This window comes from Adiantum capillus-veneris, chromosome 3, assembly GCF_014529385.1.
Source record: "Adiantum capillus-veneris isolate H3 chromosome 3, ASM1452938v2, whole genome shotgun sequence".
In the NCBI taxonomy this organism is placed as follows: Eukaryota; Viridiplantae; Streptophyta; class Polypodiopsida; order Polypodiales; family Pteridaceae; genus Adiantum; species Adiantum capillus-veneris.
In genome coordinates this window covers 52241721-52385899 of record NC_140933.1, presented here as the reverse complement: position 1 = coordinate 52385899, position 144179 = coordinate 52241721, and the positions used below count along the sequence as shown (strand labels likewise).

The 144179-nt window shown below is 42.0% G+C and overlaps 1 protein-coding gene and 1 non-coding gene across 8 annotated transcripts; one reads left to right on the top strand and one right to left on the bottom strand.

The window, feature by feature from the left end:
• Positions 1-25177: 25177 nt before the first annotated feature.
• TRNAF-GAA (transfer RNA phenylalanine (anticodon GAA)) lies at positions 25178-25250 on the top strand. Its single transcript has one exon. It is a non-coding gene; the product is annotated as a tRNA-Phe (tRNA).
• Positions 25251-26462: 1212 nt separating this feature from the next.
• Positions 26463-86989, bottom strand: LOC147460921 (eukaryotic translation initiation factor 5-like). Of its 7 annotated transcripts, none has more exons than XM_086508610.1 (2): positions 86615-86958; positions 26463-28184 (listed from the first exon to the last, which is right to left on the bottom strand). In XM_086508610.1, exon 2 carries the CDS (start codon positions 27939-27941, stop codon positions 26649-26651), a length of 1293 nt encoding a protein of 430 aa, XP_086364736.1. In that variant the 5' UTR covers positions 27942-28184; positions 86615-86958; the 3' UTR covers positions 26463-26648. The 7 variants fall into 7 exon arrangements, 5 of the variants coding, with proteins under 5 accessions (XP_086364736.1, XP_086364732.1, XP_086364735.1 ...); XM_086508606.1 differs by lacking the exon at positions 86615-86958 and adding an exon at positions 28737-28913; XM_086508609.1 differs by lacking the exon at positions 86615-86958 and adding an exon at positions 28527-28650.
• Positions 86990-144179: the final 57190 nt, after the last annotated feature.

Below are 144179 nucleotides of genomic sequence, written 5' to 3'. Positions count from 1 at the left end.
TTTGGTTTTAAGCTTTAATGGAAACCTCGCAATTAGGGTCAAGTTGTATGAGTATCTATGCATCATAAAGTTAAGCTTCAAGGGTAGATTTGCACTCGTAAGCTAAGATATAATGGTAACTTTGCACTTAGGTGTAAGCTTTAGCAACTACCTGGTATTTTAGGTTTAAGCTTTAATGGAAAGCTTTAATGGATCTTCTTAGGGTCAATTTGATTGAAAGGCCGGCCCATTGAGAGGATTCTTTTAGGGAACTTGTCGGAGATTGACTCTTTTCGGCTAGGGCAGCGTAACCGGCAAGTTGTTATACCTAGGTCATTCATGCCCGAGGGATAAGGGATGAATGGGTTTGTTTTATTTTTGCCCGGCCGGGTGAAGTACCCGCGGTATCTTATTGAAAATCGACCATAATCCGGGTATGGCCTGATGCCAATAGTTGGATGAGAAGGTTATACTCAGGGAGGATGATGTGAATTTAATTAAGGAAATTTGTTCGACTTGGTTGCTTAAAAAGGAACTGGAAAGGCTGGGAATATAGGGGCTACTGTGTGCATCTGTCACCAGATGGTGCTACACCTCTTTAAATAAAATGCGTAGGAAGGAATGATTAAATTACTTGATGAGCCTTTCCCAGACACTTAATTCTGGGAAATATTGTGAAGGTGATGCCATCTTGATGGCTTGTAACCGATTATCTTGGCCTGAATGCGGAGGTAAGATGAATTGGTTGAAACTAAATGTGTTGCATGATTAGTTAGGAAACTACCTACAAGCTAGTTATAGCAGATAAAGGAAAGGAAATGAATTAAAAGTTTCTAAATAAATATATGGTGAGAACAACTAGATGAATTTCCCTGAACGAGGGTATGCAACAGATTGCATGTTGCTTGGTGTTTGATGATGTCTGATAGACTATTATCTTCCTAGTTTTGTAGTAGTTAAGTACTACCTCGGGAAGGGATTTTCATGAAATGGTTCGGTGGGTGGGCGGATCCGGAGGGTCTGATGGCCGGATGCTGATTTAAAAATTTTATGTTAAATGTTAGGACTACGTGGGATAAAAATGGGTAATCAGGGACGAGCGAGAACAGGTAGGATTGCAAGGTCCCTCTTCTTAGTGAAAAGTGATAACTGTCGTGCCTGCTTGTCAGGAAAAAGAGCTTATCACCATGAGCCAAGGGAGAACAAGAAAGCAAGATCAGATCCTCAAGTTAAAGATCAAGAGAATCAACACTAAGGACCACGATTTTGGGTGCGGAAAGCTGTCAAGGAGAGATTGATTATGAGAAATGGATAGATCATTGAACGAAGGGATGTACCCCCTTGGGTTGTCAATCGAGATAGGCCGGAGTCTTGTCTCAGGGTCGGTCCCAAGTGGGAGGGATATCTGCAGATAGATCTACGTTATTCCCTGGAACGGTCTGGAGGACTGAGGGAACTGAGTAGGGTTGAGTCTGGGTATGGCCCTCACATTGGGTTGGCGTTCAAGATAGTCCGGAGTCCTGTCTGAGTGTCGGTCCCAAGTGGGAGGGATACCTGCAGATAGATCTACGTCATCCCCTGGAACGGTCTGGAGGACTGAGGGAGGTGAGTAGGGTCGAGTCTGGGTGTGGCCCTTTAAGTGGTATTAGAGCCTAATTTTAAATCTTGGACCTTGGAATTTTGGATTAATGCATGAGGGAAAAACAACTCAGTCTATTCTACACCCAAAATTCAATTATATTACAAAATGAAGTCTTGATGTTCCAATAAATTATTCAATATTTTTCAAGATGGCTTGGGATCTGCCAGAAGAAATTCAACGGATTATCGATGAGAGGATGAAAACTGCTATGCTAGAGCAAAGGCTCGCTATGCGGAAACTTTTAGGAATCTCATAAATGAGAGATTTATGAAGGTTGGAATTTATCAGGATTGGAAGATTACATGGAATTGCAAGGATAGCATTTTTGTTTACATCAATACCATGAAAAATTGAGTACTTATCCACTGAATTGAAGAAGTCTTGTTGAGCGCAAGAGTTGCGGATTTCCAAGTTTTCTATTGTTAGGACTTCATGAGAATTCAAGTTTACTGTAAATCGTACCAAGATAACCTTCAAACAGATTTTTTGATCAAGTGAAGAATTGGATTGCCAAATTGCAAGTCATAAGAAAGAATCTTAAGAGTGCAAGTGATGACCAAGTGTTTTTTTTAAGTCCGACCAAAAGAAATCCCTTAAAGATGGAAAAGTGCAAGAGATAAGCTCACAAATTCTGCGGATCATTCAAAGACTTGAGAAGAACAAGAAAGCAAGAGTAGATCCTCAAGTTAAAGATCAAGAGATTCAAGACTAAGGACCACGATTTTGGGTGCGGAAAGCTGTCAAGGACAGATTGATTATGAGAAACGGATAGAATCATTGAATGAAGGGATGTACCCCCTTGGGTTGGCAATCGAGATAGGTTAGAGTCTTGTCTGAGTGTCGGTCCCAAGTGGGAGGGATACCTGCAAAAAAACAGATAGATCTACGTCACTCCCTGGAACTGTCTGGAGGACTGAGGGAGGTGAGTAGGGTCGAGTTTGGGTATGGCCCTCTCAAGTGGTATCAAAGCCTAATTTTGAATCTTGGACCTGGGAATTTTGGATTAATGCATGAGGGAAAAACAACTCAGTCTATTCTACACCCAAAATTCAATTATATTACAAAATGAAGTCTTGATGTTCCAATAAACTATTCAATATTTTTCAAGATGGCTTGGGATCTGCCAGAAGAAATTCAGCGGATTATCGATGAGAGGATGAAAACTGCTATGCTAGAGTAAAGGCTCGCTATGCGGGAACTTTTAGGAAGCTCATAAATGAGAGATTTATGAAGGTTGGAATTTATCAGGATTGGAAGATTACATGGAATGGCAAGGATGGCATTTTTGTTTACATCAATACAATGAAAAATTGAGTACTTATCCACTGAATTGAAGAAGTCTTGTTGAGCGCAAGAGTTGCAGAATTTTCCGAGTTTTCTATTGTTAGGACTTCATAAGAATTCAAGATTACTGTAAATTGTACCAAGATAACCTTCAGACGGAAGTATTCTTTTGATCAAGTGAAGAATTGGATTGCTAAATTGTAAGTCATAAGAAAGAATCTTAAGAGTGCAAGTGATGACCAAGTGTTTTTTTAAAGTCCGACCAAAAGAAATCCCTTAAAGATGGGAAAGTGCAAGAGATAAGCTCACAAATGCTGCGGATCATTCAAAGACTTGAGAAGAATAAGAAAGCAAACTTATAAGTTAGCCAAGAACTTTAAAGTGGGAATCTTTACTCAAGACTATTGTAGATGAAAGATCATTTGCAGAAATTAAAAGTACACAGTAAAGAGAAGTCATTAAAAACTCATTGGCAATTGAAGAAGAGAGCCTGACAGTTGAAGAAAAGAAAATACTGACAATACTCAATTTTTTCAAAAAGGGTTATTTCTTCAATTAAAGCTAAAAAGGATTACAAGGGTGGCAGGAAGTAATTACAAAGAGAGGCAAGAAAGTTTACAACTCATGAAGATCCTCTAATATATGGTCACATAACCAAGTATCGCAAGCGCCACACATGTTAGGACGCTCACCCTCTGAAATGGTTCTACGAGAAACAGCTTGAGCAATTTCTCGGGTATGAATTGAGAAGAGAAAAGGACCTCTAAGAGGAAGATTCCAGATGGTATCAAGGCAAATCTTAGAATGGGGGATAAACTGCACAAGTAAGAACAACCTTGCAGAGAACCCAGGATCTTGTGTCCTTTTGACAAAGTAGTATCGAGGGCCAAGTCCTAGAGCTTCTGTAACCATAGCAAGTCGGGTATTGTTACGGAAATGGTCTCTACCCCAGAGGGTCACTCTTGTGAGATGTTTCCATGTCTTCCATATCGTCTGGCCGACACAAGAATTTGGCTGAGGGAAGAAGAGATCTTTGTATCGCTCTAAGAACTGTCTTTTAGCTACCTCATCTGCACTCTGAGAGTGAGAACTGCATACAGGAAGAACCAAGTCTTCTTGCCAAGACACCATCAGATAAGAAAATGACTAAGTTACAAGAGAGTGAAGATCGCAAAAATAAGAGGATAACAAGTGTTGATATAGAAGGGATTACCAATAGCTTATAAAGAGGAAGTAGCGTATCAAAGAAGCCACAAACGCGATGATTTATTCAAGAAGATAGCTTATTAAGAAAGATTTCCCATGACTCCAATATTATATTAGCAGATTTTTGGGGATGAAGAAGTGTAAGAGAGAAGTCAAGTTGAAAGCATTAACAAGAAGTTAAGCCGCAAAACGTATCCAAGAAGCTTCATTGATTACGTATTTTATTCAAGTGGAGGACAGCTCTCTTTTTTTTTGTCGGGGAGAGATGTTTCCTTCAATAGAATCAAAGACCTCTTGACCGGCAGTCCTGCTCTCATCAACCCTGACTAATTCACTCCTTAGATCTTCTTTACCCAAGGAAGTTCAATAAGAGATTTAGGTAGACCCCTATTTTAGACCTCTTCTGCAAGAGATTCAAGCTTAGAGCCCAAGGGATACACACACATATTGCTAAGCTACTTGCATACTTACCATGCTCAAGACTATGCTTAAGTAACTCAAGGTTTCCATTAAACCTTGCTCTTGCTCTCTCCCTCTCTTGAAGGCCAAACCCTCAATTGTCTTCCTCTCTTGAAGGCCAAACCTTTGAGGGTTTTGTGAAGAATCTCCTCTCTTCTTCCTCTTCACCCCATAAATCCCTCCTTGAGCCTCACATCTCTTCAAGAAGGACTTCAACCCCACTTCCCTCTTGCTTAGAGGAGGTAATCTTCCACTACAACATAACATGAAGATATCGACGCATCATATATCCACGGCCATGCCTTTCCACGCGTATATCGACGTAATTAGAGCACGTCGCTATACGCGTCGCAATGCGTGTCGATATACGTGTGGAAAGGAATTATTCCCACACGCATATCGATGAAAATTCCCATGGGTATATCGACGTGTATTGCGATGCTAAAAAATTTGGGGAAAAAAAGGAAAACCCGCGCGCAGGGGCCATTTTCGCCTGCTCAAATCTTGGTCGAAACCTGCTGCGCAGGTATTATGTCACTCCCCCCCCCCCCAACCTCTCTCTCTCTCTCTCTACATCGTGTGTGTGTGTGTGTGTGTGTGTGTGTGTGTGTGTAGGAAAGAGAGAGAGAGAGAGAGAGAGAGAGAGAGAGAGAGAGAGAGAGAGCGGTGTGTGTGTGTGTGTATGTAGCAAAGAGAGAGAGAGAGAGAGAGAGAGAGAGAGAGAGAGAGAGAGAAATGTGTGTGTATGTAGGTAATCAAAGAGAGAGAGAGAGAGAGAGAGAGAGAGAGAGAGAGAGAGAGAGCTGTGTGTGTGTGTATGTAGGAAAGAGAGAGAGAGAGAGAGAGAGAGAGAGAGAGAGAGAGAGAGAGAGAGACAAATGTGTGTGTATGTAGGTAATCAAAGAGAGAGAGAGAGAGAGAGAGAGAGAAATGTGTGTGTATGTAGGTAATCAAAGAGAGAGAGAGAGAGAGAGAGAGAGAGAATTAATGTATGCGTAGGAAATTAAAATTAAAGAAAGAAAAATTAAAGAAAGAAATGAAATGAAATGCTATATTAACGTCTTCAAAAGGCCAAAGTGACCTATGAGACAAGAAAGTTACAATGTGGTGGATCTGATACAAAGTCAGAGTAAAAAGATGACAAAATGACAAAATAAAATATTATGAAATCCTAAACTGCTGGGTGTGGACTAAATGGCTAAAAAAACTAGCTGGGATAGGTAGATCATAGGAGATCCAGCATCTGTTGTTGGCGGATCTCATCAATCTCCTCCATGGTCAGTAGTCTGACCGGGCGTTGTGCATGTCGAGCCAAAGTGACCTGGATCGTCTGATGCAGCCTATGACTTCATTTGACCAGGTCAAAATACATTCGAAGCTCAACTCTCACCTTTACACATGAAATTCCTCTAGGGAGCAACAACAGCGCCGTCGTTGCTCTTAGAGACAAGCTTCCTCCTCAAAAAAGGTTGGGCGGGGGCATATAACAAGCCGTAGGTCAAACGGATAGAAGAAACGCCCAAAATACAAGCCGTTTTTGAAGCCGTCTTAAGGCAATGTCAAGAGCGTGTATGGCAAGCCGTAGGTCAAACGGACAGAAGAAACGTCAAATACACAAGCCGTAGGTCAAATCCGGTTGCGTTTTTCTACGAAAAAACGCAGACAATCTTCGAAAACTAATTCTATGCCTACCGATTAGGTAGTCTTTAGGCAATGTAAAGAGCGCATATGGAAAGCCGTAGGTCAAACGGATAGAAGAAACGTCAAATACACAAGCCGTAGGTCAAATCCAATTGCGTTTTTCTACGGAAAAACGCAGACGGACTTCGAAAACTAATTCTACGCCTACCGAAACCATCCGTAGTCCATTAAGTAGTCTTAAGGAAATTTCAAGACCGTGTATGGCAAGACGTAGGTTAAATAGATAGAAGAAACGTCAAATACACAAGCCGTAGGTCAAATCCGGTTGCGTTTTTCTAAGAAAAAACGCAAACGGACTTCAGAAATGGCTTCTATGCCTACTGAAACCATCCGCAGACAATTAGGTAGTCTTTAGGCAATGTCAAGAGCACGTATGGCAAGCCGTAGGTCAAACGAATAGAAGAAACGCCAAATACACAAGTCATAGGTCAAATCCGGTTGCGTTTTTCTACGAAAAAACGCAAACGGACTTCGGAAATGGCTTCTATGCCTACCGAAACCATCCGTAGTTCATTAAGTAGTCTTAAAGCAATGTCAAGACCGTGTATGGCAAACTGTAGGTCAATGGGTTTGAATTAACGCCAAATACACAAGCCGTAGGTCAAATCTGGTTGTGTTTTCTACGGAAAAACACAAGCGGATTTCGGAAATGACTTCTATGCCTACTGAAACCATCCGTAGTCCATTAGGTAGTTTTAAAGCAATTTCAAGAGCGCGTATGGCAAGCCGTAGGTTAAACGGATAGAAGAAATGCCAAATACACAAGCCGTAGGTCAAATCCGGTTGCGTTTTTCTATGGAAAAACGCAAACGGACTTCGGAAATGGCTTCTATGCCTACCGAAACCATCCGTAGTCCATTAGGTAGTCTTAAGGCAATTTCAAGAGCGTGTATGGAAAGCCGTAGGTCAAACGGACAGAAGAAACGTCAAATACACAAGCCGTAGGTTAAATCCGGTTGCGTTTTTCTACGGAAAAACGCAGACGGTCTTCGAAAAGTGATTCTATGCCTATCGAAACCATCCGTAGTCCGTTAGGTAGTCTTTAGGCAATGTCAAGTGCGCATATGGCAAGCCGTAGGTCAAACGGATAGAAAAAATGCCAAATACACAAGCCGTAGGTCAAATCCAATTGCGTTTTTCTACGGAAAAACGCAGACGGACTTCGAAAACTGATTCTACGCCTACCAAAACCATCCGTAGTCCATTAAGTAGTCTTAAGGCAATTTCAAGACCAGGTATGGCAAGCTGTAGGTTAAACAGACAGAAGAAACGTCAAATACACAAGCTGTAGGTCAAATTCGATTACGTTTTTCTACGAAAAAACGTAAACGGACTTCGGAAATGGCTTCTATGCCTACTGAAACCATCCGTAGACGATTAGGTAGTCTTTAGGCAATGTCAAGAGCGCGTATGGCAAGAACAGATAGAAGAAACGTTGGATGTTGAAGAAACTATGGAACTAAAAGAGGCAAAGGGATTTTTCCCGCTACATGCATTGCCATGTACACCTGGGAGTGCACGTATGTGTCTACCCATATAGGATTTGACCAATAAAGACGAGATTTTGACCCAGTGGTCTTGATCTCCGTACATCTCTGGACCGAGGTGTACGGAGATTGAGCAAGACTAGAGAATGCGAGGTAGTTTACATTGTGAGGAGTATACATATTAAAACAACATTCATAATCATTGTAGATGGCAACGTCATCAACTAACGACCGAATTTCTATCCGTTTCTGACCCAGAAATGCCTCGACTGTGGAGCGATGAGGAGGATGTTAGACTGGTGGGAGGGTCCGACGCCTAGGGAGGGGACACCTATGGGGGGGGGGGGATGCCTATGGGTACGACGCATGCTTCTCCCATCATGGCCGCTTCGACACCTAGGGGTGGGGCAGAGACGCGTATGTCCTCATCTCCGCAGCACAGGCGCACTGGCCGATCTCGGTGATCGTCAGGTGGAGGTGGTGGTTGCTGTGGAGGAGGGTCCACAGATACTTCGACCCCTCCTCGCTCACGACCCCCGTCCTACCCAAGCACACCTTTCGACACACCTCTTGGCACACCTCGGACACCTTGGGGGGCACACGATCCTAGTGCCTCCAAGCTCTATAATGTACGGCCAGATGGTTCTGTTGACATGGATAGAGTCGGGACTAAGATGAGACAACGGATTCGCCAGCTCGCGGAGCTACAGTTTTCGACCAGCATTCTGACGTCTTGGGAACAACAGGAAAAGGACAAAGTCACTTACAAAATGGAGACCATCCTGAGAGAGTACCAGCCTGGTCCGGGTTCTGACGTTGTTCCGAGGAGGTGGATCAAGGGTGTTGCAGGGACACCGTGAAACATCGACGAGATGCAGCTCGGAAGGATTTCAGGACCGGCTCGCCGAAGCCTTCGGGCATTCCACACGAGACGTGGCTGCAGATCAGGGAGGATGAGCGGACAGCGGCCACCGAGTTCAGACAGCAGCATGAGGCCGCGCAAATACGACAGATGACCAGGGGGACATCTCATCTTGGCAGCGGAGGCTTCGACACCTTTCGCTATGAGTTTGTGAGTTTCTAATCCAATCTTAACTATGGCATTTTTTAAAACGCGATGAATCATGTATTCTTATTACTCTGATTTTTATATAAACGCAGAATCTTGCGATGCATCGAGCCCCGATACGTTAGGAGGAGTCAGATGGATATCGCAGAGGTATCTATGAAGTATTGAATAATCTTGATGCTTCAGGAGAGCTTGTAGACTTGGCGGCCTTACAGTGTCGCTGATCGCTTGAGGTGAGACGTTAATATGTGTGAGTTGATTTAATTAAGTCTTGTATATGTGAAGTAATATCAATACTAATTTTGTGAGTTGTCCTATGTGCAGGTTGTGACGCCTAGTCATCAGTGGACCAGATTTCATATATATGCTTTGTGAGACATAGACACGTTTCTGTGTCTCCTTTTGTATAGACATATATATATATGGTTATGATTATTGTTCAGACATTTATTTTTTCTCTTATGGTTATGGTTATTGTCATTGTCATTGTATAGACATGGTTATTTTCCCTATTCTTGTATAAACATAGTTATGGTTCAGGTTTTGTTTATGGTTATGTTTAACTTTCTGGTTATGCTTATGGTTATTGTTAATTTTGTTTCTGGTTATGATCACAGTGGTTCTATTCGTCGGATATGGTTTTAAGTTATGGTTATGCTTTTAAGTTATGGTTATGGTTCGTTATGGTTATTCTTTTAAGTTATGCTTATGGATCGTTATGGTCATTGGCTTTAAATCTCATGTGAGATCCTACATGGATAGCATGTAGGAGGCGTATACATGATATATATTTTTTGAAAAGTTTATGTAAAAACGAAGGGAACTCTGCCGAAATTTCTGCGGGAGCACGGTTGATTTTGGTGCTGCTCGCTTTCTTGCGCAGAGGGCAGGAAGTCTGGTTGTGGTGGCTGTGTCCATCTTTTCACTTGGCACAGGCCAGGCTACCTGCCCTCTACCCAACAAAAAAATTTTCCTGTTATGGTCGTCGATATATGCGTCTATATATCCATCCATATCTGTGTCGCTATCTGCGTCTATAACTGCGTCTATATCTGCATCGCAAATAAAGCCTTTCCACGCAGATAGCGATGCAAATAGACACAGATTCACAGGGACCCAAATATCGACGCAGATATCAACGCGGTGCGTCGATATCTGCGTCGATGACACCTTCTTTTGTTGTAGTGTTCATTTCTAGTAGGATTATTAATCCATGTGTTTTAATACTAGGAAGGTTTATGTGCATCATTTTAGATTTAAGCTTTAATGGTAACCTTGGAATTAGGGTTAAGTATTAGTGGTAGTTATGCATCATAAAGTTAAGTTTCAAATGTAGATTTGTATTCATAAGCTAAGCTTTAATGGTAACTTTGCACTTAGATGTAAGCTTCAGTGATTACCTTGCATTTTTAGATTTTAAGCTTTAATAGAAACCTTGCAATTAGGGTCAAGTGATAAGAGTATCCACGCATCATAAAGTTAAGCTTCAAAGGTAGATTTGCACTCGTAAGCTAAGTTTTAATGGTAACTTTGCACTTCGAGGTAAGCTTTAGTGATTACCTTGCATTTTTAGGTTATAAGCTTTAATGGAAATCTTGCAATTAGGGTCAAGTGATAAGAGTATCCACGCATCATAAAGTTAAGCTTCAAAGGTAGATTTGCACTCGTAAACTAAGCTTTAATGGTAACTTTGCACTTAGATGTAAGCTTTAGTGATTACCTTGCATTTTTAGGTTTTAAGCTTTAATGGAAACCTTGCAATTAGGGTCAAGTGATAAGAGTATCCACACATCATAAAGTTAAGCTTCAAAGGTAGATTTGCACTCGTAAGCTAAGCTTTAATGGTAACTTTGCACTTAGATGTAAACTTTAGTGATTACCTTCTATTTTTAGGTTTTAAGCTTTAATGGAAACCTTGCAATTAGGGTTAAGTGATAACAGTATCTACACATCATAAAGTTAAGCTTCAAAGGTAGATTTGCTCTCATAAGCTAAGCTTTAATGGAAACTTTTCACTTAGATGTAAGCTTTAGTGACTACCTTGCATTTTTAGGTTTAAGATTTAATGGAAACCTCGCAATTAGGTTAAGTGCTAAGAGTATCTATATATCATTAAGTTAAGTTTCAAAGGTAGAGTTGCACTCTTAAGCTAAGTATTAATGGTAACTTTGCACTTAGGTGTAAGCTTTAGTGACTATCTTGTATTTTAGGTTTAAGCTTTAATGGAAAGCTCGAAAACTCATAAAGTATAGGATGACCTTCTAACTTCCTGAAATGGAAAGCTAGGCACCATAAGAAAAGAGTAGTTGTCTAACTTTGATATAAGTAGTTCAATTTTTGGTATTGAAGATTATTTGTAAAGTTTTCAATTTCAAGTTTGTTTGCAAATACGGGATGGGGGAGATAGGGGATAACTTTGCGGAATTGATCTCCGTGTTGTTTGAACCGAAACTCTACAAGCTTCCATGGAGATGCCCCATGGATGGCAAAGGATTGCAAAAACTTGGGAATCGTACAAAACGGGGATTGAACTTAAACAAAGTTGGCATTTATGAAGAGACATTAACCATCAAATGCCTATGGCAAAAACTCGCTTGTATTTTCTAAATAAACTTGGCTGGTAGATAATCAATGAAAGTAGGAATTAAGGTTGATAAATGAATGAACCTGGAAATTACCAACTAGGAGTTAAAAAGGAATCTTGAGAGGTGATAGGGGTAGCCCATTGCAAAACATAGATTTAACTAGGAGTTTTGAATATTGTCTGGAAATGACCGGGAACCAAGATGCATCTTCTTGGGGTCAATTTGATTGAAAGGCTGGCCCATTGAGAGGATTCTCTTGGGGAACTTGTCGAAGATTGGCCCTTTTCGGTTAGGGCAGTGTAACCGGCAAGTTGTTATACCTAGGTCATTCATCCCCGAGGGATAAGGGATGAATGGGTTTGTTATTTTTTCCCGGCCGGGTAAAGTACCCGCGGTATCTTATTGGAAATCGGCCATAATCCGGGTATGGCCTAATGCCAATAGTTGGCTGAGAAAGTTATTCTCAGGTAGGATGGTGTGAATTTAATTAAGGAAATTTGTTCGACTTGGTTGCTTAAAAAGGAATTGGAAAGGTTAGGAATATAGGGGCTATCCTGTGCATCTGTCACCAGATGGTACTATACCTCTCGAAATAAAATGCTTAGGAAGGAATGATTAAATTACTTGATGAGCCTTTCCCAAACACTTAATTCTGGGAATATTGTGAAGGTGTTGCCATTTTGATGGCTCCTAATAACCGATTATCTTGGCGTGAATGGGGGGGCAAGATGAATTGTTTGAAACTAAATGTGTTGCATGATTAGTAATAAAACTAGTTACAAGCTAATTATAGCAAATAAAGGAAAGAAAATGAATTAAAATTTTCTAAATAAAGATCTGGTGGGAACAACCAGATGAATTTCTCTAAACGAGGGTATGCAACAGATTGCATGCTTCTTGTTGTTTGATGATGTCTGATAGACAGTTGTCTTCCTGATTTCGTAGTAGTTAAGTACTACCTCGGGAAGGGATTTTCATGAAATGGTTCGGTGGGTGGGCGGATCCGGAGGGTTAGATGGCCGGATGTTGATTTAAAATTTTTATGTTAAACGTTAGGACTATGCGGAATAAAAATGGGTAATCGGGAACGAGCGAGACCAGGTAGGATTGCAAGGTCCCTCTTCTTAGAGAAAAGTGATATATGTCGTGCCTGCTTGTCAGGAAAAAGGGGTTATCTCCATGAACCAAGGGAGAACAAGAAAGCAAGAGCAGATCCTCAAGTTAAAGATCAAGAGATTCAAGACTAAGGACCACAATTTTGGGTGTGGAAAGCTGTCAAGGACAGATTGATTATGAGAAACGGATAGAATCATTGAATGAAGGGATGTACCCCATTGGGTTGGCAATCGAGATAGGCCGGAGTCTTGTCTGAGTGTCGGTCCCAAGTGGGAGAGAATCCTGCAGGTAGATCTACGTCACACCCTGGAACTGTCTGGAGGACTGAGGGAGGTGAGTAGGGTCGACGAGTCTGGGTATGGTCCTTAAAGCCAGGGAAATTTCGTAAGCTTGCATTCAGATATTGTGGACCTTTTGAAATCAAATCAATATCCCCCTTTTGTCCAAACCCTTGATCATATTTTTGGTTGGTTCTTCGGAACAACTTAAATTATTCTTCAAGATATCGATGGCACTTTTGAGTAATTTATATGCGAATGTAATCAATCATCATAGTTATAGAATTCAAGCATCTCTAGTAGATCAATTCTTTTGAGATTCAAATCGTCTATGGTTTTTTGACAAGTCTAATTATTATGATACATGGAATATCTGATTACCAATTGAAAGATAAGCTATAGACATAAGAGAAATAAGGATGGAGGAAATAAATTGGGTACACAAGGGAGGAGATATTGCAAGATTTGATTGAAAGATGTGTATGAAATCCTTTCACTGTCAAGAACATGGTATTAGTTGGATGATATCAATAGAGAAATGAGTTAACTCTCAAAACGGAGAAAAGGTTAAAGTTTAGGTAAGAATGGTAAGCGTATTAAGGCTAGACAGAGAGCGAAGTGAAGAATTGATCTTCATACCTAACAAGAGAAACACAATCCGGTCACACCAAAGAAAAAATACCTAGTTGAGTAAGATCACACTCAGTAATTAAAGTAACCCCGAGTCATTAAGACTTCTTTATGATCAAGACTTTTGAGACAGTGCTAAAAAATAGGTCCATACCAGCTTCGTTGTCCTTAAATATAAATACCCTAAAGTTACTGACCATCTTCAATCATAAGTTGACCGAAGATTGAGTCTGAGCACTCTCTAAAGCATGTCCCGAGTTGAGGACAGCTCTTTCTTTTTATTGGGGAGTCTGTAAGGTCCCTCCCTAAACCCTAGAGTCATTCGAAACTTTTTTTAGCCTAGGAAATAATTTAGAAAAGGCAAGACCGACAAAGAAGTCATGCGGACAACGAGACTTTACTCCAGAATGAAAAGACAAGGATATTTTGGATAAGAAATTACGTCGTCCCTATAGTTTTCCAAAAAGATTAAGATTATTTTTTCATGAATATCCGCGTGGGAACTGATCTAGATTGGGAACTGGGAGAAAAAGAGACTAACTTGATTGAAAGGTAAAGTTAAGAGATAAGAACTAAGAAGAAAATTGGGGTCCAATAGGAATTAAGAAGAGAATGTTGTCCAATAGCATTTGAGAAGAGAAATAGGGTCCAATAGCATTTGAGAAGAGAATTTGGGGTCCAATACGAATTGAGAAGAGAATTGGGGTCCAATAGGAATTGAGAAGAGAATTCCACCCACTATTTCCTATATAAACACCCCCTCTCCTTTGTATTTTGAGATACACATATATTGCTAAGCTGTTTGCATACTTGCCATGCTCAAGACTATGCTTAAGTAAATCAAGGTTTCCATTAAACCTTGCTCTTGCTCTCTCCCTCTCTTGAAGGCCAAACTCTCAACTCTCTTACTCTATTGAAGGCCAAACCCTTGAGGGTTTTGTGAAGAATCTCCTCTCTCCTTCCTCTTCATCCTAAATCCCTTTCCTTCCTCCTTGAACTTCACATCTCTTCACGGAGGACTTCAACCCCACTTCCCTCTTGTTTGGAGGAGGTAATCTTCATTTTTAGTAAGATTATTAATCCATGTGTTTTAATACTAGGAAGGTTTATGTGCATCATTTTAGGTTTAAGCTTTAATGGTAACCTTGGAATTAGGGTTGAGTATTAACACTAGGTTGGTAATGGGACACTTTTATGTCCTATTAAGTGACCATTTTCCTTGAATTATGTCAAGAGTTTCAAAATGGATTTTGAGATGCGATCTATCTAGAAAGTTATCTCATGAGCTAAAAAAAACTTGACATTTTTTTGAAATATCAATTCCATCTTTAACCATGTCCTTGCACAACATCTCACAACCTAAATTGTGTGAAAAAACGGGTCCTGTTTTTGGCTTTTTTCAACTTTTTGCAACTATACCACTCTAGCATTCATGTTTGTGAGGTCTATAATGCTAGAAAACTATCTTTAGTAGTCCTTAACATGTCCTGGTGCTTCTAGGGAGAAATAAATGTTAAAATTGTAAGCTATGACCAAATTACAAAAATTGTCAAATCCTGTTTTTTAGCCAATTTTAGCTCTTCTATGATTTTTTTGGTGGCTTTCATGATATCCAAATGCAGTTTTGATTTTGTATGTCACATATTGTAACATAAAAATAATATTCCTTGAGTTTTGGGGCACCTAATACCCTATTTTGCATTGTACACAACGATGGTTGATTTTTTAAATTATAAAAGAAAACGAAACATTCTAGTATATCAAGTATAGCTTTTTCAATATTGCTAGTTTCTTGTGAGAACTATATGCATTTTGTAGGTAGTAATCATATCTACTCATAAGCATACAATTTGGCTAGATATTGAATAGTTTCTATGGGATTCTACAACTCATACTGTTGAATCCAATTTTTTCATGTTTGCTGTATTTAGTACTTCATCTTTGTCCCCAAGATTCCCCTTGGTAAGAGATGTATTATTCTTTTGACATGCTCCATGGCTCCTTATTAACCTAAAGGACAACAGGGAACTAAGAAAACATGCATATATTATTTGTATTGAGCGTGGCTATAGAAACTTTGATGATAGGTTTGCAGAATGAAAAAAATTCAACTTTTTTGTACCTATTTCTTTTGGCAAAACAAAAAATAGTGAGTGAGAAGCAATCATATGTTCTGATCACCAACCTGTTGATGTTAACCAGGGAATTTATCTCAAGTCCTACAAAAATCCCTAATCTTATTTTTATGCAAAAAAACGTAAGAAATGACTGTTTTGATGAAAATGTACTGGTCCATTAACTTTGGAGGCTTGGTGTGACCAAAAGATGAGAAATTTTACAAGATTGGTATTTATTCCATGTGTAGCAGGACTTGAACTATAACATCATGAAAGGATTTTACAAAATGAGTGGATCTACTATGGTTTTGGAGGTTTTTTTCAAAACCCTGAAAGGACACTTTTATGTCCTGTTAGGTTACCAACCTAGTGTTAATAGTAGTTATGCATCACTGAATTACGCTTCAAATGGAGATTTGCACTCGTAAGCTAAGCTTTAATGGTAATTTTGCACTTAGATATAAGCTTTAGTGATTACCTTGCATTTTTAGGTTTTAAGCTTTAATGGAAACCTTGCAATTAGGGTTAAGTGATAAGAGTATCTACGCATCATAAAGTAAAGCTTCAAAGATAGCTTTGCACTCGTAAGCTAAGCTTTAATGGTAACTTTGCACTTAGATGTAAGCTTTAGTGATTATCTTGCATTTTTAGGTTTTAAGCTTTAATGGAAACCTTGCAATTAGGGTTAAGTGATAAGCATATCTACGCATCATAAAGTTAAGCTTCAAAGGTAGATTTGCACTCGTAAGCTAAGCTTTAATGGTAACTTTGCACTTAGATGTAAGCTTTAGTGATTATCTTGCATTTTTAGGTTTTAAGCTTTAATAGAAACCTTGCAATTAGGGTTAAGTGATAAGAGTATCTACGCATCATAAAGTTAAGCTTCAAAGGTAGATTTGAATTCGTAAGCTAAGCTTTAATGATAACTTTGCACTTAGATGTAAGCTTTAGTGATTACCTTGCATTTTTAGGTTTTAAGCTTTAATGGAAACCTTGCAATTAGGGTTAAGTGATAAGAGTATCTACGCATCATAATGTTAAGCTTCAAAGGTAGATTTGCACTCGTAAGCTAAGCTTTAATGGTAACTTTGCACTTAGATGTAAGCTTTAGTGATTACCTTGCATTTTTTTGTTCTAAGCTTTAATGGAAACCTCGCAATTAGGGTCAAGCGGTAAGAGTATCTATGCATCATAAAGTTAAGCTTCAAGGGTAGATTTGCACTCGTAAGCTAAGCTTTAATGGTAACTTTGCACTTAGGTGTAAGCTTTAGGGACTACCTGGTATTTTAGGTTTAAGATTTAATGGAAAGCTCGAAGACTCATAAATTATAGGACAACCTTCTAGCTTCTTAAAAATGAAAAGCTAGGCACCATAAGAAAAGAGTAGTTCTCTAAGCTCGATATAAGTAGTTCAATTTTTGGTATTGAAGATTATTTGTAAAGTTTTCAATTTCAAGTTTGTTTGCAAATACGGGATGGGGGAGATAGGGGATAACTTTGCGGAATTGATCTCGGTGTTGTTTGAACCGAAACTCTACAAGCTTCCATGGAGATGCCCCATGGATGGCAAAGGATTGCAAAAACTTGGGAATCGTACAAAACGGGGATTGAACTTAAACAAAGTTGGCATTTACGAAGAGACATTAACCATCAAATGCCTATGGCAAAAACTCGCTTGTATTTTCTAAATAAACTTGGCTGGTAGATAATCAATGAAAGTAGGAATTAAGGTTGATAAATGAATGAACCTGGAAATTACCAACTAGGAGTTAAAAAGGAATCTCGAGAGGTGATAGGGGTAGCCCATTGCAAAACATAGATTTAACTAGGAGTTTTGAATATTGTCTGGAAATGACCGGGAACCAAGATGGATCTTCTTAGGGTCAATTTGATTGAAAGGCCGGCCCATTGAGAGGATTCTTTTGGGGAACTTGTCGGAGATTGACTCTTTTCGGCTAGGGCAGCGTAACCGGCAAGTTGTTATACCTAGGTCATTCATGCCCGAGGGATAAGGGATGAATGGGTTTGTTTTATTGTTGCCCGGCCGGGTGAAGTACCCGCGGTATCTTATTGAAAATCGACCATAATCCGGGTATGGCCTGATGCCAATAGTTGGATGAGAAGGTTATACTCAGGGAGGATGATGTGAATTTAATTAAGGAAATTTGTTCGACTTGGTTGCTTAAAAAGGAACTGGAAAGGCTGGGAATATAGGGGCTACTGTGTGCATCTGTCACCAGATGGTGCTACACCTCTTTAAATAAAATGCGTAGGAAGGAATGATTAAATTACTTGATGAGCCTTTCCCAGACACTTAATTCTGGGAAATATTGTGAAGGTGATGCCATCTTGATGGCTTGTAACCGATTATCTTGGCCTGAATGGGGAGGTAAGATGAATTGGTTGAAACTAAATGTGTTGCATGATTAGTTAGGAAACTACCTACAAGCTAGTTATAGCAGATAAAGGAAAGGAAATGAATTAAAAGTTTCTAAATAAATATATGGTGAGAACAACCAGATGAATTTCCCTGAACGAGGGTATGCAACAGATTGCATGTTGCTTGGTGTTTGATGATGTCTGATAGACTATTATCTTCCTAGTTTTGTAATAGTTAAGTACTACCTCGGGAAGGGATTTTCATGAAATGGTTCGGTGGGTGGGCGGATCCGGAGGGTCTGATGGCTGGATGCTGATTTAAAAATTTTATGTTAAATGTTAGGACTACGTGGGATAAAAATGGGTAATCAGGGACGAGCGAGAACAGGTAGGATTGCAAGGTCCCTCTTCTTAGTGAAAAGTGATAACTGCCGTGCCTGCTTGTCAGGAAAAAGAGCTTATCACCATGAACCAAGGGAGAACAAGAAAGCAAGAGCAGATCCTCAAGTTAAAGATCAAGAGAATCAACACTAAGGACCACGATTTTGGGTGCGGAAAGCTGTCAAGGAGAGATTGATTATGAGAAATGGATAGATCATTGAACGAAGGGATGTACCCCCTTGGGTTGTCAATCGAGATAGGCCGGAGTCTTGTCTGAGTGTCGGTCCCAAGTGGGAGGGATATCTGCAGATAGATCTACGTTATTCCCTGGAACGGTCTGGAGGACTGAGGGAACTGAGTAGGGTTGAGTCTGGGTATGGCCCTCACATTGGGTTGGCGTTCAAGATAGTCCGGAGTCCTGTCTGAGTGTCGGTCCCAAGTGGGAGGGATACCTGCAGATAGATCTACGTCATCCCCTGGAACGGTCTGGAGGACTGAGGGAGGTGAGTAGGGTCGAGTCAGGGTATGGCCCTCTCACCTGATGTGAAAACTAATCGAAAAGACGAGAAATGAAGCGGGAAAAACACATTCTATATAGCACAAATTGTAGAAGACTGTAAGAGCCTATTATGTAGAAAATGGCACTGACAAAAAATTTGCACAAAATGACAAAATAGCATGTGCAGTACTGCTGCCTGTAGTGGAAACGGAGGCCGAAATGAGCCCGAATCAAAAATTTGAGTAGGCTATGCTCTTTGAGCTCTCCCAAAATTTATGTTCACATACAAACGCTTGCGAAAGCTCACAAAAATTGAAGAAAGTGAGCATGTGTGTGCTGGAGCTGCTGGCGATTAAGCTTGGGAGGTCGCAACCTGCTCTGATACCAATTGTTGGAATTAGGGTTGCGGGAAAACACACACAGCTTGGAGAAGATGAAGGAAGCTCAAGGCACACAATAGAAAGTGTTTTACTTAGTGTGTAATGGAAAGATAGATAGCCCTAAATGATGGGCGTATATACAATGCAACGGGAAAAAAATCCTCCTAGTGAGGGAAAAAATGCCCCGGCGGTCCTAAGTGTGTTCACACACGTCACTACCACATGTATATGGTAACACATGCTCATTCATTCCCTAAGACAAACCAGCACTAAATTGTTGCTTTTATTTGCAAATCGTATTTTCTTGGAGAGAGTGGCTTTGAGATGTAACTCCCAGAAAATTATCCACATACTTTTGTATAGACTCATAGAGTGTCATCTTTAAACTTTGTTGTTCCATAAGGACTTTGTCTTTGGATCTCTTGAGAGAAATTGCTTCATAATAGCAATCCTCAAGGCCTTCCATTGCGCACAAAGACTTTCCCACCATCGATGGGCTTATTTTTGAAAACACATGGAGACATTACGTAGTTTTGAAGATTCTGAGAAATCTTCATCTTCAAAAGTTATATCAAATTGTTAGATACAAGCCATCAATTTATTAATTTCTCCAAAGGTTTCATTGTAGGTATGAAAAGTGGTGTTATTGTCTCCCTCTTTAAAACTTTTAAGCTTGTGTGACCTCTTTCATGCCACATAGCTCCTTCATTTAACTCTCCTCTTTGCTTTCTTGGTGATGAGTCACTACTCTCCCCATAGGAAGTTAGTGATGACGACGAAGAAGAGGAAGAAGGAGAAGGAGAGGATGTTGACTAATTTCTCCACCTTCTTCTTCTTGGATTGTTTTCTCCTTTCTTAGGATGAGTGTGGGAGGAAGTGCCTGATGGTTTCCTCTTCTTGGGAGGACTTGGTGACAGATTTGCCTGCTGCCTTTTTTGGGCGGCATAACTTTCAGAGGTGATGGGGATATCAGGTTCAAATCTCTCTCTTGAAAGCTCTTGACGTGTAGCATCTTCTCAGACAAATTATCGTCGAGGTCCTTCCTGTATTTCCTCTTCATTACCCAAGAGTTTTCTCTTTTGGAGTCTCACTAGGAGGCCGCTTGCAAGGTAGGATTACCCATGGCCTCTTGAAGCGTACCAACAATGTAGTTCACAATTCTTTGACCATCATCAGTGGTTATATCATGTACTAAGTTCAAGCTATCAGTATTAATTTTATTCTCTTGATTATGTTGTGCCATTATTAGAGTTCCTTTTATGTGTATGCTAGCTTTTTCCTTTGGCACTTTCAAAACCTCAGTTGTCAATTCTCTTAACCCTTGAAAAGAAGCACTCAAGTATCCACAAAATATAAAGAGTAGCAGAATGGATTTAACATTGCTAATTTGACATTGGTTCCTATAGAGCTTGCTAATAGCTCAATAATAAATAAGTCATAGGCAAGTTTAATAAGACTTCATTATTAAAGACCATAGTTCCTGATGGGGTACCCCAAACCCTACAAAGCAGACATGCCAACAAAGATAATAAATCACGGTCCCACTTACTCTATTGCAATGATTAACTCCAAACTCTTATAAATTACTCAAGGACCTCTGTTCTTAGGCAAGAAAAGAGAAACCTAGACTCTGATACCAATGTTAGAGAATCTAGTAACGTAATGCAATTATAGCGGAACTAGTTAATGAAAGGAGAGTTTTCCATTAAAAGGATTCTTTACAGGAAAACCATAGGTAGTGCATGGCTAGTTTCATAGTGTCATTTACACATTAAAACATCAGATCATGAACATAACTTGAAGAGAAAACACGTTAAAATTGACAACTTGTTGAGGATTGGATTTGCATGGAGTTGTTCTCCCCTCTTAAAGGAAGTTTGTATTATAATTCTCTAAATGAGATCTCTAGTTACAATACAAGCTTGTGCTCTTGTAGAGCTTCTTCATGTAACCCTCCTTTCCAAGCCCTAAACGCCCCATCAAGTAGAAAGAACTATGGGAATCAAGGAGAAAGAACTTCAATTTAACCAGCTCATGTGCAAGACCATTGCACGATACTTAGGAGGCTCTATGAAGTTGACCTATGCTAGAGTCTACCTGCAAAATTAGAATGGACTCTGGTAAAATTTAAACTTATCCGACTTTGGTAACGATTGATTCGATCGGTAATAGGTATTGCTAACTAAGCAATGTTGTGGCCTTCTTGATAATCACTCATAATTGTGAGTTTTGCAACAAAAAAAAACTTATTCTTAGGCTTTGGAGCTTCACCTCTTATACAAAACCTTAACACAGTCCTGTGGGGTACTACGAAGTTGGTCCCAAAGCCTACTAAATTTAGACCTGCTAAATTTAAACTAATTGTGGTAAGTTTTACTTTTATCCTAAGGCTTCTCATACTTCATACTTAGATTCTAATGAGTAAAGTTAATTACTTAATATTTACACATTTAAATTTTATTTTTTGACTGCTATAATTGCTCTATTAGCCCCCTTTGTTTCGTACCTTTGGTCAAGGTTGTTCTTGATAGATCCATTATTTCTTGATCTGTACCTTGATTGAGATAATTAAATATTAATAATCTTTGTTCTTTTATAGACTTCTTTCTTTTGGTTCCAAGCTTTTGGAGAAATTAAGTATATAAGCAATTTAATTAACTTGTTCTCTTTTATTTTTTGTAGACTTAAGTGGTTAATTTAAAACAAAAATTATTTAGAAAGTTAGAAATTAATCTTCAATTCAAATATGACATGTTTGAAATGTAAGGTGAAGGACCTTAGAAGATGGAAGATGGAACAACGATTTGTAAGGTCAAAAGTTAATGTATTACCCATAGAAGGTGTCTCTGAAGTTGAATTGTAGGTGAAAGTAGCTTGAAGTTGATTGTAGGATGAAAGTAGCTCAGCGAGAGACAGAGACTGCGCAGGAGAGGCGGCCAAAAGTCAACGGCAATACTAGTGAATGATAATAGGTAGTGGTGAAAGTCATGCATTCCAAAACAAATAGGATGAAAGTTGTTGAGATGTCTCCCTTGTCACAAGGCCATGCATTGCCACAAAGAAATGATCACTCCCTACAGGATAGGCAGCCCCAAGAGATAACCATCCAAAACTCTTCACACCCACTCTTAGGCTCAACACCCATCAGTTTTGGGGACAAGCCAGCATGTGTTACACACTAGACACTTCTTACTTTACAAAAGTGAAAGCAACATCATCTTCTTTTTATTTAAATTGCAAAACTCATAGTTGTGAGTGATTGTATTATAATGTCACCAAGATTTATACAAATGGGCCTCAAGCTCATGTTGAGCCTTGAGCGACTGAGAATTACATCTGAGCTTAGTTAAAAGTACCTAGTAGCATACTATTATGAAAAGCCCAATTCTTTACAAAGCAAGGCTCAACCGGATGGCAAGGGTCACCCTAAGCCAACCATCCGAGTTATGCCTTTTACCTACCACATGTATTATCTCCTTGCTTTCTTGTACAATCTCTGAGAAGCTAGCCACAGAGAGGTCGCTATCAAAGACACAACAATTTCTCGCCTTCCAGATATTACTGAATAAACAATATCTGACCATTTGAGTACATATTAGAAGTGCAGAACTTTGAAAGTGTTTTCCACCAAGGCACAAATCCTTCTTGAAAAACCCTATCTTCCACATTCTTTGTATCCATATGCACATCTTTCTTGCAAGGCCTCTAATAGACGGGCATTCCATGAAAGAGGTCTTTGCTAGCCAATCTGCACCCTGAACATCTATCGGGCCCAATACCACGTTCTTTGTATCCATTTGCACATCTTTCTTGCAAGGCCTCTAATAGTCGGGCATTCCATAAAAGAGGTCTTCGCTAGCCAATATGCACCATGAACATCTATCAGGCACAATACCACGTACTTGAATCTTGATGCCTATCGGCAAGGCCCCCCATAGAACCTTCCACAGAAATATCTTCATAAATTGAGGTCACTGTGGATTCCAAATGTTCTTCGTAACCTCTACCCATCGAGCCTCCGATCATTGCTTGTTTAAAGGAGCGAACCAATCGCTTCGTGAATTAACACTTGGCAAATGCCCTTGGTATGGGGTCTAGAGAATGGGCTGATCATGGGCCATTTCCAAGATTTCCACTCAAAAGTAGATTCAAAGCAACGTCATCTTAAGGAAACAACTATGCTTTAGACCAAATGTTAAAGATGTACAAAAAGATAATCATATCTTAAAAGTAGCTATAGCTGTAAAAAAAACTAGGAAATAAAACCAGGGTCACACAATTTCTCAGCTACATCTAAACGTGCTACGCAACAATGCCGAACTATGTTCAACGACCACCATGCCAGGATTTCCATTTGCATGCTCTCAAAATTCTACAAGGTCACTTGTAAGAGTCTTAAAAATTCGATTCAAATTGTTAAGAATACATTTAAAAAAAGATTTGGGCACAACACGACTGGCATTTAATTGTAGAGTAAGCAAAAACATCTCCATCTTCAAGAGCACATAAACAAGTTACCCCAAAATGACCATAGAGTTCATAGACCTACCATCTCACAGTTGCAGCTCTCAGCATCCTCCTCCAATACCCATGATACATGGATTAGAAAGACTTACGTCGAAACCAAACCTGGAAATCGTTGCATTGGTTCTCAAGCCACAGAGCAGCTACTCTCAATTGAGAAGAGTAAATAGAAGTCATGCTCACATCCCGGTTGTCACGATGCAATGAGCTAATAATTTAAATTCCTTCTATCAAAGAACCCGGCTAGATAAATACAGGAGGGCCATAACTTTAAGAAGCCTACACAATATGTGCCTCCCTTACGAGGGAGGCACATATTATGCCCACTCCCTCGCAAGGGAGTGGTCATTTTCGGGAATGGATTCGTGATCCACATCATAGGTAAGGGGAGTTCAAAAAAAATTGACCTTCACATGAAACTCTCTACATTTCACACCAGTAATGCAAATAACATTTTGGGTTCAAACATCAGCATGAAAAACGCCTGGATACAGCATGGCTCCCAAAGGTTAGGTGATAAAGCGGTTGATGATCCCTACCCAATTACATTCACACTGCCAGCTTGAAAAGTGTATTTGCCCTGGTGGTTGACCTCCAAATCCCCTACCCGTAGGATTTGGTCCTTAACATGCATCTATGTGTGTTAAATGAGTGCATTGCACCCATTCTCATAGCCAGGTTGTCATAACCCCTGCATAACTACTTACATGTGTTTCACTGCCCGTCAAAGTCCAAGGGTCGCGAGGCAGCGCATCATAATCTGGTGCAGAATCCACTCTTGGATGGGCGCCACTTCAACATACAGAATTATTTTCAAGCTTTGCAAATGATCGTGTCGCACCTCAGCACTCGAAATATTAATCAGTGTTCGTCAAGTTAGCACGTGGAAAATTGGATCCTTGCAGCCAATCATTGGCTCCGTCATTTGAGCATTTGAGCGCCCTCTGTTGCATGGCCCCCTCCCCTAGACATTTGACGGTGATTATGTTTGAAATCCAGCTGAATATGCCAAAACGTTATGCTTCTGTGTTTCGTGATGTCGAGATAGACCTTCCGTGTGAACAAGGTCAAGCAATCCATTTCCTCTACACTAACATAAGGAAACATGGAATCTTGCTAATTAATTAATGTAGCCTTAAGATAGAGCCAGTAGTAGCCGATTGATTTTTGCCTAGGTCGGTGTTTCGCTTCCCATGTTATGTTTTGCTCTATGACACATGTCAGCTTCTTATGGTTACACATGGATACATTAGCCTCTCAGGTAAAAAAAATTATGACTAGAACCCGCTGAGACGGGGGAGGGAGGCATGCGTGCAGTACAGCGCATCAGGTTCAAATTAGTGCGATGCCAGAGAGACGGAGATAGAGGCAGAAGTTACAAAGCAGCTTGCAAAAAACGGCCAGAACAACAGAAATTATAGCTGTGAACAGATACAAAAATACTGTAAGGTAAGTCATCAAGCGGGGATAGCTCAGTTGGGAGAGCGTCAGACTGAAGATCTGAAGGCCGCGTGTTCGATCCACGCTCACCGCATTCATGGGTGCCTTGTGCCCACTCCTCAACGATTTTCGTTTTAACAATTTTTTCCCCACCCGGGTCCCTCACACACCCTCTCTCCTCTCTTCATACCCTCTCTCGACACATTGCTATCCTCCCCCACCGCCGTTTGTCTCCACAGATCCGCATGTAATCCCCAAGGCCTCATGACAGACAGTGCTTCTGCCCGGAGACAGTTGAGAGACTCAGAGAGAATGGGCATGAACCTTGCCAACATTGCTCCCTGGTAGAGGCCTTGCCTCGCGTAGAGAAAGATAAAACCCTCCCTCGCGAAAGAGAAGTGTCATCCTTTCTAGAGAGGGGGGGAGAGGGGGGGAGAAGAAGAAGAAGAAGAGAGTTTGGAAAACATCCCAAAGACCTATCCGACGAGGAGTCGAGCTGAACTCAAGACCTATTATTCAAGAGAGAAATGGCATAACCAATCTACCACACTTAAGTGATAGATAGGTTATACCATTTTCCTCTTCTTATTAACTTGCGCACGTATGCACACGCGCACACACACACACACACACACACACACGAGAAGAAGAGAATGTTAAAGTCGTAGAAAACCATCCCAAGAAACCTTAAAGATTTATTCGGCAAGGACCCCAATTGAACTCAAGACCTATTATTCAAGGGGAAATGACATAACCGATCTACCACAGTTGTTTGTTGTGTGTGTGTGTGTGTGGGGGAGGGGGGAGAGAGAGAGAGAGAGAGTTCCGCATCCAATCCAATGTCGTGGATCTCCCAAGATTCTCCTCCAATTTCCAAAAATCGTATCACCTATGGCTTCCAAAAAAAAAACTCACTTACTATATAGTGCAAAGACATTCTAAAGAAAAGAAAACTCTAAAGGAAAAATAAACAAAAGAAAAACACATATTATGTATCAATCTGTACAATCCACCATCTGTTTATATGGACACAAAAAGTCTTTTATTTCCTAAACTCACCTTTCACTTATGCACTTAGGATGTTTTGAGATGCCTTTTATTTTTTCTAGATTGGGGAGACCTAACTGCTTACGATTTTTAAGAAAACAAAATTAAATAGAATCACGAAAGATCCCCATTGTATTCAAGAGAGTATGCTTGAGCCTTGCAAGTGTGTGGCACTATCGACACTATCGACAAACAAATTTAGATTACACTAGAGTGTCCAACAAAATACCATCACATGCATTAAAAAATTCTTCTATAATATCACATAACTTCAATAAGATATTAAGAAAATGATACCCATAAATAAATCATAAAATGGAAAACAAAAATTACAGAATAACAAATTATACAAAGAAATCAGCAGACCCAAGAAACCATGACAAAAGTCATTCTTCCTCCACATTGAGCACCCAATCCACATAAGGATAAAGCATGCTTCTCAACTTCATTCCTCCTCTGACTCTGCATTCTGCACCCAATCAACGAAAGGCTTGGCAAACTTCTTCACTTCATTATGTGAACCTTTCTGATACCAAGCCACAATCACATCCTCTTCCAAGATATCCAGATCATACAGCATCTTCAAAGATACAGCAACTTCCTTGCGAACTTCGTGTGGCTTAGAGGTGTAATGAGCCTCAATAGCACCAAGTAAAAGGGCTTGATAATATTCGTCGGTGGTCACCTTCATCAGATACAATTTCTTTCTGCTTATCTCCTTCGCCAACCCCCTCTGAACTCTATCAAATAGGGCTTCAAAAAATGCATTCATCACCTCCTGTTGCGATGTCCCCGGACGAATAATCTTCAAGTGAGAAGCAAGTTGATCAGCCCTATACTTGCTGTCAATACAAAGCTTGAAATCCTTAACTAGCTTGCCATATAAGCAAGCCAGTTCAGCCGATGGAGCTTCACATTCAGCCCCCTGGTTTTCTCTTTCAACTTTAAGATTTTCTTTATTTTCACTCACAATACCTAGCATGACCATCTCACTTGTAACTGTGTTGAGCTGCTCCTTAATTCGCTGCTGTGCTGCTTTGGCTGATGTATCAGTTTTCCATTCAACCTCCTCTTCTTCCGCAGTCGCATCTTCTACCTCGTCCACTTGGCTACTACTCGAAGAGAGACCTTCCTCGTCTGAGCTGGAATTCTTCTTCCTGGAAACCTGCTTCATCTCGTCGCGCGCCTTCTTCTTGATTTCCTTTTTCAATTGCTTCATCTCCGCATCCACCGCATCGCCTGCTTTTAGCCGTTCATTTTCAGCTTTCCTCAATCCCTTCTTCTTACTCTTTTGTGCAGGAGGGTTCTTTAAAATGAATGTTGTTAGCTTGTCCCTCATGTCGACGTTCGAGGTAAACCCACAAGCAGCACATTTCAAAGTGATTGTCTGGCTTTTTGTAATAGTCACCTCCGTCTCTGGGTTACCACACCCATAGCACTGCACATACTTTTTGATAAAATTCTCAAGAAGAGCAGATAGCTTTGCAGTTTCATGAGCTCCATTGACAATTGCAGTGTTGGTTTTCTCATCAAACTTTGACTGAGCCCCAAGTTCACAACCATAAAACTTAGTGATATAAGCAGGGGGCCTGGCCAAGGCCTTGGCAACATCCACCATATTGACCAGATTAGTTTTGATGCCATTTCCACGCCCCTCAATCTTGGTGACCAGCCGAGGCATTTTGTACCTGTAGAAGGCATCATCCCTGTTGCCAATGCCGATATTCTGAAGAGCCATGGTTGGATTATCAAAGGACTTAAACAGGCCCTTTGTCAGGCAGGAAAAACCAAATGACTTCACACACGTATGACTTCTGCAATTTGTTCCCACCAATACGTGTGGACGGCAGGTACAAGGAGCGAGCCTTCCTTGGATGCGATGAACGTAGAACGAAGTGGATAGATTCCGACTGCATACACGCCTTTTGTGAGATCTCCTCACACATGACCAAACTTGTCACCGCAACTGAGACAGATAAGCCTGATACACATAACCAAAAATCAGTGGAGGTGTTCTATTAGAAGCCAGCCATGAATTGCACACAAGAGAAAAGAATAGCTAGATTGCAATAAAACCAACAAAAATTCAGCCATATTGATGCATCAATGCTCTCTCTTGCTCTCTCTCTCTCTCTCTCTCTCTCTCTCTCTCACACACACACACACACCCCTTTGGAAGAAACATTGGAGACGATTAGGTTTGTGCGCACACCCACAAACACACAGTTTTAAAGACCTGTGAAAAGGGTTATTCAGAATCCCGTGCATAGAATCTATATACTTTGGTGATACGATCCAGATTCCAATGTAAAGCATCACATACAACTAATTCCAATCAGGTTTCCTTATGATCGAAGTCTACAAACAAGGAATCATTGATTCATTACAGGAATCCATTCTCCTGTGCGCACATATAGAATCTTATTCCAAAATATACTCTCTCTCTCTCTCTCTCTCTCTCTCTCTCTCTCTCTCTCTCTCTCTCTCTCTCTCTATGGATTCTTGACAGAAAAGGAAGGAAAGCATGACTCACCGGGTGCTTCCCTGAAGGGCTGGTACAAAACCCTAATAAGCTTGCCTACGCAACTGCCTTCAATGTGTAAAGAAGTGAGCGGGTTTCGGAGCAGGACACTGCCCAAAAAGTTTGAGTCTCAATTGGCTTTACATTCCCGCATTCTTTCCTATTTGAATTTCAAAGCAAAGAGGTCGGTGTCCACTGTCCACTACCTCCGATTCGAGAGGGAGAAGTTCCCTCAAAACCTTCAAAGTAGTCCCCTTTTTTGGCCTGGTAAAGCATAGGCCTTAGTGTTGGGCCCGTTTAGGCGTCCTTCACTCTATGGCGTCCACGTGGAGGCTGGAGCCGGGTGAAATTTTGGCGAGCTTTAAAGGCTTACAGGAGTCCAAGCAAGTCAAGAGCTCGCCTGAGCAGCACCCAGGGGCTGCAGCCTGCCACCCGCCACCAGTGCTTTGTCTTGCCGGGTCCAACCCCGTGTATAAATCCATGTCCATGCTTAGCTATGGCAGACCACCATCGTATCACCCGTTGCATGCAGTTGGCGCGCATGCGTAGCAGCCTTGATGTTTGTAGAGGCTTAACTGCAGTCGGCGTACCATCTCCGTTGCGCGCAATTGACGTGCATGCGGAGCTGCAGCCTCGATGTTTGTAGAGCCTTAAAGGCAGTCCACTGCAATCGGCAAACTAGTCTTTGCGAGGTTGTGGAGGGCGAGGGAGGTGCTCAATACGACTATTGACGAACTGGTCTTTGCGAGGTTGCCAAGGGCGAGGGAGGTGCTCAGTACGACTGCAGAGGGTTGGATGACAATGGTTGTGTTAACACTATGGCGTTTTCAAAATCTGTCAATCTTAGAGTCTTGAGAAAATATACTTCTAGCCTATTTACAGCTTAGGCCAGTGCTTGAAAAAAAAACCTACGTTTAGTATAATGCCACCTACAAATTTCGAAATTTACCTCTAAATTTTATATTTGAAGTGGGAAGACCTACAAAATTTTGAAAATTTACCTTGTTGTTTCGCTTATGTAGGTTCGCCAAGTTTTTGGAAAAAAGTTTTTTTCGAGCACTAGCTTAGACCTTTCACGACTCTTTGTGTCAGTGGCTCGTGGTGAACTACATAACTCAAGGTGAAATGGATTATGTGCGCATCATTCCCAATGTAAAAAAAAATAAGCATGATCTCCTTTCTCTCGATTTGATAACATGCCGTCAGTGTCCCGAGAAAATGTGTCGCAGTTTAATATCGTGTCGTCTTCAATTTCCAAAATGACAGTCGAGCGCAAGGGGAAAAGGAGAAACTCCACCCCGAAATAGAGAAAAATAGTGTAAAAAGCTAGAAAAGTAACCTAATTTTCTAAATTTTCCTCTTGGCAAAAATAAGGAAAGACATTTTGTATGTTTGAGAAAATGTTTTTTTCCTGAACATTGCATGCTGTTTTCGATTTCGAAAATGTTGGCAACCTCTACAATTTCCAAAATGCCGCTTGAGCGCAAGGGGAAAAGGAGAAATTCCGCCCCAAAATAGAGAAACATAGTGTAAAAACCTTAAAAAGTAAGCTAATTTTCTAAATTTTCCTCTTTGCAAAAATAAGGAAAGGCATTTTGCATGTTTGGAAAAAAGGTTTTTCCCGAGGACTGCATGCCGTTTTCGATTTCGAAAATGTTGTGAAGCTCAAAAGGGAGAAAGTGTTTCGCTGCAAGAAATCTTACGGAAAAATGTGTCTCAACTGAATACGATGCCGTTTTTTATTTCGAGAATGTTGTCAACCTCAAAAGAGAGAGGAAAAGTGTAAAAACGCAAAAAAAAGTACCTACTTTTCCAAAATTTCCTCTTGAAAATTTTTGTCGGGAAGAAATGTGTCTTGACCTAATACCATACCGTATTCAATTTTGAAAATGCTCTTAACCCCAAAAGAGAGAAAAACAATGTAAAAACCCATCAAAAAATTAGCTTGATTTTTAAAATTTCTCGGCATTCGAAATATCCTTTTCCCACCAAGTCCTCAGGAAAAAACATTTTCTCGAGCATGCAAATTTCTCTTCGCTAAGTTTGTCAAGGGAAAATTTTAGGCTTGTTCATTCACTATTTCTATGGTGTTCAACACATGAGCATGGTGGGAACTCTAGACCATCAACACACACTTGTCCACTTGTTCATTAATTCCTTTGAATTTGATGTCACTTGTTGCATGTGTCTAAATGTGTCAAATCCATTTGGTAGATGTGATAGTAGGTTAGCTTTAAGACATAGTGAACCGTTGAGAAAGGCAAGGGAGGTTGTAGTATATAAAGGGTCTTGCTGCTTCAAAAATTAGTTCAAAAACATCCCTCTCCCTTATTGATCCTAAGATGCTTGTGACTGTGTGAAGTATTCTTTCTATGAACTTGTTCATCCTTTAGCTAAAGCATGTTCTTTACCCTTTGCTTCTTTTGAACACATCAAGTAATAATTCTGCGAACATTATTTACCATCCTCTCTTAGTATGGATGTCTCTTCTTCCTCGCGAAATCCACTCGATGGACATTACGATGGCTACGATGACAACGTCGAACCCATGTGCGATGAATCTAGTGATGTTTGCTCGATGGAGTTTGAAAATGGTGACTCAATAGCTTGCTAACTTATAGAAAATGATTGATATATGCTTGGCAATAATGTGACTTTCCTTTTTGTTTTTACAGAGTTACACAAGATAGTGCACCATGATACAGCTGCATCTTTTTTGGGCCCCGATAGTGCCCTCGTTCTCGATCGTGTGTCTCCACTCCGCACAAGGAGCGCTTCGAGCCTACCTAAGGTTGATGTTTCTTCTTCTCTTGGTGTTGGACCCAAATCCCTCAAGCGTGTGGAACAAAGTAGTGCAATAGCACGTACACTTTCCAAGACGTGTGAGGCGACAACGGAACTAAGTAAGACTTGCTTGCACCGCATAGACATTCTACTGTTGTATCCAACCCTTACGAGTTTTGTTTTTTGTTGTGGCAGCCAAACCTTTATTGGGGGGACCACCATCTGTAGTTGCAAAAAAAGAGAGCATTGTGGAGGGTGCCAAACTAGAAGCACATATTGATACTGAGTGTTGCCATGAGAATGTAATTCCCGCTAGTTCATCTTCTCTTGTGCCTTATATTCCCACGAAGATCCCTCTATTGCGCATTGTTGAGATCACTGAAACTTGTCCTCGTTTCGCATTCGAGGGGTGCATACTTAACCATTATGGAACCTACAAACAAAGCCCAAAAGTCGCTAAGTATATGCGTTACCTTAAGGCAGACCTAGTTGATCCACTCAACACTGACACCATCACTTGTGCTGTTAGCGATCAATTTATTGAGCAATTCATTGACACCCTTACTATAGGAGACTTTGTCCACATTGAGAATGTAACTGTAAAAAAAAAAAACTAAGTCAGATGGTTGCACATCTCCTCATGTACTATTTTTCAATGCTTCCACAGTTGTTGAAAAAACAAAGCCTTTTGAAGTCAGCCTTAGTTTCTACCCAGAGAGCAAAGTACGTCAATTTTTGGATGAGGCACAGTCGTTGCATGCACAAGGCACCTATACACACTTTGGAACTGTAGCTTTTGTTGTTATACAAGGCCATGCTAGCACTTCAAAAGCTGGTCTTTCCCAAGGTGATCTTGTTGTTGCAGATGGGCTAGCGGCTGAGGACCGTACCACTGTAAGGCTTACTTATCTTCACCCTCCTATAGATTTACAACTTTCTAATATTTTTTCTCTCTTGCTATCATAGCTTAGCTTTGTGAATGCATGTAAAGATGATTACCACGCTATTTTTCGTGCTCTGGAGACCGATGTGCATCCTATGTTTGTTGCACGAAACATAGGTTCCTTCACAGGTCGAAGCAATACACTCTCAGTCTTGGATATTATTATCCTAGCACATGTCAAAAGTCCTCGTCTCAAGCACCGTTTGGCGGAAGCATATAAGGCCCATATTCTTGATGTTGGTCACAACCAAGAAGTAAGTATTGATCTTGCTTTCCCTTTTTCATCGTAATAACTCAAGAAAACTCTAACTCGTCAGGTGCCTCTACATAGGTAACTGGCACACTACACTTTGTGAATGTGAACTCAATTTTGGTGGAATGTTTCTGCGGTCAATGCAAATCTACTAAGATTCACCACCAACAAGAGGTGGACTTTTGCTCTATTTTCTCAAAATCTACAACTATTGTTTTGGTGCCCAAGCTTGAAGGAAAGATTTTGGCCAACAAAGCTTCCCCAATTGATGTTTCCTTAGCGGATGACATAGTTGACAAAGTATTGCACCTTGACAAAAACTTTGTTGACTTATATTCTTATGATGTGCTAGATGCACGTGAGCTACTAGCCTCCCTTGTTCGCACTGGTAAATTCACTGTCAACAAATTAGGCCTCATCACATCTTTTGTTGAAGAGACAAAATAGTGCTCCTCTACAACATTGAAGCTCCATCACCTCCATGCCAAAGAACACCCTTTGTATTATATTGCTTTCATCCATGCTCATCTTGTAAATTCCCATCTCAATATTTCAAAAAAAAGTTCAAAAAATAACGCTGTTTTTTTAAAATTTTACACTATTTTTGTCTATTTTGGAGTGGCATTTCTCCTTTTCCTATGTCCTCAATCGGCACTTTTTAAATTGGAAACAGCACGAAATTAACACAAACTAAGTCAGACATTTGCACATCTCCTTATGTACTATTTTTCAATGCTTCGATGGTTGTAGAAAAGACAAAGCCTTTTGAAGTCAGCCTTAGTTTCTACCCAGAGAGCAAAGTGCATCAATTTTTGGATGACACATAGTTCTTCCATACACAAGGCACCCGTACACACTTTGGAACTATAGCTTTTGTTGTTATATAGGGCCATGCTAACACTTCAAAAGCTAGTCTTTCCCAAGGTGATCTTCTTGTTGTAGATCGGCCAACAGTTGAGGACCGTACCACTGAAAGGCTTACTTATCTTCACCCTTCTATAGATTTCCAGCTTTTAATATTTTCTCTCCCTTGCCATCACAGCTTAGCTTCGTGGATGCACGTAAAGATGATTACCATGCTATTTTTTGTGCTCTGGAAACCGATGTGCATCTTACATTTGTTGCACAAAACATAGGTTCCTTCACAGGTCGCAGCAATACACTCTTAATCTTGGATATTACTATACTAGCACACGTCACAAGTCCTCGTCTCAAGCATCGTCGAGGAAGCATATAAGGCCCATATTCTTGATGTTGGTCACAATCAAGAAGTAAGTATTGATCTTGCTTTTCTTGTTTCATCGCAATAACTCAAGAAACCTCTAACTCGTCAGGTGCCTATACATAGGTAACTGGCACACTGCACTTTGTGAATGTGAACTCAATTTTGGTGGAGCGTTTTCACGATCAATATAAATCTACTAAGTTTCACCACCAACAAGAGCTAGACTTTTGCTCTATTTGCTCAAAATGTACAACTATTGTTTTGGTGTCCAAGCTTGAAGGAAAAAATTTGGCCAACAAAGCTTCCCCAATTGATGTTTCCTTAACGAGTGACATAGTCGACAAAGTATTGCACCTTGTCAAACTTTGTTGAGTTATATGCTTATGATGTGCTAGATGCACATGACCTACTAGCCTCCCTTGTTCACACTAGCAAATTCACTGTCAACAAATTAGCCCTCATCACATCTTTTGTCGAAGAAACAAAGTAGTGCTCCTCTACAACATTAAAGCTCTATCACCTCCACGCCGAAGAACACCCTTTATATTATATTGCTTTCATCCATTGCTTATCTTGTAAATTTCCATCTCTCTCTCTCTCTCTCTCTCTCTCTCTCTCTCTCTCTCTCTCTCTCTCTTAGTGTGTGCGTGTTTCATTTACTTATCTTCCTTCCACTGCATAGCGTAAGGCGACGACAAACTGCATGTACATGGCTTCCTCAACCAACCATAATGCATCTTTTGAACAACTCATTCAAAATGAGATTGATAGTGCTTTCCTTGCTGATCACCCATGGAATAATAATGTTTTCCTCGTGCTCAATATAATAATAAAGTCATGCTCGTCATTACAAAAAATCACCAACATTATGATAGAGGCAGTGAGACTATCATTAGAGCAAACACCAATGATCACACCTTCTCTAGCACATTTGGCTTCCAGTAAACATCATTCCTCCATTTTGACCCAAGTATTAAATAGTCACACATCATCTATTAGTATTGCACTTGATATTATCCATGTGTTCTCCTTGAGATTTAGTATTACATGTGATGTTTATATTTACGGTGTGCCAATAACTTCACTCAAAAACACAACATTCAATAGTGAATCCGACCCCGCGACATTTCAAAAAATCATCATTGTAGATAGAAGTGGTAACCTATTTTTTTACTTGGGGGACAACCGATCCTCACACAAACGCAAGCCTCGTACCTGGGACAAAAATGAGACAGAGTCATGGACAGCTTTGATTCTCCAGCCCGAATGAACTCCCTATCTCCATCGCGAGGCAATTTGCTTGCTTGGGTGACGGAACAATTCGAGAAATAGGTTCAATAACATCAAAAATTAAAAAACTTAAGAAAAAAATACACCCCACAGCTCCGTCCAACATAAACGTTGAACAAGTCTCCCCATCAAAAAAAGCTATACAACAGTACATAGAAATAGCAAACGATGTTCCTATATATCGATGTTATAAATGTGGACGTTTAATGTTTTTTTCACAATTAGCTCGAAAAGGGCGTAGGTCGGCACTTGGGAGGTCTAGAGACAATGAAATACACGAAAACTATGTTTGCACTTCATGCAGTCGTAGAAGGCAAAAACATTGTGCACTGCTCTCCCAATTGAATTCCATAGGATTTAACCTTCCCTTGGCTACAGTAGAGAAGCTAAATCATTCAGAAAGCCGCCTTGTAAGTCCAAGGCTACCTTTCACCAAAATTAGGGAGCTTACATACGATGGTCAATTTGGCTTGCGAGGTAGCGTTGTTAATGTTTTGGTATCCTTGGGGAAAACACAACAAATATTGTCAAGGTTTATTCATGATGAAGCCTCGATAATAGTGGGTATTAAGCATCGTCTACAGTATAATCATTGCTACCTTTTCGAGGTTGTTCGACCATTGCTTACAATGAAAGCCACTGTTCAACTATTGCAAACATCTTTATACACAACTGAAAATATTGCTCTGAACAATGAGTGGGTAAGCCACTTCCATAGTCTTCATTGTCCTTTGCCTGATGATTTTGTCGACAACAATCAACCATCATAAGAAGATGATCTAGCTACAGATGTCATGCTCCATGGAATTGAGTAATCACAACAAGTAGTAGATCACAACGACAAAATCTTCTTTGTAGCTCTTGCCGAGGGAAATAATCCTTTGAGTATTTTCAAAGATGAATACTGTGAAGAACTTAGTTTTCCTACTATTTTCTATGGTGAGCCCCGTAAATACCATACACTTGCTAAGCATAAATATCAGCACGTGGCTCAATGGGAGCTTATGCATAGTGATAGAAGGTTCTCGCTAAATTTACAAAATCTTTTTTTCAAAATAGTCAAAGTCGTGACTCAAAAAATCATGGGATCCATTTGGATCCGTATGCGCAAAGGCAAGCTAAACCACAATACACTAGTGGCCGCACAAGTTATTGGAGATACTAACATTGAGAAGGTCTTGTCTTCCTAACTTGGATATCGTGACTTCGAGGCATTGCGAACATCACCCGACTACAAAAGAGAAACTAAAAAAAAAACGCCTTTGCTATGATTAGACAACTTGGACCACTAACATTCTTCATCACATTTTCTGCAGAGCTGAGAAACGTTGGGAACCCTTGATTAGAGCACTTGCTAAGCTCAACCCCATCACGCGTGCAAGCACACAGACAGAAGCATCATACATACGAGATTTGGTACGAGCCGACCCTGTAAAACAACAGCCCGCTTTTACTTGAACCGATTTAATGGGATGAAGAAATTGCTAACCAAAGATATAACCATATTGGGAAGTCTCAAAGATTACTTTTTTGTGACCGAGTTTCAGAGCCGAGGTACTCAACATGATCATGGGCTCCTATGGATAGAAAATGCTCCTATCTATGGAAAAGATCCCAATGAAGATGTTGTGGATTTCATTGATAAGTTTATAACAACTGACTCCATGCTCCTTCCTATCGATTTACAAGAAATTCAAACACACAAGCATAGAAAAACTTGCTTCAGAAAACGTAAGGGATGCCGCTTTGACTTTCCTCGCTACCCAATGCCTTTTACTATGATTTTAGAACCCTGTCGTTCTCCAGATAACAATATCCAATACAAAAGAAAGAAACACAAGCAAATCAAAGATAATCTGCTACTACTAGATTATAAAGAAAATATTACATTCGAACAGTGGCTCCTATCTATGGACCTTCGGTTTAACGATCACATCGAAGCTATATCATCCATAATCTCATGCCCAACACTTTTGTTGAAAAGAAATATCAAAGATATTTACATAAATAACTTCAATCCAACCATTTCAAAGCTATGGGATGCGAATTCAGATATACAATACATTTTAAATGCACAGGGAACAGCTACCTATTGCACCTCATATATAACAAAATTTGATAACACACTCTTCAAAGAAATCAAAGAACAATTTGACTCTTGCATTGAAAACAATGCAACTACATACGATAGACTTCGAAAAATAGGAAACACAATGCTAAACACACAGCAAATAAGCTCACAATAAGCAGTATATATTGCACTCTCCCTACCTCTCTACAACGCAACTCGAGAATTTATGTTCATAAACACAAACCCTCCCCACGAGAGAACAATGCTTCTCAAGCGAAAACACCTCCTACAAAACATAGACCCAGCTAGCACAAACATCTTTTATGAGACAAGCATAGACAAATACTGTACACGTCCTGTCCAGCTCAATGCCATATCATTGGCAGAATTTGCCTCCACATACAATACAACAAACAACACATACAAAAAACGTACCAAACCAAAGATTATACGATATGTCAAATATAATGCCTCAAAAAATCCAGATAATTATTATAGAGAACAATGTCTTTTATTTCTACCATGGATAAATAATGAAACTCAACACCTAACAGATGGACTCACATGGAAAGATGTATACAATCAAAACAAACCTACCATCGATACAAACGAATCCAAATATAACAAAACCACAATACTAAAGGATAACCTTAACACAAACTCATTAGCCACCAATACACCTTTGACATCTACAACACTATCTAATATTTCCTCGCATATTCGTGTCGACATCACACAAGACCTAAATATACAACACCACCAGTTGCATACACACACCACACCAACCATAAAAATACTACTACAGCCAAACGATATGTATTACAAGAGAATTCTAATACTTAACACACAACAAAGGCTAATATTCGATGATATTATGCTAAGAAAACGTATATTTCCTATAGAACCAATCCATATTTTCCTGACTGAAGGCGCAGGCACAGGGAAAACTTTCACCCTCCTTTTGATTGTCCAACGACTTCTACGTTTCTATAACCACAGATCACATTCCAATCCAACATCGACAAAAGCTTTGCTAATGGCATACACGGGCAAAGCTGCCTTTAACATCGGTGGAACCACTATCCACTCAGCCCTCCACTTGCCACTGCTCACATCATCTAACACTTCCATATCACCTGAGAGACTAAATGAACTACGACTGCTTTATCACGACCTACAGCTAGCCGTTTTCGATGAAGTCTCCTTGATTGGAACCAGCGTCTTCGCTATGGGAGACTCTCGCCTGCATGCAATAAAAAAAAACTACGACCTTCCATTTGGTGGTGTTGATGTTGTCTTGTGCGGCGATCTTTGTCAAGCGGGTCCTGTGCGCGACTCTTGGATTTTCTCCAAGAAACATCAGTTGCTCGAATCTATCTCACCCTCTTTCTGGCATGACCGCATAAAGTGTTATGAGTTAACAAGCACCATGAGACAAACTAACAAGAAATTCATCGACATACTCAACAGGATACAAATTTGAAAACACACCAACGAAGACATTTTGTACCTCAATACACATTACATGCGCACAGTACCTCATCCAGCCATCGTCTCCCACCTTTACTATGCAAACAAAGATAAAGACCTACACAACCAACATATTTTCAACACTACCATAGGGACACCACTATTTATTGAAGCACAAGACACAAGGGCAAAAAATTGCAGCAAAACTATTCAAATACCAATAGATCTAAAATTGACAGAGCAGGTCTTCACAAAAAACTTCACTTGAAACCAGGCCTAATTGTAGAACTTTGTGTTGACATTCTATATGGCCTAGTCAATGGAGCCGACGGTATATTCAAAGCGATAACACAACACTCCACAACACAAACAATCTGGATTCACTTTCAAACCAAAAAACTAGGTATGAAAACCAACAACTATACATTACATCAATAGATAGACAATGGACACCAATCCAAAAAATAACACGTGAGTTTCAAATAGAAAAACACTTCCTAAACACTATTACTAGAACACAATTCCCAATTCAACCTGTAGCTGCTAGAACCATACACCGTGCACAAGGCTTGACACTAGACACCTTGGCTTTCGATCCGACCAGCATTCAAAGTCACGGCCTTGTGTACACTGCCCTCTCTCGTGTAAGAGATCCCAACAACCTTTACCTCCTGGCAGAATTAACTCCCAACCATATTAAAGTAGACCAAACAGTTCTAACTGAGTTAGACTGCCTCAAAACACATGCCACTTGGCAACCTACACAGCTTGACCTCCACTCTTTGCCCATAAATCACTTGATAATACAATCTCTTAACATTGTGTCCCTAAAGAAACACCACAACAACCTTATTCATGATAATAGCTTAATGGCCTCCCACATTCTTTGTCTCCAAGAAACAAAACTACAACATCATAACACAGTGGCCATAAACGGTTACACACACACTCAAACAAATGGCCCCATGGGAGTATCCCTCTTCACATCAAACAAAAACATACATCTACAATACCACAACATCGTTTCCACGAATGAAATAGAATGCATTGCAGCGCTCCTCAAGACGCCACATAATCCACCAATAACCCTAATAACATTGTACCGCAGACCCTCAGCTCCACTTCCCGTACTCCTGCAAACATTGACCACACTACTCACACCTCACCTCCAACACACCCCTACCATTTTACTCGGTGACTTCAACATCAATGCTAAACACCAAACACCTGAATACCTTGCACTTTCTAACCTTCTCTCCACACATAACATGACAAAACATATAACCCAAGCCACAACAATCTATGATTCAACTTTGGATCACATTTGGACTACAAATTCCTTCACTAACATAACAACAGGCACTAAATTCTCATTTTGGTCCGACCACTCCATTATTTACTTGCTGCTCCCACTAAACTCCAAAAACACATTCCAATGCTCCCCTCTTCCTACTTCCTAAAACCACCTCTACAAATCCTTCCATTGGCAGGCCCTCGTGATCCCTCACCTTGTTTTTTTTTGCTTTCTAAAAGAAATCTTAGTGTTGTGTTGGGTTAGGGAGACTTTCATTGTTTTCAGGGCATACATTATAGAGACTTACTTTAAATGTTTATTTCACTTTCGTTTCATATCCTGACATGTCTTGACTTTTTTGCATTCTATTGTTTTAGAATGTTAAAGTGAAATTTCACTTCCATAATTCTAGTAAATTCTATGGATACACACACACATATATTAATAAGTTTTTTTAATTTCACATTTCATTTCACAGTCTCACATAGCTTGAATTTTCTTAAATTCTATAACTAATCAAAATTCAAGAAAGTTTCTTTTATTAAGCGGTTGTCGAACTTCTCACACAGAAGCGAACCGGAAATATTAGCATAAATTTAAAATTTGTAAGATTTTTGAACTATTTTCTCACATATTTCACCAATTTTTCTTCCCTTTACCATGGTTTGCAACCAGGTAGTCTCCATTTTCAACCTGCTCAAGGCTAAGCTGAGGTAATCCTTTCTTGAACATTGATTCTACTTAAACTCAATCTAATGATTTTATCATGTTCTAATTATTTTAGAAAGCAACCGTGATTCTTTCACATGTTTTTTTAGAGAGTATAAGAACTTTGAAACATATATACAACGGCTTCACAGATAGGGAGAGAGGCATCCCATCACACGCACACACCCGCATATGGGAACAATTCCTAAGGACTTAGAACATGTCTTCAAGTGCTAGCTCAGTTGGTAGAATCATAGCTTATGTGCCTAAGGCGTTCAAATTAGTCTTGCTTGGTGGGCATTTCTATAGAACATCTATAGAATATACGCAGATTGACATCAAGCATGTAGCACTGAAGTAAACAAAATACAAAGTGTATTGGCAAATCCATGGATATGCTCTCCCATGGTGAATTAGGGATTGGCAAAGGTGGAAGCAATCAAGGTTGCTTCCCTCTATCAAACTTTGTCTTTTGGCATACCACACATTTAGAAACATACTCTTGTATGTTTGATTTCATGGCAGGCCAATAGAAATATGTTTCTATCGTTCTTAGGGTAGATTGAATCCCTCTATGCCCTGCATAAGGAGGAGCATGAGATTCATACATTACCTTCTCACGTAGTGAGTTAGTAACACATAGTCTAGTGCCATAGAGAAGATAACCATCTTGTAAGGTAAATGGTTCCTCTTTCTTCCCTAGTGCAAGGGCTGAAATCACATCTCTAAAATCGGGATTAATAGTGTACTCATCTATCATAGAAGATAGATCATTGTGAGTTGCTATGGAAATCGCGTTCACTCTCAGCCATCTTGAGAGTGCATCGGCTACTCGATTATGCTTGCCTGCAATGTGAGAAATATGAAAATGAAATTGCAAAAGGAAATTTGCCCACCTCATTTGTTTGTCGGAGAGCTTGGTCTGTGTCATGAAGTACTTAAGGCTTTGGTGATCCATCCGCAGAATGAAATGAGTCCCTAATAAATTGTGCTTCCACGAGTCTAAGGTATATAGAACTGCGAGGAGTTACTTTTCATATATGCCTAGAGCTCGTTCAACAAGGTCGAGCCTTGGACTTTTGTAGGCTATGGCATGCCCTTCTTGGAGCAAAACAGCTCCAAGGCAATCACCACAAGCGTCACATTGGACCTCATATGGCTTTCAGAGATCCGGTAGTGTAAGCAGAGGTTGAGAGATAAGCTTTTCTTTCAGCTTCTCGAAAGAATTATTCTCCTTTTGGCAGACCATGTTTTTCTTTGTTAGGTCATGTAATGGTCCCGCGATTTGCTAGAACTTTTCTATGAAGCCTCTATAGTATGCACACATACCTATAAAGCATCTTAGTTCATGTAGATTCCTTGGATTAGGCCATCCTTTTATTACTTCTAGCTTTGATGGATCCATTTGGATGCCATCTTGAGAGATGATGTGACATAAATACTGAATCTCTTGTAAGAAAAACTCACTTTTCTTTCGATTAATATAAATTTTATTCTCTCGCAAGACTCGAAATATTACCTGGAGGTGTTGCTTGTGTTCGTCTAGTGAGTTGGAGTAGATGATTATATCATCAAGGAACACTCCAGTAAAGGTTCAGTGAGGCCTGAATAACTTCTCCATCAAGCGGTTAAATGTGGCTGGTGCATTGGTCAAGCCAAAAGGCATGACAATGTATTTGTAAAGACCAAACGTAGTGCAAAATGCGATCTTTACAATGTCTTGATCAACTATCATTATTTGATGGTAGCCACTTTTTCGGTCAATCCTACTGAAGTAGGTCAACCCTTGTAGCTTATCAAATAGGTCTTCTACCCGTGGAACATGGGTGAACAAAATGGAGATGAGCTAGGCCTAACCATGCCCTTCTCAACTAACTCATGCACTTACCGCATAATCTCCTCTTGTTGATCTTGAGAAACTCTATAAGAAGGTTTATTAGGCGGTGAACTTCTTGGAAGAAGTTCAATTGCATGGTCATCATTGCCTCATTTAGGAGGTAGTTCACAAGGGATGTAGTTAATAAAACCATCTTGAAATCCCTTGAGAAATTTGGATAACTCTAATTTCTTGTGATTGTTTATATTTTCTTTTGCTAAAGCATTAGGTTCATTTTGAGAATCTTTAACAAAAATCATGTACATGGAAATAGAGCTCTTTATTGACTTACTGAAAGCTTGCGTATGTATAATGGGTATGGTGCTACCCAACTCCTTAGCATCTATGTACATATCTTTTTCCTGAACCTAAAGTAGATTTGCCTTTCAGGGAATTTAACATTGGTAGCCATGGGATCAAACCATGGTGCCCCTAGGATTACATCCTTGTGCTTAAGAGGAGAGATAAAGAAGTCCTCCTTGTCCACATAGCTTTGGACATGGAGCCTCAATTTCCCAATTAAGGGAGTGATTGAGGCTTCTTGCCCCTTGAAAGCACCATCGGCGGGTAGGACATCTCCCACCTCATAGGCTTGGATGCCTAGCTTGGTGGCCAACTTTGTGGATATGAAATTGTGAGTAGAACCAGGGTCAAAGAGAATAAAAGCATCATGTTCTCTTACCTTTCCCCAAGCATGGAATAGAGGAGATCCTTTGTGGTGAGCATCCTCTTATTGGATGTCGACCAAGGTAGCTCTAGGAGGGTAATTTCGTGTATTCTTGTGGAGACAAGCACGATAAGGATGCCCTTGTGGGGACAAGCACTTGAAACAACGGTTATCTTTATGATAACACTCAAGATCTTTAGGAGAGAGTTTATTTTTGCCTTTATAAACTCCCTTCTCCTTAGCTTTGTTGTTGTTGGCGTTGCCTTTAGGAGACTTTTGGACAGTGTTCTTCCCCTTAGGCTGATTATTACGATCCTTGTTCTCTGTGGGCTTAAGATTTCTCTTAGCCCCTTGTTGGAAATTGATTCGTGACGCCACCATGGTATGGTGTATGACGGCAGATATGGTGCGTGGCCTTTGGGAGTTGACATACTATGCCATATCTTCAGTTAGACCCGCACAAAATTGTTGTTTTTTCTCTTCAAAATTCATCTTTTTGAAGACAATGGCTTTGAGATGTAAGTTCCAAAACTTGTCTACATATTTGTGAATAGATTCTTAGGGAGAGAGCTTCAAGCTTTGCCATTCGGTGAATACTTTGTCTTTGGCATCAGTAGCCAAAATCTGCTTCATGATGGCAGCTCTTAAAGCTTTCCATGGTCGGGGAGCTTCACTGTAGTCTAGACCACCATTGTCTGGTGGACTTTTGAAAATGCATAGCTACATGGTGTAGCTTAGAGGACTCCGTGAAGTCCTCATCTCCAAACTCCGCATTGAATTGTTGGATGAAGGCCAAGACTTAAGTGAAGTGCAATGGTAGCTACATGCTCATAAGATTCTCCAAACTCCCCACCAAGAAGAGAGAGTACCTAGGAAGCCTCCTTGTGAGACTTCCAAAAGAGGCCTCTCTCCGATAAGGGAAGAAGAAGAGGATCCATACGAAGGGCTCAAAATCTATTACTTAACAACATATCTCCTTCCCAAAGGAGAACTCAAGTTCAATGGTAGAGCCCCCACCGAACGAACGAGAAAGAAGTGAGTCTCCTGCCACCTTGGCAGAGATGGCTCCACGAAGACGGTAGGCAAAACGCTCTCCAACACACCCTAAATGGAGAATACCATCTCACACTTCTCCACATCATAATTCAAAGAGGGACGGAAGAAAAAAAGAGAAGAAAAAGGTGAGAAAGAGGTCACCCTCTTCTCCGTCTTCTTCATCCTCTTCCTCTTATGAAGAAAGTGATGGTGCAGACAAGGAGGAACAAGGGAAGAAAAAGGCAATAAAGAGGTCACCCTCTTCTCCATCCTCCTCAAATTCTTAATCCTTGAAGTACCTGAAATTCTCTCCCCATTCTAGAGTCGAGGTTGCTTTGTTACACTTCCGCGCTAGTTCCCCTGTGCAGCCACCAAGCTTGAGGGATGTCCAACAAGGTGTGAGAATCTTGTCCAACACCGTGGCCATCCTCCATATGCCCCCTCTTGAGGCAAGCTTTGCGTTGTCCATCATATCCCATGCCATAATAGCCCACTCCTGTTTCTGGTTTGTCAGAGAAACTACAAGTTTGGCACACAAAGCTTTTGCATGTATCATAGGGTCAGTAATCCCAGTACTACCCTGCTTCTTAGGTCTTGCTACCCATTCCCATCACCCCCATGGGTAAGGGGTTGTGTCCTTCATGTTACTTTTCCATAAAAACCTCTTGATAGGCTTCAAGAATTCTTTCCAGTTGGATTTGCTCAAAAGCAATGGTGATACAAATGAAATGTATGGCATCATGAAAGCAATGATCATCGTGATTCTACTGTGGAAGGGGAGGAGCACAAACTTCCATCTTCTCATTTTAAAATCTGTGCTTATCTGTAATGCCCACTCTAAGTGGAGCACCAAGGTGCATGAATATAGTGCCCTTGCCTATTACCTCCTTGAACCATTCCGCGGCATCAATGGTGTGGCTTTCTGAGAGAGATATGAGTCTTGATTTCTCAATACTACACATAGATCCAAAGGCAGTGGCAAAAAGTTGGACTACCTGAAGGGCTCTTCGTAGAGTCTTTGAATCAACTTTGAGAAAAATCAAAGAGTCATTTTCAAATAGCTTTGCCCAGTAGTTGCTTTCCTTCAGGAAATGAAAGACCTTGAATTTCCCCTTTTGCTGCATTGTCCTCAAGCACAGTCTCACAAGCGGGTGCAGCCAATAGCAAACAACAGAAGGGCCAGGGGGTAGCCTTGCTTGATGGATCGCTTGACCTCAAACCCTCCCACTATCTTGTTGTTGAAGAGGAGTTCATAGTAGCTTTCTTCCCCCAACGTTTGGACAAATCGCACACATTCTAGGTCCAAAGCCCAGAGCCTTCATGACTGCCTCAATGTAAGTCCATGAGATTCTATCATAAGCCTTATCCAGATCAAACTGGAGGAGGATACATTCTTGCTCGATGAAAGAAGTGTATTCAATACCAACCATGGCAGCCAAGATGTTGTCATAGATTGACCTACCTTTTATGAATCCATGCTAGTGGGGTGTGATGATTCTATTCAAGGTTGGAGCCAGCCTCTGGAGCCAGCCTCAGAGCAGTCACTTTAGCAATGATCTTGTATGCAATTGTCATCATAGAGATAGGCCTCTAGTGCTTTAGCAAAGAGAAACAAACCAACTTGGGATAGGTTTGATCAACCCTTTTTTTAGGATGGCATCCAAATGCCCCTTGAGCAATGCCCTGTTGGCTAGTTGCACTATTGGGATTTTGTTATCCTCCCATAAATCTAAGATGAATTTGGCAATTAGCCCATCCCACCCAGGGGACTTTTCTTTCCCCATAGCCTGTAAGGCATTCTAGTATTCATCGACATCGATAGGCCTCTCCAATGCCTTCAGTAGGTAGTAGGTCACAATTGACCGTACTAAGCAGCACGACCCCACCTCCCCAAGCACCTGAGCACAATCATCCGGTTGGCCAATAATCTGATTGAGATGGTCAAGCATGAGCTTGGCCATAGCATTCTAGTCTCTTACAACATTCCCCCTCTCGTTAGTAATTGCAGTGATAGTGTCCCTTCTTCTTCTAACTTTGAGAGCTCTAAAAAAATGTGTGTGATTAGGGGGCTCACGTTTGAGGGCAAGCTCTTTGGCAAATAGTCGGTTCTTGTTAATATCCTCAGCTTGTAGATTAGCCAGCCTTGCTTTGGCCTCCAACCATCTTTTATGCTCTTCCTGAATAATTCTTCCTTCTTGCTTTCTTTTGGCTAGTTCTTCCACCTCTTCCTTTAGCTCTCCATTAGCGTCCTCTCAAACTTTGGGCCCTGCTCATTTTATCACAGATTGAATTCTATGCACCAGAGAGGGCTAGGCTCTAGGGTCAATGGCCTCCACATCTTGCCTTAATTTGTACATGGTCGGCTTTGCTAACGACCTAAAGGCGGGTCCTTAAAGAGATGATTACCCGATAATAAATTCTTCTTCTTCCCCTCTAGGGAACATGTGTCTTTATTGGCCTTGGCTATGTGTAGCTTAAGAGGAAAGTGATTCGACAATGAGGGAAGATAGTCAGTCTGATGGGAGATGTAACATTTGTCCAATCGGGACGCCACAGGCTTGTGTATGTCATGCTAGGAGAGCTACTCCATGGACCTGCATTCCACAAATCGAATAGCACCCATTTCTCGTATAGTGACTGCCATTTGGATTTTTCAGAGCCAGATAGGATACTAGCCGATCCCAGCTTGTCCATGCGAGCTTCCACCATGTTGAAGTCTCCCATGATGCACTAGTTGCCTTTGATAGGTTGTTCCCTAAGGTCCATCCAAATTTTGGCTCTCCCCTTAGCATTACAGGGAGCATAGATGTTGATGAAGGTGAGGGAATGGCCTGCCCACTTTATCCTTACCCCAAGGACTCTACCTAAGGCGTGAATGAGCACAACCTGTGGCTCCAATTCCCTATCAAAAATGGAGAGCACCGCACTGAACCCCAAAGGGCCATCCCCCTAGATCACCAACTTCCTACCTACAACCTGCTTCCTAGAGTAAGAAGTGTCAAGGTGGTGTTTTTGAATAAGCCAACAATTCGTAACTTCTTTTCCAAAAAAGTGCTTTTCTTCACAGACTTTGCCTTTTGGACTTGAGGATTGCAAACCTATTGCCACTCCCATAATAACAAGTTTGAAATTGAGTCTTCATGATGCTAGTGATCCTGCATATGTCACTCTTTACCAAACTGCTGTTGGATGCCTCATTTATGTATGCAACACGAGGCCAGATATTCAATTTGCAGTCTCACATGTCAGCAGATTTATGCATAGACCATGGTCTAAGCATTGGCAAGATGTCAAGAGGATTTTTCGCTACTTGAGTGGAACTTTACATCTTGGCATTTTTTAATCCACGGAGGGATCATTTGGGAGCATCAAGAGTCACTCATCAACCACACACATACTACATCACATGTAACTTTGGTCCCATAGGTCATATTTGACCTCTAAGGACGATAAAAATATCTCTCTCTCTCTCTCTCTCTCTCTCTCTCTTGCTCTCTCTCTCTCTCTATGCTCCAAAATTGTGGTGATGAGAGTCGCAATGGAGAACCCACATTGTGGCTGGGAGAGGAAAGTGTGTAGGTCTACATCATGGCTGAAAATATGAGAGAAGAAAGTTCAGCTGTGACCAAAAGCTGAGCACTCTAGTAGTTTGTGGTACTTAGACTCTTGAACTTACAGTGAGCATAATGTGCACAATTGATTTGACTCTTCTCCATTGCCCCAATGCCCTATCTCGCATCGTAGAGATGGGAGCTAAGTCGAATGACTACGATAGTGTGTATCACCAACAAGAGGATAGGCTCAAGCAAGTAAGTGTGAGTATGGTTTCCTCTTTCAATGGAGAACATGGTTTTGTAGTTGGGGGCAATATGGATGGTGTAATGTATGAAGCGTGACCCACCAAATTTTTCCCACGCCTTAATACATTGACGTTGTAGAAACACTTCATTCACTTGGGAGTCAATTGAAGTATCATGTAGCAAGTGTAATGCATCCCATCTCCCAAACCACTTCTTTATGTTTTGCATCCATCTCGTGCTCAAGATCTTGATTTTATGCCTCTTTTGAACTTTTTTGCTTGCTTCCCATGCAATTGTAGGAAGTCAATGTGAGGGGTTTTTAGCATCTTTATCATGTACTCCACAACCCTTTCCATGCCCATAACCTCAATTGGAACAGATCCCAACTCAAGAAGTAGGATCATATATGGTGTTTGTGCCTTAACTTGGAGAAAGTTTGTAAGAAAACACTTTTGGACATTTTCAAACTCTTTCCAAAAGTAGACTTTGATATGCTCCCGCCCCACACTTCAACTCCATAAAGAAGAACCGTTGTCATCAATGCATCAAAAAGGTACTTCTTGAGAAGCCAACACTTGATATCTCCTGCATTACACATGCTCTCAAATGCATAATATGCTCTCTTTTTTGCTTCCAAACGATGCATAGCACATTCATGCCACTTGTGATTGGCCGGGACCTCAAGGCCAACATACTTAAATCTCTCAACCACTTCAAGTGTCTCATTGTTGTACACAATGCATGGCTTCTCCTTATGGTTGGTTTTCACAAGCATAACCTTTGTTTTGCATTCATTCACAATCAATCCACCATGCAAGAAAAAGTTCTCAAGGACAACCATAAGCTTTTGTGCATCTCCTAAAGTGTGTGCTAGAAGCATTACATCATCCGCATACAATAAAAGCATGATTATCGCATTGCAAAATAGTGACCTCTTCAATGCCTTCTTCTTGCATAAAGTCAAGTGCCATTTGTTCCAATTGATCGATGCATAGAACAAAGAGAGTTGGTGACAACAGACATCCTTGTTTAACTCCAATAGTGCTTACAATTTTTTTTGAAATTCCTCTTTCCATGTGCAATTGACACATCACCTTCTCATAGATTGGAGAAACTGCAAGCATAAACTCACTTGGCACTTGGATCTCTTCCATCCTTCTTCACAAATTGATACTTGGAATCATATCAAAGGCTTTCGTAAAGTCTACAAAACAACAATGCAATCGCTTGCCTTTTTAACTGAGTTTCCTCCATGAGAACACGAAGAGTGACAAGGTGATCAATGGTGCTATGACATCAACAGAAACCCACTTGTCCGTTTGCACGCTTGTCGTTATCTTCAGCCCATTTTATCTCCATTATACACCCAAACAACTTTTCCATAAGAGACCCAATCATTATAGTTTGGTAGTTGTCTACATTCTTTACATCCCCTTCTTTATGCAAAGGCTTGACCCAGTTAGTACTCCAATCATAAGGTATACCATGTTGAAGTGCAAGGTTGAAAATATCACGCATCCACTCATGGGTAAAATCTCCTGTCCATTTGATAATCTCCGGCTTGATACCTTGAAGATCTCTTGCTTTGTGAGTGGGGCCAACTTTTCAAGCCCATCGCATACATCCTCAATAGTAAAAAAAGAGGGCATACATGGGAGTGAACCATAAAATGGTATTTTTTCATCATTTTGTTTCTCATATAGTTTCCTACAATGTGTGTACATATCCACAAGGCTCAAGTTACTAAAATTCTCAACGCGCTTGCCCCTCAAAAATCTTCCACATGCACGTGCCTTTTCTTGGACTTGAAAAAGTTGTTGCTTTACTTTCCATCTTTTTCTGTTCGTTTTAATCAATGCCTTGTATGTATGTAAATGACTTTGATAGTTTTCTTTGTCCATAGTTACATCAAGGGACTTTCGAGCATTTTGACATTCTTTATCAAACCACCTTTTGCGTGATCTATCTTTGTTGTTGATACCATAGAGATTCTTTATTGAAAAGCATTTTTCGGCACAAGAACAAATAATTGTCTTGAAAGCTTTCCATTTGGTTTCCAATGGTGCATCATATTGAAGCTTTTTCATCCATAACTTTTGCTCAACCATTTCAATGTACTTTGGTGTCCGTTTGAAATCCATACATAGTGATAACTTCGATTTCCTTTGGCTGAGATTATCATGCTTAGTTGCTTCTCCACATGCAAGGTCAATACATAAGGCCCGATGGTCTGATTCCGGGGTCCATTGGCCAAACATAAAACTCTTTATGCGATACATGATGGCTTCAGAGAGTAGCATATAGTCAATCACACTATCACCATTATATTTTCTACATGTAAATCCATCAGTTCCACTCCACAAAGATACAACATTGGCAATTAGCATACCCGTGCTATTACACGTATAAAAGTAAGTTTTCATAGTGATCCATCTCTTTCTCATCCATAAGTACGATCATACAAGTGAATTTCCTCCTATGGCATATCAAATTGTTGAGTATCATGTTGCAATGTTTTTGGCAAGCATTCATATCCCCGAATATAATAACATCACCTTCACCTTGAAATAAGCAATGTCCTCTTTTAAATCAAAAAATGGTTGATCTCTATCTATGCAAGCATAAAAGGGGGAATCATGATGAGGTAGGTGGTAAGTGGCTACAAAAATGGGGGCTCTTGTTGGTGTTATAATTTTCAGCCATACATAACGTTTGTACTTGTCATCTTTCACAATTGATACAAAACCTTTCAATCCTTTCTTAACCATACATGCTACCCCTCCTTGCCCTCTTTGTTGCTTGATATTCTTTGACCACATCAATGAATGTACATTGTAATCCTCCAAGCCTTTAATCCTTTGTGTATCATGCTCCCAAGTTTCAACAAGAAGTACAACATCAGTATTTCTTGTTAGTTCATCAATGCCAATCCCCGGATTCCATGGGTATCCATTGTAATTCCATAAGCATATTTTCAATTTAACTTGGCCTCATAGGTCATGCATCCCTATTTGCTCGAGGGACTTTCCTCCTCCTTGGGTACATTTTCTTCATGAGAGATCTCCTTGTTTTTCTTATTCTTTTCCTCATATGCCGCTTTGCGACACATATTTTGTTGCTTAATAATGCGATCTTTACATACAAAACATTTTTTATCCCTCAAGTAGATCCAACTATTATCAAGGATAATCTTTTGTTTGGTCTCATCTGACATGGTGTATACAATTGGCCGTTCTCCTGAGCGAGGAGCTCCTTGCTTATCTACTCTATGTGCTTCATATACTATACCTCCGGACATGCCAAAGTGGGTTTTGAAGAAATCTTTGATAAAAAAGGCAAGAGAAAGAGGCATCTCTAACTTCTCTTTGAGAATTCCACAAATAACAATGTTCTTGGAACGTCGCTCCCGTTCCTTCAACTCCTCCACATTTACATTCTCAACATTCTTTGTTTGAGCCATAACTTGCATGAGAGAGGAATTAGAAACCACATTTCCACCACATACATTAACCCAAGACTTGTTTCTGCATACATTTTTCATGTCACATACATCCTGGCTCATGGTGTCAAATTTCTTCTCTTTCAATACATGGTTATGCTCTACTTTGCTCATGCGCTCCTTCAACACATTCAAGTCCACAAGAGAGTGTTTACATTCTTCGACTTCCTCTGCAAGTTGCATCAAACGTGTTGTTTGTATCTCAAGTGTCCTCTTGAGATTATCATTCTCAACCACAAGAACCCTTAGCATGCCATTCTCCATTGCAAGTGCCCGTAAGTCTTCACCTTCTTTGTTTATGGTCTCTTCGTTGCAATGATACCAAGTATGCCATGATCATGGTTTTCGATGTCATTGATTGAGTGGTTGTGTTGCTATCTCCACACTTACGAGGTTTTTGATTATTTTCTACAATGGTTGTGGATCTTGTTGAAGAAGAAGAACCCTTGAGTGCCGGAAGACATTGTATGTAAAATAAGAGATGAGAGTCAACTCTCTTGAACCTGTTCACTTTCAAAATGCTGATATAAAAAAGCATTTTATAACTTTAAAAATTTATATCTTTACATCAATGTGTAGAGGTTGTTGTGCTCTTTGAGTGAGGCTATAGATAATTGAAATTGAAGTTTGGATGAAGAAGTTATGATCAAAAGAGTGAAATGTTGTCTACCTACTATGTCAAAAAATGGCTGCACTAGAGAGAGAGAGAGAGAGAGAGAGAGAGAGGGAGAGAGAGAGAGAGAGAGAATATAGTGGAGGGTGAAATAGAGTGCATAGAAATATGAGAAGATGACAACAAAGAATCTTTAAATGCCCATCTAAATGGAATAGGAAATTGTTTAATGCAATGACAAAATCTGGGTATACCATAACATCAAAAAGTTTATGACAAAATAACTACCAGAGCACCGAACGCTGTGTAGGGATCGACCGGTCCACCCATCCACTTCCGCTCTACTACAGAGAGAGAGTTGGGAGTGAGTCGGAACACCTCCAACCTACCTGAGCCAGACATAGGCTGAGGCCGCTTTGCCTCTCTCCATGGACCCGAGCTCTGAAAGGATCCTAAATACCAGTAGGTGGTAGGGTATCAACACCAACCATACCAGTTTAGGTGCCATGCCTCTTCGATGCCCAACACCGGGCGTTTAGGAAAATCCAAGACAAAATCCCCGACCTGTTAGCCGTGTAGGTCACACAACCCCCGACTTACTAACCGTGTAGATGAGACTAACAATAAGAAGAACACCTAGGCAACACCCTTGATCCAAAAAAGCCCTAGGTCAGCGACCCTTTAGTCTAAGGCTAAGCGATGGAGGCAATCCTAGTCTTGTAGCAACACTGCCATGAGAAATATAACACATCAGTCCAATCACAATAGCACTTCCCAGATGCACAAATAATCTTTTTCCAAACAGTTAGAATGTACAGGGTCTCTACCCTTACACGTCTAGCATAAATCATCTTGATCACTTCATGATCCAATCCAAAAACCATAAACCATAATCCAATCACATCACAAGGGTGAGCACTCCACCCTACTTGGGTGAGGCATGACCAATCTTGCATGACCACTTTAGAACATAACATGGCTGCAAAGAGTTCGGAAGCATAACCATATATAAAAAAAACCATAAGCCACACCAACTTCCACCATAAAATTTCAACCATAGTCCATGAGGGAATCTCAGCCCTTAAATTAACCATAAATCATAATCACACTGAACCAACTCCCACACTTGGAGTTTGACATATCTCTTGCAATCAATTGGAGTCTACACACATGTGACCCTTAAGATGTGATTATTTCATGCATAAAAGGAGTCCGACTGGTGAATAATCATGTTATAAAAATCCGATTTTGACAACGTCCAACCGTGAAAGTTGATGCATCACATCTGCACTTCACCACTTTAGCACATAGAGCTAGTTTGACCTAGAAAGGTGGAAAGCAATCATAACCATATGAGGCATCCACATCAATCCATGAGTTCCCATACATTATATGATAACATTCCAACACCATAAACATTATGCAAAATAGCACCGACCTTTAGGTCAACCATAAACCACCATAACTTCACACATATGCAAAAAACAATTTTTTGACATTTTTGGGAGCATGAAAAACATGCAAATGAAAGTATTTGACCTCAAACCAATGCATCAAGTTCAACTCCATAATATAGACTATCACTCTATCACATCACTTTGACCATATGGTACTCACACAACAAACAATACCCCAAAAGAAAGTCACTTTATTCATATCTACCTATGCGGTTTGGAATGTTTAACCATATACTCCCACATAAGTTTATGGCCATCTAATAATTGAAACCAACTCACAAAAAAAAACCATAAAACATATGAAAATGACTCGGTTAGTCACGACGTCCTATGGTATCCCCCCTTGATAGCACTCCTAAGCGTGTAGGTAAAACCAATTATAGAGTGATTAATAACTCACATTCCCGAGGTGATAACGGAGAGTTAAATTCATTTATCATCAAGTTTCATCAAGCTTTTCAATTGGTTAAATGGGTTTGCCTATCCGGTGAATCTATATAGTGGTCCTCCAAGAAGCCTGGAGTCACAAGTTTTGCGTGTTTTTCACATGACACCAAAGAGAAAAAATGTTCTAAATGATGTCTTTTATCTCTGGTGTAAAGGATTCAGGCTGATTCATAATGGTTTGTGATTTATGACCAAAACAATGTTCCTACCATCTCTATGACATGAAACAAAAAGCACTTTTTATGCATGCACGTGTTCGTAAACGCATCATGTGTATAAATCAGCATGTTAAACATGATGAATAACCATGAGACAAATTCGTATGTACTTAGTTAATCCATACATGCACTTGTATGCGAAAAATAATCATTGAGAGGGTGACTACGCACAAAAACAACAAAGGGAGAGAGAGAGAGAGAGAGAGAGAGAGAGAGAGAGAGAGAGAGAGAGATGATGACTATGGAGTTTAGATTTTCTCACCGTGCTTTAGAATCAATTAGGGGCTGTCGAAAGGCTTCTTGCTTTGGCGCCCGCAGGAGAGTGGTGATGAGAGCTACGTAGAGGTATCCGCCACAAAAGCTTCCTGAGAGCGTGTACACCGTGAAACGAAAGAGAAGATAATAAGCAAGTAGAGAGATATTATCCTTCTTCTTCCTCTCGAGAGAGAAGAGCTTATGGAGATGGTGATGAAGAGCTTGCATTACTCCGTATAATAGATAAGCAATTCTGATGTGAAGGCAAGAGATCTTTCGCGTCTGAGAGTGTATCTATGTGTATTCAAAGTGAAGGGAGAGAGGTCTTTATATAGGCTCTCAAGGCCAAAATCACAAGCTAAGAATAGAGAGAGCAAGGAGAGACAAGTTTGCGCACGTTCGCGGCTAATTTTAAAAAAAAATGTTTTTTCTTTGCAGACACGAATTTTGATGCGTGATTTAGAGACTCTAAGAAGAAGCTTGGCTTCCAAGAAAAGAGTTCTAAACTAAGCTCATCCTCTCTCTTTTCTAAAAAGACTCTTTCTTTCCTAAAAACAAGCCTTTGCTTCTTGGTGGTCAACTCTCCCACTTACCATTCAATTTTTATATCAAATTGACCATCCAAGCAGTATTTGACCAACTAATGGAAACCTTAGCTAAACTATGCCACACCGTAATATCCTGACATAATTATGACTTTTCAATACTGTCAATCAAACATCTTAAGTCAAAATTTGGTGAAATAGATATTGAAAGTTATTTCTCTTATTTTTAGAAAAGACCCAAAAATTGGGGATCTTACATCCTCCCACACTTGAAAAATTTGACGCGTCCTCACCTTGACATGAAGTCTGGATAATCTAGTCTCATTACATCATCACGCTCCCAAGTGGCATCTTCTTGAGGATACGTTGACCATTTAACAAGGTGTTCAATAATGGTTCGATTACGTAGAGGCTTGGTTCTGCTTTGAAGTATTACTTCGGGATATACTTCAAAAGTTCCGTCCGTAGATATAGATAATAGAGAATCATCTAGAATATGTTGTGGATCAGGTACATACTTTGTGAAAAACATCATGTACAATTATGTGTGGTGGTAACAAGAGTTTGTAAGCTTGATCATTAATTCGCTCTATGATTACAAAAGGTCCACAATATCTGGCACTTAGCTTCTTACACTTACCCATTGATAAAGAACTACGTTTGGGTTTCACCCTCAAAAATACCATATCGCCTTCTTCAAAAAGTCTGGTAGATCGTTTTGGATCAGCATAACTCTTATGTCTATCTTGAGCAATTTTAATATCCTGTTGTATAAGATCGGTTTGTAAGCTGCATTTCATTCAACATTTCTTTGGATGCTTGAACTCATATGAGAGGGTCAGTCCATTTGAGTGGATTAAGACACTCTTGTCCATACAATGCTTGAAAAGGAGACATTTCAATTGAGTGTTGGAATGATAAATTATACGCAAATTCAACCAAATACAAATATCTAGTCCATTTACTCCATTCATGCATACAATAAGCTCTCAACATGTCTTCAATGATTTGATTTTTTATTTCTGTCTGTCCATCAGTTTGAGGACGATAAGCAGTACTAAAGGCTAACTGGGTTCCTGTAGCTGAGAATAAGGCTTTTCAAAAATTAGAGGTGAACTTTGCATGACGATCAGAGATTATCCTTCGAGGTAAACCATGATACATGAACACATCTTTCATGAAAACTTGAGCTATATCTTTAGCCGTAAATGTTGTCTTGATTGGAAATAAATGGGTCATTTTTGTAAGCATATCAACAACCACAAAAATAGAGTCATATCCTAGAGATGTAGGAAGTTCTGTAATGAAATCCATGGATATGCATTCCCACTTCATTTATGGAGCATCAATAGGTTGAAGCTTACCAAGATATCGAATTCGTTCAACTTTAATACGTTGACATGTTAAACATCTTGTAACATAGTTCAACACATCACGCTTTAGTTCTGGCCAAAAGAAACTCTTTCTTATAGTAGAGTAAGTCTTAATGTATCCTGGATGTCATGCTATAGATATATCATGAACTTCCTGTAATATCTAAAGTTCGATTCCACCTTGAGTTGAAATACAAAGGCAATATTCAAAGTAAAGGTCATCACCTTCAACGTGAAAGCCTTTGATCTGCCTTTCCTGTTTCTCTATGCGATTGTTTAGGTTCATCAAGTATCAGATTCTTAAGTAATATGGGTCATTACTCATACCTTCTCAATAAGGTGAATTACAGAAGTAGTGGAGGTCATGACAGCCGCTACAACACTCTTCCTGCTTAAGGCATCGGCCATAAGATTCTCCTTCTTGGGTTTATATTCGATTCCAAAATCATATTTGCATAGCAACTCCATCCATCTTCGCTGCCACATATTAAGGTCAGGTTGGGTGTAGATCCACTTCAGGCTTCTATGGTCGGTATGTAGTTCAAATCTCCTTCCAAGAAGATAATGTCACCATACTTTAAGAGCGTGCACAAAGACAAAATAATTCCAAGTCATGTGTAGGATAATTCAACTCATGTATACATAACTTACGAGATTCATAAGCTATTGGTTTTCCTTCTTGAGACAGAACTCCACCAATTGCTTGTCCACTTGCATCAATGAGCACAGTGAATGTCTTTGGGAAGTCTGGAAGCTGTAGTATGGGAGCATTCACCAAAGCTTCTTTGAGTTTCTCAAAACTAGCTTGAGCACATTCATTCCAAGTAAACACTTTAGATTTCTCAAGCATATTAGTCAATGGAGATGCAATCTTAGCATAACCTTCAATAAACGTATGATACTAAATTTTGTGCTTCATCAAAAGACAAAAGTTCCTCAACATCACATAAACTAGATACATCCAAAGCATAACAATCTGATGCATAAGATGCATGGCGAGAACTTGAACGAGTATGAGTAGGTAAGGGTGCATCTACTTTACTGTCACACAAAGTATGCACCAACCATTATGGCATACCTCTAGCCTGCTCATTCTCATCCCTTTCCTCATCAAGTACATCATGTATATATGCATCAGTAATAGGTTGATCTGTAACATTTTTAGAAACCCCCATAGGTCGTACATTTGCCTCATTGGAATTTACATTTGAAATTCCACCACGGAAAAGAGGCAACAAAGTGTCATAAATGTCATGTGAGCTTACATTATTGTCTCTAGTACATGATAGCAAGGGTTGAACATAATCTTCCACAAACACAACATCTTGTGAAACCAAGATACTCTTTGTTTGCGGATGATACAACCTATAACCTTTGCTTTCAACACTATAACCAACAAAAATACATTTGACAGGCTTATCACCCAATTTTATGCGTTGTGCTTATGGCACCAAGGCATATGCCAAACATCCAAAAACACGCATGTGCTCAATAGAAGGCTTTCTATCATGCCATGATTCATATGGATTCATACACTGCAAAGCTTTCATAAGACACCTATTAAGTACATAAGTGGCACACATAATAGCCTCAAGCAAAAACAAATGTGGAAAAGCTTGACTTTTGACCATACATCTTTCCATTTTTGTAAGTGACCTGTTTTTCATCCCAGCAACACCATTTTGTTGAGGTGTATATGGAAATGTACATTGGTGTTTTATCTCACGACTAGCCAAAAATGCATTAAATTCATGAGACATATACTCCCCCCGATTGGAGCGGAGGGTGCCCATAGTACATTTCGAAAAAAATTCAGCCATAGCCAAAAATTGCTTGAAGCACAAAAATGCTTCGGACTTCTCTTTAAGCGGATACACCCATGTATGCCTGGAGTAATCATCAATGAAAGTCACGAAAGTAAAGGTAATTGCCCAAGGACGGAGCTTGCATGGGTCCACAAACATCACTATGCACAAGTTGCAACCTACATGTAGCCATTACTCAACCATCCTTTGGAAACTTTGAACGCTGCATCTTATCCAAAATACAGCCTTCACATGTTTGACAGATTCTTCAAGAGGGGGCAAAGAAGCAACCATATCAAATTTCTTCAAACACAGTAAACTGGCAAAATTCAGATGTCCAAAACGTGCATGCCAAAGCTTTGCATCTGAAATAGCCTTAGAATCCACAACTGCATTTGCAAAATTCTGCCCATACTTGCCATACAAAGTGATCTTATACACACCACAACGTAAAATGCCGGATGCAATAATTCCATCACCAAAATTGAGATCATGTACTGTACATATTTCATCCATAAATTTTACTACAAGATCAAGTCTAGCAAGTGTAGATATAGACAAAAGATTCTTATTAATCCCAGGTACATACAGTGCATCAACAAGTGTGAAAGAACTACCATTTGCAGCAGTAAGCACAATCTTTCCAATTCCTTGAACCGGATAAGAGGCATTGTTGGAACAAGTACATGAGGGACATACTCAAGAGAAGTAAACAAATCACGATGTGAGGTAATGTGCTTTGTAGCACCACTGTAAAAAATACCACACATGTGAATCAATAGCAACTAACATGCATGCATCATGGACAATAAGATCATAAGTGCACTTTGCACTAAAATCCCATTCTGTAGTAACATCAATATCACGATCTCCTTTCACAGAAGACTCGACAATGGTTACACTCATAGTGGAACCACCCTCTTTCTTCTTAGCCTCTTTGGCCTTCAACTTAGGACAATTCTTGATAAAGTGAGCATTAGATTTACAATAGTGGCAACACGTCTTCTTTTTTCCCTTTTCACCAAAATTCCGAGATGAATTGCTACCAGCAAAATCATTAGGAACAAGTGATTTACCACTCGCAGAAGAACCATGAGAAGTGGCTACATTGCCACCTTTTCTTTAAGTAGCAATAAAGGCATGTTCAACTGCACGCTGTCTAGTCTTTTTTTTTTTTTGGAAAGTGACTCTTGCAACAACAATGTGCATAATGCATCAAACTCGACAACTTTTGAATTTCCTTGGGTCATAAGTCTCCAAGTACTAGCAAAAGTCTGGTAAAAATCTGGCAAAGAATCAAGAATGTTCTGCACAAGGGAGCTATCAGAAATGACTTTGCCTACAGAAATAAGTCACTCATTGATATCCTTGACACCAGCAAGGAAAGTGTCCATATCATCTTCCTCGTGCATAATCTTCGACTCCAGCTCTTACGCAGCAATGCAATTTTTGCCTCATTGCAGCTTGCATAAAGACCAACCAGAATATCCCAAGCCTGTTTTGCAAATTTTGCTGAGTGAATGTGAGGAGTAATGGTGCGCTTCACAGACAACACAACCAATGCATGAGCCGGTGCATCTTTTACATCCCAACGAGCTTGCTCAGCCGTAGGAAAAACAACTCTGGCATCAACAATCCTGTCTCCAAAACCTGCAACATCACCTACATCCTCAGAACCAGGATGTACATCAATGCCCTACACAATATTCCAAACACCCTTTGACACAAGGACATGTTGCATCATATAAGCCCACATAGGGTAATTGTCTCCATCCAATCTATCCTCAACACAACAAACATCTTGAACACATCTATGTTGCTATGAGCCATGGCAAATGCTACACCTGATGTGAAAATTGCTCAAAAAGAGGAGAAACAAAGCAGGAACAGCACGTGCTATATAGCACAAACTGTAGAAGATTGTAAGGGATCTGTTATGCAAAAAAAGACACTTATAAAAAATTTGCAAAAAGTAACAAGATTGCATGTGCAGGTGGCCTATAGTAGAAACGAAGTCTGAGATGATTCTGAATCAAATATTTGAGCAGACCAAGTTCTACAATCTTTCCCGAAGTATTTAGACCTGTTAATGCTCGCCAAAGCTAACAAAAATCAGAGAGAGTGAGCAGGCGTATGCTAGAGGTGTTGGTGACTAAGCCCGAGAGAACGTAACCTGCTCTGATACCAATAGTTGAAATTAAGGTTGCAAGAAAACACACACACCTTGGAGAAGATGAAGGAAGCTCAAGAAACACAACAAAGAGTGTATCCAATGGAAAGATAAGATATCCCTAGAGTGATGGACATATATACAATGCACGGCGGAAAAAACCTCCTAGTGAGGGAAAAAATGCCCTGACGGTCCTAAGTGTGTTCACACACATCACTACCACATGTATATGGTAACAAACATCAACTGCAGGATAAGAATGATGAATGATGAATTTTGTTTTGAAATTTGAATGAATGGATGATGACGCATGAGGAATGTTGAATGATGATTAATGATTCCAGTGCATCAAGATTCCCATATGAATGAGATGACTAGATACTGTGGTGAGCGAATCAAAAGTTCCCTAGGGATGAGATGGCTACACATGGATCTAGGTGCATCAAGACTTATGAACGGATGAGATGACTAGATGATTGAAACACGTGTTCAATATGGACTAAGTGTGTGATTTGTGAACTACATGTTGAATGAATAAAGAGCTTTGAAATGGAAATTCTCCACGATGAATTTGATTTATGTATGAAGTTAATGTTTTTTGAAAGATCCCGTTACTTGTGAACAGATAACAGGTGTATTTGAGGATGTGATGATAACAAGTTGGAAGCAATGACAGCTCCAGAATGAACCCGATCATGATTTGAGAATGATGACTAATGATGAATGACTGAATGAAACTGTGGTGAGCGCATCAAGAGTTCCCGAGGAATGAGATGTCCACACAAGAATAAGATAACTAGAACTAAATGATGGAAACACTTTGTTCAGTATGAACTCAATGTCTAATTAATGAACTAGAATTCCCAAAAATGATTACTCACACATGTGATTGTGTTGAGTGCAGGATTGAAAGATGGAATGATAAACAAAATGATTACAACATTTTGGTCTTGAGAAATATATGGAGATGATCACAATAAGGGTTAGTTAATCTGACATAAGTGAGGTCCAGTGTGGATCTAGATGCAATTGCTCAATACGTTGCCAAGAATCATGGTCCTAGATTTCGATGGAATCTATGTGATATGACTTGAATGTGATGTGATTTGATTGTCGTCTTTGTACAAGTGCTGGATTTGTGCTGTCTAGAGCGTCGATACTTAGAGTCAGTGTCTACTGAACCGGTTTATGACTCTTTCATACTATAATTTTGAAAAAAAACTTGTTTTTTTCTAAAGGGGTGCTTTCCACGTCCAAACTTTAATCAAAGTAAATCTAGAGACATGTTATTAGCTCCAAATCCACCTTGACCCTTGTTGTACCTACATTGGCACCATGTTGCATGCTTGGCAGACCCATGTGACATTCGCCACTTGTTGTTGTTGCAGTTTTGACACTTACCTTGCAATCTTGGATTGTCGGGCACGCCTCATATTGAGCTTACGAGAAACTGTTGTGCGCAAGAACTATTTGAACATCTCTTCTAAATAATTAGACTGTACCACACCACCAGCATGATGAGTATTTTTAAAGTACACCCCTTAGCTCGATAATGAAACTTCTCCATCCTTGAGTGCTGAAAATCTTAAGCAAACCATACTTGTACATAAAAATTGTTCCATGCGCAAATAAGATATGTTGTTCACACGAGAGAAGGATGCAAATTATCAAAAGTCCACGCGCAAATAAGATATGTTGTTCATGTGAGAAAAGGATGCAAATTATAAAATGAAAAAATCTCTTTTAATACTTTTACTATGTGATATATAGCTTATTATGTAATGTATGACGTTCTTATCCCAAGGAAGAGTGAAAACCTTTGTGAATTTGCAAACACCACTTGACATGATTGGTGTTGCTTCTCTGTTGTGCTCGTAAGACACATCAACTTGACCCTTTATCAAAAGCTTCCGAAACTTGCTTGTGCTTGTTTGCAAGCTCGCCATTTGAGTCATTGTTAGTTGTGGCTTTGCGTAATTCCTTTCAAAGGTTAGCTCCCTTTTGGTTTATGTTGTTCAACGAGTGTCATCTTGGCATGAGTTTTCCGAATTAGCTTTCTTGAAAAAGTGTTTTTCTTTTTGTCCACTCATTGAAACTTGTTGGGCGATCTCATGGACCTCCCCCATCTTCTTTGCAGCAATAATTGACACATTTTCACCGCGATAGCTGATGAAATTCCTCCACCTTGGTGATTGCCTCCTAAGCTCAAGGTGGACCATTAATAGCCTATCAAAAATATGCATGAAGGTGTGTAATGTACAAAAATGCACATTAGATAGAGAAAATGAAAATATGGGATTCTAGCTCTTATCCTTTGGTGCACGGTCGAGCGCATTAAGCATGGGGCATCTCAAAACATAAGCTTTTCATTCCCTACTTTCATTTCAAACAACAACACTGTTCGTAGCTTTGTCTCCATCCTCTTGCCATGGAAGCCTTGGGTTTTTGTTTGCAAAATAGACAAGGATAGAGGAAAGGAGCCTCTTGTTTGCAACCAAGCAAACATGATAAGTGTCACTCCACATTAAAGCTACCTAAACCCTCAACCTCCAACTTCTCAATAGTAAGTTGAGAATGTATTACTTTTGAAATCTATGAAATTTGTTTGAAAATCCATGAAAGTACTCCAATATGTCTAGACCCTTTTTAAAAAACATTAAAAACACAAATCTAGATGATATCTCTGAAAAGTCCAAAGGAGAAGGGTGGTCGCAGGTGGTGGCGGGACACTTGGTTCTCTCTCTCTCTCTCTCTCTCTCTCTCTCTCTCTCTCAACGTTGTTGGTTGGCTGGCATATGTGGGGGGAGCTGCATCGACACACGTGTGGATTCAAGATGCGAATGATGGGCAATGATGTGTGTCCATAGCCGCCATGCCAGAGCAACATGCGACAACAATAGGCTTATATATATTGCATTCCTATTGCGTTTAGAAAGTCAATTTTTGGGAGGCAGTGAGAAGAAATATCAAGTACGACGTCGCCTTGTGTGCCTGAACAATCATGTTTTACAATTGCATCAGAGTACTAAAGTAGTATGTCTGGACTATTTGAGCAAGAGGGTATGCGTGGAAGTTAGGAGAACAATACACATTGTTGCAGGAATGAGTATGTGTGGATATGGGTGCTAATCACCATGAGGTTAGGTTGAAACGTAATATTGAGTTTGTGTGTGTGTGTGTGTGTGTGGAACATGCGGATAGTATCACCATGAGGTCAGGTCAAAGCATAACAAGTGGCATCAATATAAGAAGTGCAACAACTGAGTTTGTATCTCTGTGTGTGTGTGTGTGTGGGGGGGGGGGGGGGGGGGGGGGGGGGGGAGTGCAGATGTTGGCTTCAAGGTGGAACATGAGTGCCGTCGAGCAGTAGACACGAGCTGGAGAGAGAGAAAGATAGTGGCTTTAAATGCCATCGGACGGTAGGGAGGGCAGAGCGTGAGAGCAGCTAGGCGGTAGACATGAGTTGGAGAGAGAAAGATGGTGACTTTCAAGGCGATGGGACAGCAGGCAGATTGGAGCGATGTAAGCTGTGGTGGCAGGTGGTCTGGCGGTAGTTGTCTGAGAAAGAGAGAATCGAGGGTGTTTGATGGTGAGTCAAGTTAGAGGTTGTGCATGTGGGTTGATTTGGCCACTACTAAAAGCCTCATTAAATAGGGGAGAGAGAGAGAGAGAGAGGGGGGGGGGGGGGACGATCTCATTGTGAGTTATTGTGTTGCATGTGTGTATATGTAGGTGTACTAGCGCAATTGAAAAAATTAGTTTGAGGAATGGTGGATGAGCGCACTCGTCCACCCAAAAAAGAGGGAGCTTATTAAGAGGCGATAATAGTTGCACACCTAGGAAAAGGGGGAGACCTAAATTGAGCGCAAAGGAAAATTGCAAAAAGGATGGTAGAAGTTGATGCACTAGGGAATTTGGGAGGTCATTTGGAGGGCCTTCTAAGAAAATACAATTTTTTTCCTTCTCTCTCTAGAAAATTGGTGTGGTAAAAGAAAAGGTGTCCTCATCAACCGTTCAAAAAGTGTACTTCAAAGTGGATTCTTTCGACAAGTCATAACGGCCATAATGATTGATGAAATGTCCCTTTTCAATTATATTGAATGCACCTCGTCATATAGGAGGGAATTTCTTTTCCATACGATGTATGCACTAGGGAATCTAGGGAGTAATGGCGCTATACTCTTTCGTTCTGTGAACATACATTTTTTAAAACCACAAACTAAGAGCATATATCTTACCCTCATGGAATTAGAGGATTGGTTCTCCGTGCTTAATAAGTAGTGGGGAAAACTTTGGCCAGGGTCAAGATGGGAGACAATCATGGCCAGGTCAAGATGGGAGACAACCATGAGGAACATATGGTGCCCTTAATGGCCGTTTGGGATGAAGGTCTTCTTATGGAATGTGTTATGGGGAGAAATGCCAACTAGTGTGAAGGTCCTTACTAGGGGAATTGGTCCAGATATGTAGAATGGCTTGTGAAGACCTCTCTCACTTGTTCAAGGAGTGTCTATCGATCTGTGGTCTTGCATGCAAGATTTGCAAATGGATCCAAAAAACTTGGAGAATAGGATTTTTCAAGAAATCTCTTCTTGGGAGGGAAGACGTTCAAGAGTAAGACACTGCTCATTGCTACACAAATCGTGAGGTTTTGCTACTTCAAACACATTTGGAAGAGAAGGAACTGTCAGATCTTCGAGAGAAGTAGCAAAGTTTATGGAGATAATCCAAGAAAGCAGGGTAATGATCATTGGCGATAAGCAAAGAAACTTAGAGGAGTGGAATAGGACCCTAGGCATTGTACTAACAAACGTGGAAAGGTGAAAGTATGGGCTCATCTGTAGTTGTGGGTTGGCTCCCCCATCATTAGCAAATAAAATTTTAATTTTATGAATTCTTTTACTCGATGCATAAAATTTCAACACACTTTGCAATGTTTCATTGAGTAAATTTAATACACACACTTGAGGAAAGAACTCTTTTTGGAGCCCCAGAAAGGGTACTTTTCTACATGAAAACAAGCATTTTGAGTGAAGTGGTAGGGGAGGAGTACCATTCTTGGAGATCACCCATTCCAATATCGTCTCTACACATACATACTTACTTGAGAGATCTCCAAAACTAGTCTAGACCTCAAAAGGGTTTAGATTATTAGGGACCTTCAATCTAGCCAATTTATGCAATCCTCATAGTTGAGTCTTACAAAATGGTGAGCGAGTTTTTTTGAGCAACAAAAGAAACGAGCGAGTTCCTAAGAAATAAATTTATTTGGGGTTCGACCCTCCCCCAAAGTTTTGTGTAGCGATGAGCTACATATGAGATCGTGAGAGATGAGAAATGGGATCTTACGGATTCTTATGATTAAATCTACACTTAGATCCAGTAAGTATGTGGAATCTAGTTTTGATAACTTGCTCATTTTATATAAGAAGCAAAAAATATATAGCAGTAGCATCCGACCCCATTGCAATAGCGCTCAAATTTTCCATCGCCGAATGTGTCACCCTGTGTTGAAATCGGTATGCACGAGCATGTATTGGTCTCGCTTAAAATCATGAAGGCCATACAAAAACCACATGTTAAGAAGAAAACCGGGGTGCAATGTATTTTAGCCGTATAAAATTGTTAAATCCCGATTATATTTTGAGCTTTCCTTTGAGAAAATCAAAAAATTTACACAAGTTTTAGTGTAATTATCGGCAAAAGCTTCAAAAAGCCGAGAGAATTTCAAGCTTGTCCTTATTTTCACCGGTTAGTAAAAAGGTATTTTTCTAGCCCTACTCAGAGTGGGAAGGCCCACTAAAGTTGATAATATTTTAATAAATAAAGCTTTGAAAGCTTTGATTACATATAAAGCGCCTGTTAGAACTGGCCCGCGTCGGCACAAACTAATTTGGACAGGATTCACAAGGGTTGAAGAGGGGCGACGACAACCACAAATGGAAAAACTTGGCACTCTTTTTCTGTGTAACCCTGTCCCATTACTACTAGGTAGCTTTGAAATCTTCCATTATAAAGCACTTGTTGAACCTGCTGGAACTAGTCCGCGTCGGTGCAGGCTGGTTCCAACAGGTTTCCCATTACTACTACATGTAGATATTAAGCTTCAACATGATATCCCTCCCAATACCGGTAGACATATTCAGTATCAACAACACCGACAATGCCTACATCTACTCTGATGGCTTCTTCACCCAAATGCCTCATCGCCTCATTGGCCAATGAGTTGCCTAAACGAGCATCACACATAGCTTTAAATGGTGGAAGGCACAATTGGAGGTGCTCCTATGTCTGTTATGCAAGCGCAAAATAGAACTCTGGCATGCTCTTAAAAGAGCTCTCGATCTATGAGGTATGTCGTCATATGGTCACTAGCGAGGGCAAAGAAGCTGCAGCTTGCTTGCGTGTTTAACTCCATACGATAGAGATGGCCACAGATGCCTGCTACAGTGTAGAGAACAAGCCTCTTATCCTAGATTTCCCCATGATGCATCGACAAGAAAGATTAGCTAGACAGAATACGCATACGCAGAGGGAGAGAGAGAGAGAGAGAGAGAGAGAGAGAGAGAGAGAGAGAGAGAGAGAGAGAGAGAGAGAGAGAGAGAGAGTAGTGTTGTACCCTCAATCAGAAAGCCCTAAAATGAAAGCACACCTTTGGATTTTGTGTTGACCTTCCACCTTCCAACGTTCCATTACTTCAGTATTAACAATAAGTTGAAGATAACTCTACGAACGCATTCAGACTGCCCGTGTGCTGCAAACAACTTTTCCACCCAAAAAATGCAGGCCTGCCTCAGCTGGCAGAAGGGATGTTCACATTGCAGATCACATAGGGTTGTTAGGAGTTTTTTGGAAGAAGTGATTGTACATATGTACATACACATGCATGGTGCATCAAATAAAGAATTGCCCATTTTCCAGAGCCAGGTGGTTACGTGGGGCCCACATGTGTACATGTAGGACATCGTGTACATAGTGCATTGATTTTCACTATCACCAGTACCAGTGTGTTTTTTCTATAATAATGAGGAGTTGGTAGCGCGTAAAACTTTTCGAGGAAGCTATCCGTGGGCCGACAACATGAGGTAAGTAGGTGCGTCAGATGGCATCTAGTGGCGTCAGGAGGTCGAATGGGGTCAATACTTGCACGTGGATAAGTACGGACACAACGTGGGTTCTTTTTTTGTGATGATTATGCAGAAAGGTCATCATGAGGATTATATTTGGGGGACACTTTACGTGATTGCGAGATGCATTATTGGAAAAAGATGAGTGCTAGGTGTGCGGATGATGCAAAAAGGTAACAAATTGCGTGGCTAGTTTTGGCCTGTTCGGGGTCCATTTGAGGTCAACTAAAAGGCCAAAGGTGCCCAAGGGATAAAGTGAAGTGTGGAAACTGAAAAACCTAAGAGAAGACAAGTAAAAACATGGAGAGAAGAGGAGGAACAGCCGCAACTGATTTTTTGCTGTTTTTGGAGCCTGTTTTGGCCATAAACTGCTTATCCGAAGTCCGGATTTGAGCGCTTTGATATTGTAGACTGGGGTTTTTGGCCGCTCTGGATGCAATGATGCTTTCCATTTTGCCAAATTCCTCACTTTTTCTTGTTGTTTTGGCTGTGTAAGTCTGTCCTGTGAGCAAAGTCTCTACTCCAATTTGTGATTGTATTTGGCATATTTCATTCATATTGTGTGAGCTATTTGCTCCATTGGTGTTGGCCCAAGCTTAATTGTATCTAATCATTAGAAATCTTCCTCTTTTGAGCTGAGTTTTTTTGGGTGTGTGTGTGTGTGTGTGTGTGTGTGCCTCTGTGTTGAGTGGGCAAATGAATAGTCTCTCTCCTCTCACTCCATCGGTGTGTTCCCTGTCTCGGCCATGTGGGTTGTGTAAACCGAGTGGTGCCCCATAGTGTGTGTGTGTGTGTATCATCCCAAGAGTGTGTGTCGGGTGATTATAGAGGCGCTGTGTGTGTTTCCATCCCGCTCACATTGTTTTGGCGCCCCCACGAAGGATCTTCTTTGAGTACCTTCAGCTTCGGGATTACAGGTTGTAGATTACAAATCACAGATTACAGAGCACAGATTACAGGTTACAGGTTACATGTACAGGTACAGATGATTCACATAGATAGAGGTATCTCGAGTAGAGTGATATACTGGCAAGTGGGAATCACCTGCAGTTGTCGTGGGTATGCATCATTTGCCGCCTCTTTGAGCGCATTATCTGGTATTGTATGTTACTTGTGGATACTGCCATTGTACGCCTTTGTGGAGCCATACTTGGATTTATTTGGCAGTCCCAGCCATTTTTGAGACTTGGTCTAGAAGATAGTCATTTTTGAGACTTGATTATATGAGATTTGCATAAGCTTTCGTGAGAGGGTCGATAGCGTGAGGTTTTATTGAGATGGGGGATTCTCAAATGTGAGATCCTTTCGGTGATACAGGTGGCTGGAGCACCCTTTTCATGACCTTGCCATAGGCTATGTACTAGTGATTCCTACTTGATGCTCGGGTTCTATTGTTGGCAGGTTATGCATACATATAAAATCTATATTTTGGGTTCTTATTGCTCTACTTCTGGGAAAACTCTGCCAAAATTTTTCCAGGTTGTGATGGCTGTTTTTGGTCTTTTGAGTTATTTATGCTGTTATACCGCTGAAATTCTAGCAAAATCAGAGGATAAGTCAGGTGTGCTTTCTTGGGAGCTGCATGGTTGACTTTAATGGATGATCAAAACGGACCTCAATTCACTCCTTTTCATTTAACACAAAGAATCCAAATAAATGTTCATGTGTTCATGAAGATTTTTTTCCAGTAGCGCATAGTCTTTATGTTCGGGCCAAGAAGATTAAGAGAATACTGGAATGCCCTTTGCCTGTTGTAATTCCGATGATAAATTATGAAAACTCATTTGATGTGCATGTGTTTGTCCTTATCTAAAGTTGAGCTCCATTGAAGTTTCTGGGGATTGAGTTAATAAAAAGTTTGGGTTCTTGCATGTGTGTTAGAAGGGGTTCTCAAAGCATCAAAACTTGGGTAGCCATGGCTTTCTCTTATCCGGAGTTTCATGGAGAAGTGATGAAGATGTGGAAGACTTTTTGGAAAAGATGGAGGTTGCCTGCATTAGCAATCAGATCCATGATCTGGCACAGATGTTACGTCTTCTCCAGATTTGTTTGAAGAGTGATGCACAAGTTTGGTCCAAAGCATTTGAAGAGGATTTGTGTGTGGCCGATCCACCTGTGAGATTAAGTTGGGATAATCTAAGGCATGGATTGGAAGTGGAGTTTGTGAAGACAGAGGATCTTGACAAAGTGTGGCAAGAAGTACAGGGTTTGGTGCAAAGGGAAGGTGAGCCAGTAGATGCTTACATACATAAGTTTTCAATGGCATGGGAGAAGATGTGCAAGGCCTTAGCACCACAGGTACCACCACCTGACATGATGAAGAAGGACAGGTTCTTGGCTGGTCTTTCGGAGAATATACGTTGGAGAGTGGAGCTAAAGAAGCATAGGACATATGAAGATGCACTAGATGTAGCGAGAAACAAAGAGTGGAAGCTAAGAAGAATGAGTCAGCTAGGAGTAGAGTCTTTGCCCAAGAGGTTAGAATTTTAGCCTATGGATTCTTTGCAAGGTCGCATGCTAGGGGTTCATCATGAACCAGTGGTTCCTGTTACTCCTCAGGTTATGCCAGCAATGGTCACTACAATAGTGCAAGATGATGGGCTAAGGCAAGACATGAGGCAAGTGGTAGATTTAATGAAGAATCTCAGTCTAAACATGCTCGGTAATGTGGGAAATAATCGAGGTCGGGGGAGGTTTGCAAATCATCCAGGAGGTGAAGAAAGACCTAGGAATGGTGTTGGACAAAGCAATGGTAGGTACTGGAGACAGACGCCCACATGTTATAATTGCAAAGAGTTAGGACACATCAGCCCGCAATGTGATAAGCCACCAAGGATGGAGGAGACATGTATCCATTGCCAAGTTAGGTGCTAACTAGGTCAAATGATTATGGCATTGAAATTAAGAGAGAAGAAGGAACCAATAGATTAACCCAAGAGGAAAAGGAAAAAACAAAAGTGATAAGTGTGGTCACCTTGGAGAAGGCAGTAAAGCTGGAGGATACATTAGTGATGCCTATTGGGAAGAGGACCACACAGGACAAGGAAGGAAGAAGTGCCCCAGGTCCAGTGTAATATTTGCTTGTGGATGATTTCTTCATTACTTGCTACCACAACCTTTTGTTTTATTAACGAGTTACACCTTTTTGCCATAGTTAATTAATGGCACAAACCTGTGAAATGTGGTCAAGAAATGGGTAATTGAGCTACAAGAGTTTAAATTCTCTTTTATTGGAAGACAGTACAAGGGCTATCCTAGCTGATTTGTTGACTTACAAGGAGAATCCCCTTAAGGAAGAGGTGGTGAGAAGGGTAGTTGAAGAAGTGCCACAGCTCATTAATGAACATGTGTTGTTATTTGATGGATCATACAGAAAGAACCATGATGCGGCTTCAGGGGGTATAACACTTTATGATCCAGAGGGGAAGCTAGTATGCAAGAGAGGGTTCAAATTGGATGTGCATAGTAACAATGAGGCTGAATATGCTACGTTGGAAGCTGGATAACACATTTGTTTGAAGCATGGGATTAGAAGGTTGAGCATAAAAGGTGATGCTTTGTTAGTTGTGAAGCAAGTGTTGGGTGTGTGGAAGAGCAAGAACACCTCATTGAAAGAAATGTGTTTCAAAATTAAAGGCCTGTTGAAAAAGTTCAAAGCATGGAGCATCAGACACATTGACCGTGCTCTAAATGGAGAGGCACATGAAGCAACTCAAAGCATGATTCGGGAGCTATTTGTGTTGAGGACCAATTTACCTCTTTATCATGGCCGAGAAAGTTTGGTTCAAGAAGAGGAGTTTTTGCTAACAGGAATCATTCCGAAGGACATTCAAAAGTCTAAGAAGTATGGTTTTGTGCGTAGATAATCTAGGTACAAATTGATTGGTGATGTCTTGTAGATGAAAGGGGCTGATCTCGTGTTGAGGCATGTACCTTGGCGGGAGGAGCTTTATAGAGTGTTGAAAGAGAATCATGAAGGCGCATGTGGTGTACATTTTGCTCTAAAAATTACCTTGCATAAGATCTTGCAAGAGGGATGTATGTATGGCCTAGTTTGCACAAGGATGTTCATCGTTGTGTAGGTCTTGCAATAGGTGTCAAGCATTTGGGAAGAGAGTGTTGAAGCTAGAGCTACCAAAAACCATTATGGTGCTTGATGTGTTTGAAAAATGAGGGACTGATGCAATAGGCCCGTTACCTATCACGAGCAGGGGCAAAAGCTATATTTTGACTGCAGTGGACTATCTCTCTATATGGGCAGAGGCTATAGCAGTAAAACAAATCATTGCAAAGGATGTGGCAAAATTCGTGTAAGATGAAATATGTTGCAAGTTTGGGGCGCCACTAGAGCTGCTTTTGGATAAGGGACCAGGATTTAGAGCTAAACTACTAGACTTTTTATGCACGAAGATGAAGATTAGGCACCAACATACCACTCCTTATTACCCACAATGTAATGGCTTAAATGAAAGATTCAATGATGAGTTGGTACAAATTCTTTCGAAAGTGACAGAGCACCAAGGAAAGAATTGGGATTTGGAATTGCCTAGTGCATTATGGGCTTACCGTACTTCGGTGAAGATAGGTACAGGAAAGGAAGCACTATTGCCTGTGGAAGTAGAGTTGCCTGTGGCGGTCAAGATGTTAGAAAAGTTTCTTGGGCCGCCTAGTGATGCATTCAAAGAGAGGCTCTCACAATTACAAGAGGTTCAGCTGGATAGGATGAGCGCATTGGAACATTATGGGCAGATGCAAGATAAAGCTTTAGAAAAGATAAATGAAAAAGTCAAAAGGAAGGCTATCAAGGAACATGACTTGGTTTTGTGCTACAACAGTAAGCTTGACAAGACATTCCAAAAGAAGTTTCAAATTAAGTGGAAAGGCCCTTTCAAGGTAGTGGAGTGTTTTCTGAATGGTACATGTCAGTTGGCTAACATGGATGGGATTCTACATAAGTCAAGGGTAAATGGATTGCATCTTAAATTGTACCATGCTAAATTAATGATGGTAGAGCACGATGAGCTGTCTGCAGAACAAGTAATGTATGTGAGGGATGAGGAGACCTGTGACGCGGCGAGTCTCATATCTCTTTTTTCTGCTGCTGATCATGAATGATCTAGCAGGCTAGGGGATGGGCAGATTATATTAGGAGTTTTTGGGAAGAAGTGATTGTACATATGTACATACACATGCATGGTGCATCAAATAAAGAATTGCCCATTTTCCAGAGCCAGGTGGTTACGTGGGGCCCACATGTGTACATGTAGGACATCGTGTACATAGTGCATTGATTTTCACTATCACCAGTACCAATGTGTTTTTTCTATAATAATGAGGAGTTGGTAGTGCATAAAAATTCTCGAGGAAGCTATCCACTGGCCGACGACATGAGGTAAGCAAGTGCGTCAGATGGCATCTAGTGGCGTCAGGAGGTCGAATGGGGTCAATACTTGCACATGGATAAGTACGGACACAACGTGGGTGTTTTTTTGTGATGATTATGTAGAAAGGTCATCATGAGGACTATATTTGGGGGCCACTTCACGTGATTGTGGGATGCATTATTGGAAAAAGCTGAGTGCCAGGTGTGCGGATGATGCAAAAAGGTAACAAAAATGCATCGTGTGGCTAGGTTTTTGGCTTGTTCGGGGTCCGTTTGAGGTCAACTAAAAGGCCAAAGGTGCCCAAGGGATAAAGTGAAGTTTGGACACTAAAAACCTGAGAGAAGACCAGAAAAAACGTGGAAAGAAGAGGAGGAACAACCGCGACTGAGTTTTTGCTTTTTTTTTAGAGCTTGTTTTGGCCATAAACTGTTCATTCGAGGTCGGATTTGAACGCTTTGATATTGTAGACTGGGGTTTTTGGCCGCTCCGGACGCAATGGTGCTTTCCATTTTGCTAAATTCCTCAATTTTTCTTGTTGTTTTGGTTGTGTAAGTCTCTCCTGTGAGCGAAGTCTCTGCTCCAATTTGTGATTGTATCTGGCATATTTCATTCATATTGTGTGAGCTATTTTCCCCATTGGTGTTGCCCTTGGCTTAATTGTATCTAATCATCAGAAATCTTCCTCTTTTGAGCTGAACTTTTTGTGTGTGTGTGTGTGTGTGTGTGTGTGTGTGTGTGTGTGTGTGTGTGTGCCTCTGTGTTTAGTGGGCAAATGAATAGTCTCTCTCCTCTCACTTCATCGGTGTGTTCCCTGTCTCCGCCAGGTGGGTTGTGTAAGCTGAGTGGTGCCCCATAGTGTGTGTGTGTGTGTGTGTATCATCCCAAGAGTGTGTGTCGGGTGATTATAGAGGCGTTGTGTGTGTCTCCATCCCCTCATAGCGTGCAAAAAGGGCTTCAGCCAGACGAGGCTCTATCCAACTCATTGGTTCTTCAAGCGCTTGTCCACCTTTGGGCACCTCAAGAAGACTATTCTCTTACACTCACTTTGCAAATAATGTTGACCTAGAGATACCTCCCTGAATTGTGTAGTTGGGTTTATGAGTTAAAATTCATTTGTTAGACTTGAAACAAATCATTGTCTCTTCGATTGTTAGGGGAAGCCTCATATTGGTGGTACAAAGTTGCTATTCTAGGGCTAAAAAAATGGGCGAATTGGCACATGGGGACACATTTGGTGTTGCTTTGGATCAATTTTAGTGGAAGGGGCTACTTACCAGTTTGAGCCATTTTAGGGGTTTATCTCCAAGATCTGACTAGACAAGTGATTCCCCACGGGTCTAGACTGACTAGGCAACCTGCTCTCAGGTTCAAGACCAATTTTCCTCCATCAATCTAGCTTAGATCTATGACGACAAAACTAGATTTTAGCTAAGGAAAGGACACTTGATCACTTTGAGAATATTTTGTTTGGCCAAGGACTTCATTTTTGACATAAATTGATGAGAGGCTCTTTACCGATCTAAGGGCCAGAGGCTCATCACTGATCTAACAACTATCCAATGATCTAAATCACAAAAAGGGAGTCAAGGCCTACTCTATCCTATAATTTTTATTTCTTTGTAGATTTTTAAAAAAATTTACAAACAATAAAAAATTAAGAAAAATTTCTTAAAAAAGTGTTGCGTTTGCTCATAGAAATCCATAGAAGGGGAACCCACATGTTATTAAGGTTTGCAACAACCCTAGCTTCAGGTTCAAAAGTTCCTTCAAGAGTATCCACCCATAGCAGTAGAGGCATGTCTTAACCTAGGTTGGGCTGAACCAATACCGAAAGAACATAGTGCCCTTGAATCTAAAGAAGCTTCCACATGCGCCACCTCTTCTATGGCATCCACCACAAGGTTCCATAACAGCGAGGTTTATGAGATAGCTAGATATACTTTGTGACATGGAATTTTCTTAGGGCCTCAACATGTAAGGAGGTTTGAGATTTTGATGCCTCCACTGATTTGTGGTAATTTTAGATGTAGGACCCTTTTGTGTTGTAATGCTGGTGGAATCCAGCATAACATGATTATTTTCTTCAATATACCTTACACTTGCATCATTTTGTCAAGTAATTCGGTCATTCGCTTTGCTCGGTTTTCTTTGCTCGTTGATTGGAAAGCCCCTCATAGTTAGGTGCCACTTATAGTTCACAAGTTGGGATCTGTCCCAACAATCACCCCCGCAAGCCAAACTTGGGACTTTATTCGTCATTATATTTTTACTATCTTCCTCATGATATTAGATTCTTTATTTGTAATTTTGGTTTACTCATCAATTGTGGGTTTTAGGTTTACTCCCAATCCAAAAAATTTAGGTTTCCCCATAACTTAGTGCTGCTTAAAGTGCCTTTCCTTAAACTAGGGTGGAGATAAAGAAACCACCAATTTGAGTTTAGTTTTTTGGTTTATATGAACCTTGAAATTATAAGGTTTACCCAACAACCTTGGCTCTGATATCAATTGAAGTGGGAGGGGAGAGGAACACCTTCTGGGAGGTCATCCATGTCAATATTATTTCTCCACATATGTGCTTAGTTTAGAGATTCAAAACCTTAAGGCTAATAAGGACCTCTGATCGGACTTTGATCTAGCAAATTTATGCAACCCTCATAGTGAGGCACCACCTTTTTTTTTTCCTGAGAAAGGGATCCTTCTATTAGTTAATGAAACTACCCATAGGGCTACAACCACCTCCACAAGAGAGGGCTACAACAATCATGATGGGGAGACTCTCCCAATGAAAAAACAACATATGTACAATGAGGCTAAATCAAGAGATGGGAGGAGGGAAAAGCCACACAGGTGGATGGTAGTGCCATCTAAGCACACCCTGGACCACAGTGAAAAAAGGCCCAGGATGCCAGAGTCGAAAGAAAGCCTCTCTGCGCTCCCACATGCGGTCGGAGCTACCCTAGAGTCTCTCGAACTGTCGCTGAGAGTATGGATCAGCTCTAGCCAAAGATCTCGAACAGTCTCTGCTGGTGGTATAGGGTGAGCCTCAAAGATGCAAAAGCAACTGGCCCGCCAGATGAACCAGAGTGTCATGCCGTTGATGAGCTCCCAACACTCCTCTCTCTCACTACACCACTCCTTTGGAGTAAGCTCTGTAGCATTCTGGAGTGTAGGTTGAACCCCCTGCATCACTATCATCCTGCTGGTGGAGGATAGCTCAAACTGAAGTACCGGGCGCATGAGAGTGGACCAAGTAGATCCCCCCCAAGTGTACTGCCGAGCTATGGAAAGAGTTGGCATCAACCAAAGAACACAAAGTCACACCTGTTGTGCCAAAGGATAGTCCCAAAGACACGGACGCTGACTTTCCACAAGATGGTCACAAGCTGCACATGCGACGGAGAGACCACTATGTACAAGCCATCTCCCAACTATTGTAGCTCGGTGTGCAACCAGCCAATGGAAAAAAGTGACTCACATTGGCTATCTAGAGTCCCACAACCTCTACCAAAAAGTTGCCAAGAACTCAGTTGTGAGACCCTCCTCCTGCCAATGAGATGTTGCAGCAGGACGAGTCTCTCTCTGTGCTGCTAGTATGTGACGTCCCAGTCGAACAATGTACTGAAAGAAAGGGACACCTAGAAAGGGTCCCTCCAAAGCCACTCTCCAGGATCCCACTGTACTTGTGCTAGTGGACAGCTCTCCCAAGAACACAGTCTCCAGTGGCCAATCTCAAGAGCTGCTGGGTCCCGGGATCTATGACACAAGTCCTCCCACAGATGCCCACCACTCGGATCCTCTGAAAATAGCACTCTGCCACCTGTGGGGCCTCTACTTCAACTCGGTGTAAGTGTCCCTCACCCTATAGATTGACAAACAGGGAGGGTATAGTCTCTGAGCAAGCGGCACAAACTGAGATGCAAACCTCTTGTCGCGTGAAGGCCCCATCCATCTGGGCGTTGCTGACTCGAGAGGTGTGAGCCACTCAGCTGGTACTGCCTCTAAGATTTCTTGACGCATGCTCTGCACCCCCTCTCATGCCCTATAGCTAATTTCCCTGAAGCTCCTCTGACAAGCCCAAAAACTGTAGCCAGTCACCTAAAGTGCGTGCTGGACCATCTAGCATGGGACCATAGGAAACATGAGACGGACTACCAACCAAGTGGCCTCTCTGAGTGCTAACCATGGGGCTCCGAACAAGGGGCTGTCTCAGGCACTCCTCCGTGCAAGTAGGCTGACACTGCTCCAGGCCTCTCCGTAGTTGCTCCCAAGATCGGAGCAGACTCACAACGAAGTGGTCCTCCAGTCTCCTGCTCAAGCCAACTCTGCGCATCTCTGTGAAAATCCATCTAGTCGAGGGTCGCCAGGGGCCTCCAGCCTGAGGCACCCTAGCACTAAGCCGCTAAAGCAAGAACTCCTTCCAGATCTCCTCTCCTGGAACAAGTCCTTTGATGATAAACTTCCCAAGAAGGGCTCTGCTCTGCTGTGCTGGGTCTATGATCCCCAATCCTCCCTGAGAATAAGGAAGAATGATGACCTACCATGCCACTTTGGCCCGGGGGCTATCTGACTATCACGCGTTGACCAAAGGAAGTTCCTGATCATCCTCTCTACCTGGCTGATACAAGAACTCAAAAAGATCCAAAAAGAAGTGATGTACCACATAGTAGCCAACAACACCTGGTTGGCCCCTACAACTCTGCCCGCCAAAGAAAGTTGTGTGGAGCTCCAATGTAACAACTTCCTCTTGATAGACAGGAGGAGGGGAGCAATCTGCTGCTTGGGAGACAAGTCCAAACCAACCTGATAGCCCAAGTACCGAATTGCAGTCCGTGGGGGAATCCACCTAAAACCCTCACGTGGCATCCAATCAGGCGGAGGAGCACTACCAACCAAGAAAGCCACCCTCTTTCTCCAGTTGATCAGTGTGCTTGATGCACAACAAAAAGTCTCCAGAACCCTGCTCACACCTGTGAAGGTTGGCCTCCTGGCCATCCAAGTACAAGGCTTAGTCGTCTGCAAACTCAACGTCCAATAGCTCATCTCCTCAAATAGAGAGCACTAAGCCACGTAAACCAACCTGCTGTGAAACCAAAAACTTGCTCATTGCCTCAACATAGAACAGAAAGAGGAAGTGGGTAAGAGGGCAGCCCTGTCTGACCAAACGTGTGAGCATGAAACGATCACCTCTACCTCCTGACAAAAGTACCCGACTGTGTGCCAAGCATCTGAAAATCCCATTCTACGTAGAGTGCCCTCCAAAAAGTCCCAGTCAACTCTGTCGTAGGTCTTCTCAAAATCGAGAAGAAGTATTACCAGATCCTCACCACGGAACCACGTGAGGACAGAAGCCTCCCAAAAAGTAAAGATGTTGTCAAGGATACTACGGTCCTTGACAAAACCTGTCTATATCCATGTATAATGCTCTCTAGAAGTGGCTGAATCCTCAAACTCAAAGCCTTGGATAGAATTTTTTAGGCTGAGTTGAGGATGGTGATGGGGCACCATTGTCGAATCTCATCCAAGGAGCCACCCTCCTTGGGAATGAGGTAAATCAGGCCCTCAATCATGCTGACAGGCATCTCTCCTATGTGCAGGATGAACTGAAAAGAACAGCAGAGATCTGAGCCAAGAAAGTACCAGTACTCCAAGAAAAATCTAGGAGTCAAGCCATCCTCACCTGGACAGCTACCACGGAGGAGTGCTCTAAGAGCCATGTGTAGGTCCTCTAGCTGAAGAGGTAGCTCAATAATCTGATGCATTTCCTCAGTCATAAGACAAGGCATATGTGTCCACACCTGCTCTTTGCATTCATCCTGACACTCTGATTGAGGCTTTGTAGACAATAGATCATGGTAGAAGTCAGTAGCAACTGCACACATGTCCTTTGGCTCTAAAGCAACTAACCCATCGGCCTCCAAAACTGGCTGACCTCGGCATGCGTATGCTGAGGTCCCACTGCCTCAAAGAAAGCGCATGTCACTCTGTCACCCACCTGGGTCCACTGAGATTCCTATAGATGGAAATCAACCTCATGGCACCTCTCCTCTGTGCTGATGAGCTCCTGGCGAGCCTCTTGTAACTGCTCCTTCAACCAAGGACTATTTGGATGCTGCTCCTTCATCCTCTGCAAGGAAGAAACACCCCATTGGAGACGCTGCTCCTCCTCTCTTGCTACAGCCAGGCAAGCTAAATACTCATGAAGAAAGAATCAACTAAGCTTAGCAAGTCCTGAGAAACCTGCATGTCTAAGCTCTTTGTCTAAAGAGACTCCACTCGCTCTCTGAGCTCAGAGTCCAGCAAGAACCTCTCCAAGATGTGTAGCATCATGCTCCCCCTTCTCTGCCTATCAATCATTGTAAGGATCACTGGTCCATAGTTCAAAAAGGAAGTCCCTACCAGAATGCCAGCTATCCCACCCAAGTTAGAGAAGTGGTCACTAGTGTAGAAGCGATGTATCTGAGATAGGTTCACGCCTCCCACTCTGCGGTTCAGACGAGAGAAGGCCACATTCCTGTCTAGGGGCCTCACAAAGCTAGAATGCTACCACACATTTGAAACCCGCAGAGTCATACAAAACCTCTCCCAACCTGCCAGATCAACTCCATGCACAGTAGTATAGCTACCACCAATCCTGTCAGAGGAGTCCTCCAACATGGTGAAGTCACCCCCTATGCACCATTGCTCTGCCTGCGGCTTGCTGCAAAGAATCCACAATAGTCATACATACCCCACCATGGATGCATCCAGGTCCAAATGCAGCTGACCATAAAGTCTCATATCATCCACGCAAAAGCTGACCACAATGTCTAATGCGGCTCTCACACAGATGATGCTCCTGTAGCATAAGAAGGCCAATCTCTCCTCCCACAAGGCATTGTTGAAGCTTCTGACGCAATTGGCCCCTCTGACGCTGAAACTGGGGCCCACCTAATCCTTGTACGTTCCATGAGACAATCCTCATGGGGAGCGAGGGAGAATCGATGCTACCACAACAACTAATGGTGCTATCTTCAAGGTAGGCTTGGATGGGGAGTAGTTTGCATCCGAGCGTCCTCAAGATAGGTGCGACTGCAAAGAGTGTCTAGCCCAAACCCAAGTAGATCGAGTTGTGCGTAAAGCAACCTCCTCTGTCCAGGAGTCCTCATGTATGTGCACATAGCATGGTGGGCTCTGCGTGTTAGCAAAGAAGTGAACCACAATGTGTCTACATCCTGCTGCGTCTGGAGGTGTCACAGAAAACTTGGCTAATGGCCAAAGAGTCTGAAGCAAGTCAGTAACCCCTAGGTGTCCCATGTGCTGAGATAACTCTAGGGCATGTGTCTGCATCCACTCCATCAAAATGAGTCTATAGTCCACTCAGCCCGGTCCCTCCTGCATAGGGAAAAAGAGAAGCCAACCGTTGAGTCCAAGGCCTCTATCCCCCTAGCTTCAAGAAACAATACATGAACCGTTCTGAAGCAGGTTGCCTCAAGGTCTGGTGAGGGGTCATCAGAAACCGTGTAAAGTTGTAGGCAAAGAAATCCCAACGACGACAAATGTTGAATCTCATCAGACCACGAGGAACTGCTGCAAAGGGAGACGTTTACACCAGAAGTAGGGGTCGCAAGAAAGGTTGTCGCTCTCTCGCCAAGTGACTCTTGGAAAAGGTGCTGCCAAGAGATCTCCTAGCAACCAAGGAAGGCCCTGCCCCCTGGGACGGCTACGGGACTGGAGTGAGAGGAGGTGAGGGAGCAGGGGGAGAGGGGGGGCCAGGGGGATCGGCAAAGGTAGGAGGGCGAGATGGAGAAGGAGGAGGGGGGGGGGGGGAAACTCGGGGCAATGAGGGGCTGTCGAGGGTGAGGCTGAGGTGAAGGCTGGAGTAGGGACCTCGTCTTGTTGAAGAGGGTCAAATCGATTCCTCATGGGAACCCACTGTTGCTGGGCAGGAGCTTGAGGACCACTCTGAGTGCTAGGTTGGCGTGGTGGCCCCTGCTGACGTTGACCACAAACCTGCTGCCAGGCCTCCTCCGCTTGAGCCCCAGGATCGGAGGGTGGCTCTGCGTGTGTACTCTATGACTCTCCTTGCTGCTGCTAGCCAGCCCTTGAGGGCTGGGGCTGGGCCTATGGTGTAGGTCGGGGTCTCCTCCATGGACAGGCCTTCGCAAGACAGCCCCTCTATTGACAAATGAAACAATGATTCAGGAGGCCTGAATACTCCATGCTCTGTCGGAACCAACCCCCACTCACCCGAGGAAGTAGGATGACCTTGGGGAGAGTGTGGGTGTCCCTAACCAGAACACGAACTTAGGAAATGCCAACCACCTTGGCAACTACTGAGCCTGTCGTGCGAGGTGTCTCCAGGACAATCCCAATCTTTGAGCCTATCCTGGACAAAAGTGGTAGGTACTCCCTCCTCAAAACAGGAAAGCAGACGAAGATGGGAAGGTCTGCCTCCTCTACCAAAACATATGAAGCTGGGTCAAAATCATGTCTCCACTGACGAAAGTGGGCTTGAACTGCTTGGATTGTCATGGGGCTCATTATTGCAATGACCTTGGATGCCATCTCGGAGGTTTCAAACTCTATCCGATAGTAGCCACGTTCGAGGAACTGAACATCCAAGATCTTGCCCACCTCTGTAAAAGGCGGGCCTGGAGAAGATCACGCAACTCTCCTCTGCTGGGTCTGGTGCCGAGAATCTTGCAGATGACAAAAGTCACATGAAGGCGTTCCACCTCTTTGGCTAGGCTCGCTTGCTTTGTCGGTGTGAGAGCAAGTCCAATGGTGGGCTCAGCAGGGTCGGGCGAGGGGACTTCGTCAGAGTCCCTCTGTGGTAGAGCTTGAGTCTCCATCTGTGTCTGTTGCTGTGGACAAAGAAGGCCCGATGTCGTAGCTGGTACCCGAAGATGAAAAGAGAACCCTTAGCCTGTAGGAACCATGGAGGGGGGTAACTGAGACGAATAAAGTGAGGCAAAAAGATAATGTGTGTGTGTGTGTGGGAATGTGAGTGTGTTCAAGGGGAGGGGTAAGGTGAAAAAAGGGGTTTTTAAAGGGGGGGGGGGGAAGGCGGGCTGCAACAATAGCAGCGCGGAGGGAAAGGGAGACGGGGGGCACGGGGGGGTATTGGATAGGAAGGCGGGGGGCAGCACGAAGGGATAAGGAAGCGAGGGGCAGGGGGGGTACTGATAGGGCAACGCGAGGAAGGGGAAGAAGATGGGCAGCACGCGAGTGGCTATGCAGCACGACCTGCACGGCTGCAAGCTGAGGAGGGGCGGGGGGGAGGGGCAACACGTGCAAGCTATGGGGGAGTGAGGGAGTAGGGCGATGGCGAGGGGGATGTGCAACAACAGTGAGCAGTCTTGAGGGTTCTCTTCAATACTCTAGTTAGGCACCACTTATTGGTCACAACTTACCCCAATGATAACTATGAGTCCTTTTTAATGAGATAAGCCTAGCAAGGGAGCCTCTCAAAGTTCTACTCGTAATTTATTTACTTTTGGAAAATCGCTCAACTCCTGTGCGAGGTGACAAAGTATGTCTATGAGAGCCAACGAGTCACTTGGCCGCATTCAAATCGATAACCCTTGTTTGAACTGTAAATGTTTCTTTTTGTAATTGTAATTTTTGATGGTATGGAATGTAGAGAAGCCTATTTACCACTTCATAGGAACTATGTAACCTAGTGAAGAATCTCACCCAATGTACCCCCCCAAGCTTCAGGTAAGACCAGCAAGGGGCAAGAAACTTGTCGTGCATCTCAAGCCCTTTCCTCTAGCCACCTTGCGAGCACAGTTTAGCATTGTCAATCATGGACTTTGTCTTAATAGCCCAAACCTGGTCTTGCTTTGTGGTTTAAGAGAATGTCTATTAGTGGGACACTACCATAAGGGTGTTGTCTTTAGTTTGTGGTTTAAGGAAATGCCTGTTAGTGGGACACTACCATGCTTTCCACTCGAACCTGAAATTACAGGAAGGTAGCCAATATTTTTCTAGTTATTCTAAAGCGCTATTGGCCACAACAGTCTTTTAGTCATGCTGAGGGGGAATTAGGAGGCGAGTTGGTATGTTCCTTTCCAGCTTCTATTGCTGGTGTCCCAAAGGTGGCCTAGACATCGTAGTCCCTTCTTATTGATCTTTTTGGAAACTTCCCTCAAAATGGATGCTTCTTGCCTTAGAAAGCCAAGTGGACCATGTGTTATACGATTGTGAAAGTATCTAGTTATCTCTCTCCATTCCAAGGCCTCTCCTGCTCTATTACATTTTCAAACTAGCTCACCCGATGTACCCCCAAGCTTCAGGTAAGACCAGCAAGGGGCAAGAAACTTGTCGTGCATCTCAAGCCCTTTCCTCTGGCCACCTTGCAAGCATAGTTTAGCATTGTCAATCATGGACTTTGTAGTAATAGTCCAAACCTGGTCTTTCTTCATGATTGTTACCGTAAACTTGGCAAACTAGGCCTTCACATGAGTACTAGGATGAAGGATCCCGATACCCCCCTACTCTATAGGTCTCGCAATGGAATCCCACCCTACCCACTACCAGGGCATCAAGTTTTTAGTGTTTTTTCCCATAAGAATATTTTCACCAGTTTCAAGAAGTGTTTCCAGTTGCATTTGGCTAACTTTAACAGTGGACCATTAAACACTATGTAAGGGAGCATACATGAATTGATCACTTTTACTCTTCTCAAGAAAGGAAGCACATACTCCCACCTTCTCATCTTGATCCTTACTTTATCGAAGGCCCATATAGGATTCTTTTCTTATGGGTTATGTCCACCCCCTGAGAGGCCCCCAAATGCCAAAATATCTTCGCTTTTGAAACTATCTCTCCCCGGTCCACATTGAATGATCAAACAAATCATTTTTTGATAACAAAATCAATCTTGATTTTTCAATATTGCACATCGACCTTGAAGCAGCACAAAATGTATGCACAATCTCCAGAGCCCTCCTAATCAGCTGAGGACAAGCTTTGAGGAAGAGAAGGGAATTATCCACAAATAGCTTCGCCAGAAGTGGGTCGTTGTTAGGTAGAGACAACCCTTGAATCTCCCCTCTTATAGTGCTGTTTTTTAGCATTGTCACCAACGGATGAGATCCAATGGCAAACACTAGAGAAGCAAGTGGGCAGCCCTTGATTGATCTTTTGACTTCAAAAGAACCAACAATTCTCTCTTTGTGAATAGGAGCTTGGATTGGCTACTCGTACCAAGGGTGCTGACCAACCGACACATCTGATACCCAAAGCCCAATGATTTCATAACATCTTCGATGAACAACCATGTGATCCTATCATACGCTTTATCTAATTCTAGATACATTAGAGTATACTCCTACTTAGTGCATGTTACATACTCTATGCCGAACATTGGTGTCAGAATATTATCATATATTGACCTTCCCTTGATAAAACCATGCTGGTGGAGAGTAATGACCTTGTCCAGGAGGGGAGAGAGCATAAGGGCTACTATTTTGGCAATAATTTATAGTGACATCATAGTAATGGGAGGGCAATGTTTAAGTTGGGAGCAACAAATTTGTTTGGGGATAGGTTTGATAAGGCTCCTTTTAATGCTTAAGTCAAGAACTGCACTAACCAGGGCTTAGTTAGTCATTCGTGTGGTAGGGGACTTAAGATCATCCTAGAATTCTTTGAAAAACTCAGTAGTCAAACCGTCCCACCCAAGGGACTTCTCTTTGCCTAAAGCTTGCAACACGCAGGAGCATTCCTCCTCGGTGAACGCCTTCTTCAATAAGTTGGCATGTAATTGGGAAGCCATTTTTTTAACACTAGCTCTGGATTCATCCACCTCTAGGGAGTGGGCCTTAGGCTGGCCTATAATCAATCGTAAGTGATCAAACAGTTGACTCTTATGACAATGTCGAGGTCCACTCAAACGGAGACTCTATCCAAAAAAAGTGTGAAGGTACATATTTCTCATGTGTCTAGTAGTCTTGGTTTGTACTTTATGTTGACAAAAATCAAGAGATTTTCTCCTTCTATATATTTGAGTGTCTTTCCTTCTGCATTGCAAGTGTCCTCGTGTCATTGTGTGCATGGTTGTATATCTAGAGAGAAGGGATATCTCCGATGCTTGGATGTGTGCTCTCTTGAGTGTGTACATATGCTTCTTTGTGGATTCCATTCTTGATGGATGATAACCAATGCTTGTTTCTATTGTACATTGAGTAGGATTGATTGAGTGATTAGGATTGAGAAGATTTATCTTCACCATAGATACACTCTTCATGAGTATCATAACTAGGGTAAATTAGATCAAGCGCTTGTTGCACTTTATATGTAATACACAAGTATGGTCCCCTCCAAGCACTAGCCAAGTAAGCTAACCAGATTGATGATTCAAAAAATCTGTGTGTCAATGATTGTACAACCTAGAGCACCAACCTAAGCTAGAGAGTTTAACATGTGTATGTTTCATTTTTGGTAATTAGCAATTAGAATTGCTATGTTGTTTACCAAAATTGGCAGATTAGATAACCATTTTCAGTACATTGGAGTAGAAAGGAGAGTGCAAGCTCCCTAAAAGATTGTAAAATTCTTGTGGTTGAGATTAATTTTGTGGCTAGGGGGGATGTTAAGTAGAGAATTATAATAAAATTGGCTAGGGTTTATTTAGGTTTTCTACACATTACTATTTTTGCAAACAAAAATATCTTGCATGACCTAGCTTTCTCTTATTTTTTGCTCCATTTCAAAGTTTAAGTATGATATTGTTTTCATACACTTGACTAGGGCTTGCCCTATGTAAAGCAACTTTTTTAACCATTTGCTAGTCACATGGATATCTAGAAACAACTCTCTATTGCTCAAATTTTTTTGGTGTCTATTAGATCTTTTTTATCAGAGATCAACATTTCTAAGATCTACAATGACCTATTGTCATACAAACACCTCAAGACGCATATATGATCTACATTTGGAGCCCATGTAGAAAAAATATTTTGAACCCATACATGGTGATAGAACCAAAATCAAAAAGTTTTGATATCACCAATGGACTGAGAAGGGTGGTTTTACCCTAGAGAACTCTAGCCTAAGTGCAAAAATTGGCAAAAGACAATATGAAGAAAAAAGGACGATGTGGACAACAAAAATAGCTCCCAATAGAAAGGCCAAAACTTTTGCATACAAACTTAAATTGCAGAACAAAAAACTTTTCAAAATGAATCTCTTGTGAGCATGGCTTATCTGTAAATTTCTTGGTTTAATTCAATTCTCACTCACAATTTGTAAGTTTAGCAAAAAAGAAAAGAGAGTGCTACTTAAACTTCACAATTACAAATTGTGAAATGGCACTCTAAATGGTAGTTACAATATGTGGAGTTTCCCTTCAAGTAGAGCTTTTATTTTTCCACAGTGCCAATTCTTCTAAACAAAAACGTTGGACATTGGAGCTACTGCCATGGAAAGGGGTTGGTGGACATGTGCCTGGATGTACATGCAAGGACGAAGCATTGACTAGAACTTTCAAAGGATCAAAGCTAAAGACAACACTCTGAGCAGAAAATTTATGGTTTAAGGAGCAACAGTTTCAAGAAAGCTTAAGCAAACAAAGAAGATGAGAAAGATATCTTACCTGCTGGCAACTCAACTGACAAGTAGGAACCAGAATCTGATTGCAGGGCACCAGAACTGAAGTCATCTTCAAAAGGAACCAGAGAGAAACCAGTCAGGGGGGAGAGGAGGTTGTCATTTGCTATCTGTGCCGCATCCTCAGCACGCAGACCCACACGGGAATGCTTCAAGGATCCATTGAAACAAAGGCTTAGAAATGGAAAGGAAATCTGCTTGAAGAAGGCAATGTGGTGCCGTCCTCAGAAGAAAATGGTAGGCACAATGGCGCGAGGAGAAATGGCAGGAAGATCCTTCACATCGCCATCACCATTGTTGTTGTTGTGCACCATCTTGCTCACCCCCAATTTATACAGACTCTCTCCGCTTGAAATGTTGGGCGGCCTCTCTCTCTCTCTCTCTCTCTCTCTCTCTCTCAAATTCAAAATACTCATATAGTAAGGCAACGAGAAGGCGAGTATTGTCAAATCTGGGCTTTGTTTCTATAGATACAATAGAAAAGTTTGAACATTTTTACTCAAAAGGTTGATATATTTGTTGACAATGGAGAATTTAGGCACGAAAATAGTGTATAGAGAAGATATATGACCCATCATAGCTGTTACAACTCTAATGTTAATTTGTAGCTCTTCTGTTAGTTCACAAGGTACTTCAAAAACTAGGTAGCGTTCTTGAAAAATTCACAGACAACATTTGGTGGATTAAGCTACAACTCCCTTGTCCCATTTGAAAGAAACATGCCCTTGGTGGCCCTTGCAAGCAACCTCTCATGCAACATCCAGATATGAGGATTTCCAAGATGTGCCATCACTATACTAATTAGAAATTTGACAAAGTAATTGCAAAATTATCAATGCATGAATCTTTTGTCAATTTGGAAGAGGCTAATCTTATCTTTTGAGACATAGGACACAACAGATACGAATGTCTTTGTGACATCTTCTCGATTGCTGTAGAAACCTAGTGTAGCAACAACATGTGATCCCCGCCCCCCCCCCCCCAACCATGCAGTTGAAAGAACGGGTTCGGGGTCGTCAGATTTTCCCAAGTTCATTTCTTGAACTGGGTCTAGAGAGCGTATTGTCAAAGATTTTTTTGTGAATGAAAAGGTTTCTGCTTTTTGGATCATAGAAACATCATACTGGAGCTAGTGTTTTGTCAATATAAAAATTTGCATATGCTTCTTGTAACCATCTTGGGGATGCTCGTCGAAGTGTACTTCACCAGACCCATAGATGAGCTTTGGCTTGGTTGGATAATCAAAACTCACATGATCGGATAGTCAGACACAGAGAAGTTTGAGGGTTGAGAAGTTTGTGTCCTCCTCTATGGTTGATAGGCTCACCAAGCCCATAGGCTACTACTGTAGTCGCATCTGAGTCATCCTCAATGACCTCCACACCTATTCCTTCGCTAGGTGGCACACAAAGGCCAACTATTGTAAGGATATTAGAAGATGGGTTATTCTCAAGTAAACATTTAATAGAGACCCCATAACAAGGCATAGACTTGGTAGCTTCCAACCACTCTAGCAGGTCTTTTTTGACCTATCAAGGGCTCTAGTTCACGGTTGGACTCCATTGACCAAGAAATATGTTGCACCACTAGATTCATCCATCCTTCAATCCGAATGGGTTTCATTGGGGATCCAAGAGTATGTATCTATATTACATCATTGCCCCAATCATATACGCTTTAGTGTGCCATAGCCATGGTCTACTGATGAGCAAATGAAATCCTCCCTCAACCTGAGGAAGACGAGCCACAACAAAATCCAAGTTAAATGGGAAGTCTTGTACTTATAGAGGCACCTTGTCCACTATGCCCAATGGGTAGAGTGTCCTCTAGTCGGCTAAAGTAATTGTGAAGGGAGCATGTCTGATAGGCTACATCCATAATGCTAACATACTGAATTCAGGCATCAAGTTGATGCCAGATCCACCATCAACTATGACACTTGAAAATTGTTGCCCTAGAATAGACACAATTAGACAAGGACTCCTATAATCAATGAGAGGAGAAATTGAATAGGAGATCATGTAGGACTCAGAGAGGTGCACTGGGAGGTGCAAAGGGAAGCGATTGAATAACTACAAGGTTGTTACTTCAAAATTTTACATCTAGATGGAGCATGTCGTAGAATGATACTTGTTGAAAGGTATTCTTCATGATAGTTTTTTCTGTAGGGTTTTCTTTTGGATCAATGCCTTCTCTATTTCCTTGATTTATTGTAGTTCATCAATTGTTTCTAGGAAAGCTTCATCAATATTAGAGAACAGAGATAAAGATCCTTGCTTCACACTAGGGGGAAGCGGGGTATCCACTGGTGAGATAGTGGGTGGAAGAGTGGAACTTCACTACAACATAACCCAAAGTTATTGACGCCCGTGCCTTTCCACGTCCATATCGACGTTCTTACCATTCGTCGATAACTCCGTCGATATGCCTGTGGATATAAGCGTAGAAAGGTAAATTTTTTCACGCGTATATCGACGCAGTTATCGACGCAAAGAATTTGAGGGAAAAAAAGCCGAACCCGCGCGAAGGGACCATTTTCGCCCTCAACACGCGCGTTCTCAGATCTTGGCCGAAACCTGCGCAGCAAGTATTATGCCACTCTTCCCCCCCTCCCAACCCCTCTCTCACTCTCTCTCCACATCGTGTGTGTGTGTGTGTGTGTATATGTAGGAAAGAGAGAGAGAGAGAGAGAGAGAGAGAGAGAGAGAGAGAGAGAGAGAGAGCGGTGTGTGTGTGTGTGTTTGTGTAGGGGAGAGAGAGAGAGAGAGAGAGAGAGAGAGATGGTTTGAGTAAAAAATTAAAATTAAAGAAAGAAATGAAATGAAATGTTATATTAACTCTTCAAAAGGCCAAAGTGACCTATGAGACCACAAAGTTACAATGTGGTAGACTGATACAAAGTATAACAAGATGACAAAATGACAAAATAAAATATTATGGAATCCTAAACTGCTGGGTGTGGACTAAGCAGCTAAAACAGCTAGCTGGGATAGGTAGATCATAGGAGATCCAGCATCTGTCGCGCTGGTGGACCTCATCAATCTCCTCCATGGTCAGTAGTCTGACCCGGCGTTGTGCATGTCGAGCCAAAGTGACCTGGATCATCTGATGTAGCCTATGACTTCATTTGACCAGCTCAAAATAAATTCGAAGCTCAACTCTCACCTTTACACATGAAAGTCCTCTAGGGAGCAACAACAGCGCCGTCGTTGCTCTTAGAGACAAGCTTCCTCCTCAAAAAAGGTTAGGCGGGGGCATATAACAAGCCGTAGGTCAAACGGATAGAAGTAACGTCCAAAATACAAGCCGTTTTTGAAGTCCGGTCGGGTTTTTCTACGGAAAAACACAAACGGACTTCATAAACGGCTTCTACGCCGTAGGTCAAATCCGGTTGCGTTTTTCTATGGAAAAACGCAAACGGACTTCGGAAATGGCTTCTATGCCTACCGAAACCATCCGTAGTCTATTAGGTAGTCTTAAGGCAATGTCAAGAGCGTGTATGGCAAGCCGTAGGTCAAATGGACAGAAGAAACGACAAATACAGAAGCCGTAGGTCAAATCTGGTTGCGTTTTTCTATGGAAAAACGCAGACGGTCTTCGGAAACTGATTCTATGCCTACCGAAACCATCCGTAGTCCATTAGGTAGTCTTTAGGCAATGTCAATAGCGCATATGGCAAGTCGTAGGTCAAACGGATAGAAGAAACTCCAAATACACAAGTCGTAGGTCAAATCCGATTGCGTTTTTCTACTAAAAAAGGCAGACGAACTTCGGAAACTGATTCTACGCCTACCGAAACCATCCGTAGTCCATTAAGTAGTCTTAAGGAAATGTCAAGACCGTGTATGACAAGCCGTAGGTTAAACGGACAGAAGAAACGTCAAATACACAAGTCGTAAGTCAAATCCGGTCGCGTTTTTCTACGAAAAAACGCAAACGGACTTCGGAAATGGCTTCTATGCCTACTGAAACCATCCGTAGACGATTAGGTAGTCTTTAGGCAATGTCAAGAGCGTGTATGGAAAGCCGTAGGTCAAACGGATAGAAAAAACGCCAAATACACAAGCCGTAGGTCAAATCCGGTTGCATTTTTCTACGGAAAAACGCAAACGGACTTCGGAAATGGCTTCTATGCCTACCAAAACCATCCTTAGTTCATTAAGTAATCTTAAAGCAATGTCAAGAGCATGTATGGCAAGCCGTAAGCCAATGGGTTTGAATTAACGCCAAATACACAAGCCGTAGGTCAAATCCGGTTGCGTTTTTCTACGGAAAAACGCAAACGGATTTCGGAAATGACTTCTATGCCTACTGAAACCATCTGTAGTCCATTATGCAGTCTTAAAGCAATGTCAAGAGCGCATATGGCAAGTCGTAGGTCAAACGGATAGAAGAAACACCAAATACACAAGCCGTAGGTCAAATCCGGTTGCGTTTTTCTACGGAAAAACGCAAACGGACTTCGGAAATGGCTTCTATGCCTACCGAAACCATCCATAGTTCATTAAGTAGTCTTAAAGCAATGTCAAGAGCGTGTATGGAAAGCTGTAGGTCAATGGGTTTGAATTAACGCCAAATACACAAGCCGTAGGTCAAATCCGGTTGCGTTTTTCTACGGAAAAACGCTAACGGACTTCGGAAATGGCTTTTGTGCCTACTGAAACCATCCGTAAACGATTAGGTAGTCTTTAGGCAATGTCAAGAGTGCGTATGGCAAGCCGTAGGTCAAACGGATAGAAGAAACGCCAAATACACAAGTCGTAGGTCAAATCCGGTTGCGTTTTTCTATGGAAAAACGCAAACGGACTTTGGAAATGGCTTCTGTGTCTACCGAAACCATCCGTAGTCCATTAGGTAGTCTTAAGGCAATGTCAACAGCGCGTGTGGCAAGCCGTAGGTCAAACGGATAGAAGAAACTCCAAATACACAAGCCGTAGGTCAAATCCGATTGCGTTTCTCTACAGAAAAACGAAGACGAACTTCGAAAACCGATTCTACGCCTACCGAAACCATCCGTAGTCCATTAAGTAGTCTTAAGGCAATGTCAAGACCGTGTATGGCAAGCTGTAAGTTAAACGGACAGAAGAAACGTCAAATAAACAAGTCGGAGGTCAAATCTAGTAGTGTTTTTCTACGGAATAATGCAAACGGACTTCGGAAATGGCTTCTATGCCTACTGAAACCATCCGTAGACGATTAGGTAGTCTTTAGGCAATGTCAAGAGCGTGTATGGCAAGCCGTAGGTCAAACGGATAGAAGAAACGCCAAATGCACAAGCCGTAGGTCAAATCCGGTTGCGTTTTTCTATGGAAAAACGCAAACGGACTTCGAAAATGGCTTCTATGCTTACCGAAACCATCCATAGTTCATTAAGTAGTCTTAAAGCAATGTCAAGAGCGTGTATGGAAAGCCGTAGATCAATGGGTTTGAATTAACACCAAATACACAAGCCGTAGGTCAAATTCGGTTGCGTTTTTCTACGGAAAAACGCAAACAGATTTCGGAAATGACTTCTATGCCTACTGAAACCATCCGTAGTCCATTAGGTAGTCTTAAAGCAATGTCAAGAGCGCGTATGGCAAGCCGTAGGTCAAACGGATAGAAGAAACGCCAAATACACAAGCCGTAGGTCAAATAGGGAAATAGAAAGAGAGAGAGATAGAGAAGTGGAGAGCGAGACAGAGAGAGAGATAGGGAAATAGAAAAATAGAGAGAGAAAGAGAGATAGTGAGAGCGAGATCGAGAGAGAGAAAGGGAGATAGCCGTTGGATGTTGAAGAAACTATGGAACTAAAAGAGGCAAAGGAGTTTTGCTCGCTACATGCATTGCCATGTACACCTGGGAGTGCACGTATGTGTCTACCCATATAGGATTTGACCAATAAAGACGAGATTTTGACCCTGTGGTCCTAATCTCCGTACACCTCTGGACCGAGGTGTACGGAGATTGGGCAAGACTAGAGAATGCGAGGTAGTTTACATTGTCAGGAGTATATATATTAAAACAACATTCATAATCATTGTAGATGGCAACGTCATCAACTAACATGGAGGAAAAGATTGCATGATCGTGCACGCTTTGCAAGTATTAAATCCTGCGCAAGCGTAGGATATGTAATGAGCATGTGCACAAGTACGGAGAGTTTGCTAAAGAAACCGTACAGAATCTACGATACGACTCCTACAGAACGGGCATTGATTTTCGCGACATAGCACCTACATCTGAGAGAGAGAGAAAAAGGATTATGCGTGAAGGTCCGACCAATATAGAGCCAAGGATGGAAGCAGAAAAGGAATTACAGATAGAAGACGATGGCATGAAGGAGATGTTGGATGCCTTCTTTCAGACAAGCAAGAGGAACGCTAACGAAGCAGCACTAGAAGCCGTGCGCCTATCTCCTGAAAACATGTTGAGGAAGTTGGCACGTCAACCAATTTATGAAGGCGCCAAAATATCGACGCTTCGTACTTGTCTGGCGTTTTTGAATCTCCAGTCACTGTTCGGGTGGTCAGATGCAAGCGTCACTGCTTTGTTTAGGTACGTAATTTACAAAAGAGATTTCCCGATTGCAACGGTGACATGCTTGGAGAGCTTTTTAATTTAATGTGGCTTAAACAGGTTGTTGCGGGAGCAACTTCTCCCGGCTGGCAATGAAATGCCCCCCTCCAGGCTAGACGCAAGGCAACTATTGACCTCAATTGGCTTGCACTACAACAAGATTCATGCATGTCCAAAGGATTGCATTCTTTTTTGCAATGAATTCGCAGATTGTCTGTCGTGTCCTAAGTGCGGAGCAATGCGCTACAAACAAGATGCAGTTGGCGAGACAGTGCCAGCTAAAGTGTTGTGGCATTTTCCTATTATTCCTAGGATAAAAAGCATGTTTCGTTGAGGTTCCATTGTAAAGTTGATGCGGTGGCATTCTACGAATAGATCCACTGACGCAACATTTAGGGTGCCTGCTGATTCAAAGGCCTGGAGGCACATTGAAGATACCTGGCCACATTTTAAGAGTGAACCACGCAATTTGCGTTTGGGCATGGCAATGGATGGAGTCAATCCATTTGGCTTGAGAAGCTCGTCATGGAGCACTTGGCCTGTGTGCCTTATCAATTACAACCTCCCGCCGTGGCTTGCCATCAAGAAGGGTCATTTGATATTAAGCTTGATTGTACCTGGTAAGTTCAAGGCAAAAAACATGGATGTTTATCTAGCTCCACTAGTTGACGAGCTCCAGGAGTTATGGCATGGGATCGACATAGCAGATGCGGTTGAACCAGTAGGACAACAACATGCAAGGATCCATGGACTTCTTATGTGGACTATGCATGATTGGCCAGGATACGGAGAAGCTTGTGGTAATGGTTCTTGATTTACAAAATTCTCGCTATTCGCAAGCACTTTGCCTTGGCCTGATTCATGCTTTAATATATGCAGGGCTAACAACTTCGGGATACAATGCATGTCCAATTTGCGGGTAGTCTTTGGATGTGCGCTATTCTGCCTCTCTTCGAAAGACAATTTATCAAGGCCACTACCGTTATCTTCCAGATGGCCATCACTTGTGCGAAGGTCAGCTTGGTCGCATTGAATGTCGTCCTATGCATGTACAAGAGTGGCGTCGCCGATGGGAGCAACATGAGGGGCAACTTGTTCCAGGAATGAAACGTTTGTCCATTCTCCATACGTTGCCGTACTGGGGTGATCTACTAATTAACCATTTGCTGGATCCAATGCATATATTCAAGAATGTGGGAGAGCTCCTCTGGAAGACAATCATGGGAATGAAAGACAATCGAGCTTCACGAGATGATTTGCAGTCAGTTGGAAAGATGCCAGAGCTGTGGCCTTTCACCAATGCAGCTGGCCAAACAAAACTTCCAAGAGCGCCATGGGTATTGCTAAAAAACGAAGAGCGACAAGTTAAAAGGGTGATTTCAGAGTTCAGGATGCCAAACAGGATATATGCGATGTCTCAAGACAGCATTCACCCGTGACGATCAACTGCCAGGACTGAAATCGCACAACTGGCATAAGTTCTTGCAATTCATTCTTCCAATTGCGATCAAGGGGTGTTTAATGGAGGAAGTGCGGACCTGCATATACAAGATTTCAGAGCTAGTGCAGTGGATCTCTTCAAGGAGATACATGAGGAATCTATTGCAGTTGCAAGGGCTAACTCCATTGAGGCAGTTTGCATGATTGAGAAGTATCTACCGACGAGCTGCCTAACTATCCAAATGCACTTGCTCGTCCATGTAGTAGATGAGGTTGCAATGGCAGGTACAGTCCACAGCCGTTGAATGTTCTTTCTAGAGCGGTTCATGAAAACACTTAAGGGTTTTGTTCGCCAAAAAGCGCGTCCAGAGGGGAGCATGGCAGAAAGATGGCTCTTGTATTGACGACCGAATTTCTATCCGTTTCTGACCCAGAAATGCCTCGACTGTGGAGAGATGAGGAGGATGCAAGACTGGTGGGAGAGGAGCCGCAAGGGCAAGGGGTGCCGAAGAAAATAAACGACTCCATGCGAGAAAAGATCATGAAGTTCTGTATACTAAATTCAGCGCCAATGCAAAAATGGCTTGAAAGGTACGAAGAAGAGAAAGAGAGACGCAATAGGGAGCGACAGGATTTCAGGCGAAGCCGAACGACTAGAGGTTTACCCTTGCCAGACTATCTCGCTCCTCTACCTGAATTCCCTACAATGGCATGGTTGGACAAGACAGTGAGAGCAGCTCGACAGATCGGAGAACCCATATCTCTAGAAGAGGAAGAGCTGGCTATTGGATGTGACTGGAAGTATCATACATACATGGCACTGTGGTCGCATGGAAAGCATTTCAGAACACAACAAATTGACAACAGAAGAAACACGTTTGACAGTGTGGTAATGGTTAGTTTCATGCAAAAGAGCAGGGCTAGTGCCAAAGACACGAATGAGAGCACTAGCAACCTAGATTACTGTGGTCTGGTGTCAGATATCCTGAAAGTAAGCTTCAGGCGGTTTGAGATGTTTTTGTTGGATGTGAAGTGGTTCAAGGTGATTACTTCTGGTCGCAATGCAACGGTACGCAAAGATGGAAACAAACTTGTGTAAATAGATTCTACAAAGGTTTGGACAGATGCGAGCGACACATTTGCTCTCCCCGAACATTGCGAGCAAGTGGTCTTTGTACCGGACCCTCGAGAGCGACAATGGTGGTTTGTGGTTCAGGTTGCTCCAAGAAATAAACAAGTATTTGAAGGGCAAGATCTCCTGGAGGAAAGTCAGTCAGACAACATCCATACTACTGTGACATTAGATGAGATGGACGAAGGTATGGCAGAGGAAGCTGACAGATATACGAGGGATGATGCAGACGAGCCAGAATTGACACTTGTAGATGAAGATGCAATGGATGAAGACAACCTGCCAGAACGAGTTGGGGCAGAGTTATGTTTGCAATTAGAGATAGATGATGAAACGGTGCAAGATCTTATCGATGATGCCTCACTCGTCGAGGCCTAGGCCTGTAAGTGTTTGTGTGAAGACGTTGATTTAAAATTAAGCTTAAAGTTAATTTAAACAACTCTGTTCTGACGCTTTATTTTACTTTCTTTGTGCAAGACTTTAGTATAGCAGACCAGTTTCCAGATCCCGCTTCTATGAGTGCAGATGCATTCATGGGCTTCGTTACACGGATGACGCCTGCTCAGATGACAGAGGCTTCTCAATATTGGGTAGAGGCACGGGTACTACGCCTCCGGGCTTCGCACCCGAGGGTCCGACTCCTAGGGGGGGGACACCTAGGGGGGGGGGGGGGGGGGGGGGACTCCTATGGGTACGACGCCTGCTTCTCCCATCACGGCCGCTTCGACACCTAGGGGTGGGGCAGAGGCGGGTACGTCCTCATCTCTGCAGCACAGGCGCACTCGTCGATCTCGGTGATCGTCAAGTGGAGGTGGTGGTTGCTGTGGAGGAGGGTCCACAGATGCTTTGACCCCTCCTCGCTGACGACCCCCGTCCTACCCAGGCACAGCTCTCGACACACCTCTTGGCACACCTCGGACACCTTGGGGGGCACACGATCCTAGTGCCTCCAAGATCTATACTGTACGGCCAGATGGTTCTGTTGACATGGATAGAGTCGGGACTGAGATGAGACAGCGGATTCGCCAGCTCGCGGAGCTATAGTTTTCGACCAACATTCTAACGTCTTGGGATCAGCAGGAAAAGGACAAAGTCACTTACATAGTGGAGACCATCCTGAGAGAGTACCAGCTTGCTCCGGGTTCTGACGTTGTTCCGAGGAGGTGGATCAAGGGTGTTGCACGGGACACGGTGAAACATCGACGAGATGCAACTCAGAAGGCTTTCAAGACCGGCTCGCCGAAGCCTTCGGGCATCCCACACGAGACGTGGCTGCAGATCAGGGAGGATGAGTGGACAGCGGCCATGCGGTTCAGACAGCAGTGTGAGGCCGCGCAAATATGACAGATGACCAGGGGGACATCTCATCTTGGCAGCGGAGGCTTCGACACCTTTCGCTATGAGTTTTTGAGTTTCTAATCCAATCTTAACTATGGCGTTTTTAAAAACGCGATGAATCATGTACTCTTATTACTCTGATTTTTGTATAAACGTAGAATCTTGCGATGCATCGAGCCTCGACATGTCAGGAGGAGTCAGATGGATATCGCAGAGGTATCTATGAAGTATTGAATGATCTTGATGCTTCAGGAGAGCCTGTAGACTGGGCGGCCTTACAGTTTCGCTGATCGCTTGAGGTGAGACGTTAATATGTGTGAGTTGATTTAATTAAGTAAGTATATATGAAGTAATATCAATACTAATTTTGTGAGTTGTCCTATGTGCAGGTTGTGACGCCTAGTCATCAGTGGACCGGATCATATATATGCTTTGTGAGATACAGACACGCTTCTATGTCTCCTTTTGTATAGACATATATATATGGTTATGATTATTGTTCAGACAGTTATTGTTTTCCTTATGGTTATGGTTATTATCATTGTCATTGTATAGACTATTCTTGTATAGACATAGTTATGGTTCAGGTTTTGTTTATGGTTATGTTTAACTTTCTGGTTATGCTTATGGTTATTGTTAATTTTGTTTCTGGTTATGATCAAAGTGGTTATATTGATCGGTTATGGTTTTAAGTTATGGTTATGATTCGTTATGGTCATCGGCCTTAAATCTCATGTGAGATCCTACATGGATAGCATGTAGGAGGCGTATACATGATTTTTTTTTTTGAAAAGTTTATGTAAAAACGAAGGGAACTCTGCCGAAATTTCTGCGGGAGCACGGTTGATTTTGGTGCTGCTCGCTTTCTTGGGCAGAGGGCAAGAAGTCTGGCTGTGGTGGCTATGTCCATCTTTTCACTGGGCACAGGCCAGGCTACTTGCCCTCTGCCCAAGAATTTTTTTTTCTGTTATGGTCATCGATAGCCGCGTCGCTATCTACGTCTATATAAGCGTCGCTATCTGCGTCGCCAATAAACCCTTTCCACGCGTATATCGATGCTCTTTGCGACAGTTTCACAGGAACGCATATAACGACGCGTAGAGTGACATTAAGCGTCGCTATATACGTCGATAACACCTTTTTTTGTTGTAGTGCTTGTTGGAAGTTTGAGAGGTAGGGATGCCCACCGGTCCCATGTGAGGACACTCGTGGGCTCGTCTACTCGCTGGATCTTGTCATTAGGGTTCAACACATGAGTAGACAATGACAGCCAAGGGATGGTGCTAACTGCTATCAAATTGATTTTGGGAAACGTAAATTTAGGTTGGCTTTGACTTAGGCTTGAATACGTAGATGTGCGTTGTTTTGAACATATGCCCATATTCCCCACAACTGTAGCAGAAAATGGGCTGATTGGATGGGCAAGTTGGAGGACAAAGCGGTCTTTGCTATTGCTGGATGGAGGTGGAGGCTGAGGTGTAGAAGCTCTGAGTGGTTGAGGGAGCATTAGCATGATAAAAACATATTTCAAGATCCACTCCCTTGAGATCTTTATAGGACCAGGCAAAACATCCCACTACTCTTTTAACGTCCAAATGAAAATTTCTTCATTCAAATCTATAGCTATATACGATGTCTTCAAGTCCTCTCCTGGCTCTCCTATGTCAATTGGTTTGGCATTTTCAGGTCCCTATAGGATTTTCCCAATTCTGTTGACTGGTGTAATGGTTGCTCCATTATGATTCGTCAATCTTGCAAAGTGTATCTTTTGTAGTGAAAAGGAACATTGACTGCTTCAGGTTTGTCACTGTCTGACTTCATTTCAATTATCCATACCTCTGTCAAGGTCTGTTTCAACTCGTTATACTTTGCTTTATGCTCAGTTTTAGTCATTGAAGGTTCTTTCCCCTAAGTCTTATCAAGCTTGTCAAATTTCTATCTTGTTTTGGTGCGTCGATCCCTGTTTTCATGGATGGATATCTCCCCGTTATTTTGTCCTTGACACAAACCTGATGCATCTATCATCATCAAGAACTGAGTTTTGATTCCCGTCGTCACTGGTTTCAACTGTTTCCTTTTCATGTTATTTTCCATTTTTTGTGATTATTACCTTTGATGGTGTCTACGATGCTGATTTGAACTAAAAATAACTTTTCTTCTCCTCCCCTGAGTAGAAGTTGTGCCCTTACATGTTCTTTTCCAAAATTCATTTCCTTCGATGTGAGCGTCTCTCCTCTAACTCATTTGTGGTATCATAGTAATGATTAGAGAAAACATGTTTCTTCTCAATCAATTCCATAGTTACAATCTAAATAGAAACTATGGTATATCGCTCATCATCACAAAAGTGTGTGGGTGTCGATTCGATAACGCATACATCCATAGTAGCCAAAAATCTGAGTCCACTCAAACGGTTCGAGCAGATGCTCAAAAAATGGTTTAGGTATATATTTGGGATCGTTTACCTCTTTGTCTAATATGCATTCTTCTCTTTGTAAACTGCTAGACTTGGAAGCTCCACACATCCAAATTGGAGTGTCTTTAGGTATCCATGATGGTAGTTTAGTTTTTGCTGAGGTTTTTGAATCGAAATTCTGTAAGAGTGATCCTTCAAATTTACCCGAGTAAATTGATCCAACTTGTTTCAAGTAAAGATAATCATTTTCCTAATCTTGGATCAATCATATCTGTCTCATGAAAGGTCTCCCTAGGATGATTTCATAATTGAATTTTTTCCCAAAATCTACAATGGCAAAAGTCTTATGGTAGTCAATTCCACAAGAGCTAACTATTACATTTTCTAGTAAGCTCATTGGTTTCTCAATGTGCATGTTTGCTTAGTTGCAATTTCATTTGTGTTTGTCTAATTGCTGGTTTTTCTAAGGCCTCCTAGACAGTTTTTGTTGCTATGTAAATGCCTGCTCCGCTATCCAAAACAATTGTGGTTGACACATCATTGGATTGTACCAAAAGGGTCGTTTTCCTTCATTCCCCTCACAACAATTTCCAAATTTGTTCATGGATACGGATTTGACAATTTTAGCCCACACGTCCTCGTTTTGCAATTCCTCTAAGTTTTCTTGGGTTATCCCATTCAAGCCCATCTTTTCCATGGTAAATTGCAGATTCTTCCATAGATGTGGTCGTATCTTAATCAACTCACCCAATATGATTGTGAATTGAATAGGAGTCAACATAATAGACTGCAAGTTTAGCACGTCCAAAGTTTGCTTTGGTCTATTTGATTTTGTAGCTTTACACACCAATAAGTTTTTTCCATTTTCACCTAAGTATGAAGGCAATGTCCACACTGTTGAAGCTGTTGATAAGCTTGGCTACTCTGTTTCCCAATCTCCATACAAGGATTGTTCATCTAGTGCCATGGGTCGTTGATTTAGCCACACTTCCTCGATAGGAACCCTGTTATAAGAAGCTTTTTCTCACCTTTCGGGGTTTGCCCCTCTCCGTTAGCTTTCTTGAGTTTAATGTGCAAGGACATGTGATCCAATAGGGTTTTTGTTGAGATCACCTTCATCTCTAGCATTGACGCGATCTAGTTAGCATGGTGAGAGCAATAACATCTGTCAAGCCCGAAGACGGTGGGAGAATACTAGAGACTTGTGTAGATGAATCCAGGCATGTTGTTCCAGAGGCCCACCTCCTACAAATCAACCATAGCCCACTTCTCACACAAGCTCAGCCATTTAGATTTTTCAGTGCCAACCAGCATACTGGCGGAACGTGTTATGTCCCTCCTCTTCTCTACCATATTGAAATCCCCAACCATCAGCCTCTCTCCTTTTATAGGTGTATCTCTGACATGTATCCAAAATTTATCTCTATCCTTTGCATTTCAACGCCCATAAGGACTTTGTCGGATGGGTGGTTGAGAACCATCTTTGGCTCCAATTCTGCGTCTACAATAAGTAGAACTCCACTGAGTCCGTCACTTCCTTCTCCATAGAATACAATCATGTTTCCTAAAGCCTTCTCTCTCTTGCTATGGGCATCCAGGTGGTGCTCTTGGATGGCCCATCAATTGGCTTCTTTCTCCTTCTTAACTTTATCCAAGAAGAGGGCACTCTTCTTTTGGGTCTTTAATCCCTTCACATTCCAAGAGTGGATAGCGAGAGTATTTATCATTGGGGGAGAGGGAATAATTATTCAACATCTCGACCCTTGTCCAGTCACCATATCTCTGGTCCCAAGAGAATTTGGGAGTTCCAAGTCAGGGGGACTGCAAAGGGATTGTGAAGCAGGATGACACATGTTCTCCTTTTTAGTTAGGCAGGGGGTGGAGTAGAGAATTTCGCTCTTGCAGCCTCAAATGATATGGAATCCCTTGCCACTTCCTTTACCCTTTTGGCCCTCTGACTTGCAGAACCAATGTAGTTGTCACTGTCATAAACTTAGTTGTAGAAGCTAGAAAAACAAACCCATTTTTATTGCATGACCCGGGGATTTGCAGTGTGAGGTCTTCTTCTCCAAAGTCTTCTCCTGCATCTTGGTGTCCACCTTGTTTGCAAATCATAGCCTCTTTTTTATCCCCTAAACTTAACTCTTTGTTACTTGTCAGATGTTTCTCGTTCTCTTCCCTTGCGATTTCCTTAATAGGAACATGGTTTCCGTCCCCTTCACTGGAGACTTGTGTTGCAGAGTCAGTATTCACTTTAGTCTTCTTGGGGCAATCCTTGGCAAAGTGACCAAATTTGTAACACGCAAAACACGCCCCAAAGTAAGTCCAAAAAAAAAAAAAAAAAAACTGAGCGGAATAGTTATCAACCCAGCTCTAACATTGATCACCATGCTCTTGGGTGGTGTCTTAGACACGTTCCAACCTCTACAGACCCAATTAGAGTACCTACCTAAACCTCTCTTGTTAGGAACAAACAAGGGGGTACCTAGATGACTAGCAAACATCCGAAGGTTATCCCAGAGTCAGCTAGGCAATCCCGCAAACTTGACGTATTTTGGTGAGTCAAATATTGGCTCCCATGGTACCACACAGACAATACTCTTGTTAAATAAAAGGGGTCCTTTATCAAGGATCTTTGACACGTTGGAGACCACTTTGAATCTAATTGAACATAAATCCTTGGCTAGGTAGGAGGTGTTTTCAATTGCTCCTCCATGCCCAGGAATTTGTGGTCCTTGAAGCCATCGAATCAAATAGTACCTATGTGAGACTCTCACGTTGAATCCAAATACAAAGCATAAGCTTAGCTTGCATGGCTAGTTGCTTCTTTATTAGAGCTGGGAAAATCACCACAATAATAGCCTCTACGATCTCCACCTGCTGTGATAGAGACTTCTTTAAAGCACTGAAGGCCCGCTCTGCCAACTCGTCTTCGAAGAACCCACTACATTCATCTTGTGAGCAAGTTCTTTTGTTACCGTTTGGGCAGAGTCCAATATGTTTGTTAACTTCTTTGAGATCTTGTTCAAGCCGAACCTGTACAATCTTCAGTTTTTCAATGCCTCCATCTTAATGATGCACCTTACGGGGCTTTAGCGCAGTCCTTGTAGCTAGGACCCTTTGGAATGCTTGTGACTGAGATGCCTGGTTTAGAGATGCAGAATTGCTTGCTACCTTGTTTCCGTTCACATAGATCTAACCCTGAGGCTCACCATCCTTAAGGTTCCTTAAGCAGTCTAGTCGATCATTTTTTCTTTTTCTGTTTGGTTGATCATTTTTTGTTTTTCTTCAGCGAAGGGAGCCTTTTCAATTGACAAAGCTTTGTTATCCCCCGTGGTCGGATCCCTTGATGAAGCAACACCCATCATTATGACATCGAACGAGGGTCGCAAGGTCGACCCATCCCCTTTGTCCATCGGTACTACTTCATTCTCGACAACAATTTTCTAACCGCAAGCATTTTAGAGAATTTGATGATATCCTCTTCCATGGGTAGTATCTCAATCTCCACTACTTCCCCTGCAAAGGAGCAACGCAGTGCGGAAGGGGGGTAGTGGCAAAAGAGCACTAATGCGGGGCTTGGTCCAAGCGGGCTAGGGTTCCACACAAAAGATTCACAATGATAATAATCGTTGTTAAAGTTGAAAAAACTATGCTGAAAGGAAATGCAAGCCAAAAAAGTGACTATAATCGCAATTGGGAGAAAACAAATTGTGATCACTATCCATCGTAGCACTACCAATTGAGCCTTGCTTCCTGTGGCTCTCCAAGCTAGCAAAGGCGTACAACGATGTAAGCAAATTCCTTCGAGCAGAGCTACACATATTAAACATCTTAAAGTAGAAAAGTTTTGCATTAAATATTAGTCAACTAAATAGACCTTTGAGCAATGATGTGGACCAAAGCTTCAAGAGCAAGGCTCAATACTATGTCAAAATTGAGAACGAAATCATTATTTATCTATTTATGCAAGATATACAACAAGCTTAATTTAGCAATTGTCAGTAAATCAAAATATTTTCTATTAATTATGGTGGAAACACCATAGTGGCAGCCATAAAGGCAAAAAAAAAAAAAAAGATTGCATTAGGCATGTTTAAAAAGAAATGCATACAATAGTGTCTCTAATTTATGCATGGAGAATGACAAGGGTCTCATTGGAAGGGCAACTGTATGGCAAGGGTTTCGTTGGAAAGAGTGCTTCCAAGCACTCCAAGAGGGGATTTGTTCCTGTAACCCATCATTCTGGGGCACGCCTTATCTTTGCACTACCACATTAATTAATACTACTAGTAGTGTTGTGTGCCCTTGGGCTTCTCCTTCCTCCTCTCGTTTTTGCATATATTCCTTTGGGCATATTTCCAACACCCTCTTCTTCTTCAGATCCTTCAAATGACTATACACCATTTGCACTTGAACAAGCTAAAATCCTTGAGTTCAATCTTTCTCCTGTGCTCCTAGCGTTTGCTCCTTGCTTTCGCCACCTAGATCCAGTGGTGCTTCACCTTTATCATCCGCCTCTCCTTCTCCCCATTCCTTGTATTGCATTCGAAGTTTCCTTTGCATCCTATTTTTGAGCTACCCTAGTCTCCTCACTTCTTCATCTCTTCACCTTGCTTGACAACTTCCAAGTCTCATGGAAAAGCCTGTTCTCGACCTAGATTTTGGGAAAAATAGTGTAAAAGGATTCAAATTTTCCTTTTGGAAAACTTTCAAAAAGGAATTTTTGTGTATCCTAGATCCTTCAAGTCCACCTTTTCTTTGATGCTACCATGTAAGGAAGAAATGAATTTGTTCTTCTTCAAGAAATTTCAATTTAGCAAATTATTAATTGGTCAAAATTTGTTGAGTATAGTTATTTTCAAGGCATCTTCACCTTAGATGTGTAGCAAATTCAACTTTTTGCTATAGCTCCACATCTTTACTTGCTTCTCCGTAGGAAGGCTCAATTCCCAATCATTCCATGGTCTTGAACTACTTACCAAATGGTTTCTAATATGATAATCAAAGAAAATTTCTCTCATCTGTTTTTTTTTAATAGCAAAACTCACAATTGTGAGTGAATTATATTGAACATCCCAAAAAATTACAATGTCTTGTCATGCTCTTGTTGAGCCGTGACATCATCCAGGGACTATAATTACATCGGCTATCAAGGCAGCCATCCCTATCAACCTGCCCCCTCCTCCTTGACACACAAGGTCCATAATCTTGTCCTTCTTTTGAGATCTCATCTTATTAGTATGGGGCACAATAACATGTGATAGTTATGGATGTTGGTCTCTACTACACCATGCAATGTGATAAAAACAAAACATAGAGAAGATGGAGACAATCCAATACCAAAGATTTATTATTTCTCATAAGAGCCTCCCTCTTGATCCCATAAAATTGGTAGCTCAAGTGCAAAAACCTATTGATTGAACTCCGCAAGAAGAATACATTATCACTCCCTTCTATGCACATTCAAAAATCTTTACCATAATCTTTGCAAAGATAGATATCAAGAACCATACCATATCCAAAAGTAAAAATATATGAAGTAGGAAAAATGCAAAGAAATTTCTGATCAAGACTGCTTAAGGGCCATAGATGCAAAAGAAAGAGGGATATCCCCTCTTCACAGCAAGGAGACTACACGAAAATAGCTTGTACGCAATTATCCCTCATATGGGAGTGAAAATGGGAGAGACACTATCCAACAAAGCCTCAAAGCATCCACAAATGCATCAAGTTTTGGCCCCGAGCCAAGAATCAAGCATCCAGCCTCTTCTCTACACACATGCTTCTTTCCTACAGAACCTTAATATCTTTTCATTTTTATCAAGATTATGTCAATTACTAAAGCTATCACATGCATAGCCTTGCATTGCATGTGCAACTTATCCCCAAAAAGGTTTACAAAGGACTATCCTTGTATGACTCCATCCGATTTAGGGTCAACAATTGCACACATCATTTTGTTTGGATGTCCATTTTTACATTTGCATCATACTAACATGTCTATTTCGTGGCTTTTTCTCAATTTAGACCTATCCCATTGTTGATTAGTTACAACAACTTTTCAACCTTTAACCAATCAACATTAAATTATGTCTAGTCATAAAAAAAAAGTAGCAATAATGCAAGGTCTACAGTGCACTGCCAAAATAAAGGTAAGTAGAAGAATGAGCTTGAGAGGACAAGTAGAAAAAATATTCATGAAAAAAGTGAGTTTGCATAATTTCTTGTTTTTAGCGACTATCTTTAAAACAATTTATCAAAGGAAGATCAATATATGACAATAACTTGACGGCAATGGTGGCCATTGAGTATGCAGCCTTCACGAAGCAAGAGTGTATTTTACCTCAGCTTGACCTGGACAAGGCCTATGATAGGATTATGTGGTCCTTATTGAAGATGTCATAAAAACACTGGGCTTTGGGTCTCGCCTCTGTCGACTCATAGACACTATCGGTGCAGGCAACCATTCTGAGCTCTTATTCAATGATAGAATTGTGGGCTCCTTTGCCAAAAGGTCTATCAAGAAAGGGTGCCCCTTGGCCCCTCTTTTATTTCATATTGGGTCGCATCCTCTAATTATGATGCTCCAAGCTGCTGCTGAGCGAGGGGAAATTCAAGGTTTAACTTTGCCCGACAATGACGAGCTTTGGCCAAGTTTTTTGCATACGACTCCCTCCTCTTTTTGAAAGCCTACTCGCAGATACTTAGGAAGGATCAAAGTGTAGTATTGAAAATTCTAGATTGATATCTATGATAGAAAATGATACATTTGATCCATCGGTCTGGTCAGGGGAGACTGTGTCTAAAGGAAGGATATTTTGGCATCTAGGCGCCCCCTTGGGGGTGGACATGTACATTACACACAAGCATGGGTTCCAGTGGGTCCTCGAGAAGATCCAAAAAAAAAGAGAAGATGGGAGTTTGTGTTGCTTCCCTTCTAGAGTCAAGTCAGAGTGATCAACTCATTTATGCTTCCCTATATTGCCTTCACCATCCCACTCCTCAAAAGAGCCAAGTCCAACTAGAAGGAGTTTTTGAAACGTGTCAAAAGATTCTTGTGGAGGAACAACACTAAATCCTCATCGTCGTGGCAATGGGCAAAGTGGGAAAGTATCGCTCGATTGGTGGTCCAAGGTGGCCTGGAAATTCTCAACCATGCAGTTCCTATCGAGGCCCTATGCGCCAAGTTTGTGGTCTAAAGTGCAAAACAAGACCAGTCTTGGGCTGTCATCACCAAGGATATGATACATAATGAAAAACTTTGCTCTGGTGGTGGTCAGTGGAAAGGGCTTGAGGTTCACAACAAACTTTTAGCCCCGAAGTGGTCAAGCCTCAGTTTGGGTGGCATCACAGGAGAGCTAGTGCAAAAGTGCAATAGAAAATCAGGGATACTGGAATGGGGCGAATTGACGAGGTACTTCTAGAACTCCATCTGCCACCACTAGTCCCCTTGGCTGTCTAAAGCTGTTGGTGTTATCTTGAACCCTTATTGGAGAGAATCTGCAAGAAGGATCAACAATAGAGGACTCCATTGGTTGAGCAGCTTCTGGGATAGAAATAACAAGTGCTAGAAATCCATTGACTAGGTGGCAGTCCAGTTTCAACTCAATGAAATCAAGAAGCTTCTTCTTAATAGCTTACTAGAAGGCTTTGTTAGGATAGTGATGTCGATTTGTGAATCTACTTTTGAGTGAAAAGTTTGGAAGTGGCCTCTTAGTAGTCATTTCTTTAAACCTCATACCAAGGAAATTTACCAAGCATTGATACACGAGGAGGATTGGTTCATCCCATACAACAAGCAGTGGAAGAAGCAATGGACGGAAGCTAGATGGATGGAGGTCATGAAGAACATTTGATTCCACAGTGACCTACTTTTATGGAGATGTTTTTGTGGAAGGTTCTTTAGGGGGCCTTGTCGATAGGTGTTGAGATACAAGCACAGGATATCGGGTCTAGTAGATGTTCATGAGGGTGCAGATTGGCTAGTGAAGACCTCGCCCACATGTTCATAGAAGGTTCATCTATTAGAGGCCTAGCAGGAAAAGTGTGCAAATGGGTACAAAGAACGTGGAAGATAGGGTTTTTCAAGAAGGATACGTGCCTCAATGGCAAGCACTTTTGAAGTTCTGCAATGCTTATCTGTACTCAAATTGTCAGATACTGTTTCTTCAGCAATATTTGGAAGGCCATGAATTGCCGTGTATCCCATAACGACCTCTCTGTGGCTAGATTCTCAAAGATTGTACAGGAGAGTAAGGAGATAATATGTGTGGTAAATAAAAGGTATAACTCAGATGATTGATTAGGTAACTCTCCCCATATGGTCGAGTTCTACCATTTAAGGACTTGAGAAAGGGTATGTCTAAGTTCTGGTTTAACGTTATGTCCCTCAAAGCTCGGCATGAGCATGAGAGTGCTTTGTAATCTCTTTGTGATTTTTTTTTTGTGCAAAACTCACAAATGGTGAGTGGATTATATCGACAAACCAAAAAAAATACAGATTCTTGTCATGCTCATGCCGAGCCATGACATCTCCAATAGACCAAACGTCTCTTTGTGACATTTTAATACAACCACCACTCACAATTGTGAGTTTTGAAAAAAATAAATAAATTAAGATGGAAGTGAGTTAGAGCCACAAGACATTCACTAAGCGTTACCATATGGTATCACGTGAGTGTACAATAGGGCAGTTTTCTAAGACCAAATGGATAGATTTTACATAGGAAGGTCCCATATGTAGGAGTTAAAATGACAATTTTGTTGCACGCAAGTGATGTCCCCCTATTACTAGTGAATCCCCCGTGGTTAGAGCTTACTTTACTTTGTATACAATTTCAGAAATGTATCATGAGACATAGACATGTCATTTGAGCAAGTGTTTTTGAAATAAAATGTCTCTTTGATTGATTTTTCATGACAAAAAGTCTACATCTATGAAAGGTAGAGATTTTCAACTTCTCCCTTTCAACTTGCGTGATTAAGTAGATAAATTTATAGGTCTCTCTTTCTTTTAACTCCATTGGTGGTAAGTTCAGCTCATTTTCCTTGTGCTCCATGAATCTACAAACACGAAGCCAAAAATAATAAATATACTATAAAGATTTTAGATATTCATCTACCTTCTATGCATGATATTCATCTACCTTCCATGCATGATATCTTTACACAAGATTTTAGATATTCATCTACCTTCTATGCATGATATCTTTACACAAGATTTTCATTCTTCCATATGACCCTTCTCTATTTGTTGCAGAAGACGTTTAATGTTCATCAACATTTTTTGGCTAATATCTAACATTTAGTCTATTTATTTGCAAGCATACAACTCTCTCTCACTGCCCCCTTCCCCAAATGGAAGGGCTTAAGGTGTCAATGGGAAACCTCATTTTCCAGCTGCAAAGACCAACTTGATTTGACCTTCCCTAGTGACTTTGGTACAATTTGGATCATTTAGAAAAACTTGGTCGGACTCAAATTTGGTAAAAATTTTCATTTGAGAGAAAATCGTGGAAGTAAAGTCAATTTTTGGCTAAACATTGAAATCAGAGCATAGATAAGCCTTAAAACATTTGGGAAAGTCAATCTGCAAAAAAAAAAAATGATATCTTCGGCGTGCCAAAGATTTCCCACCAGAGGATGAATGTTGCAAAATTTTCAATTGACATAGCTTCATTGGAGCAATGTACACCTTTTGAACAATTTTGAACAACTTTGGAGCTATGCCAGGGTTGGAAACACCAAAACAGTTGGAAACCTTCAAGACGAGAAAAAAAGGGGTGGTAAACCACTCACATAAAGATCAAACCTTGTGAAACTTAGTGGAGGGGCTTGAAACTACATGTAAAAACTCAAGAAAATCACACTGGGCAAAATTTTCTTGGAATAGTGATAATTTATCTTCAACACACCAACGATGGAACCTTTACCAAAAGAGTGATTTCCTTGATTACACCAGGGTTAGCATTTGTAGACCATAAGAGCCCCGTTTAAGTGGTCAAAGCTAGATTTCCTCTCACAAAAAGGGTGTAGCCATCTTCGGCATACCTAAGATAACTTGCACAAAATTCACATGGTTTTGGCTCATTGAGTGTATCCAATGGTTGTTGATATGAATTGATAGAGATTTTATGAGTTCGGGCTAACAATTGTGGAATACTATATGGTTGGAAGTGTTGTTGTGCAAGAAATCATGCCTTGGCAAAAAGAGAGGAGGCACATCTTAGAAGCACCGTGTCTGAATCGAAGAACATCATTCTAGGTTTGAAGTATCTGTCTCTAATTGCTTGTGTCCATTATGAACTTGAGATCTGGTAGGGTGTTAGGTAATATTGGTACTTTGGGTGAGATTCAATAGAGAAGCCACCAAAGAGAGCATAAATCAAAGGAGACCTTTAGAGACTATAGCGGAAGAATCAACATACTATCCCTATGAGAGATGATGCTAAGCCAAGTAGACAACGACCATACACCTGCAATGAGACATTTGATAAGGAAATCAAGGAAGAGATTGAGAAACTCGAAGAAGCAGAATTCATCTATGACATAGAACACACTGATTGGGTATCACCTATTGTGGTAGTGCAAAAACAAAGAGGAAAACTTGTGAACCTCAAGAAGGTGAATGAAGCTACCTTACTAGATAGTTATCCTCTTCCTATCACGGATCATGTGCTAGAGTGAGTAGCTGGAAAAGAGGATTATAGCTTCTTGGATAGATTCTTTGGTTACAATCAATTAGCTATAGAGCCCAAAGATCAACATAAAACGGCTTTTGCCACGGAATGGGAATTTTTTTTTACCAAGGTTATGCCTTTTGGACTGACCAATGCACCAACAACATTCTAGCAATTAATGAACCATGCTTTTAAGGAATATCTTTGGAATTTCCTAAAAGTATACATAAATGATCTTTGTGTGCATCCTACAAAAAGAGAGAGCCATTTTAAGCACTTAAGGCGTTTCTTTGAAGAATGCTGTCTATATTGGATTTGTTTAAATCCGAAAAAGTATGTATTTATGGTAAGATAGGGCAAAAGTCTCGGACATATTGTATCAAAAAATGGTATTGCCACAGACATGGAGAAAGTAGCAGTAGATGTTGAGATAAAAAATGTCAGGGAAGTTCAAGCATTTATGGGGGGCTATTAGCGTAGATTCATCTACAGTCATTGCAAAAACTATTTATGGTCTTATCACTCACTTTGAATGGATGGATGAATGTGAGGAGTCATTCTAAAAGCTTAAACAAGCGCTACCATCAGTACCAATATTGAAGACTCTAGATTGGAACAAACATTTCCATGTGCATGTTGATGCTTCAAATTTTGCTATTGGATGCATATTAGCTGAGTCAAGTGATGAGACAATGGACTTTCCTATCCCCTATGCCAGCATACAGATAAACTTAGCTAAAAAGAACTACACCACCACCAAAAGAGAGGCCTTGGAATGATGTATGTGGTTAAGGGATTTTGACACTACTTGTTAGAAATTTCCTTGCCTCCACAACAATCTCCCTGTAGTAAAGATCTAGCGTGGAGTCTGGTGGGATGATGATTCCTCCCAGCACATCAACATGGTATATCAAGAGAGCACTAGCACCATAGAGGACTCTTTGAATGGACCCCTCTCTCTTGAGCCAACTACATACACATGTTTGACACAGGTTTTAATGCAAATGATCACTAAAAAAGCACAAAAGGTAAAAATGTTAACTCTTTGGACTCACCTACAAATTTGTAGTCACCTTTGGACAAACCACATGAGGCTTGAGTAATCTTGCTAGCCTCCAACAAAGATAGCCAAGGAACTTTATTCTCTATCTTTGCGTCGTAATGCTATGAAGTTTAGTTTTTCTAGTGTAGCCCAACTATTGACAGACGCAAAGCGGACCCCGAACCATGACCGCCTCTAAAACACCGGGGACCGAATGGCGCGCCTCGAGCCTGCCCACGGTAAAGTGAACAGGGGGCACCACCTAGCTTTGAGTGCCTAGGACGCAAACCACGATGATATGAACACCGCAAACTTACACACACACACACACACACACACACACACACACACACACACACACACAGAGACAGAGAGAGAGAGAGAGAGAGAGAGAGAGAGAGAGAGAGAGAGAGAAATTTGCAAATGATGAAAACCCTCGGGGGTGTGAGGGTGAATTATTTCTGCAATATTTACAAAGTGGCATGCTGTGGTGGTAGAGAGGTAGGGAGAGGAGGTGATGCAACCTACTTGGTGCGTTCTCTAAGACGACTCAATGATTGTGAATACTTGCTACCAAGAGCGTGTATACGTGTGTGCATCGACCATTGGAGTCGAGAGATGGATGTGGTTCCCTTCGCATAGTGCAATTCCCAAGGCAAACCCAACACACAAGCCCCCTTCCCCGTGATGGTGATAGTGTCAATCCTTCCCACTTCACTCTACTAAATGCTTGGCTCCTTATGAATTCCCCCCCCTCCCCCGATAGTGACCTCTTAGTGCCAATTTATAGGTGTTGGCTGCTTGGATTATGATAATCTCAGTGTGGTTAGGGTAAGCTTAATTGGGGAGATAAAGCAAGTGGTGGGCCCGGTGTGGTTGACCCTTGCTTTGTTCTGGGAGGTTATTAAAAGATGGGAATCTCTAGGTGGGCCTTTGTGACCATCACCTAGAGAGAGGATATTTACAAAAAGAAATGGGAATTTACAATGGCTCGGGTGAAAACTGAAGAAAATGATGAAAATAACCTATAAATTACTGGAATGGCGTCGTAGTTGCGTGTTGCTGACGAATGGTGTGTTGCCGGTGCGTCGGTGTAGAGCGTACTTCTTTTCGAGGTCGGACGAGGCATGCCTTTGGCGCATTTTCTCTTTTTGTTGTTGGCGGCACGTGCTTTGGATCCTTCTTCTTTTTTGTTGGTGTCGTACTCGTAAAGTTTTGGGCGGTTTTTTTTGTATTTGTGGTGCGGTGCGTATATGCGTGTGTGTGTATGTATTGGTGTATGAGGGCGGATGTGTGTGTATGTGCGAGTGCACACGCGTGCGTGTATGTGTGTGTATTTGTATATGTATGTGTGTGCGTGTAAGTGTGCGTGGGAAAGGGGGCTTAATATTATTATGTACTTAATATATACATTATATATATATTTTTTGTTTTGTTTTCTCTGTTGGTTGACGGCCGGCTGCCTGCTACGCTATGCGAGGCGGATGGGGGGGGAGATGGGTCAGAGAGAGAGTGTGGGTGTGTGCGGTGTGTGTGTGTATTGTGTGTGTGGAGAGAGAGAGAGAGAGAGAGAGAGAGAGAGAGAGAGAGAGAGAGAGAGAGAGAGAGAGATTTGGTCTGCTACGGCCTGAGCACCTGGGAGGGAGATTGGTCTGCTGTGGTGTCATGCACATCGCCACAGGGAGAGAGGGCGGGGTGAGATGGTGTGTGTGTGTTGAGAGAGAGAGAGAGAGAGAGAGAGAGAGAGAGAGAGAGAGAGAGAGAGAGAGAGAGAGAGAGAGAGAGAGAGAGAGAGAGAGAGAGAGAGAGAGAGAGAGAGGTTCTATGCCTGCTGCCCGTGAGAAGGAGAGAGAGAGAGAGAGAGGGAAATGATATGCACCTTCGGGCTGAGAAAAAGGAGAGAGAGAGTGTGTGAGCCTTCGGGCTGAGAGAACGAGAGAGATATGGGGTGAGGGAGAGGGAGGGATAGGGTGTGTGGTGTGTGGGTAGAGAGGGTGTGTAAGGGAGGGAGTGTGTGTGGATAATAGAGAGAGAGAGAGAGAGAGTATTTTTTGCGCCTTCACAGGCTCGCGTGAGAGAGAGAGAGGGTGTGAGGGAGAGATAGGAGTGAGGTCCGCACCTTGTGGGCCGCCGGACAAGAGAGTGAGGGAAGGGGGGGGAGGTTTGGCAATGGAGTGGGGTAGGGGGAATGTGTGGGTGAGAGAGAGAGAGGGAATAATATCTACTGTCTTGCATGGTAGCTTAAGGACGAGAGGAGGGGAGCAAGTCAATGGGTGGGAGTGAGGGAGAATATTAGCGGGCCAAGGGAGGAGAGAATGAGGCCGAGGGGAGGGTGAGGCGAGCGGGTGGGGAAGAGGGGGAAGGGGTTAGGGAAAGAATATTAGCGGGCCAGGGGGGGGGGGGGGGGGGGGGGGTGTAAAGGGTGAGTGTAAGAATACGGGAGAGCGGAGGGGGGGGGGTTTCCATGCGGCTCACATAGAGGGAGCATGAGAGAGGGGTCGGGGGTGAGTGCTCAAAGCTTGCGCCTGGCCGGGGGGGGGGGGGGGGGGGGGGGGTGGTAAATTTTGGAGAGAGGGAGAGAGGATATTAGAGAGAGGTATGTAGGGAAAATGAGAGAGAGAGAGAGAGGGGGTGTTATTTCATCCAATGCACGTCGGGCGGGGGGGGGGGGGGGGGGGGGGGGTGTGAGAAAGGGTATCTGAAACCGAGGGCGGCCGGCTAGGCTGGGGTATGGACCAACGGGGCTGAGGGTGATAAGGCCGGAAAATCGAAGTGTGGGGGGTTGTGTCATGTCCGTAGGGGTGTTGGGAGGATTGACCAGGCGGTGCCGAGCCCTCCAACAGTGTTTCCAAGGCTTCAACAGAGGAAAAATAAGTTTTTTTTTCTTTTTTTTCTTTGATTTTCAAAAGTCGGCTATCATTAGCCCTCTCCCTTTGGCTAGAGGCATTCATGCTTCTAGCCCTTCTCCTGCTTCTTCAGCTGTAGAGTTAGAGGGTTCTCCCTCCTCTGGAATGTCTAGCACGAATTCTGGGTCAAACCTAAGAAAATACCTTTTCAGTCTCCATCTATTGTTCCTAGTCTTGTGAATTCTCCCATCTGCTTCCATCAGCTTATAGCTGCCGTTGTCATAGCGCTTCTTGATGATGAATGGCCCTTCCCATCTGGGTTGAAATTTCTTATCCTTCCTAGTGTCAAATCTATTGTCGTATCGCAGTACTAGCATGCCTTTTTCCAGTCCCTTTTCTTTAAGCCCTTGATTGAAAGTAAGCCAGCGTCGTTCTACCTGTGTTGCATAGTGATTGATTGCTTCTTCCCTATCCAGTTGGAGTCTCTCCAGATCCAAGATGTGGTTTCGGAGGTTTACAATCAGACGATGTGTTTGGCTGGCCAAAACTCATAAGCTGGCTATCTGTACCTCAATGGGTAGAATTGCCTCCTTCCCATAAACTAGATGGAAAGGGGTGAAACCTAGTGATGTTCGGAATGTTGTTCTGTAGGCCCAAAGAGCTGCCATGAGATGTTTATCCTAGTCCCCTGTGTGGTTGTTCACCTGTTTGGTGATGATTTTGCAAATCATTCCATTTACCTTCTCTACCAAACCATTGCATTGTGGATAGTATGGTGTGGAATGCCGACGTGTGATGCCTAAATTCTTCATCAGTTCTCCCACCAAATCACCTCTGAATCTTGGTCCTCTATCTGATATTATCTCAAGAGGAGTGCCAAAACGGCAAACGATATGATCAAAAATGAACTTTGCCACCTCTTGGGCTGTAATGCAGGTGGTGGCCATTGCTTCTGCCCATCGAGTCATGTAGTCTACACCCACTATGATGTACAGTTTACCTGATTGGGCCCTTGGTAAAGGACCGATTGCATCTATTCCCCATTTCTCAAAAGGGCCATAGAGATGATAGGGGTTTGTGGCTCGTAGGTTAACGTGCGATCACTGGCCACTTGACAAGCCTTGCATGTTTTACACCAATGGTGTACATCCCTATTCAAACTAGGCCAAAAGTATCCTGCCTGTAGAATCTTCCTACTGGTGATATCTAGAGCAAAATGACCGCCACCGTAGACGCCATCATGGCAACTTGAAATTACCTCTGTGATTTCACTGGAGGTTGGCACCCACCTGAGAATTTGATCTTTGCCCTTACAATACAAGTGGTCGTCTATAAGGCGGTACCTAGTAGCCTTCCTTACCAGCCACCATTGTTTTTGGCCTTTCGTGTGTCCGGCTGGACATTCTCCTGTATCTAGAAAACCGATACATCAGGCATAGCATCACTACCTCGGAAGAGGGGTAGCTTTAATTTGATCGCCCCCACGGGAATGTCTTGTATTTTTTCTTTAGCTAGAGCATCTGCCTCTTGATTTTCTAGCTCTGGGGACATGGAATAGTTTCACTGCTTCAAACTTCTTTAGAAGGTCCTTCACTTGGTGAAGTTGACCAAGTAAAACCTGATTTTTACAATCCCAGGTGCCATTTATCTGCCTTATCAAAAGCAAAGCGTCGCCGAACACATTTAGTCCGTCAAAGAAAAGAGAGTGAGTTCTCTTTAGCCTAGGACTTTCTATCGTTGGTGTTTCTTCCTTTGCTTCCGTGTTGACCTTCAACTTCTTCTCATAATGGCGATAGTGAGAATTCTCGCTAAACTAGCCCTGGTGGAGTTTTCTACTTGCATGGTGTAGTCAAACTCTTTGTAGTCTAATTAACCACTTTGAGATCCTAGATGAGACATCCATGTGTCGCATTACATATGGGAAAACCTCCTCCATTGTCAGGATTACAACGGGTCTAGGCAGGAGATAGGAGCGGAACTTTGTGGTAGCAAACATTAGTGCCAGAACCACGTGTTCTACTTCGGTAAATCCTTTTTCTGACGGGGTCATGACACGACTAGAGAAGTAAATAGGGCGTGTGAAAGAAGTTTTGGGGTCCTTTTGCATTAGCACTGCTCCGAGTGTATCACTTCCCACACTAGGGTTCACATAAAATGGCTCGTCCCACTTAAGAGGTGAAATAGTGGGAAGCTTAGCTAGGATTTGATTCACCTCAGTAAACTGCTGCTCATTCTCTTCACTCCATGAGAAGACATCCCTCTGGGTGAGTTTTTGTAGGGGAAGGACCACTCGAGATAGTAGGTGAATGAACTTGATTAAGTATCTTACCTTCTGAAGGAAAGAAACCAGCTGCTTGGCGGTGGTGGGTGACGATAAAGATACCAGGGCCTGAATCTTGCTAGGGTCAGCTTCGATTCCTTTTGCTAAAATCACATGACCAAGGAGAGTGACTTTGCTTTCACCAATGTGACACTTGTCCACGTTGAGTTGGCCACCCAAGGTTTGCAGCCTGGTTAAGCCATCATAGATATTGCTTAAATGAAGGGCTCGTGAGCTATAAATGCAAAAATCATCTATGAAAACCCGAATTGATGTTCCAAAGTAGGGTTGGAAAACAAAAGTCACATAGTGCTGAAATGTGGCTGGGGTGTTAGTGAGGCCAAACGGCATCACTCTGTAGGCAAAAAATCCCCAAGGTGTGATGAAGGTTGTCTTCTTCTGATCATCCTCCGCAATGCTAATCTGGAAGTATCTTGAGTAGCCATCGCATGCTGTGTATCGCTCGTGACCTGCCACTTCATTGAGTATTTCGTTCTGGAATGGGAGGGGAAAGTGGTCCCTCTTCGTGGCTGCATTGAGAGGTTTATAATCCACACAGACTCTCTACTTACCTTTTTTTTTTGTTATGTGACTACTACTGGGGAGACCCATTCTGAGTCTTCGACAGGGTAGATGAAACCTGCTTGTAGCAAACTTCTCACTTGTTTAAGCAATGCCTCTTGTTGGATTACTCCAAGTCTTCTGAGCTTTTGTACTACGGGTTTACTGCCTTCCTTGAGCTTTATGTGGTGTTGTACTACTGTAATTCCTGTGATCTTATCATAGCCATCAATGAACAAAGTAGTGAAGCTACCTAGCATGGAGACGTACTCCTTCCTTTCTTCATTGGTTAACTCATTTGAGAGCATTTTTTGTAGCTTACCTGCATCCTCCAAGGATTGCATACCTGATGATCCCTCTTGGTTTGTTGAGGTTGTTTCAGATTGTGTTAATCTGTTCGGGTCTTTAAGAATGATCCCCATTACTTCGATGCTACTGTCACTTCCGTCGGTGGTGGTCGTCTCTTTCCCTGAGGTAGTTGTAGTCGCTGGTGGAATCATCTTCTGAAGCCTCCAAGATCATGTTGCACTGCTTTCCAGTCCTCATGTCGTAGAATATGGACTTCCCTTTAGCATCCTTCATCTGGATCATCCCGGTGCTCCAGTATTGTTTAGCTTCCATAGCCATAAGCCAAGGCCTCCCAAGAATGATGGGGTAGCCCTCCCCTTTGTGTGGCATGAAGAAGATGTCTACCTCCACTTCTGTATTGAATGCTTTTACTTTGACCGCATTTACAATGCCTACGCATTTCACTCTTACATTGTTTGCCATCTTGGCTCGGCAGGGTGCCGGTTTACTTACCTCTAGACCTAGATGGTGCATCATCTTTTCACTCATGACGCATATTTGCACGCCACCATCTATGTAGATGTTTGAAATTTTTTGCCCCTTGATGTGAGCGTCCATGGTTGGCAGGATGTCGTCGAGATCCCTCCCAGAGATAGCCCCAGCTATCCTGGGCCTTGATTTCCTGGTACTTACCATTTTTGTCCATTGCCTCCTCATTTTGGGTGCAAGGTGGAGTAATTGGGGCCAAGTTATCTTTGGGCCCTGCATAAACACATCCTGCACTAAGTCATAGGGTTTTGCATACTCACCTAGTGAGAAGTCCACGATGTCTATCTTCCATCGTAGTTTAGTTGCTTGCTTGCTAGACTCGGCCTTTCCTTTCATCTTCTCTTCTCTTTGAGATGCCTCCTCGTGCCTCGCACATTTCACTCCCATAACATCCACTTCTTCTACCTTCGCTTTTCCTTTGTGCTTCTCTCGACCTGATTCTTCTACCTTCGCCTTCCCTTTAGCCTCCACGCTAATAACACTCACCGCTTGGTTCACAGCAGGTGGTGGGGGTAGTGGCGGAATGAGAGGTTGGGGTGGTGGTTGCTGTTTTACAGGTGGTCGAAGGATTTGGAACGGTGGGATTGGTCCTGGTTGCCTAGGTGGTGGTGGTCTTGCTCTTGGCGGAGAGATCTGATTCTGTCTTCCCCCTCTATTGAAATTCTTCCTCCTCGGGTGTGGGCAATAGTACATTCCATGGCCATCTTCCCCGCAGTTGTAACAGTGGTACTCTGGGTTTTGCCTTCGTTGTCCCCTTCCTTGTTCTGGGTTTCTGCCAGATGGATGCCCTTGCTGCACCAGATGCACAGATAAACTCTCTAGTTGGGTGGTGATGCGACTCAGCAGGTCTTGCTGCTCTTCTGATGCCTCCTGCGGTTGGACTCTATGATTGGCTGTTGCAGCCACTGGGGTTGGTCGGGCTGAGCTTGCTTCCTCTGACTCGTTTACTCTTTCTTGCATGCGCAGCTTCTTGTCTTTAAGGCGGGCTACTTCGACTGCCAACTCATATGTTGCAGGAAACCTTCCCTTCACCTTCTCTCTAAGCAGCGACCATATACCAGCAATGAAACGGTCCTTCTTTAGGAAATTAGACGCTCCTTCACTTTCCTCCAGTGAGGCAACTTATCTCTCCCATAAGTCCACAAATTTGGACTTGTAGGTGGCATACTCCAGCAGGCCTCCCTGCTTTAATTCTGTCAGAGCTGCCATAGCTTCTCCGAGGTTGTGCCTCCACGAAACCTCTTTGCAAAAGCAGCCCTTAACACATCCTATGCATTCTTGGTAGCCTGGGGCAATGCATTATACCAGGACTTGGCCTCTAATTTCATTAGTAGAGGAAAAATTCTAAGTCGTGAAACGTCGTCATCTTTGTTGGAGACGACACAAGCAATGTCGAAATCATCCAAAAAGTCGGTGGTGAGATCCTCTCCCTTCTTTCCACTGAACGTGGGGAAAGAAACACTTGCCATGGTGGTGACTCAGGAAATTACAAAAAAAAATAATTTATTTTTTATTTTTTACATTAATAGTAGCAGCTCATAGCGGCTACTAACAGGGGTGGGTGGATAGGTTAAAACGGGATAAATATAGAGACATTAAAGGAATGATGGTAATCTAATATGGGGAGAATGATAGGGTTCGAGGAATTGAGGATTTCTCCTAGTATCGCCGCACCGAATAGGTGTACGATCTTCTGTTGGTACAAGACTTTCCTATCTACATAAATATATGCTGCAGGAATCTAAACGGGAATGCCGTCGACCCGTTTTCCATCATGCACAGAGGGTGGAATACTTACTTATACTCTTACCGTGCCAGTGTTGATGAGTCGGCACATCCACAAGAAGTCGTCGCCTTTCATGGGCTCTACCTTTCCTTTGTTGCTCAGCACATACGGGGTGATGGCGACGCGTCTGACCACTCCCAGCCTCTTGGCTAACAGCAATTGCAGGTAATTTCTGTAGTCGACGTGTTGCATGAATTCTACTCCATTCAGTTGCAACTCGTCCCCAGTCCACTGGGTTTCTCCCGTGGTAGAGAGTTTCTTCAGGATAAGTTGTACAGGGAGAGGAGGAAGATCCTCCACTCGCTTTCCAAAACAGCGAGAGCAGGAGCCGAACCACTCTTCTCTAGGACATGGGAATCTTCTTACCACTTCTTCTTTTGGATTGTTGAAGTGGATTGGTAGCACTCGCATGCGTCGTGCAAATCGGTAGGCGACCTTCCACCGCTTAGCTTCGGATGACTTCTTCTTTGACAAAGTGGGTACAACCCGGATTTCTGAGCTTGAAGCACTTGCTTGGCCAGATGCTTCTCCCTTCGGAGTCATGTGTTTCCAGACTGGATTATCTTCTCCTTGCCTTTGGCTCGAGCAGCCCCTTTAGGCCACTTTGGAGTTATAACTTTGACTGCAGTTTCTTTAGGGAAAAGAGGTCTAACCGTTTGCTTCCCTTCCTTGACGTGAATGACTTCTTCACGATGAATGTCAATGTAGACGACTTCAGCCCTTTCGCTGCCTTCATTGCTGGCACTCATTGACATTGTGCCTTGGTTGACAACAGTGATGGCACTTCACCAACGTCCCACCTGATGCTTTCAATTTATAGTTAGAACGAGCAACACGAGATGGAGAATTTACCTCTTGAATGCTGACGACACTACAGCCTGGCACTAGCACCTCAATGAAGGCGGCTAGTGCCTCCTTCGTCTCCTCTTCTTCCGTCCTCCAGTTGGAAAATTCCTTCAGCCATTCATCCATGATTGATAGTGGGCGTCACTTTAAGCATTGTAAACTGAAGGGTCTTAGAAATCCCTCCTCAGTGGGGGCACCAAATGACAGACGCAAAGCGGACCCCGAACCCCGACGGCCTCTAAAACGTCAGGGACCGAATGGCACGCTTTGAGCTTGCAACGGTAAAGTGAACAGGGGGCACCACTTAGCTTTGAGCGGCTAGGACGCAAACCACGATGATATGAACACCGCAAACTTACACACACACACACACACACACACACACACACACACACACACACACACACACACACACACACACACACACACACACACACAGAGAGAGAGAGAGAGAGAGAGAGAGAGAGAGAGAGAGAGAGAGAGAGAGAGAGAGAGAGAGAGAGAGAGAGAGAAATTTGCAAATGATGAAAACCCTCGGGGGTGTGAGGGTGAATTATTTCTGCAATATTTAAAAAGTGGCACGCCGTGGTGGTAGAGAGGAGGGAGAGGAGGTGATGCAACCTACTTGGTGCGTTCTCTAAGACGACTCAATGATTGTGAATACTTGCTACCAAGAGCGTGTATACATGTGTGCATCAACCATTTGAGTCGAGAGATGGATGTGGTTCCCTTCGCATGGTGCGTTGCGTATATGCGTGTGTATGTATTGGTGTATGAGGGCGGATGTGTGTGTATGTGCGAGTGCGCACGCGTGCGTGCGTGTATGTGTATTTGTATATGTATGTGTGTGTGCGTAAGCGTGCGTGGGAAAGGGGGGCTTAATATTATTATCTACTTAATATATACATTATATATATATATTTATATATATATATATATATATATATATATATATATATATATATATTTGTTTTCTCTGTTGGTTGACGGCCGACTGCTTGCTACGGTACGCGAGGCGGATGGGGGGGGAGATGGGGTCAGAGAGAGTGTGTGGGTGTGTGCGGTGTGTGTGTGTGTATTGTGTGTGTGGAGAGAGAGAGAGAGAGAGAGAGAGAGAGAGAGAGAGAGAGAGAGAGAGAGAGAGAGAGAGAGAGAGAGAGAGAGAGAGAGATTCGGTCTGCTGTGGCCTGAGCGCCTGGGAGGGAGAGAGAGAGATTGGTGTGCTGTGGTGTCGTGCACAGGGCCAGAGGGAGAGAGGGAGGGGTGAGATGGTGTGTGTGTGTGTTGAGAGAGAGAGAGAGAGAGAGAGAGAGAGAGAGAGAGAGAGAGAGAGAGAGAGAGAGAGAGAGAGAGAGAGAGAGAGAGAGAGAGAGAGAGAGAGAGAGAGAGAGAGGTTCTACGCCTGCTGCCCATGAGAAGGGGAGAGAGAGAGAGGGAAATGATCTGCGCCTTTGGGTTGAGAAAAAGGAGAGAGAGAGTGTGTGAGCCTTCGGGCTGAGAGAAGGAGAGAGATATGGGGTGAGGGAGAGGGAGGGATAGGGTGTGTGGTGTGTGGGTAGAGAGGGTGTGTAAGGGAGGGAGTGTGTGTGGATAATAGAGAGAGAGAGAGTATTTTCTGTGCCTTCACAGGCTCGTGAGAGAGAGAGAGAGAGAGGGTGTGAGGGAGAGATAGGAGTGAGGTCCGCGCCTTGTAGGCTGCCGGACAAGAGAGTGAGGGAAGGGGGGGGGGGGAGGTTTGGCAATGGAGTGGGGTAGGGGGAATGTGTGGGTGAGAGAGAGAGGGAATAGTATCTACTATCTTGCATGGTAGCTTAAGGACGAGAGGAGGGGAGCAAGTCAATTGGTGGGAGTGAGGGAGAATATTAGCGGGCCAAGGGAGGAGGGAATGAGGCCGAGGGGAGGGTGAGGCGAGCGGGTGGGGAAGAGGGCAAAGGGGTTAGGGAAAGAATATTAGCGGGCCAAGAGGGGGGGGGGGGGTTCCATGCGGTTCACACAGAGGGATCACAAGAGAGGGGTCGGGGGTGAGTGCTCAAAGCTTGCGCCTGGCCGGGGGGGGGGGGGGGGTGGTAAATTTGGGAGAGAGAATATTAGAGAGAGGTATGTAGGGAAAATGAGAGAGAGAGAGAGGGGGTGTTATTTCATCCAATGCCCGTCGGGCGGGGGGGGGGGGGGGTTTGGGGGGATAAGCTAGGGGGGGGTGGGTTGTGAGAAAGGGTATCTGAAACCAAGGGCAGCCGGCTAGGCTGGGGTATGGACCAATGGGGCTGAGGGTGATAAGGCCGGCAAATGGAAGGGGGGGGGGGGATTTGTGTCATGCCCGTAGGGGTGTTGGGAGGATTGACCAGGCGGTGCCGAGCCCTCTAACAGTGCTGCCAAGGCTTCAATAGAGGAAAAATACGTCTTTTTTTTCTTTTTTTTCTTTGATTTTCAAAAGTCGGCTGTCACTATCATTATCCCATTTTAAACTCAGCACTTTAGAATACCGGTCTTTTCCAAGGCGAGGGTCTACTATATTTAGAATCTGAAACATAGAGTTTAAAATTATGCAAAAACTTATAATACATAGAGACTATTATTAATACCTGAAACAAACAAGAAACATACCTTTCCAACACGATCTCCATATTCACCGTACAACTCACCAATTATGCATTTCTGTTCCTTTTTAAGATCATCTGGAGAGAGGATATCCTTCTTGCTATCCAATCTACTATGAAGCTCTTTGGACATTAGAACCTTTTTAGATATATTTAAAAAAACCATAAAAATGACATCTATATATACTTAAAAACCAAATATAAAATACTTTATGAAAATGAAATTTTAAATATCAAAAAGTACTTACATCAAATAGTAGAAGTGCTAGATATCTCCTCGTCAATGGATACCATGGTTCTTCTCCTTTCGTGCCTCTTCTACAAAGTTTCTCAATGAGTTTCTGATCTGCTTCAGGCAATGCATGAAGATAACCCTCATGATCAGCTGCACATATGTTGCCGCAGTTCACAAGCTCATCTCTCAAGGGAGAGGACACTAAAGCATGTGTGTTCATACTAGAGAAAGCCACACAGAATTTGACTGTGTACAAGAGAAATATATGCAGATAGTTTTTTTCAAAATTAAGCTATGAACTCACAAATTCATTATTTGCAACTTGTTAGCAAATCTATCTCCGACACCTTTGTAGCATCAATAACAGTGCACAAAATACGACAGTGCTTATCTTTGTTGGTGGAGTACATTTCTTTGATGGCAATTTGCCATGCCACAGTTCTGTGATTTCCTTCCCACACAAAAAACATCTTTTGACCAAGAGATTCAAATTTTGGTTGAGCAGCAAGCTCTTCTTCATACTCCATATTAATTTGTCTCCATATAGGATCCCACTCCTCCATAATAGCATCTTAAGTAGAAAACAAAACTAGCATAATTAGAAAAAAAATGTTGCAATTTTCTTTTGAAAGTAAAAAGCAAGAGTAGCCAACAAAAAATACTTGTCACATAAGCTTCCTCTTTTTGGCATGTGGTCAAGGATACAATAAATGCGCCCTTCTCTTGATGTATCCTTCTCTAGCATATGTTGACTTTAAACCACTAACATTTGATCTCAAGCCTTGAACTTTGGCATGCGGAATGAGACGACATAATGGCACGGGAGGACACTCAAAGCAGCTGAAAATCTTGGTTTCTGAAAGGATATCCTCCCATCTATCTAAATGTAGTGAGGTGTTGTAATCATCAATAAAACCTGGTTGGATCTCTGGTCTCATTTCAAAAGGTACTATCTATAGTGAGGCTTCAACTGTTGCTTCCTCTTGATCTATCTCATGCAAAGATCCCAGACCTAGATCCTGGCTATCATTGTCATCATGAAGCTACATCTCTGCAATCAAACTAAACTGGTCACTGCACATTGGTAATAGTGTAGATGCACCTCGACCACGTCTTCTAGAACCGGCTCTAGAAGAAGAAGTGTTGCATACACAAATGATTTTGTAAAAAATTTTGACCAATTATTCTACTTATTTAACAATTGGCAAATCATACAATCAATAGTTTTCTGCTCCAAACTATACCACGTCGACGCGGCATGGTTTGGGGTAGAAAACCCACCTTCAATGGTTTTCTGCTTGAAACTATACCGCGTCGACCCGGTATAATTTGGGGCATTAAAGCTGCTAATCAGTTGTCATGACTAATTTATCATTCAACTAGTTTCTAGCAATGTGAGACAACTAGCCAACTGCTCTTAGATACAGAAGACCAAGTTCTTTACCATTGTCCTCATAAATTCAAAGAAAAATGCTTTAATGACAAAGAGAAATATTTTAATGACAGTACTCTTATGCTGCCATCTTTGATAACATCCAGGGAAAGAATGAAGGGTTTTCTGTCTGAAACTATACCGCGTCAACACGGTATTGTTTCGGACAAAAAACCTAGGCATCTCACGTTCGACATGAAGGCTTAATTGGGGCAAGAGATCATGATGTACACAATCTGCTGATGCTTAAGCTGACTTGCATACTTCAATAAGAACAACTTTCAATTCAATATTTTATAAAAAGCTCACCAAGATGATTGTTGTTATAACACAGTCTCCGTGGAGAAAAGGCAGAGACATCAAAGTAAAGAAGATGAAAATGCCAGTGATGCAACGAGCTTGTGTGACAACAAGGAAGTTGAAGATGATGCTGTGTGAGAAGTGGACTCTATCGAAGGTTGTTGCGTCTGGCCTGACTTCATATTTTATCAAAACACATTCAAATAATCAACCAATGAGTTAGTGAAACCGTGAGAAGAGCGCATCAAACACCTTGAGATAACTGCTCGAAACCATCCCGCGTCGACGCGGCATACTTTTGAGGAGTTTCCCAGCATGTTATTTTCGTCCTGCTGCAATGAACACTTACCGTTTGCAACGAACACTTACCATTTGGGAGGCATTTCGAGCCCGTGCGACGTGGTGTATGTTGAGCAGGGAGGTGTTTGATCATATGATCATTGCCCTGATTTGCACGCATTAACGCATTGCCCAACCCTCTCAAATTAACACATTAACACATTAACACATTGCCCTGATTTGCTCAGATTAACACATTGCCCTGATTGAGGTGTTTGATCATATGATCATTGCCCTGATTTGCGCGCATTAGTGCATTGCCCAACCCTCTCATATTAAAGCATTAACACATTGCCTTGATTTCCTTAGATTAACACATTGCCCTGATTTTCCTTGATTTACATGAGTCTGTGCAGATTAACGCATTGCCATCGTAAAACGCATTAAACAACAGCTATCGTAAATTGCATTGCCATCGCTTACACAACTGATCTTACAACCCCAAATTTCCTTGGCCCGAAGATGGGCAAGTAAATCAAACAGGCATTTTGCATATGGTGGTTTCAATGTGCTGCATCGCATGCCCAAATACCAAACATCATTGTGGACCAGACCATGCATCACAGGAAAGAATGCATCTCTATATTAAAAACTGTAAAAGCGAAAGGGGTACCAGGGTGCATGAGATTTTTCTCGAAACCATCCTGCGTCGATGTGGCATACTTTTGAGCAGTATCACAGGGAGCAATGCTACAGACCGTTTGGCAGGAATTTCGGGTAGAGTGTAGTTTTGATGTTGAGCAGCGACACGTGTGTCGATGCCGAGTCGAGATAGGTGTGGTGCGCATTGAGCGAGTAGAGCAGGAGTCGGGCACCTCTCTGTGTGTGTGTGTACGCTACTCTCTGTCTGAGCCAAATTTGTTCTGTTGAATAATAACCTAAGGGTTAAAATGTTTCAAAACTCCCAAAATATCTTCGATTGTGAGGGGCACACAAAGAGAGAGAATAAGATGAAGAATAAGAGATCTTAAAGATCTAGCCGATGAGGAGAGTTGAACTCAATTCCTATTATTCAAGGGGGGGAGAGAGAGAGATAGATAGATAGAAAGAGAGAGAGAGAGAGAGAGAGAGAGAGAGAGAGAGAGAGAGAGAGAGAGAGAGAGAGAGAGAGAGAGAGAGAGAGAGAGAGAGAGAGAGAGAGAGAGAGAGAGACCTTAATTGATTCACATTAAAAAAATCCCTTGTCAACTTGCTCCTGCACGTGCTGTTAGGTTGTCCTTTTCAAGAATACTCCTTATTCGTTAAAAAGATTTGCTCTCGTTTTTTGTGTTGTAGCTTTCTCTGCAAGAAACAGGTCTGAGGAAATGAGTCATCATATCACCATCTTCGGCCCTTTCCGGGGACAGAAGTTAGTTCTTGTCTTCGACAGTCGATATCAAACCATCACAGTACAAGCCTTGAAAGATCATTTTGAAATGGGAGACTTTGATTTCTCTCTACGTCCATTGACATTGCTTGGTGAACAGATTAAGGTTGAACTTGATTGCAATGAAGCAAACGAGTTGATCTACATGCTAGACCACGGGCTGTCACAGTTCTACAAGATTCAAGTCGATAGTCATGAAGCTTCTCCTTTCGCAGGTTCAAAGTTGTCACCAATCATTGTTGATAACGGAAATATACATGCAAGCCATTCAAGTATTAAAAGTGTGCTTGCTGTCATTCATGCACTTCCATTGTAGACTAATCTAAATGTTGCACTGTCATCTGTACAAAAGGTTGAGAGTGTTTTGGAATTGCCAACATTATATGATGTCTACATTGCTTATGAACTTCCATCACAAAAACAGTTGTCAACCATGTATGGAATGGAGCAAAGATATGATGGGCATGCTTGGACAAATATGTAACATGTAGTAGTGATTTGTTCAAGGGGATGGTTCGCTTTAGTCATTGTAGTGGCCATTTGCAATACCCAAATGTGGATTGTCCTTATTTTTAGCATAGAAAGACATACAATGTGTCAATGGCGAGGGAGACTATCATGTGCTCCTAGTAAGGGTATTTTGGATGCAAATAATGGAAAATTAGTTTGTGTTCATTGTCGTCAAATTCCTGAGTGCATTGGAACTTGTCCGGTTGTAATTTATTATTGCATTCCTGTTGAAAAGACTAGCATGTCTAGATGTGCTCTACACCTTGGTTTTCATATCATATTGCTGAAGGGAAGAGCAAAAGTGCAGACCAAGCAATATCAGATGCTCTATTGCATAGAGAGGCGTTTGAGCCCATGACAACTGCAAAACAACTAGAAAGAGCTCTTGCTGAAGAAATTATTATGGATAAGCTTATCTTGCAAACATGTAACTTTGATACTCCGCTATGTGATCAGAAGTTCTCTAGCTTTCTCGATGTTGTCACACCTTTGTCGGATAAGCGTCGAGTACAAAGGAGCTTGGAGTCTACTAAAAGAGCAAATGGAATTACATCTGTTGGCCTTGAGTCCATCTTGAGTATAAAAGCAAAGTCAAGGTATCCTTTTATTCATAGTGTTCTCTTTCCAGGGCAGCTAGGACTCGGGCAACAACCACATGTATTTAAGATGTCTACTATGGGGCCAGGAAGTGGTGTTGACCTTATGAACCGCATGCGCCCGGGACGAAACTTACAAGACATGTATGTGTTTGAGAACTGTTGACTTTGGCAATTTGTGAGTTCACTATGGAGAACAAACACGCTTAAATAGATTTTTGGAACATGCTCAATAACGTTGTGGTTGATAAAGGTTATGATAAGCCTAAATTTAGGGGGTTCATGGAAGATGAGGCCAATGCAAATTGGATTGCAGTACTCACTGTTTACTTTGGTGGAGCTAAGAAAAGGATGTTGGACAAGGAGAGATCTTGTGTTTTCACTGGGAACAAAGCATGATTAGGCACACTGTGAAGTGTATACGTCCATTCTTTCAAGAATAGCATAAACTATTGTGTCAAAAATGGATGCATGCTACATTTGAACACTCGGCAAAAGTATGTATGGAGGAACTCAGATAGTTCTGGAGAGCAGGACATGCAACTGTAAGAGATATTCCTGCTCTGGAAACTTGGCTATCATGGTGGGATGTTATAGTGTCTCATTTGGGGGACAGATTTATTGCACAAGACAAAACGGGAGCTTTCGTTCCAAGAAAAAATCTATTGGAGGTGAAACATGCAAGTATGCGAGCTTCAATTGGTTACAAATCGAACATAGGTCTTTATGAAGCCACGTGTGCAGATTTGTCTTTGGTAGTTTTACAAAGTGTGCATTACAATGCTTACTTGAAGGGTATACAGACGTCTACAGGACCAATCATGGCAGATATTGCTGCAAGGTTTATGAGCAATCAATCTAGGAGTGGCTCTGGTAGAAAACTAGTAGATGCAACATCATCGGAAGTTCTTGAAATGCAAATTCCAAGCCCGGAGATGAATAGAGATTCAATAAGGGAGAAGAGTGTGCGCAAACTAGACCTATCTTTATTGATCCTGATGAAACTCTCGAGGAGGATAGCCATAGACCTGAGTTTGTTACAGTTACCACACCAGTCAATTGTAGAGCGTAAAACAAGCCGGCCAATTTTGCGACATCAAAGATGTGGCTAGAGCAAAAGCTACCAAGAACAGTTTGGGAAATTTGGCGAACAAAGCTTGGCAGGAAAATGACATGTTTCGGTGTTTTGCTTGGTGAGACAGCACATTGTGGTGTATTTATAAATGAGACTTCTAGCAACATTAAAACTGGAGTTCCAGCACCTTGTTTTTGTGGAAGGAGGAGATATCCTGTTGGCAGGCCCTAAACCAGGAGGGTTTGTTGAGGGATTTGTCTGGTTTTTCAACAGTAGCAACAATCATGCTTGGAATATTGATGACATGATTATTGAACCTCCTGGACCTACCCCTGAAACGTGGACTGTGGATGAGGGAAATTTCTTTTTGCCTTCGGAGGTTGAGATGCTTCAAAGGAATGGATTTGTGTTGCAAGGTGGCAATGAATGCACACCTATGGGAAACCACCCTTCAAGGCAGAATGGGCCGCAGCCTAATTCTTTTCGTGCAAAGTTTAGAGATGGAAAACAAGTGAGATAGAGGTCAAAACTAACCAAGGAGTGCCATGGACGGATTGAATTGGGAAGAAGCATGAAAGCAAAGTTGGTAAGGGAGGTAATATTGGTGCCAAATGCATCGCATGTTTTCCACATTAGCACTGGTGGTTTATCTCAAAAGGGTGTGACTTATGCGGTCACCATTGCAGACTTTCCTCGATGTACTTGTGAGGACTTCCTAAAAGGAGAGAGCCAACACCTCACGTATTGTGCGATGCAAACACATGTATTTTGTGTTCTTTCTTGTCCTCGGCTTAGACTCTATAGCTCATGAATTTATGCATCAGGCCGCACTAACAAAAGTAGAGCTATTCTAGGGGCTAGAGTTTCAACATAATATTGTTCCCTTGAGAATCTGGTTGGTTCAATCCAAGGTTGGGTTTTTGCCACCAAGGTTGGCTTCACCACTAGCTTAAAAAAAGATAGCTGCATTTTTTCATCGAATATATAGCTTGAGTAAATATGCATTTTGTATCGAGTTTTTGAGAAATTTTGCTCAGAAAGATGTGTCGCTTGGCTTTTCTTGCTTGGAGTACGGTTCACCCCACAAGATTGTCTTTTTCATGGACCATCAGGCATTATTCTATCTGGTGAAGAAGCCATGCAACACATGAAGAATAGTAAGATGGTTTATCATCCTACTCAATTTTGACTTCACAATGGTAGTCAAAAAGGGTACAACTAAACAAAGAGCAGAACACGTGTCAAGAATATCTTTGGGAGAAGCACCAAAAGGGGTAGGTGATGATTTACCAGATGCTTATCTATCATCCATGGAGATGGTTCCTAAATGGTTGGAGGTTTTGTATCTCTAATGATCATAGCTCAAGTAGATTCACAAATACCACTTCCTACTACACCACAATTAATTGAGCAATTGGATTTATATTCATTACTAGCAGGAAGGCTATATTAAAGAAACAAGGATGAAATCCTAATGTTGTGCATTGGCCTTGAGGAACATGCAAACTATTTGAGTCGAGCTATACAATGGTAGTAGGACTCCACTTTGCGGAAGACCAAACCTTACGAGGATTAACTTGGCTAGGGGTCTATTGGCCTATTAAGAGGAAGGACGTTCATGTTTATGTGAACAAATATCTCAGTGTAAGGAAAAGGCTTCCGTACCTCATGCCACATTATTCCAAATCTTTGTGACACCACAATGGAGTAGATATCTAGTAGAGCATCTGACCAATAGGACATTCCCTAAAGATGTGAGTAAGAGAAGACAGAGAGAAATTGAGAGAGAGGCAATCAATTACATGATAATTGGACATCAACTTTATCAAATGAGGAAATGATTAATAGCTTAGACTATGTGCCAATGAAGATGAATGCCTTCCTAATCCTAGAACAAGCGCACGCATGTCTATGGTAGGAGGTCATTTCTCTCATGAAACTACATCTAGAGCTATATTGATGGATGGAATTTGGTGGTGAAGTCCGTTTATTGATGGAAAATAATTTGATTGATAATTTGATGATTCATGTCAACGAGCAAAGATGCCAACAAGAATTGACAGTATGCCATCGCAACTATGATGGAAGCACAAGCATTTGCTAAGTGGGGAATAGACTCTGTCAGTCAAATACAACCCCCAACATATAACCCAGGTGCAATATATTATTACTACTTGACCAAATGGGCTGAGGCAAGAGCCACTGAGAAGAACAATGCTCAAACCACTACAACATTCTTGTTTGAGTGCATATTCACACGGTACGGACTTCCTATTGAGCTGGTAAGTGATCGAAGAATACATTTTCTTAAATGAGGTGATAGAACACGTGTTGAACGAGTTTATGGTGATCCATAAAAAAGCTTCAACAGAGGTGCACGACTCAACCCTGGCAGCTATTCCATGTATAAAAAAGAGACCACCCAATTGCTGGAATATTGTAGAGCTAAAGTCAAGGGTTGTCATAAGGAATTCACACCAACATTGGGATTGAAAGTCTCCTCGTTGAAACCCATGGAAAGGAATTGTGTATGGCCAATGGCCATTGGCTAGGAACGTCATCTCTCTCTCTCTTTGTGTCTGGGGAGTAGACAAAACACTACAAATTTTAAATGTTTACAGAAAACTTGAATATCCAAATTTTTCCGTTTTGATTTCCCAAAAAAGCATTTGAATAGAATTTCGATTACCCAACTTTCTTGGATTTGTTTAATGCAAAAAAATGTCCTATCTCTAACACAGACACTTTGTAATTGTCAATGTTTAACAATCAATCTGATCTCTCTCTCTCTCTCTCTCTCTCTCTCTCTCTCACACACACACACACACACACACACACACACACACACACACACACACACACACACACACACACACACACACACACACACACATACACCACAATTTTGCCAACATCAAAAGAAGGTAATGAAAGCCACAGGCTGCGCACACCATCAACAAGACACTCGATATAACATGGTTCGGCAGAAATTTGCCTACATCCACGGGAACAGTCCAAAAATAGTAAGTTTTTGGTCACCGGACCCGTCTAGTTTTGACCGTCTCGAAAAACTGGACCCGTACCCCGAATTTGAAAAAATGCATTTTCGAACCTCGGGGGCTGCTAAATATGGCAGATACTCGGATAGATACACCTTAGTTAGATCTTAGTATAGCAATTTACGGCATTAAATTCCAACTCGTATGGCCCGTTTTAGCCTAAAGCCAATTTTTCCTAAAGTTGTGCGGGGAGACACCGGGGCTCGAGGCTGTGTGGGAACAGGTCCCAGGCCACTCAGAGCCTGCTTTAGTAGCTAGGGGGCGCCCTCTATTCTTTTGGGAGTTGTGGGAGAGTTTCCAAGATTGAGAGTGAGTGTGAGAGTCAGTTACACTAGCTAATTGGACACTTGGTAGGCATGTAACTAGACTTGCCATGCATAAGTAATAGGGGGAGCCCTCTCTTCTTTTGGGAGTTGTGGGAGAGTTTCCAAGCTTGAGAGTGAGTGTGAGGGTGAGTTACACTAACTAATTGGACACTTGGTAGGCATGTAAGTGGACTTGCCATGCATAAGTGGAGTAGCTCTCAGATGCAAATAGCAAGCCTAGTCGATTTTCAGCATGGAGAGGCCTATTTAAGAGTGTGCTCACACACACACACATGCTCACAAACCCACTCAGTACACACACACACACACACACACACACACACACACACACACACACCTTGGGGAGGTGCTGCCGACACACATAGTTTTTGGAGAAGAAGCAAAGGAGGGAAGTACTGCCCGATTCTCGTCTTGAGAACTCCATTGGATCAGAATTTCGAGTAGAATTTAGCCCCTAATCACGGTAATATCAATATATTTTATGTTTTGCTGCAAATCTCTCTACCATTCTCCTAATCTCATAACTATTATGATTAATCATAACTAAATTAGTCAATAGCTACTCTCTAATTCTCCATATCATTAGTCTATTACATAATCATCATCCAATTGTTAATCATGCAAGCAATTAACCTCTCCTAATAATAGATTAATGCATGATTAGTAAGAAGAAATCTCCCGCTAGTCATCATAGTAAATAATTATCAAGCCCGTAATGATGTGGGATTGGTCATTTCCATCCTATTACCACACAATGTTTGAGTAGCTAATTTAAATTCAATCTGTCATAGATTAGGAAGTAATTAAAGGAAATTAATCCGTCATTAATCCACTAGAAAGGGAATTTTCTCTCACCTTTGCATACGGTAATTCTGCATCTACTTACACTAGGAAGGTGATTGAACACGTCTAATTCACCCCTCTAGTAAATTGATCAAGTAAAATCTGAAAATTCTAACTACCTAGGCCAAGTGCTTAACTTTAGAGCCAATTCCCATAGAACAAGTAAGGTACTATCCATAAATTACTATGCCTTGAAGGAAAGTAAACCCCTCGTATAGAATGAATTGTTCAGTGATTCTAATCTGTCATCTTGATTTTTATGGTACTCTCGGACATTAACTCTTTTCTCCAAGTTCTCAATTAAGTAGTGAGTATAAAATGGCCCCGGTAACGAGAACTCGCTTCGGTGGTGCTCACGACCGCGAAGCGGGAACAAGCAACGTGAATGAGAAAGGGAAAGCTCCCATGGACGACCAAGTACCGGCCATTTCACGGGCCAATGACGAGGAAATGGAGGAGGTAGGTCACATTTTTAATTCAAGTTGTTTAATTTAACATTGCATACGATAAGTTAGGAAATAAAATATCCCTAAACATGTTGGAGAAATCCGACGGAAACCTCGGCATTTGAATTCCATTGTATATTAAATTCTAAGTAGGAAAGAATGGTTGATGGATATACTGTTTGAAATAGCAAAGAATGTCTGCTAGGGAAAATTTAGCTCGGCATGTTCATTCTATTTCCAATGTTGAACTAGTCATGATCCCTCTAATAATCACAGGGGGCGGCTCGCGATGATTTCGCAGTAGTTAGAGTTACTAGCTTAGGGCCTCTACCCACGATTGGCTTTCTATGTGGTGGGAACCCACGTCTTGCTTTTCTATGCGGTGGGAATGTCCATGTCGTGCTTTCTATGCGGTGGACATACCTAGTTGTATGGGTAGCTAGGTGACAACGGGAGGAGCAAACTCTCGTTGGATGGGGGGATGTTGTACCTCAAAAACATTGGAATTTAATGAATAAGTTTGAGTAGAATTTTTACTAGAGTTACTTTTTTGGTGCCGCTTTGCAATACTGGTTGAAGGGCTGTCTTAACGAACCTTGTGATTTGGAATATAATCAAGGTACTTTTATGTTGAACAACCATTGTGGTAGTAATTAGGACACACAAGGAAGTGTGAGTGTGGGGGTGGAAAGTGGGGGACTTGGCTCAAGTTGCCAATACCTATGAGAAGGGTGGTCCCGATTGGTCGGGAACTGGTCGACACTAGTATTACTCATTGCCCCTAGAGCGGCGAAGTCTCAAGTGTACGTGCCTCTGAAACATGGGGAAAAAGGCACTTGGGATTTCTCTCCTCTTGGAAGGTGGGTCTTAGGATCGCTAGATAAGTTAATCACGCTTCCCCTGCAAGGTGGAGCTAGATCTCGTTGCTAGTAGGCTTGAACTCGATTTACTTTGTGATGAGAGATCGTCCGCTAGATGAACCCTGAACCATTTTGTTTGCTTCCGCTATAGATCTAGTGGCCACCAGGTTTACCATCAGATCCGCCGTTTGAGATGGCGGGGTGGGGACCTCACACCTGGTATGAGAGCCAAGGTTAGGCTGAGAAATAAAGTCGTATTGTTTGAATATTTAAAAGGAACTAAAAGTATATAGGTAGCTGATCTGAATTCCTTGCATTGGTGTTGTAGGAAGACCCCGTGCTAGAATATTGGAAGTTCCAAGTGTTTGAGCTTATTTACAAACAAGCTCGACGATCCCCAGTTTACCATTTCAGGCGAGATGTCATGGAGATGCTGCTGAATGCTCATACACCGCACTCCACTCGCATCGATAGAGGATGGGGGCTCGATTGGACACTTGCAGGAGGGGTTTACTACATCAACGCTTGGAAGCTAGGATGCCTGGCTACCGATTTGAAGAAAATACTTTGGGGAGAAGAGTTGAGGGTGGTGCAGATATTCTACTTGCTGCCTACACGTATGGACCTGATTGTCTCTGACGAGATCAATCAAACCCTCAATGAGTGGCTTTTGGAGAAGGTCACCAATGTAATCCCAGCAAACAGAGTTAGAACTTTTGGAGTACCAAAAGAAGAATCCGACTCGACACCATAGTTTACTATCCATTCAAAGATAAGTATAGAAACTACTTCACGAATAAAGTAGGGTATCATGTAAACACAATCTGCTAGGCGTATCTTATATGCAATCCAAAAGCCATGTAATAAATTGATCATGAGTTATCCTAAGCCTTGAGAGGTTTCGATTGTAATAAATTTTCATCGATAAAGTGCTTTTTTGTCTATGAATCTCTGTCTCTTGATAAAGTGGGATCTTGATTTTTTTTAAAAGTCTCGTGTCTATTTGAAATCCAAGTAATGGTATCGAGAATCTCGTGTAACCCATATAGGCACCGCATGCTGCTCTCTACTCGGCAGCGCAAGAAAAGAAGCTCCTCCTTAAGCAAGCCCAACCTCCACTCTTTAAGGGCGAGGAGGCAAAGGTGGAGAGAGATGCGGAAGTGTGGATGGAAGCGATGGACGATTACTTTGAAGTTGCGGGAATCCGACCCGTGAATCAAACCATGCTTGCAATGTTCCGCTTGTCTGGTGTGCGCTCCTTGCCGCACTGTCGAAGCAAAGGACTTGCCGATACACCGTGTGCGAGCCACAAATGGCTCCAAGCACACAACAAGCCTAAACTAGCAAGCTCAAGAGAGCAAAGGGTGTGTCACTCACCGCTCTACGCTCGCCTTCGTAGTGGATTCCTCGCCACGATGAAGAAGAAGCTACAGTCATGCCGCGCTCAACCGCTTCGCCGCCGTCGTGCCTTCGTAATGCTCGATCGCACACACACTCTCCCTCTCTCTCTCTCTCTCTCACATACACACACACACACGGAGGTGAAGAAGAAGAAGATGGAGATGGAGATGGAGCAAGAGCACTCTTCTATTGCACAAATGAGAGAATGAGTGGATTTTAGGTTTATTTTGCTTTTATATGAGCTCACCCCATTCACACTTTGGGCGCCCATGCTTAGCCAACTAATCCCTTGAATGTCCCAGTTAGAGTGCGCCTCTCATCGGCGATCACTCTTACCCTTTTCCTATTGGTCCGACAAGCCCGGTACCTGACTCTACCAAATACATAATACACGTCCGTCGTACGTGATGGGTGTCCGTGAGTCGTGAGGGTTAACATGCCCCCCTTCCTGATGTAGATTCCGTCCTCAGAAGCTATTGAGTTGAAGCTCGTTCGTCGAGGTGGAAGAGCATTTGAGATGAATGTCCTTAGTCTTCTTCAGTCACTGCAAAATCAAACAACATTGGCACGGTAATTGCATTTTCATAAGTGATTAAAAAGCATATACAGTTTTAGGTAGACACATTGATTGGTAAAAGAATTTCAAACAATTTGTCAGCAATGAACATTAAATTGCAATGTAATCAAATGCATAACCAGATGTAAAGGTAAAAAATTAAACAAGTCTGGGGTCGCTAATTTGACGGTCGAAAGGCACTAGAGATCGAATATTAATACCATGGGTAAGCTTCTTAATTTTCTGTGGTCAATTAAGTTGTTTAATCGCAAGAGCCAAGTATTCATGTTCGAGGGCTGACTAGAGGCTATATCTAGAAGACCTTGTAGTTAAGCTACCATAAAAGGAATTTCTCATGAAATCATCGCCTGACTGATTACTTTTTCTTTTACCCCCCAAAGTCTTTTCACTGTGATTCAATTTGAGGTGTGTGCTTATTTTGTATGCCTTGGGTTTTTTGCTTTTCAAGGAAAAGCGCCCACACTGGGAACCTCTAGGGCTCTAGTACCATAGGCAATACATGTGAGTGAAGTACCAAATCAAGCTGAGATTTCTCTTCCAGCTTAAGATTTTACAGTGTGGCACTTTGATTTTTTGTTTGTTCATTTTCAACATTTTAATTTTGTAACTTTGGGGGGTCATATAACAGTGGTACACCTCCCCAGGCTCATCACACTAGTAAACTCCCTTTATAATACTTAAGCTAAAGGTCAATAGGGTCAAGCCCACTAGAAAACCCTAGTACATTTCACACAATGCTGCCTAAATCGGATTAAGAACCTAAGTAACCGTTGATTATTAGGAAGGCATTCCCCATGGTATTAAGAGAAGATCTCTAACACCTAACTTGGTCAAACTAGCTTAGTCGGACTGCTTGAGTTTTAAACCTAGACAACTGATTATGACAAAAGATTACATTGAATTAAATGTTTGATACTAAGCAAATGCGCTGAATATTATGCTACCAATCACAATCAAAGCAGACAAACATGGATGCAAAAAGATAAGGGGCAATGCTAATGGACAAGAAACACCTGTTTGTGTCGATGGTCGTGCTTGATTTGAAGAGTGAGTCAAGATAAAGATTCCATGAAGGTCCAAATCCTACCAATAGCAACACGCTCCTGTACACACTAGGAAACAAAAGGAATACCTCCAGGAGGCACATTAGTGGAAAAAGGTACCAACACTTATTGAACACAACAAAAAACATAAGGAACCCTAACCTAATTATTTGCACTCCTCCTAGAGAGTCAAGGGAATAGGATATTGTAGAGGTTGGGGGGAAACCCTAAGGCTAAACCCCTATCCTCGTCGTCGAGATAAACAAAGTCATCATCCATGAGACCATATGTGCCATCCGTGTAGTCGTGTAAATTTTCTTCTTCATCATAGGTGCCTATGTTTACTAAGAAGGTCACTAGACGCCTATAGTCATCTTCGTCAAAAGGGTAGGCTTGTGCAATGGGAGAAACGCTCTCTTCTAAGTATGGATCAGACGTGGTCAAGAGACGTATCAGCCATTCTAACTCCTCAAAATTCCTCTCACATGCTAGCGTACCTATCAAATCCCATTCACATGCAAGCACTGGAAAGACCATGTGAAATATTTGTGAAAAGTAACGAGGGTACCTCTCACCCAAGGCAGGAGTGGATGACTCTAGCGTACTAGCCATATCTGTACACGCAAATAGATGATGGTTAGAGTGAAAATATTACAAGGGTCGTATTCTTGTGCATAATTTGTTTTTATGATTTGTGTTATGACTCTTGCTCTTTTACTTTTTTATCTTGTTTTTGTGAGTATAAGGCTTTATATATACATTCCCTAAGATCGGAGATTAAGAGGTCAGGGAGAAAGGTTGAGAGGGAAGCAAGTGAATGATGGATGTCCACAAACACTCCCCCCTTCCTTGGGCAGATCATACCATTTGAAATGATCTTGTCACCCTTTGAAACCAATTGTTCCAGTTGGTAATAGGTGAGGATTTTTGCCAGTAGTTTTCTATTACCCTAGGTGCCTTGTCAAGTTGCAAGGGTGGTAAGGTACTCTCCCAGGATCGAACTTGAAGTGGTTCATCAGGTGATTCTTGAACACTGGGAGGTGTGGACTCTTTTGTAGCTTCATGGAGGTCCATTACTATAGATGGAGGCTGTGTAAAAGCTTTTACCTCTATGGATGTATTACATGAGGAGCTAGAAGCTTCATGGAATTCCCCCCTTCCTGAGCTAGGTGCAATAAATTGGTTTTTCCTTGGAGCCCAAACTAGCTCTGGACTAGGTGTGTAGCATTCTGTGATCTTTCCCTTCCCACGGTCTGCTATTGGCTTTAGCGTTACACTGTTTGACTCATATGGGTTTTTTGTCGATAGGGAAGGACACATTTTACGTTTAGGTACCCAAATTTGCTCATTTCCATCATAGTAGCCTTGGGCTTCTAATAGTTGTTTTGGAATCCATCGTGATTTGGTCTTGACTCTCTTAGGGCGCGCTCTTGGTTTTCCCAGGAAATTTTTTCTTGGAATGGATGGGAGGGTTGAGGTAGTTGGAAGTAAGGCCTTGGGGACCCATTGATATGTACTCTTAGGTCGTGCAGGTTGAGTACGTACAATATTATTGCTTGCTGCAACTACAAGTGTTGAAGTGCTAGATTCATGGGTAGCCGGCAAAGACGAGTTAACCACCTTGGCTTGTGAATGTTGGATATCCTTCAACTTTGCTAGAGTTTGCAACGTAGGTGACATTGCTTGAATGATAGGGGTAAGAGTCGGTGGTCGCGTCGTGACACTAACAGTATCCCAATCAATAGTGCATTTGGTTGCCAACATCCACATGCGTCCCAAGTTTACGTGGCCTTCCATAGCTCCCTCGGGCATGACTAGAAACCTCTGCACTATGCTTCCATTGTCATAGACAACAGGGGTCTGAAGGACTCCAAGAATAGCATTTTTCTTTTTATTAATGCCCTTGACTTGCATCGTACTCGGGGATAGGGTCAGTTTCCCTAATTGACACCAAACTCCATAGGATAACAAATTGTGTTTAGCTCCCGTATCTAATAAGGCATTGTATAGCACTTTCCCATAGGGGCTATTTAGCTCAATTGGGTATCGTAGGGGTGGCTCAGATTCTAATGAGTCGTCATCTGTGTCCTTGAAAAATGCTTCCGTGATTCCCAGATTAGCCTCTCGTTGGCGTCTAAGACGTTGTTGTCGTTCTTGAGCCTCAACTCTTGCTTGGATTTTTTTAAGCTCTGCTTGTTCCTTGGCAGCCTTCTTTTGATGGATGGCTTGAAACTCTTCCTGGCTTAGAGGATCATAATATCTTTTGAATTTACTCCCATTAAGGAATCCAATGGTTTCAACTCCATCTAGAGTCTCTACGCGAATGGTACCTTGCGGGGTAATTTCACACACTCGATATGGTCCCTTACCAGCGTATTTCAATTTCTTCTTTTCATTACGTACCCCGTACATAAGAACTTTATCACCAAACTTGATGTCTTTATCCTTTAAATGGCTATCAAACCACTTCTTTCTCCTATCCTTCTCCACTAGAGCATTTCGCACAGCTAATTGCCTCTCTTCATCTAGCCTTTCCAGGATATATAATCGCTCCACTAAGGGGTTACAATCCCAACCTTCTTGAGAAGCTACTCGAAGACTAGGAATGACAAACTCCCATGGCATAACTGCTTCTTGGCCATACACCATCTTAAACGGTGTGCAATTAATAACAACTTTATACGCAGTACGATAAGCCCATAAAGCTGATGTAAGCTTTAGGTCCCAATCAGTGCGATGAGCCTCAACTGTCTTTGTCAAAATGGAGATGAGAGTTTTGTTGGTACTCTCAGCTTGGCCATTTGTTTGGGGATAATAGGGTGTAGACTTGTGGTGAGATATCATGAAGTTTGATGTGAGTTCTTTTATTACTTCATTTATAAAATGAGTTCCATTGTCACTCACAAGTTCAAAGGGGCATCCAAAACGTGTGATAATGTTCTCAAAGAGGAACTTAGCTGTTGTTTTTGCATCCGCCTTTCGTGTTGCTTTTGCTTCAGCCCATTTGGTTACATAGTCGGTAGCCACAATGATATATCGTGATTGTGTGTTACGTGCAGTCGGACTAATCGGTCCTACAAAGTCTAAGCCCCACTTTTCAAATGGTTGGGTTACCTTGATGGGATGTAGAGGCATCCTATCCCTTCTTTGTGGCTTGTTGAAGCGTTGGCATTCATCACATCCCTTTGCAAAAAGTGATGCATCCTTAAACAGAGTGGGCCACCAATAGCCTGACTGTAAGATCTTTTGGGCAGTCAAGTTTCCTGAAAAGTGACCACCAGCTACACCCATGTGTGCCTCTTGTAGAATATATAAATACTCATCCTCGCGGGCACAGCGTCTAAGAACATCATCTTTTCCTCTCTTATAGAGAGTTCCAGCCAGTAAGCAATAGGGTTCGCATTCCTTGATTAATTTTTGAGCTATATCTTTTCGCAGTTCCTTGGGTGGAAAACCATTAACTAAGAAGTTAACAATCTTTTCACTCCATTCAGGCATTGGCTCAACAATGAACAAAGGAGTATCAGGCAATTCATCATCAACCCCCGTAGGAGCTTCTCCATTAGGGATACGAGATAAATGATCCGCCATGACATGTTTCCTCCTAGGCCTCACAACAACGGTGAAGTCAAACTCAAGAAGAATTAACAACCATCGTGTAATTCGACCTGTGGAACACGGCTTGTTTACCAAATATAGCAATGCTTGATGATCAACATAAAACACAAACTTGGTAGCAAGAAGGTAATAGCGAAATTTCTTTACTGCGTAAATCATAGCTAGACCTTCGCGCTCTGTAGTAGTGTAGTTCATCTCGGCATCATTTAATTGGCGACTTGCAAAGCTAATAGGGTAGTCCAATTTATGTTCTCCTGGTTGAGTTAGAACACACCCAATAGCAAAGTTTGATGCATCGATATGCAAATGAAAAGGTACATTCCAATCGGGTGTTCGCAGGATTGGAGCACTTGTTAGGGCCTTCTTTAATAACTCATAAGATTGATGACATTCTTCCGTCCAGTGAAACTCGATAAGAAGCTTGTACAATGGACGCGCTATCTCGGCAAAGTTTAAAATAAATCTTCGATAATAACCAACATGGCCCATAAATCTTTGAACTCCTTTATAGTTCGTAGGTGGTGGCAAATCGGCAATGGCTTTAATCTTACTCTCATCTGTGGATATCACGTTCTTGGACACTATATGCCCTAGAATGACTCCATGCTTAACCCAAAATTGGCATTTGAAAGGGTTTAATGAGATGCGATAAAATCTGCACCTTTCAAATATTTTTCGTAGATATAACAAATGCTTCTCCCAAGAAGAATAAACACAAAGGTCGTCTCGGAAAGCTTCACAAAACTCCCTTAGAAATTCTTTAAACGCAGTGTTTATTAATCGTTGGAATGTAGCAGGTGCATTCGTTAAGCCAAAAGCCATAACACGAAATGCAAACACTCCAAACTCTGTGATAAAAGCAGTTTTGGCTTGGTCCTCTAATGCAATTGTGATTTGATTGTAACCAGAGTACCCATCTAAAAAGCTATAAGCTTCCTTGCCCGCAACTCTTTCAAGCACGTGTTCTGAATATGGCAAGGGATAATGATCTCTCCTAGTAGCTGCATTAACTTTCTTGAGGTCCACGCACACTCTTAGTTTCCCATTCTTTTTTGGCACAATGACTATTGGAGAAACCCATTCTGAGTGCTCAATAGGGTATATGAATCCACACTGGATAAGTTTTTCAATCTCCTCTTGTACAATTTTGGCGTACTTAGGATTCATTGGATAGGGTCGTTGCTGGACGGGTTTAGCAGTGTTGATCATGGGAATTGTATGTTGCACCACAGAAGGTGGAACGCCCTTCATGTCATGATATGTCCAAGCAAAGATATCCTTGTATTCCTCGAGGATATCCTTAAGTACAGCCTCTTCAGTTTCGGTAAGGTCTTGAGCAATAAAGACTGGTTTAGACTCCTCACCTGGTTCTGCTAATTCTATCTCTTTAACTACCGCTGGACCATCATAGACCCCACTGCTCCCATTGGTAGGTATTCGTTGGGCTTTGGCATACACAACCTTTCGCTCCCCCATGGTATAAGATTTAAAATGTTCAGGAGCCGTATGTAAGTCAGCAGGCTCTTGTCCTGACGGAGACCTTTCTTTTAGTTCTGCCTCCTTTTGTTGTTGTGCTAACTCTCGGTTTTGACGTCTTCTTATAGTTCGACTCAATTTCGGCTCTGTAACCTCCAATTGAACGAGGTCAATGGGTCGCGGGCTGCACCACATGACACTCTGGAGATGTTCACCCCAATTGTCTACTAGCTTTCGATGAGCATCACATGCCCCTAGATAGCTAAGCCATGCTGCAGTAGATCTTTCCTTGTTTATCCTAGCTCTCACATTCGCTCGATATCGTCGTCTCTTATATGACCTTTGTTTCTTGTTAAGGTTTTGATTTTGGTAAATGTTTGAACTCGACTCGCTTGATAGGTCTTCACTTGTATCTTCTTCACTCTCATATAAATTACCATAGATGGTCGTACTAGACCTTGAGTGTTCAGTTTCTATACTTGGCTCACTCGATGTTTCCTTAGGTTCTGAATCCATTTCTCCCTGAGATTCCGTTTCTGATGTGTATTGGCCTGAAGCCTTTGAGGAATCATCGATTTCACTCTCAGGTAGGTGTGCCTCTTTCTTATCATCGGATGTTACATGCGCTACACCTAACATGTTTACTGGTGCAATGTGTGGTATCTCTTCCCCATCTGGTGTTACCCAGGTTGTTCCTCTAGCTCCCCATGTATCTATAGTTGCCGCTAGGTGTACCCAATCGACATTGTCTGACTCAGCCATTCCGGGTAGGATATCCATATAAGGAGAGTTCTCCCCAATATCCGTGTCTTTGTTACACGTGTAACAATACTGTAATGGAGCTGAGTGAATTGTTGTGTCTGATCGATTATCAATGATGAATTTATTTCCTAGAGGATGCGTTCGACCACTTAAAAGATCAACTCGAATGACAGAGTCTTGGAACTGTAAGTAGACGTGGTTTTTGGACCAGTCATGCACCATTTTTGCTTCCCTCATGAATGGACGCCCTAAGATCATCTCAAATGACATAGGATGCTTGGAAAAATCCATAACAATGAAAGTCTGCCTTACCTTGTGTCCCAAGACCTTGATCCTGAGATCCTTAAGCATTCCAATAGGCGTAACAATAGATCCATTAGCCATTTTTACCACTACGCTTGTGGCTTCAAGGTGAGGTCGCCCCATAGACTCCCAACAACTCTTTGTCACCATGCTGACTCCCGCACCACCATCAAGGACTCCCTTTACAGTTAATCCTTTAGTGGTGATTGGTAGAGTAGCATTAGATTCATCACCTTCAAAGTATTGCCCCAGCTTGTTAACGGGTACTTCAATTACAGATTCATGTCCCGCTAGGTCAGATGGTGGTGCTAAATGTTCCTCCTCATTCATTACCGAGTCAGGTTTGTTCATATGTGCAAACTGTGGTAATCTGGCTTGTAATTCTCCATTGAGGAAGGCTCGAAGAGCTGAGACTAGCTCGGGGTCTTTATATAGTTTGGACATGATGGTGGTTCTAACTTCTAAAGACATGAAATCCATCAATTTGGCAACATTTAATGGCATCTTGTGGGACGTAGGACCCTGACAAGAGAATGGTGAAGATGGAATCTCCACTTTCTCAAGGGGGTCGGGCATTCCCTCA

Coding starts and splice junctions, on each gene's coding strand:
- LOC147460921 (XM_086508610.1), bottom strand. CDS start 27,941: ATGGCTCTTCAGAATATCGGCATTGGCAACAGGGATGATGCCTTCTAC.